General features: G+C 46.2%; 4 protein-coding genes across 4 annotated transcripts; 2 read left to right on the plus strand and 2 right to left on the minus strand.

Moving 5' to 3' along the window:
* Positions 1–1,587: 1,587 nt before the first annotated feature.
* Positions 1,588–1,722, minus strand: LOC308438990 (thymosin beta-10-like; the record flags this gene model as incomplete). Its single annotated transcript, XM_080940559.1, has 1 exon — positions 1,588–1,722. One exon carries the CDS (start codon positions 1,720–1,722, stop codon positions 1,588–1,590), a length of 135 nt encoding a protein of 44 aa, XP_080796685.1.
* Positions 1,723–28,077: 26,355 nt separating this feature from the next.
* Positions 28,078–87,044, minus strand: LNX2 (ligand of numb-protein X 2). Its single transcript, XM_080941228.1, has 10 exons — positions 86,975–87,044; positions 51,779–52,246; positions 44,481–44,722; positions 43,247–43,443; positions 39,205–39,573; positions 37,767–37,901; positions 36,608–36,785; positions 33,494–33,725; positions 30,700–30,858; positions 28,078–29,753 (listed from the first exon to the last, which is right to left on the minus strand). Exons 2-10 carry the CDS (start codon positions 52,186–52,188, stop codon positions 29,618–29,620), a joined length of 2,058 nt encoding a protein of 685 aa, XP_080797354.1. The 5' UTR covers positions 52,189–52,246; positions 86,975–87,044; the 3' UTR covers positions 28,078–29,617.
* Positions 87,045–88,116: 1,072 nt separating this feature from the next.
* LOC308438888 (DNA-directed RNA polymerases I and III subunit RPAC2) lies at positions 88,117–89,592 on the plus strand. The gene is made up of 2 exons (XM_080940415.1): positions 88,117–88,249; positions 89,040–89,592. Exons 1-2 carry the CDS (start codon positions 88,224–88,226, stop codon positions 89,413–89,415), a joined length of 402 nt encoding a protein of 133 aa, XP_080796541.1. The 5' UTR covers positions 88,117–88,223; the 3' UTR covers positions 89,416–89,592.
* LOC308438889 (protein POLR1D-like) lies at positions 88,128–121,148 on the plus strand. Its single transcript, XM_080940416.1, has 3 exons — positions 88,128–88,249; positions 110,781–110,855; positions 120,492–121,148. Exons 1-3 carry the CDS (start codon positions 88,224–88,226, stop codon positions 120,769–120,771), a joined length of 381 nt encoding a protein of 126 aa, XP_080796542.1. The 5' UTR covers positions 88,128–88,223; the 3' UTR covers positions 120,772–121,148.
* Positions 121,149–134,605: the final 13,457 nt, after the last annotated feature.

Here is a 134,605-nt window from a genome sequence, read left to right on the forward strand (position 1 = left end):
GCCAGACTTCGATCACCACGTGAGGACCGGGACAGCTTTCCCAGGTGCCACCGATGCACCATGCATGTGCGGTGCCCACTGAGGATGGAATAGGGCATCAGCTCCCCTGGAACTGGAGTTAGATAGATGGTTGTAAGCCACCACCTGAGTGACTGTATTGAGCACAGCTACCTCTGCAGGGACACCCCAGTGCTCTCAACCTCTGAGCTGTCTTTCCAGCCCCAATCTGTACACTATGTAATAAATGAGCTAAGGGGGCCCCAGGAGCTAAAGGCTAGGGCCCAACCCACTGTGACTTGGAGCTGAGGATGGAACCTCTAAGAGTAGACCATGGTCTGGGAAAATTAGGTTTCTGTTTGTCCATCCATAAAGGACATATCACCACTCCTGTGTGCAGCCAGTACCCTTAACCACTGAGCCATCTCTCTAGTCCTTCCCCTTCTTCTCTTCCCACTTCCTGGATATTATATGAATATTTTTCTTCTCCAGGCTCTACACCACATGTGCCTCCTTCCATAGGCCCCAAACAAAAGGACGTACCAACCATGAATTGTTCACCTTGGAAACTGTGAGCCAGAATACAAATTCCCTTCTTATAATAATACTTGGGTCTTCGTTACAGTAACACGGGAGTTGGACAATCTCAAAAGCATATATTTAGAAGCTTCTGACTAAGACTTAGAGGAGGCCTTTCAAAGGCCCCCATCTGGAGTCTTCCCAGAGGCACTCACAGGAACCAAAAGTGCTCCTTTCCACACTGATAGGAGACAATAAACCCCACAGATGACTGGTCTCAAGTGCAGCAAGGCCTATTCTGGAAAGTTCTGCTGACCACAGGAAAACTAGGAGGTCATTTGTGGATCCATCTTCAAGACAACACTCAAAAATACCAGGGAAGGAGCTGGAGAGATGGATCAGGTTAATCGACCTTCCTAATGTTGCGACCCTTTAATACAGCTCCTCATGCTGTGGTGACCCCCAACCATCAAATTATCTTCATTGCAACTTCATAACTGTAATTCCTAAAGGGGTTGTGACCCATAGGACACACAGACAAAACCTTCATACATATAAAATAAACATTTAAAAAAATACCAGGGCCGAGCCAGGCAGTGGTGACACACACCTTTAATCCCAGCACTCAGGACACAGAGGCAAGGGATCTCTGAGTCTGAGGCCAGCTTGGTCTACAGAGTGAGTTCCAGGTCAGCCAGGGCTAGGCAGAGAAACTTTGTCTAGAAAAATAAACAAACAAATCAGGAAAGGTGAGGTCTATCAGGGATTTTACCTCTTCAGTAATTCATTACTTTATTCTGAACACTTTTTTTTTTCCCCCACGAGGTGTGTTTTGTTTTCATCAATCATACAAATGATTTTCTATAATATCCTAGGGAAAATCGGTGAAATTTGGCAGTCCGATTAGTGGGGGGAAGGGGTCCCCTTCAGAGACTCATGGGCGGGCAGCACGGAGTGCCGGGGTTCACAGTGCAGCTTGTGGCTTACGTCCATCTTGCAGGTGGCTCTTCCTCCACATCACGAGGGGGTCTTGGAAATGACGGGGTGGGGTGGGGAAATCTTCCTAGGCCTTTAGGAGATTTCACTCCTCTTTTCCTGTTCAATGGTCTCTTTGGTCGGCAGGGTGTTCTTCTCCTGCGTCTCGGTTTTCTTCAGCTCAGCCTTATCGAAGCTGGCGATTTCCCCCATGTCTGGCTTGTCTGCCATTTTCTTACAACTCGTGGATTCTCGTTCCGAGCTCGCGCTCCAGGTGCTCCCACTCGAGTTGCTGCAGCAAGAGACCTATTCTGTACACTGTTAACTGATTACTCTTTTGTACCAGGATCTCACGTTGCAGAGAAAATAATAAGGAAGGTCGATGTTTTTCCTGTCCCCTTGGAGCAGACTACAGTCCAGGGTCAGAAGCCATCTTCCATTAATGTAACAAAACACTTGCAACCATCGACTTCCAGAGAGGAACGTTTGGGAGCTGGAGAGATGGCTTATCAATTAAGAGAGCTTGCTGCTCAGTCGTAAGGACTAGAGTTCGAATCCCAGCACCCACACTGGGTGGCTCATGGGAACCAAAGCCCTCTTCTGGTCTTTACAGGCATCTGCACAGAGGTGCATATGCATTTATACAGACCTCTACATGATGACACACACATACACACACAGAGAAAAAAAAAATTACTTTTAAGACAAAAAATCTTATTTTAACACGGCAGGAACCTTTATCTCCATGGTGAATGTCTTACTCGCTCACAGCATCTCTCTCGTCTTGTCTACAAAAGCAGTGCTTTGTCATGGTGGGTTCTGGGCGCTCATAGGATGGGCAGGGCAGGGCAGGGCAGGGCAGGGCAGGGCAGGGTAGTCTATTGAAAGGAAGGATCAGAAGTGAATCTAGCTACTGTCTTGTCCTGTCAGCCAAATATGTGGGTGTGGCAAGTAGGTGACTAATCCCAAGTCTAGTTCCTCAGTTCCAGTATGAAGCCATGTCTGTCTTACAGGACTCGACTTGTCTTCCGGGAACAGATGCCCATACACAGTGCTGGGTCATTCAAGGTGTTGATTGCTAGCTTACCGGGTCTTGGCTAGAAAGTATTTATTAAAGGTGACATTGATTCACAAGGCTCTAAGCCACAGAGAGCCTGGGTGGAAATAGGGTAGCAGTATCCAGAAGGTGAGGTCAGCTTAGGGATGAAGGTGACACAGGCCAGTGGATGATTCAGTGCAGCCACAACCAGAGCTGTGGCCCCTGAACCACAGCCCTTGACCGTTGGGGAGACTCTAAGACCCTGTCTTGCCTTTCTCAAGGCAGGGAGATTCCAGAGGAACAGTATTATGAAGAGATCGATCCATGCTTGAAGCTATAACCTCTGAAATCAGAAGGGTCTCCTAAAATGTCCCTACTACTCACCTTTAGGAGGAGCTCGTGCAGGTCACCAACAACCTGACACCCCCACTTTAAAGCCTGCTATTCGGAGGCAGGAGAAGGCCCGATTTTTTTTTTTCTCCCCTCTCAACTTTCATTGTCTCTGGAAACAGGAAGTGAGGACATCGCCCCTGCGCATGTCTGTGGGAGGGTTTAAGTTCATGGTTAGGTTTTAAAACTGCAATTGGAGCCCATTAGAGAAAGATCAGGCGCTGGCACACTCGGGGAAACAGTGCATTAGCCTATTTCCTTCCTGTAAAGATCTGTAAAAGCCCGTGTGATTTTTGCAGAATGAGGTTGTCACAGTCAGTAATCGGCTGGCACGGCACTAGAAGCTTCAAAATTAACCAGAGAGGGTCAAAGAGGCTCTGGGAGTGGAAATATTTTGCCTTGACAGTCTTAATGACCAGATGGGGATAACACTCAATCCCATTTCACGGATGGGAAAGCTGAGGCTCAAGATTTCCAAAACTGGGCCAAGGTGGGGGGGGCAAGAGGTGATGGGGTCAGGAGTCTGCCATCTTCAACTTGCTGGTGAAAGAGCCTCAGTGGGGACGTGCCCCCTGGGGAGTAGAGCACTGAGCCTTTCAGGCAGGTGCCCTGAATTCTAACACATCTCTGTATCAATTAGCAGCAGTAAGAAGCCTGGGAAGGAAACCTGCCTCACAGGGGGAAGCATAAAACAGAAAATACCCCGCCCCAGAGCCTGCTGTCTGGTCTAACTAAAGCTGGCAAAGAGTCTCAGCATAGCACGTGGCTAGACAACCGGAAGGCTTGCAGGATAGCCCGGAGGCCAGGGCAGAATAGAATGACAGCCGAGTCACTCTGGTGTGTTCTTGCACAGTGTGGTGAGCTGAATCTTCCAGAGTTGAATGTTCCCTAGACTTTTCGCCTTTGGGTCACTTGGCTTCCTCGTGGGGAGGCTAACTCAATAAAGCTCCCGTTGGAGGAGCGAGAACAGTCCATGTCATCATTTGGAGAGCTGGGAACTTTGAGACTACTGGTAACCTCGAGCACCATCTTTCAGCTGGTGCCCATAGTCATGCCTTGTCTAGTTGGCTCAGAAACCACGTCTTCAGAATCCACCAGCAATAAGTAAATTACTAACTGGAAGACACCGGTTGAAGATGCACATGGCCAGGAAACTTACAAATGGGATGGAACCTGTGATCCAAGTCCCCAAGCATCCTACTCGGGGAAGCAAACACCTTAAGTCTTCCATGGGGAGTTCAGCTCTAAGCAGGAAGTACAGTGGCTTAGGCCTCAGAGTCAGGCAGGATCCCCTCACAAACAGCTCCTTCTCAGGAGCCCTCCCCAAGCCTCTCTCTTCTACGCCCTGGCCCCTGGCTGTCAGGCACTTACTCTTCAAATCAGGAAGTTAGCACCCTAAAGCAGTACGGAGGTTCTCCCAGAAATCCAAATCCAAATATCAGAGACACCTGAGCATCCATATTCATCCACATCAGCCAAGATATGGAGCCGGCCTAGGAACCCATCGACAGGGCACTATAGAGAGAAAATGTGGTTTACATACTCGGCGAAGTCTTATTTTGGCCACAGTGAAGAATGAAATCACATCATTTGCAGGAACATGGATGAAATTGGATATCAGGGTGTTAAGCAAATTCACAGAAAGACAAAGATCATTTCTCTCATGTAAAATAGAGATCAGATACAATAATGACATTCCTCTAGTTAGCGTCAGCTGTCAACTGGATGTGGACACACAGCCCATAGCTATCTTTGGGAGTTCAACTGGGGAACTTCCTCCACCAGATTACCCCGTGGGCATACCTGTATGGCCTTTTCTTAATTACTGATTGATTTAGGAGGGCCCAGTCCACTGTGGGTGGTGCCATCCCTAGGCAGGTGGGTCTGGGCTATGTAAGAAAGGCTGAATCAGTCCATGGTTTCTGCTTGAGTTCCTGGCCCAACTTCCCTCAGGGATGGATTATGGTCTGAAAGCAGAATCCAATAAATCTTTCACTCCCCAGCTTTTTTTTTTTTTTTGATCAGAGTCACAGAAAGCAAAGTAGGGCAGTCACGAAGGTAACCTTGGGAGAGGAAGAAGGAAGAGAACAGCTGGAGGGGGCAATGGCAGGAGTATTGGGAGTCTGACGATCATCAAAGAGTATGATATTCATACGTAAACATTTCAGAATAAAAACATCCTTTTGTACAGTAAGCATATGCTAATGGAAGAGAAGGAAGAGGAAAGCCCCCATCCCCGGCCCCTGAAAGATTCTTATTTGCCCCACCCCCGTGGGTGTGGCTGGAGTTGTACTGGGGCTAGTGGATCAGTGGCCGGCCCTTTAAGGCAGCAAATGGAGTTGTACAGGAAGGGAAAGATCTGTGGGGGCTGAGGTGTAGACTTAGCAACAGCCTCTTTAGGGTCCCTGTGGCGGCAGGGGCATGCTTTTTCTTAGAAAAGCCCTGGTCCTGCAGTTCCCATTGTGAATGGGTCTATACTTAATGAGGGACAGCAGGTGTCTGAGCTGGAGTGGCACACAACATGCAGGCAGGCACGCACTCGCGCACACACACACACACACACACACACACACACACGCAGGCACCCCTCTACCTCTGTGGAGGAGTCAAGTGAAGGGGGCCCTTGGTTCTTGGCTCCTCAGCCATCTACAGATGCTCATCTGTAAGATGCGCTCATCTCTAAGGTCCCCTCTGCTGATGTATTTTAAGCCCTGGGACACGGCGTGGTACAGTGGCTGCAGCTCCAAAGTCTCTCCTGATGTGGCTTTCAAGAGTCTCCTGTGCATGCTGTGCCCATTTTGGTTTGTTTATTTCCCCTCTTAGTAGCTCTGCCTTGCTAAGTCTTTGCTACTCGGATCTTTGGGGTTCTTATCTGTATGTGTCCTGTGTCCTGAGGGTCACAGACCAAGAGCAAAGGTGAGCAAGATGAGGACTGGAGGGCAGTGTGGCCGTGGCAGCTGCACACCACCGTGAGAGTCCCTTCCCTACATCAGAATGGCATCCACAGCTCCAGGGTGGACTGTGTCGTGACACACATCTGCCACTCCTGCCTAAGTCCTGTGACCATCTTTGCTCAAGCAACCTCTCACCAGAAAGCCAGGGACAATTCTCTCCCACTGATTTCTGACTTAGGGACAGATGACCCGCGCTGTCGGCAGTCCCTGAATGACCTCACGATAATTTGGCCCCAAGGCCACAGACGGCACAAGCCCGCTGCAGACCTGGGCTCTCCGCTAGCCAAACCCTAAGTGACTCAGCCTTGTCCCGGCTGGTAAGCCTGCCAGGTCCATCTCTCAATAGAAATTCTTGGCACCTCTGGATGGCTCTGTTTCAGTCCACACTGCTGGCGCTGGGTCATCCTGATGTGACAGCTCCCTGGAGGGAGAGCTCACTGTGGAGTTTGTGAGCGTCCGTCCCCGGATTCGGGGGAATTCTGTGCCGGGCCCTTCACCTGTCTGGCTGATTATCCTGTTTGTATCTTTTTAAATGAAGACAATCCCCGCCATTGTCCCTACGCTCTGTTTACTCCCAGCCCCCGTTAGGAAGAAGAAAGGCTGGAAACTACATCCTAATGGCCCAATTAGTCCTAATGCGGCTTGGTGTTGACTGTTTAGTCACCGCCATATTGTGTACAGAACTAATTGTGGGGAAAGCAAATGAATGGCCAGGAAACAAACAGACTACTAGAATATAATTACGTGGAGTGTCTGTCTTTAGTACCTGTGCGGTGGGTTTCATTATCGTCAACAGTCCCTAAGTTGCTCCAGAGAGTGGCATTTGTCATTTTCATAGAAACTTGATAATGACATTAATTTATCTTAATGGCCTGTTCTATTGTTATAAATAGTAAAATTAGCTTAAATTGTCTTGCTTTTGCTGGTTTTGGATGGCTGTAGAGGGCCCCACAGCAGCCGACGAGTAGATAATTTGGTGTGCTTGACAGATTTCCAATAATCCGCTATGTGGGAACACGAGTAATGCCAGGGCCATTAATGTTCATTTTCCTCTAAATTCATTACTGCCCTTTTCGCTTTTATCTTTTTTAATGTCTGGGCCATTTTTCTATATTTCAAGTGGAGCCACAGAGCTGTTCATGTTCAGCCGGCTATTAACATTCTGCGCATAGCGAGCGTCCTGGAGAAAAACAAGTCCTTATGGGGTGAGGAGCCTGCCTTTTCCACCCGCTGGAAAAGCAGGCAAAATGGGGGCCTCACAGTATCGGGGCCTGGGTGTAGTAATTAAGTCAAATGTAATTTTAAAGAAATTTAAATGTTTTCATTTGCGGCAAAGGTAAAACACTCTCGGGAGAGCCTAAGACTGTGCAGGCGTGTTACTGACAGTCACTTCTTCCCTCAGAGCAGACTCCTGTCCCCTTGTCCATGGCATGTGGTCGGGTTATTTAATGTTCTCTATAAATCCAGGTCTAAGTAAGTGAACATGTTGGCATAGCATCTCCAGCCAGCAGGGTTATTTCTCATTTAAAACAACAGCAACCCTTAGAATTTAGTAGTTTTGCTTTTGGCTGCAAATCTTTATGTTGCCAGAGGTTCTGTTAGTCCACAAAACTGGTGGCTTCAGCCTTCCGACATTGTCTAAGCACATCTGCCCCAGATAATAGAGCTACCGAATAATAACGGGGTGATAAGGGAATTTTTGTTTGGATAATGTACGTCCTTTGGCTTACAACCATGAAAAAGCACACTGTACGTCATATATGGACAGGAACATTGCAACACAAAGCAAGTATTTCTTGGCAGTTAGAGCCGGGTGACAACATCAGGGCTCAAACATGCTAGATGCTCTCTCATCTATCCCACGCCCACCCCTCCCATCCCACCCCAACCCACTCCTACCACCCGTTCCCACCCCTACCAATTCCTAATACTGAGTTAAAATGCCCACAGGATGAAGGGGGATTGAGATACAAAATATTTGGCTTTTAAAAAATGAGGCTTTCATACTACAAGGTACATCCTTTAAAAAAAAAAAAAAAAAAAAAAAAGAACTCAGAAAGAATAATAGTTTGCAAGCCTTTCTTATGTGCCTTGTTGGAGGGCCCTGTGTGCCAGGAAGAAACATTCAGTAAACCAATGTTCTTTTTAAAAAGTAGACCACAAACCCTGGCCAGACAAAAAAAGTCTTTGAAGACAGCTTTCACCGAGAAATAGCCAAACAGCGTTTAAAGAACTTTTCCTTTTGATGAGACGAAATGATTCTTCCCCAGCAGATACAAACAGATTTTAAAAGCAGCGTATTCAATAATATCACCCAAATGTACTCCTGAGTGTGTGTGTTGCTCTTCGAGGCTCAGGAGAAATGAAGGATAATGTACTGATAATGTAATGTATCAGAGGGGCAATTCATCAAATATTTATCTTAAAGCAGAAAATGTGCCTGCCTTGTTCATTTATAAAATTATAGTTGAGGAGAATTAGGTGCCAGCCAAGTCCCTCTGTCTATGTGGCTGTTGTCACCCAGAGTGCATTAGTGTAGGCTGTGTACCTGCTGAGGAAGACACAGCCTGTTGGGGGCACATAATGGGCGGAAAAAGATAAATGGAATTAGGCCATGGAATAATTAGGGTGGTACCCACTGGAGAGGCTCTAAGTAAAAGGCTCAGGGTTTCCATTAGAAACCTGCACTTCCGTGGCTGGGGCCGGAAAGTTGGTCCCAGCTAAAGAGCCAGAGCGGGGCGATCTCTCGGAGGCACCTTGGGAAGTTTCATGGATCTTGAAACAGAGGGGCTTGAGCCCACCTGAGTCTCCACCAGTCAGGACAGAATCTGAGCACCCCCGGGTAGGACGAATGGCATGTGACAGGAGTTCGGTCTTCAGGGAAGGGGCACTCAGAGATGTCTTCGGAGAGGCTGTGCTGTGAGTGGTGTGTCCTGGAGGTCCACGGCGCCATTTGTAAAACTATGCTCAGCTACCGAGTCACCCTCAATGTTCAGAAGCCAGTCTTCTCTAAAAACACCCTCGATTCTTTAGCATCCCTTCATGTAGTCAATTAGACTTTTAAAAAAACCCAGTGTCTTGCCACGTGTCTGGTCAGTGGTTCCACTGCCCCCGTTACCAGACCTCATCCTCTCTGCTCCCCCTGGATGGCTTTGTTGACTCCAGCGTTGAAAGTCTGCCACGGATTTCTCTTAAGCCTTTCTGGTAGCTTCAGGATACACTTAGTTGGAGGATGGGACAGATGGAAGACTGGAGCGTGGCTCAGTTGTTAAGAGCACTTCTTGTTCCTGCAGAGATCAGTTCCCAGTTCCCACACTGAGCTGCACAACCGCGGGTAGCTCCAGTTTCAGAGGTCCCGACGCCCTCCTCTGGCCTCCGTGGGTACTGCATGCATGCGCTGCACATACATATACCTGCCAGCAAAACACTCGTACACATAAGAATAAAAATAAATATATATTTTTTTTTTAAAAAAGATATGCTTAGTTGGATTGTGTGATGGCTCAGCATATAAAGACACATGCCATCGAGGCTGACCAGTTCAATCCCCAGCCCATGTGGATGGGAGGAGAGAACTGATTCCCACAACTTCTCCGCTAGCAACATTCCCCAAATTAAATAAAAGTAAACCAATATTGTAATGATATGCTCAGGCCTTGACTTGGTAATTTTCCAAAGATAACTGATTTTTTTGTTGTTTTTGGAGTGGCCGAAATTCTGCCCACATTCACTAGGGTAGGTATGCACGTTGGCTAAATTGTCATGGCCTCCTACCCTGTCCCCAGCCTGTCTCTAAATTCTGAGCTGTTCCTCCTCCTTCTCCTTGCTTGTCCCCCAGTGTTCCCACGGCATCTCTGTCCCCTTCACCCATTCCCCCTCTCTCCCCAGCCCGTGGCATCCGTCCCCATCCCAGATACTCTCTGTGGCTTCACACACAGCTTCACCCCTGCAACCACACCCTACACACTGACTCTGAAGCTCACAGTGTTGGGCACACAGCTGAACCCTCACTGAGACAGGGTATTCCAGCAGGCGTCAAAGATCCCTCGTCTTTCTCATCAGGAGCGGTCCTTGGCATGTGGACACCTAGGTTGCTGCTAGGTTTTGTTGTTGTTTGGCTAATGTGGATAAAGACGACATCAATACCTCTTCTGAGAAGGATGTGCTCTTTCTCTCTTGGGTATATACCTCACACCATGGCTTGGTACCACGTTTTTTTGGTATCCGTCATTATGCTGCGGGGACTGGCCTTTTATTTTTTGATTAATATTTTAAATTTATTCTTTGACAATGTCACATATGTGTACAATGTGTCTTGGTTATATCCATCCTCAAATCTCCCTGCCACTGCCCCCCTACCCCCCAGAACCCTCAAACACCTCCTCTTGCTTTCGTGACCTCTTCAAATAACACCATCTTGCTGTCAAGTGCGCATGCGCATGAGGAGCCACTCACTGGAGCGGGAGACGCCCACCAGCAGCCACACTCCTGCAGAAAACTAACTCCCTGGCCCCGGTATCCATCAGTTGCCAATGGCTCCTCAGCTCTGGAGCTCCTCCGCCGTCCGTGCTCCAGCGTTGACTGGCTTGATCTGGTGTAGATCTACTGGACCACGGGATGCCACAGCCATGTCGTGTCCAGGAGACTTCATTCTTTCCAGTCTTCAAGCCGGATGTTCTTTCTGCCTCCCGCTTCCCAGTGTTCCCGGGGCGGGGTGCGGAGGGTTGAAATACGTGTACCATTGATAGCTCAATGCAAAAATGTCAGCATTTTGAGCACTTTTCTAAGTCTCTGCATTGACTACTCCTCTGACCAAGGATGAGAGCCCCACTAGTCCATAAATATTTCGAAGGCAGTTTGACAAGTCCATTTAGAAACAATGGTAAGGTTCTCCACTGGGACCTCTGAACTCTCCTGCTGTAGGCTTTTGATCACGTTTACAGTATCTGGCATGAATTCCTTCCCGTGGGGCAGGCCTCAAATCCAAACACAGAGCATGGTTACTCCACCATCTTACTGCTGCTCCCTGGAAGTAGGCAAACCTGCCTGCTAAGCCAGTGCCTAGCACGCAGGGCTCACCACGGGGTAAATCCACGAGTGTCTTCACGATCTGCACAGCGCCCCCCCCCCCCCGCACCATGGAAAGTAGCCAGAAGGGAGGAAAATTTCAGATCACTTCCAGCTTGATTTCTTTAAGTCCTTGAACCAAATGTGGCTGTCTGACCATCACGGTGGCAGCCAAGAAACTCAGTCTTTTACTTGTTCTCAAATTATTATTTCTGGCGAAATTTAAAAAATATATATCGGCATTTCAAATGTCACCTGTAAAACCGGGTGTGGTGGTAGATACCCCTAGTCTTTCAAATGTCACCTGTAAAACCGGGTGTGGTGGTGGATACCCCTAGTCTTAGTCATTCGGAGGCTGAAGGCAGAAAAATGACGTAAGCTCAGGAGTTTGAGCATACAGACCTTTCCCCAAATTAAGTTTTAATAACTGACTAGTCATTGATAATTTCTTTTGAAATAGACATTTAGTGACACTTTATTTATTTTTTTAGTAGAGCTTTAAAAGCATTTGTATTTAAACAACTGAGCCAAATAAAGAGTCTCTCTCTCTCTCTCTCTTTTTTTTTTTTTTTTTTGTACTTTTAAAAAGTTATTGTTTTATGTGTATGATGTTTTACCTGCATGGACACACACACACACACACACACACACACACACACACACACACACAGGCATACAGTGCCTCTAGAGGTCAGTAGAGAGCGCAGGATCCCCTGGAACTGAAGTTACAGTTGTAAGTTACCATGTGGATGCTGAGAATGAACCAGGTCCTTCCGATGAGCAAGCAACATGTGTTCTTTCTTTAATTGGACATTTTTTATATTTAAATTTTAATTGTTATCCCCTTTTCCAGTTTCCCCTCCAGAAACCTCCTATCCCATTTCCCCTCCCCCTGCTTCTATAAGGATGTTCCCCCACCCACCCTCCCTCCAACTCCCTCCTACCCTCCCACTCCCTCCCACTCCCTGCCCTGACAGAACCAAGGGCCTCTCCATCCATTGAGGCCCAACAAGGCCATCCTCTGCTACATATGCAGCCGGAGCCATGTGTACTCTTTGGATGGTGTTCCTGGGACCTCTGGGGGGGAGGGGTTCTGGTTGGTTGACCAAAGTGTGGATGCTTCAGTCCTTCTTAGAAGGGGAACAAAATACTCACAGGAGGAAACATGGAGGCAAAGGGTGGAGTAGAGACAGAAGGAAAGGCCATTCCGAGACTGCCCCACCTGGGGATCCATCCCGTATGCGGCCATTAGACCCAGACAATATTGCAGATGCCAGGAAGTGCGTGCTGACAGGAGCCTGATATAGCTGTCTCCTGAGAGGCTCTGCCAGAGCCTGACAAATACAGAGGCGGATGCTCACAGCCGACCATTGAACTGAGAACGGGATCCTCAAATGGAGGAGTTAGAGAAAGGATTGAAGGAGCTGAAGGGGTTTGCAACCCCATAAGAAGAGCAACATGTGTTCTTAACCACTGAGACATCCCCCAGCCCACAAATTCTCTTCCTATAGAGTAAGAGGATCTATAGCATGAAGCAGAGGCGTATCATGGGGATGGTTACCCTGCCTGTGTGGCTTCTGGCAGGTTTGAACAGGTTTCTGCTGCCTCCTCTTTTTTTTTTCATGTATAACTGGGATGGAATAGAACAGGCCTCGCAGAGTTGTCATTAGGATGAGGTCATTGCTCATAAATAACTCTGTCCAGAGTCAACGCTCACCAAACACCAGCACCACTGTCACCCAGGCTCCTAGGACAACGACAACTCACGGGAAGTGGGTTCTTTCCTGTCTTCTCGTGTTACTGTTACCAGCACTCACACAGTTCAGGCAGATATTAGGAATCTACACTTTAGCCCATTGGTTACTTTTTGTTGTTCTTGAGACATTAGCATGCACAAATTTTACTGCGTGCATGGGTGTTTTGCCTGCGCGTGTCTGTGCACCATGGGTGTGCGGTGGCCACAGAGGACATCAGATCCCCTGGAGTTGGAGTTGCAGATGGTTGTGAGCCGATGTGTAGGTGCTGAGAATCTGACCCAGGTCCTCAGCAAGAGCAGCTGGTGCTTTCGCTGCTGAGCCGTTTCTCCATCCGCCGGACTATAATTAACTGGGAAGTTGAATTCCTTGGTTCTGTGATCTCACCCCAGCTTTGCTGTTGCTTCTTTTAGACAAATTCTAACTATACTTCCTGTGAAGATTTTGGGTCCAGATGTCTATGTATAATGGTCTTTACCATTTCAAATCTTCCTACTCCCCCAAAGAGAGCCTCAAGCTCAGCTTTGAAATCACTCATTTCTCCCATTCCCAGTGGTTGTGGCAGTGGTGGTGCACACCTTCAATCCCAACATTCGGGAGGCAGAGGCAGGAGGATCTCTGTGAGTTTGAGGCCAGCCTGGTCTACAGATTGAGTTCCAGGACAGCCAGGGCTATACAGATGAACCCTGTCTAAGAAAACCAAAAAATAAAAAATAAAATAAAATAAAATAAAATAAAATAAAAGGATAACTCATTTCTCTTACTAGAACTTGATTATTTTCTGTGAGACCTTGAGGTTGATACACCACATTAATTTCTAAGTACCTTCCTCTGTGTCCTTGCGAACGAAATTTTCTCGTTTGCTAAAAGCGAGGGCATTCAGGTGTGTATGTTATAGCACGGAACGAAAAGGAAGACTTGATTCCTGCATGTTGTGCTCTGATTTTACACATGCTGTGCCATGCATGCCTGCCCACATACACATACCACAAAATAAAATCTTAGAGAGAGAGAGAGAGAGAGAGACAAAGAAAGAAGGTTTATTCTGGCTCACTGTTGTGAAATTATTTCTGGTGCTTAAGGGACAGGCATTTATCTTATGCCTTTTTGAAGATACAACCACAATGGTCTGAAGACTCCCCACTAAACACCCCCAAAGGTCTTACCACCTCCCCCAAACACCACGTTGGGAATTAAGCTGCAGATGGGACATCCAGAACCAGACTGGAGCAATGAGGCACATAGACTCACCCAGGTCAGAGAGGGAAAGGAAGCAGTGTGGTGGCCACAGGAGGAAGGGCAATGAAGGCTCGCTCTTAGGAGAAATATGGTAATGATGACTGCACAGCTAGAGACTGTGGCCAATGCCCCTGAACTGTACCTTCTAAATGGTCAAGGAGGTAATTTAACGTTATCAGAAGTAAACAGAACTGCAATTAAAAACCCACATAAGCTAGAATTGGTGTTCTGGAAACAGCTCCTTAGCTGGCAAACGTTATTAGTACAATCGGAGGAGCTCTCTGACAGAAATTGTTCTGCTCACGGCTACAGAGGTGGTTCAGGGTTTAAGAGCATTGGCTGCTCTTGCAGAGGACCCGGGTTTGAGTCCCAGCACCCACAGCACAGGCTTACAATCACCAGCTGCTGCAGTTCCAGGGGAATCTGACACCCCCTTCTGGACTCTTACATAGTGCACGCATGTTGCCTTTATACATCAAACTGATGCACATAAAGGGTTGGTGGGAGTGTGTCTCACTTACATTCCCTACAAGATGAAGCCCAGTCCAATCAGTCATCAAGAGCCCACTTCCCAGTTGTGTTCAGCGACAAAACACCAGTGGTTTGAATGGGCCACCGGATGTGTGTATGCCCAGGGGAAGCAGATATCACCCGTGAGGACCTCTCCCCTGCAAGTCCTCACTAGAGGCAGCTACCACACACCACTGGTAAGCAGGTTCCAACCACAAGTTCAAAATAGACAAGGAGAGTGACGTGTTGGTGACCCGTCTGCTGCAGAGCCATGAGGCCACACCTGGGTTTATTGTTTTACAGGGTGTGACCACATCCCGTTCCCTGGTGTCTGCTTCTGTGGGAAGACAGGAGGCGCAGAGTCACAGGAACGGTTTGGCCGGTGGCGCTTGCACAGATTGCTCACCCAGAGCCCAAGGCTAAGGAGGAAGAAAAATTTTTTAAAGAGACAGCTAGGGTGGACACAGCCAGCTCCCCGAGGTGACCTGGCAGCCCTAGTATGCCAAACAGCTGGCCCCATCCACCTACTCACAGGGACTCTTGTACACCTTATAGTGGCTTTGGTGTCTGTTCCTTACAGAATTCAAATGGGGTCTAGTCACCTTTGTAACAATTTGCAAGGTGGGATGTTTTAGCCAGGAGACTTCTGCCCACCTGCATGGGATGGATGGATGCCATTTCCTGAAAGCCAAGTTTGACCCCTTTTGTTCTTTGGCCATCCTGCCTCCATCTGGAAGGGGACTGAGTGTTCTGCCCTTTGGGAGATACACCATTCGGTGAGCCACCTTGATTGGAGAATGCCTGGCCTGCTGGGGTTTTGATTTTGGACTCCCCAGCTTGCAGAGCTGTTAGCTGATGCTTTTCCCTCTCTTATAGCATGTGGCACTTTCTTCCAGGACTACGGAGCAAACAGACATAACCTTGTTCTCTCTTGACTCACAGAGACTTGTCAAACGATCCCATTTGTGGACAAGGAAACTGAGGCCCAGAGTGCAGGGCTGGGTCTGGCCCCAACTATTTTTCTCAGCTCTGCCTGGTCCCTGTGGGCAGTCTCCTTCTGCCTCCCCTCTGAGCAGCACAGATCCTCATGGTGTGACCACTTCCAGGACAAGACAGGGGACAGAGACAAGGTGTCTGGGAAAATGGTTAAGAGCAATGGTGGCCACCCACAGTGAGCACACAGCAGTGTGGTATGGACACACACACACACACACACACACACACACACACCTAGGAAAGAGCTAGTCAGTGTCTCTCTCAAGCTGAGAGAAATGGCCTGCCTAACCTCATAAAATACATTATCTAGTCTTTCAGCTTTTCTACCCAACTTTGAGCTGATTTAAAACCAAAATTTACTCAGGACAACCCAAGAACGCAGCTCTGTCCCAGGCCACCAAGTTCTCTCAGATCAGCTGATTGTTGGTCCTTAACCATGTATTGACATCTGTGAATCTAATAATCCCATTGCACACTTTACAAAGCAATTTTTTGAGGCAGGCTTTCACTGTGTATTCATGGCTATCCCAGAACATGCTATGTAGACCAGGCTGGCCTTGAACTCACAGAGATCTGCCTGCTTCTGCCTCCTGAGTGTTGGGATTAAAGGTGTGTGACACCACGACTGTCTTTTGTTTTTTTTTTCATTTTAGTTTATGTGCAAACCACATGCATGCAATGCCCACATAGGTCAGAAGAGGGCATCAGCCTCCTTGGAACTGAAGTGACAGTTGGTTGTGAGCCGCCATGTGGGTACTGAGAACAGAGTCCAGGCCCTTTGCAAGAGCAGCTTGTGTGCTTAACCACTGAGCCATCTTTCCAGCCCCAAATTCATCTTTTTTACTCCCCAAAGGATGGGCTTTCAGGTAATTTCATGTTGAGTTCAGACAAGCCAAGGGGTCATCTGTATTGACATGTCTGCATTATATCAAATGTCATCTGCCCTTTATTATAGCCTGTAATAAAGAGTAATAAGTTCCTTACTCTTTGCTATTGTCTGTGGGATGTACCCCTCCCCCCTCAGCTCCTTTCCTTAATTTCACTTTTTCTTTGTCTTTCTCTTTTTGAGACAGTGTCTTAGTTAGGGTTTCCATTGCTGTGAACAGATACCATGACCAAGACAACTCCTATAAAGGACAACATTTAATTGGGGCTGACTTACAGGTTCTGAGGATCAGTCCATTATCATCATGTGAGAATCATGCCAGCATCCAGACAGGCATGGGCTGGAGGAGCCTAAAGTTCTACATCTTGATCCAAAGGCAGCCAAGAGATGACTGTCTTCCAGGCCACAACTCACTTTGTAGCTCAGGATGGCAGTACCCACAGAAGCCAGACGAGTGTATCAGATCCCCTGGGAACTGGAGTTACAGAGGCTGCTGCCATGTGGATGTTGGGTCTTTGGAAGAGCAGTGAGTCCCCTTAACCTGTACGTCAGCTCTCTAGACCTCCCTCCTTTTCTATTTTTTCAGGAAAAAGAACTTGGTGGTTTTGATGTGGAACACACTATAGATCACTTTTGGTGACACTAGCCTTGTGATAGAAGTAAGTTCCCAGTCTACAGACGCAGCTCTCTTTGTAGATGTCATTTCCTTCACCATTGGTGTTCTTTGTAGTTTTCCACGTCTTTTGCCTCCTTGGCCTCTTTAGTGTTAAACAGCTGTGTTCATCATTAATAGTACGAGCTGACTGAGGTGTGGTTACTCCGTCCTTAACTAGCTCCAAGCCTGCAGAGGAGGAACACACAGTCCACGTGGACATGTGGTGCATGTTTGCATAAATTATTTTCCCATTTGAAACACAGACTTTCACTCAGGTGGCTTTCCAACCCATACTGTGCTGAAGTGTCCTATTTGGTCCATTAACTATTCACAGAGTCAACCGGGGAGACATTGTTGTTAATTTCAACGGAGGGCTAAAATGTAATTCTTTCTCTGTAATTGCAGGCCTGTGGTCTAAAGAGCCCATGAAAGCTTTTAATCTGGGGCTTTCTTAGAAGAGAATGATCAGAATTACATTGAGCATCTTTTGAAGATACATAATTACCAGAACCTTATGACAAAGGCATCCAGAGAGCCCCATACCATGGATGCTCAACTACACATACAAGCATCAGGTAAAGCAGCCGTAGCTACGCCGAGATGGAGAAATGGCCAATGGTGTCTACATGCTTTGATTTTCTGTTTCAGTACAGATATGAGGCTTCTTGTACCAAGCAGGACACAGCCCATGTCTTGGGGTTTGTATTGCTGTGTTAAAGATCACAACCAAAAGCAATGTAGAGAGGAAAGCATTTATTTGGCTTCCTTGTCTCAGACATAGTTGTTGCTGGGGGATGTCAGGGCAGGAACTCAAGCAGGAACCTGAAGGCAGGAACTGATGCAGAGGATGTGGAGGAACGAACACTGCTTACTGATTTGCTCCTCAGGGCTTGCTCAGCCTGCTTTCTTATACATCTTATAAGCTGCCTAGGGCAGTATCACCCACAGTGGGGTGGCCCATCCCACATCAGTCAAGGATCAAGATAATGTCCCATAGACTTGTGTACAGGCCAATTCAATGGGGGATTTTCTCAGCTGAGATTCCTTCTTCCCAGATGACTCTAGCTGTGTCAAGTTGACAAAAACAACAACTCAGACAGCCCACTCCCCTCTACGTGAATGCCTTTGTGGTCCCCAAAGATCTCACCCCTGACTCTTCACCTGGAGCCTAGGACTACGGATTAGAGGCAGAGTTAGGTGGGGGGGTTATTTGCCCTCCAGAGGGTGCTTGAATAGGGCGGCTGTTTGTGAAGATGTCCCCAGGTTAGATCTTGGCCACTGCCAATTACCAGCAAACTCCTGGCTTATGATCTCAGGGGAGAGGGGCGGGAAGGGAGAAACCAACCAGCTGCCCTCCGCCCTTGTTGCTGTCTGCTCATAGGCTCGCAGTATATGGCCAGGGTTGCTCCTTTATTGTCATTATTTCAAGAGCGACAGAGGCTTACATTTCTCCCCCCCCCCCAAAGGAGAAAGGGCAGTGGCAGAAGAGGCCTAGGGAGTGACATAGGACATTGACAGCAGGACACCTCATGCCAGGAAGCCAAGGTCACCAACACTATGATTGGCAGGTAACTGGGAAACCACAGGAAACCCTGGACAGAAGAGAGTTGTCCACTGCCACTCCAAGCTGAAGGGAGAGTCAGAAGCGGGCGCAGGACAGCCAGGGCTACCTAGTAAGACCCCATCTTTAAGAAGAAAAGAACGCAATGACACCCAGTGTATTAGCTGTGACTGACATGCCTGGCCAATACAGAGAAATGGACAGCGTCGCCGCAAAGTTCAAACAGAACTTGATAAAATCAGCAGCCAGCACGCAGAAGTGAGGAGGAGAGTTATGCCTGGTGGGCACTGCACCTCTGCAGGACAAGCAGCCATCTGCCTGTGAAGACCGTCAACCAAGCACCGCACTAGACAAAATCTAGACAAGCTCTTAGCCCGTAGTGAGGGCTGGTGCCAGACTCGCTGTGCAGCTCACAAGGTCTTGAACTCTGGACCATCGAGCTTGGGTTTCCCAAGTGAGGAGAGATGTGTGTATATGTGCACAGACACAGAAAAACAAACCGGTAAGTTAACCTTTCTCTATTCAGAGGGGTGAGCACTCCTACTTCTTGCTGGCGAGGCGTGAGATGCCCTGCTTTGGTGGGCCGCATGGCTGGACTTCCGGCTGTTCCTGGCTGCACCTGCTGCCCTGGTTATGCCTAGGGTTGGTGAGCATTAGACAGAGAAGGTTGTGCTTGGCACCCACCGGGCCTGATGGGACCATAGGGTTCATGGGATATGCCTGTGCTCTGAGACCTGGATCTGGAGGCATTGCAGTGCGGTTCAGGAACTTCTCTATGCCAGGCAGCAGGGAGGACCAAAGGCACTCAAATAGCAAAGCTGGTGCCCGTCCTGATGGAATATAGTCTTCACTCAGTAGAAGGGGCATGGCAATATGAGCACCGCAGTCAGTGTCCCAGGCTTCTCTTACACTCGGAGCTGCTCAGTGAAGGGTGGGGCTAGTGTCAGCCAGCTTGGGTGATAAAGGTCTAGGGGACAGACAGGGCCTGGCCAAGTATCCTGGTGCAGGTTTCCCTAGGGAGAGACTTCTCTGAGGCACTGGAAATCCAGGCTGAAGCAATGTGAAAACCTCGTCAATTCTAGAGAAGCTGTGGCCAAGAGATGATCGTGGAAGGTGGCGTCAAAACAGACGCACTTTCTAGTTGGAGAGGAAAATACAGATGGAGCAGAAGGAAAGGGCCAAGTAAAGGACATGGGGTGGGGACAGAAGGAAGATGGAGCCAGAGAGGAACCTGTGCTGAAGAGCGGGCCCATAGGCAGCCTGGGAGAGCTCTTCTGTGGCCTAGTCATGGCTTGCTTCTTGCATACACTGAGGTGGCATGTGTGTACACCCCGCATAGAATGGAGCCTCTATAGAAAGACATATGTGTGCACGAGTGCGTGTGTGTATTTGGATGGCTCAGCAGTTAAGAGTACTGGCTGCTCTTCTTGAGGACCTGGGTTCAATTCCCAGATCCCACATGGCCGCTCACAGCTGTCTGTAGCTCCAATTGTAGGGGATCTGGCATCTTCAAACATACATTTAGGCAACATACTAATGCAAATAAAAAAAAAATACATCTTTTACAAAAGAAGGAACAGGAAGGAGTTCCAGCTATAGGTCATGTGGAGAGAAGGGCACATTGAGCCTATTAGCGAGAAGCAGACTGAAAGCCTAGCACACCAGACATTTTTTCCAGGGAGGGGCTGCTTCAGCTACAGTGCTCTCTCTCCGGGGCACCATTTCAATCCTCCCTTAGCTGCCTAGGCAAGTCTAATAGTGACAAGATCTAGACATATATGGAGGCTGATTGGCAATGGGAAGGTTGGGGCAGCGGCAGACTCTGGCCAACTGGTTGACGGCAGACTCTCTGGCTGGTGCTCGCACAAAGTCACATAAACAAAGGATGCCCTGAAGTGGGTGCTGCGGTAAACCCTGGGTCGAATGTAGCAACAGGCGCGGTTTCAGAGGCCTGGGCATTGCTGGAGCCCAAGCTCTGAAGCACTGGGCTAACTGCCCACGTGTACGTTGGGAGATTGCAAAAGGGTCACTGCATGCCTGCATGTGAACAGCGCTTGGCACACACACACTCAGCTCTCACTGTTGGACCACTGAAGCCAAAGGAACCTTGCCCACATTGAACTTAGGCACTTGAAGCATGCTGATGTATGCTCAGGGCTTGCCAATGGATTTGACTACAGAGCTAAGAGCAGGAAGCCGGAGTACGCCTCCAATGAAGTTCCTATTCAGATTAAAAAGAAATATTTATTTTATTATATGAATACACTGCCTCTGTCTTCAGACACACCAGAAGAGGGCATCAGATCCCATTACAGAGGGTTGGGAGCCAACATGTGGTTCTTAGAAATTGAACTCAGGACCTCTGGAAGAGGAGTCAGTGCTCTTAACCTCTGAGCCATCTCTCCAGCCCCCCCATTCAGACTTTAAAATGAAGGCTGGAGAGGCGGCTCAGGGCTTAAGTACATCAGAGTCTCTCACAGAGCGCACACATGGGGGTTCACATTCCTTCAGAACTCCTCAGGTACCAGGCATGCAAGAGCAGACAGACATGCTGGGGAAAAATAAGAAATAGAATAAATCTTTTAAACTTAGATAACAAAATGGAAAAACTGAAAGTAACTAACCTGGGTGAAACGAACAGGTGGGGTCAGGAGTGGTGATCGAGTCTTTAATCTCAATACTTGAGAGGCAGGTGAATCTCTGTGAGTTCAGAGGTAACCTGGTCTACATAAGTGAGTCGCAGGCCCAGGCTAGGCAGGACACAGTGAAACACTGAAGAGAAGAAAAGCAGCTGCTTTGACACTATGAATCAGGAGTGCTAATTTTGTTCAAAGATAAAGATGCAATAAATCAGAAAGAACCACGAATAAACTCTATGCTGTATTCAAAACACCCAGGAGGTTGACAACAGCGAAAAACCCCTAAACCCCCAACCCACAAATCAGAACACAGATTAGATTCAGCACAGCTTACCAACTAGGGAAGTTTATCTAAAGTCTACACAACTCCCACAGAGATCAATAAAATGACTTCCGGTGTCTTTGAGTACCACACCCTGGGATTCAACCAACCACAGACAGGCTGTGATGTCCTAAATCATTCAGCACAGCGACTGCCCCCACAGCATCCATACCTAGGTGGTTCTCAGCAGCACATAGAATCCAAGTCTGGTGAGGATGTGTGTAGATCCAATGCACGTGTTCTGCCGCCTCCTATACGGGATTTACGCATGGATGGGTTTCCATATCCAGGAACGGGGTACTTGGAGACAGCCCCCAGAAGACACCAACTGGCAACAATATAGGCTTTGTAGTGCAGATTAGCATCACTAGTCTCAGACCATCTATCTTAAAGGATGTTGAAGGCAGCAAGGCACTCCCCATTTGGAGGGGGATGTAAGAGATGGGGGTAATTGCTGCCTCTATTTAGGGTGTGCAGTGTCGTCAGGAGGTGACTGAAGGCAGTGGGAAGGGTAGAGTGGGGTTCTCCTTGCCATTCCTTTGTGGGCTGGTTTTGTGCAAGTGAGTCACATGACCGAAATTCCCATGCTCCTTATAGACCAGATGGAAACAATCTCTAGACATACTTCTGCCAGGTGACCCAGCTCAGGTGAGGCATCTGTAGAGAGCATCATACTCATGAGCATGAGAGTGCTGGATATCATTTGCCAAAATGATGGCATCTCTGGGTTGGTCACCAGCCAATGGCAATACTTATTTTGAGGCAGGGTCTCTCTCTGCACGAAGCCTTGGATGATCTAAAACTTGCTATCTAGACCAGGGTAGTCTTGAATTCAGAGATCTGCCTCTGCCTGCCTCTGTCTCTCTCCCAAGGGCTGAAAATGGAGTCGTCCATCTGCCAGGACTCCGGCTGTATTTCTAGAATGCAGTAGACACTGCCTGGGGATTATGTGGGGAAATCAGAACTAAGAGCGGTCCCGTGTCTCCCGAGGAAGACTCGGTGTCTATCTCTGACTCCAGGACTCTGTGCATGTGATGCCACCCCATTTTCCCCTCACCCCCAAAGGCTTCTGTTAACACACTGCTATTGTTTGTCACAGGAAAACTGCAAACCTGTCCCGACCTGTTCCTTTCCTCCCATCTTTCCTTCTTTGCTGGAGAGTTTGAAGGCCACTGAAAGAGTTGCCTAAACATTTGCCCTTTGACACTTTGTCTCCTCAAGTGGCCCTGCTGTGGATGGAAACCAGAATCATGCTCCTCAATTCTCACCCCAACTTCCCAATTCCTGGCACTGTTTAAGTTGACATCAGGATACACCGTGTGTGTGCGCGCTGTACAGGGACAGGTAAAGATGGAGTATGATGAATGAATCAGGACAAGGTGCCCCCGGAAGCCTGAGACGGTGTAAGTAGGAGCCTGGTCATGGGAAAGTCCAGGGCAGGATCTGGGGAATGTGAATCACTTGTGTGATTAGGGCTCATGGGAATCCTGACAACCAGAGTCCTGTTAAGAACTCAGACACACACTATTGAGTGAACAGAGCATCAAGACCAGAGGAATTCTGAGTGGCTCAGACCTATAAACCCAATATAGAGGTGCGGAAGTTGGTTCTGAACTTGAGGCTAGCATGGGTTACACACACACACACACACACACACACACACACACACACACCAAAAAAATAAAAAAAATAAAAACAAAAACACACCGGGTGGGCTGTGTGCATCTTTAATACCAGCACTCTAGAGGCAGAGGCAGGCAGAGCTCTGAGTTCAAGACCAGCATTTTCTGGGTCAGCCAGAAACAAAACTATTTTTCTTTTGATCCGCCCTTCCTTCCTAATCAAATAGTTCAACAACTATACCTGTAAATGGATGGATTTAAAGGTCCCAGGACAGTGCCTGATATATATATATAGTAGATGGTAAGAAGTTATTAAGGGGCTGGAGAGACCGCTCACTTATTCTTGTAGAGGATCTAGGCTCAGTTCTCAGTATCCACATCAGGCAATTCACAATTTGTAGCTCTAGGCCCAGGAGATCTAGCCTCTGTGGGCATTTAGGTTCATTTGCACACAGATATTATTTATATATATTTAAATGCATATATTTAAATGTGTTATATAGCTAACATAGTATCAATACATTATATATTAATATATTATATATGATATAATATACTATATATGAATACAATATATATAATATTATTTAATATTTAAATATGATATATTTAAATGATGAAATTTTTAACAAAAGCAAATATTGAGTTTAAAAAAAAAGATGTTTTGTGTCTTGTCTTTGCCTGAATGAGATAGTGGCCTCCCCACAATTTTGTACTCTAGCCAGAAAGAGCGGGACGGAGCAGATTATTACTATAAGGCAATTACTTACAATTAGATACATCCAGCAGTGGGAAAAGCCTGAAATAAAAGTGCCAGGTCACAGCCATGAAACACATTCACTTGGAAGTTAATGAGACACATAAAGTTCTGTGACCTGAGATCTTGACTATAGAAAGGAATGGATGCCACATCCTTCAGTATGACTAAGTTTTCTTAAGTGTGTGCTAACTGCCCACAGGATTAGTGTGGCTGCCGTGAGCATGCCCACCTCCCATGGGTGCCTACTTACCTCAATACGGATGTAGTATAGCTCACAGCCACCATGAAGTCAGTCCAGGATCCTGAGCTCTTAGACCAAAAGTCCTGAAGCCACACAGGACTGCTTATGCAGGGCACAACCCTCTCCGGAGGTCACAAGCCTATCCAACCAGCTACTCTGGTGTCATTTCCCAGGGGCATTAGCTCACAGCAAACACAGTGTCACGGCCTGAGATCATAATAAAAATTTGAAGAGATGAAGACTATTACGGAGGCATAAGCTTATAAGCTCAGGCAATCGGGAGTCTGAGGCAGGAGGATGACAAGTTTAAAGCCTGCCTTGACTATAAAAGTTCAAGACCAGCTTGGACAATTTGAGACCTTGTCTGGAAATGAAGAGTAAACCTCCTCCAAGGCTCAGGGACCATGGCACAAGATGGTTAGCAAGCAGGGAGGGGCTGGTGTCTGGTGTGAACTGATTTGAAACGTGTCTTCCAGATATGATGTGCTGGTTGTATCCACACACTCACTGCGTTGGGGGCTATCTGGACGAAATGGGGCCCACTCATACTCCATCACAAATAGGGGAAGGGGAAGCCCCACACCCCCTTGAGAAGTGACACTTTGGTTGCTGGGGTGGGAGTGGGGAGTGACCTGAGATCTTGACTATACTGCTCAGTGTGTGGCCACTGTACCTGTTCATGTAAATGTTTCACGTGCCATCAACCTCAATTAAATGCAATAGGGAAATTCACCCCTACAAACATGAAAGGGGGGGCCTTTACTGGGAAGTTCAGTGGGAGGTGGGAGAGTGATAAGGAATAATGGGGAGTGGGTAATAAAATCAAAGTACAGTAGGTACACACCCATCCACCCATGTCTCTTTATATAAATTGTTAAGGTAATTTTAAAATTTAATTAATTTATTGTATATGAGTACACTGTAGCTGTCTTCAGACACACCAGAAGAGGGCATCAGATCCCATTACAGATGGTTGTGAGCCACCATGTGGTTGCTGGGAATTGAACTCAGGACCTCTGGAAGAGCAGTCAGTGCTCTTAACCACTGAGCCATCTCTCCAGCCCTAATTTTTAAAGTCTAAAACAATAAAGATTAAGAACGGAGTTAGCATGTAGTTCAGTAGTAGGGCATTTGCCTAACGTGTGGGCCCCAGTTTAGTATCTGCAGTAATGCAGAAACCAAAACAGAACAAACTATTAATAGCCACACCCATTCTCTTGAATTTGCCATTGGACAGTTGTAACTTCCGGTGAACGGAGCCGAAAGATGCTTATAAGCGCTCTTGGTCAGTCTTTGAGTGGCACAAAAGACATGGGTTGTGGTTTGATTCGCTGAGATAAGTGGAAATGTCTTGACCATCGTCTGCAAAAACAGCCTGTGGGAAACCTCAAGGTGCTTTGTGCCGCAGGAGCTTCAGGCTGGCGGGACCATGCTCTGCCAAAGGTGTCAGGTTTCCTGGCACAGACCCCATATGTGATTGACAGTTTCGCTTCTTTCTCAGGCACTTTGTAGCTATTAGGCATTGCACACAGACATAACTTTACTTCTAAAGAGCTTCTCTGTTGCCATAGAAATTAATTGGTGGTGTAGTTAAATGGAACAGATTTATGCTACAAAGTGACAGAAGAGCTTTTAGATAAGAATTCCCAAGGGCTGAACCCTTTCCTGCAAGCCTGGAAAACAGACTCAAGAGACAAGTTCAGTTAGTGAATTCCCAAGTTACCCACACTGCTGAGGTCTGTATTGCCTGATCACCAAACCTGATCAAATAGGGAAGAAAAGCTCAAGTATAAAAAAAAAAAAATCACTCCCTGTGAAGGCCATACAGGGTAGGCCTATCTCTACAGCACGCACAGTAGGTGTTCAAGGACATAAGACATCAACTGTAGGGAAAAGTATTGCGTACCTTAAATATTCCACCACCTTTCATATTTTAATTTTTTTGAGACAGGGTTCCTCTGTGTAGCCCTGGCTGTCCTGGAACTTGTCTTGTAGACCAGGTTGGCTTCAAACTCAGTGAGCCTCTTGCATCTGCCTCCTGAGTGCTGGGATCAAAAAACGTGTGCCACCACACCTGGCCACCTGTAACGTTTTAGTTTGTATATTGTGGGCTGGGGAGGTGGCTCTGCGGTTAAGAGCATTTGTTGCTCTTGCAGAGGAGTGAGTTCAATTCCCAGCACCCACATTGGGCAGTTCCCAGGTGCCTGGGACTCTAACAAGGGGTGAAGGGGGGTAACCAGACACCCTCTTCTGGCCCTTTGGGGCATCAGCACATGTGCATATACACACACACAGAGACACAAAATCCACAAAAACAAAGAAATCATAAAAAACAAAAATATCCTTATTGCTTCAACTCTGAGATTTTTCAAACCACAACCCAGAAAAATGTAAACAGGACATACTGACTGTAATATAGGCACACGGCTTAGAGGAAAGACTGACTCCTGGAGGCCCAGATCCAGGTGTGCGAAACTTTCAAGTTTAACCATCCGTTTATTGGAGGCTTCAGCCACCAGAGGATCTGTATGGCAGCCTGCTGTAAAACTCAAAGGACTAGTAACCAAGTTCCGAAGTTCCAGAAGTAGAACATTGAGGACTGGGGACCTTGGTCCTGTCCTTTCCTGCCAGCATCCTGATGTGACACAAGCAGCTTCATGACACCATGATATATGCTGCCTTAACACGGGCATCAAAGCGACAGACAGCCCAACCTACCACAGTCTGAAATCTGGGACTAAGGGCCCAAATCAACCGTTCCTCTTTTAAGTTGGGTGGCTGGCTTGGTTATCTTGTTTTATAAAAACAAAAGAAAGCTGACAGACACCTGCTGATTCCTTCCTCCAGTTCTCAGGGTAGCTAATGAAATCAAAGGAAACCTTACATCAGTAACCCTCTACCCTCAGAACCTGGGCATCATGAGGCTATGGTTGTAGCCTGGGCTTTTATGAAATGGCCCCCTTCAGGCTGGAATGCACCGTCAACTCCTGGATTGCCACTGGTCACTTTGTAAGGAGGGTACTGGTCCACACTGCAGCCAGGTCACATGGTGTTTCTCCCCTGGGCAGGAGTCCAGTAGGCTGTTTCCCGGAGGCTTCCAGCTGACTGAACATCTGGGAGCATACATGGCTTCACCAGAAATGGGGTAAGTATGGACTGAAGACACAGCAAGGCTCAGTGTGACAGAACCGAATGTCAGACAGACGGCGCACATCCTCAGTGTGAGGATGCCTGGAAGCCAGTCGCCCTCCCCAGAGCAATCGGCCTAACTAAGAGAGGAAACAGAAGCCACAGGTCAGGATTGACTGACGTGGTGAATGCAGTGCCAAGGAAACATGAGGCGGGCTCCTGGTGTAATTACAATTCAATTATTTAAAATGGTTCTAGTAAGTCACATTAGAAAAAGTAAGAGAGAAACCGGTAATAATGCATTTTATGTGACCCAGTATAACCCAGCACATCCAAGCACACCGTGTGACCAAGCTTCAGGGATTCAACAGCCACACGCTAGACAGCAGAGGCCCAGGGGTCCTGTGGATGGGGAATATGTAAGACAGCCTAGGCATAGTCGATGGTGTATTCTGTCGACATGGGCACGTGTGGGTGGGGCTCAGGCACCAGTGACTGGCAGTGGCTCTCAGATGAATGCCCGAACTGCTTCGAGGAGCATGGCCTTTACCTCCATCCAGAATGGCCATCACACCATTATATAACCATAGCCGGAAAAATCCTCGGAGAATGTAAGCTGAAGGCACGGAACAAATCAAAATATCCAACTGCAAGCGCCTGAGTGCAAATATTTCAACAGTACCAGATCAGGGAGAAGGGCCGTCACAGAGACCCTGGGACAGCCAGCTTCTCTCCGAGATCTTCATGAGAAAAATAATATTGAAAGAAACCTTTTTCCCCAAAAAGATTCACCAGATGACCAGGTTGAACATATTTTTATGTATAACAAAGTGGCAGTTATGGTATCTGTTGGATGGCCACTCCCCAAAGAAATGACAAGTTTTACAAAGTCTTAAAAAAAAGTACCAAGGTTGGTTACAAAATTGTATCTGGGGCACAGGAGACACTGTTTCATGTCAATTGCACTTCAGGATCAAGTCGCTTCCCAGGCCATTGTCCCATTGCAGCGCTACATCTGGGGGGACGTCCCTCCCTTGGTAGGCTGGCTGCATGGTGACTGTGAGGAGCTTGGGGCTGAACAAGCCGGTAGCAACCATTGTTGCCAACTCCTACCTATCACAGAGGATCTGTCTGCTTTCTAAACAAATTTAACAGGAACAACCAGTGACCTGGGTACCAAGCTTGGCAATCCTGGCTGAGGAAGTGACTCGCCCGGCACCCGGCGCCATGCAGCACGTGATTATCAATGCCATTCGTCCCCGAGCTCACGTGTTAGCTCTGATTTTCAACGAGGTTTCTGAAGGAAACTTTTCAAGTATAAATATTAACCAAGTAAAGATTTTTTCCCCTCTTATTTACTTTCTCATTATGCCATCTAAGGGACAAACATAGTTTTTAAAACATTAAAGGAAAAGAAAAAAAAAAAGAGAAAGTTTAGTGACTAACAGCTAAAGATGTTAACATCTAAAATCTACTATTTCAGATTAAAAACAAAAACAAACAGAGCTTTTTGGTCTCTTGGGGGAAACTAAGGGTTTCTAAAATACCCAGGAACAAAAATCAAAGGCTCCCTTTCAACTTAGCTGTGATGTGTGTGTGTGTTTATGAAGTAATGTTTTTTAATCACCTACTTCAATTGCATAATTCACGAAACATCTCCAGACAAGATTGCTGATAAATATAAACTTTAGAAATGACTTTTAGAAAAAAAATCTCTGAACTTTCCCTAAGTAACAAAACTTTCCATTCGAACAGAATCGTGCTCCTGGGCTGGTCCAGGCAACACAGCTTTGCCAGTTCCGGAAGTTACCTCCCAGGCTGCTCTGTCCCTTAAATAGCATCATTTTTGACTCTCTACTATTTTATCCGCAGTACATTATTTAAAAAGAAGTCTCCTTAGTGCTGTCAGATTTATGTCTTCATTTGAATGGTGAAGTAGAATTGCAGTAGAAACAAACCGAAAAGTCACTTTATAAACGGTATAAAAAATCTTGAAATGTTGGCACCAATGGGAAATGAGGAAAATCTAAGATGCGCCCCTCCGCAGCACCGTTTCCAGGCAGGAAGTGCTGCGGGTGCCTCAGTGAACCGCTGCTGATGGAGGAGTTGCGGATGGAACTTGTCTCTGACTGCAGGCGCAGACGCCACTTTCATCCAGCCAGGTGACAGTCTTGGCAGCCACTGAGAGCATCTGAAATGAGCCCCCGGGGCCTGCGGGAGCAGATTTCCGAGCAAAGAGGAAACAGGGTGATGTCAGTACTTTGGCCCTGTGGCAGCTGCAGCCCAGAAGAAACGCCGCACCGGAGGGGCTTCCTTCAAGAGCCTGCAGGACAAACGGACACTGGAAACAGACATCAAGACTCTATACGAGGCTGCCAGGCCAGCAGATGACCGTCAGAGTGACCTTGTTCCTCTGTTCTTTCAACATGGGAACCAGAGCAGAGTGACTCATGCCCACAGTCGACAGGCCATTTACGGCTACAATCATGTCTCCACACCTGAACACAACACAAACAGGAGCAGAATTAGTGTCATTATTCAGCAAGATCACAATTCACTCTGGTCACTGGGCGGGAGAATTATCAACTGAGAAATGTCTGGGCTCTCTCCTTCACCAAAGTAACCCTGAGTCAACTTTCCCATAACTGGTGGGGACTTACAGACATGAAGAAGAACTTCACTGTGAGTCCCTCTCTCTAACTAGTACCAAGTCAAGGCTGGGGAGATCGCCCACGGTATGAGCATGTCCTCTTTCAAGGGACTGGGGCTTGGTTCCCAGCAGTCACAACCGTCTATAATCCCAGTTCCAGGGGATCTGATGCCTCCATGGGCACAGACACTCATGTGTACACACACACACACACACACACACACACACACACACACACACACACAGCTCTCAGTGTTATGCCTGCCAGCTCTACATTAGGTGGGGCATATTCACCCATTTGTTGAAACCTCACTACATGTGGGGCACCCCTATGGTTGCCCATTCATGGATCTTACATGAACGCAAAGTCAGACAGACATCGAACCTCAGCAAAAGCCAACTGGGTTCATCTGGGGTCAGGACCAGGCCTGCGTGAGCTGCATGGGAAATGCTCAAGAGGCCACTGACATTCTGCAGCACACTCAGATGACTCGGTTCAGATGTGGGCAGGACACACGCAACATCGCTCTAAGGAGCAGCAACGGTAAGAGAAATAGCTTCAGGCTCACTCAGGGATGAGCCGCTTTTCCTGGATTGGGCTCTGCTCCATCTGCACAGCTGCCAGTACAGAAGAACTTAGCTTTGGAGTGTAAGCAGACACACACAGTGAGCACATGAATGTGTCGAAATCACGCTATTTACACACGCACAGAGAACATGCACGAGAGGTGAGCCCTCGGTTAGATGGTCCTAGCACGGTCCGCACGACCCGCGTCACTGAGAACGAGACTTACTTTAGTCTGCCGTCATAGTAAGCGGGGGTTCCTAAGACGATGGTCTTAATGAAGAAAGGCTGGTTGGTGTGGTTCTCTTCATATCCGCCCACGATACTGAAGCCCCAGCTTCCCAAGTAGCTTCTTCGTAAGACTATATCATGGCAGCTATGAAGGGCACTGTAAGGACAGCAGAGAGACCGGACATGGAGCATTCCCGTTCTGTTCATCGTTGTCACACACTGAAAACAGGTTAGCTTAACTCCCTCTGACTACTCAATCAGTGTGTGTGTGTGTGTGTGTGTGTGTGTGTGTGTGTGCAGTAGGGATCAGACCCCAGGGTTCCACGTGTGCTAGGCAGGCTGTACTGGGCCTGTCTGTACTGTGAGTCTGACAACCCACTCTCCAGCACGGATGTATCCTTACTGCCTCCGGCTTTCCTTAGGCTTCTTTGCCAAGTGAAGAAGACATGGACATGAGGGAGATTAAGTCAGCCCAGCTGCCAAACAGACTTCAGAAATCTGCAGAGATCGTGTGCTGGTATTGCTCACTGTCGACGGCACCTACCAAGGGCAGGACAGAGGCGGTACTGCTGGTCATGGCAGGAGGTGGCAGGCAGTGGGGATAGGGGCTGTGCAGCAAGTTGCTCATGCTAGAACCACGAGGTCCTAGGTAACAACCTCCAGTGCCCGAAAATAAGAAAAGGAGGAAAAGGGAGAGGAGAGGGGAAAGAAATTTGGACGGTGGCCCTTTCTGGAAGCATGCTATAGGGTGGTTAGTGCTTTAATTTACAGGAGGGGGCTGATATTGCCCCTCCCCCCTGCACTCCCAAGGGCTCACAACTTTATGGGAGACTAACAGAAGCTTAACCATGGAGAACACCAACAAACACATTCTTCTCCATGAACAGAGATGCTACAGGTAAAACACGTTTACTTATGGTTTGGAGGATGCTAACCAGGGTGGTAGGGAACAAAACGCGCTTATATGTCCAGAGGTCTATGAATCTGGGAGTAAGCAGCAAGCAAGAGCTTAAAAATAAAATGAAATCCTTTTAATAAATAATAATAATGACTTTATTATGAAGTGAAATCTGATATACTGATTTTTATCATTAGCCTGACTGGGTCTGGAGTTACCTGGGAGACACACCTCAGGGAAGCTCCAACCTGAACGGACGCCACCATCCTAGGGTCCCACACTGAATGAAAAGGGACAGAAAGCCCAGCGCTACCCTCTCTGTCAGGATGGCCACAGCCTCGGACTGTGAAACAAACCTTCCTCGTCCTTCTCATGCTGCTTTAGTCAGATGTGACTAAGACAAATATCAATGGCACCAAGTCCCCATCATTCAGGCAGACAACTTCTGTCCTCTTTTTGTTGTTTGTTTCGTTTTTGAGACAGAATCCCACTGTGCAGCCCTGGCTGTCCTGTAACTCACTATGTGGATCAGGCTGGCCTCAGATTAACACAGATCCACCTGCCTCTGCCTCCAGCTTCCATCCTCTTCTACCAACTGCTCCGGAATGAATCTGACTATCCAGGTATCAGCTGAACAAGCCCTGAGCTCCCGTTTAGACGGTAGCTCTGCGGCAGTTGGATAGTAATCATTTATGCCTGCTTTTCAAAAGGATTCACTTTTAGTCCGTGTGAATGGTTGTTTCCTACATGTATGTACGAGTGCATCACATATGCACAGTGCCAGGGGAGACCGGAAGAGGGTTTTGAATCCTCTGAAACTGCAGACAGTTGTTAGTGGCCACTGGATGCTGGGAGCCACACCAGGAGCCCTTGGAAGAACAGCACGAGCTCTGAACCACAGAGCCACCTCTCCAGCCCCCAAATTCCAGGTCTGATGCAGGTGAGCATGCACAACATCATGAGGTCACTTTGCTGTCATCAATCCCACGCCACAAAGTCCTGCCATGTCTGGGACATTACAATTCCCATGATGTTTTTTGCTGTTCTTCAAGCAACAGTTCTTCAGAAAGCGTACAGTATGTCTGAATGCTCCTTGCTGTAAGTTACCCCACATGAGGCAGATGACTCAGAAACTGGTGCATTTTTCTGGTTTATTTTTATTTAAGAACCAGCAGCTTCATACTTGGCTAATAGCCAAACATGCTTCACAACGCTTTTTATAGATAATGAGAATCTAAATTACTTTAGACCTAAATAAACACAGCAACACACACTCGTCCCGTCTCAGCACCAGCACCGACCATCTGGAGAAAGGCAAGCAAGCGCCCTGGGGTGCCAAGGGCGGTCCCAGTGTTTCCCTGGTTCCCATCAGTTACCTGGACAGTATCTTGCTGGTCACGTCTCCTCTGTTCAATACAGACCGAGTTCTAACTGCCTTTTCTCAAAATGACTGTGAGTTCATGGCTAGCCTGGGCTAAGGAGTGAGGCCCTGCCTCAGGAAACCCACAATTCTGCCTTTTCAAGGAAAGTTGGCTCAGTGGGTAAGTGCACCCTGTACAAGCATGAGGGTCTGACTCTGGATCCCCGGAGCCCACACAATCTGTAATCTCAGCCTGTACATAAGTGTACCCTGTCCCCCTCAAACAAAACAAAACAACAACCAAACATACAACACCCCCCCCCCCCCCCGCCATGGGAATTGTCTTCTTTTTACAAGAAGATATAAATCTTTTTAGTTTAGTTGTTATTAAATCTAACTAACTTTTTTCTTCTATAACTTGGTGCACTTTTACCTGACTAACGCCCTTGTACACACTGGGTCAGTTAACTGTAAGTGATAAAGGTTAAAGCACTAACTATCACTCTGGGAGACAGCTGACCGAGCTCTTGGTACCTTGGCAGCCCGAGCCACATGACCCAGGATGGGGACCAGCTGGTGTCATACTCGTTCTCACTGAAAGCGTTTGGCTGCTCCTCTGTGGCCTGGGCTGCTTCCTCGGCAATCTGGACTTCCAGGGCTTTGAGGTTGACGGCCGGAGATGCAGCGCTGGCTTTCAGCATGGCCACAGCCTCGCTGTGACTCAGATTGGTCAGGTCAATGCCGTTGATGTTCAGTAACACGTCACCTGTGTCGTTGGGAAGGCCAAAGAGTGAGTGACCAGAGTACCACGTGATCGGTGGGGCAGTTTCAAGAGCTTGGATGGGATGGAAGTGGGTTTTTACTTGTGTGTGCCCTTCTGTATTACCAAGGACGATGCATGGAAACCGTTCTAGTCGGACTGCAGAGGAACAAACCGGCTTGAAGCACCTTGTGAGGTCCCTGAGTCTGAATCATTACCTCTGTAGCTGTGTCCAGATGAGTGTGGCCTGAGCTTCAGAGAGCTCTACAGTTACTTCTCAACACCAAACTATTTGATCCTCAGCTCTTATAAATCACTTTTTAACAGATTCTGTTTAATATACACAATTTTATACACGGAAACAGCCCTATGCCCGTGAGAACATGAGAGAAATCACCCTCAGGCACTTAGTGAAATGAACGATGATTTGAACAGCTTCCCTTGGTTGAAGGGGAACAATAAATATGTTTCTTGGTCTCCCAAGTTAAATAAAATAAGTTAAAATAAAGCAATAAAAAGGGAATACAGGGATTATTAAAGGATACAAGTGTAGTGGGTTGGTCTGAGGTTGGTATGTCCTCAAACATTAAATACCAGTTCCCCAGACATGGTTGCCCTGACAAGCAGATTCTCAGGTACACCAAGTGATGCTAAGTGAACCTTCCTCCCCAGTTTAACTGTGATTGAACAGTGGAGGGAGAAAGGTGGGTCTTGAGGATGAGTGTAGGGTCTCAGGAGAGACCAGAGGAGGAAAAGAAAGAACAGGTGGAAGAGGCTGCAACGAGAGGAGATAAACCATGAGTATGTGGCCAGAAAAAACAGCAAGTAATGAGGGGCATTATGACTGGGAAATAAGAATTGCTCCAAACACGCCTATTCTAGGCTTAGGGCTTAGGTGTAAACAACTAGCCGGTGTCTTCTGTGCAGGCTAGCTACAATGTTTGCTCCCCTTACATAAAGGGGTAAGAGAGGCTAGTGAAGTTCGGGCAGGAGGACTCCTGTTCCAAGGCCTACAGAAAGCCTCCCTTATTCATCATCTAGCTTTCAGATTCCATTTTGTTTTGGTTTTTCAAGACTGAGTTTCTCTGTGTAGCCTCAGATGTCCTGGAGCTCACTCTGTAGACCAGGTTAGCCCCGGACTCAAGGATCTGCCTGCCTGTGCCTCTGAGTGTTGAGACCAAAGGCTGTGCACCACCATCGCCTGGCTAATCTCATCGAAGACTTGGGAGAAGCTACTCCAGATGGGTGCCTAGCCCACTTGTCCTCAGAGAGGCTTTCCCAGCGGCTGATAGGAACAGGTGGAGAGATAGCCCAAACTGGAGATGTTCATCAGGTCTCTCTCCCTTGGAGCTCAGGGAACCCCAAGGAAGATGGAGGGGAAGAACTGCAGGAGCCATCAGGGTGGAGGATACCAGGAGAACAAGGCCTATGGAATCAAGTAAGCATGGCCCATATGGGTCAGAAATGGCAATCACAAAGACCGCATGGCTCTGTGCTATTGGTTGTGTAGCTTGGTGTGGTTGTGGGTCTCCTGACAGTGGGAGTTGAGGTACTTCTGACTTTTTACCTGCTCCTTGGGCCCTTTTTCTCTGACTGGGTTGCCTCGCCCAGTCCTGATATGGGGGTTTGTGCCTAGTTTTATTCTATCTTCTTATTCTGTGTGTGGTGGATATCCCTTGGGAGGCCTGCTCTTTTCTGAGGGGAAACAGAGGCACGGATCTTGGTGGAGTAGGGAGAGGAAGGGAAGGCTTTGGTTGGAGTGTGCTGTATGAGAGAAGAGTAAATAAATAAGACCTCTTCCGTCCTGTTTAGTTACACATACACTAGTAAGTGGGGGAGGGGGAGATAATTAATTTTTTATAGGCTCAGCACAAAAAGTCATCATTTTTATGATGCTCAGACAGCTGGATCTTAATGGACAGAGAGAACATAAAACCTGGAGCTTGTTAAGTTGTGAATCTGTGTTTTTTTCTCTTCCTTGCACTTCTTACGTTAATATGCATCAGGTATTTGGCCTGTTTTTGCTGTTCTGTAGAATGTTTTGCTCAGAGCCCACTGCAGCTTAGGGCACTGATGCCCCTGTCAGGCTTCCTGTTTGCGGTGTCACAGAGTGGAGCAGGCGCCTGGAGCAGGGTGGGCACGCCTGGAGGCAAAGTGTGCATCTTGAGGGCAGACCACAAGGTGAGAACACGTTGACCACATTAGCGTGACTCGTGAGTCACGAAGATGACTGGCTGTCACAAAAAATGACCCTTTTGTATAATCCTTGAGGAAAGGTGGGGTTTGGATCATTATTTTGTGTAACTTAATTTTTGAGAGCACTAGAAAAATAAAAAATGACTGTGTATTAAAAACAAACAAACAAACAAAAACCTTGGAAGGTGCTCGCTCTCCGACATTCGTGCACAACAACAAATCCAAAACAAACCAAAACCCAAGAAGGAGCTAAACTGTCACCAAATTCTATAACTGGCCAAGTAACTTAAGAAAAGATAGTTGCCTTGTTGAAATACACGCCCAGCTCCGTGTGCTTTAGTCCTGCTGGCCGCAGAGCCCCACCACTGTGCCCTAGAACATTCTGGAGAAGTCTGAGGGCATCTGAGCTTTGTCCTCTGCTCCTTCCTCTCTTGAGCATGAGGTTAGAGGACAGCTTTTAGAATCCCTTGTCTTCTCTGTCAGGTTCTGGGGACAGAACTCAGGTTGGGCTTAAGACGCTTTTCCCCGTAACCTTACAGAAAACACTATGTTATTTATTTATTTTTTTAATACAAGCACACTTTAAAAGATTTTTAAAAGTCATGTTTAACATGAAACACAGTAATTGCTCCTTAAAAATGCAACTGTACTTATGAGACGGGACCTGCAGAACTTCCGGGACCCCGCCTTACCTCTCTTGATCCTGCCGTCTCGAGCAAGGCAGCCGTGGGGTGGCACACTGGTCACAAAGATGGGCAGTTCGCCACTCTTGCTCCCTCTGCCCCCAGCAACTGTCATCCCAAGGGACTCATGTGGTTCCTTCTTTACAGTGACATGCTTCTCCTGGCATGTGACACACCGAGTGAGGTCCTATGGTACAAGGGAAGGTCTTGGGTAATTAGCAACACAAAGCCAAGGAAGACAGGCAAACAAGGTGACAGTTCTGGGTCCTTCCTTATAAAGGGACTTTGCACCTTACTCCTGGATGAGGACTGAAGCTCTTTGCTTTTGAGACAAGGTCTCACTACGTAGTCCTGATTTACCTGGAACTCACTCTGTCTGGCCTTGAACTCACGGAGCTCCACCTACCTGACTCCTGGGTGCTGGGATTGAAGATGTGTGCCACCACTGCCCAGCCCATAGATGGGGATCTTAATACCATAAAAACACACGCTATCCACGTGCCTGTCAAAGCTTACAATTCCTAACCTCTGTGTTCTGTTATTGTAGGCAACATGCCTAACTACTAACCATGGACTTTATCATGTTTTCATGATGATTTTTTAAAAAGATTTATTTATTATATATAAGTACACTGTAGCTATTTTCAGATACATCAGAAGAGGGCATCAGATCCCATTACAGATTGTTGTGAGCCACCGTGTGGTTGCTGGAAACTGAACTCAGGACCTCTGGAAGAGCAGTCAGTGCTCTGAACCACTGAGCCGTCTCTCCAACCCTTCATAATGCATTTTTAATCTTAAAACTGATGACCACATTTAAACAGGCAACCCGAGAAGAACCTGCTTACAAGAAGCTCTAAGCCCATGGACTGTCCTGGTGGGTCACTTCCTGTCAGTGACTGGACAGATGAAGACTCCTTGACAAGAAACGACAGTGGCTGACATGAGAGGCAACTCTCAGATTTTGAGTCCCAAACACCTAGGCTCAGTTTTCCAACAGAATGGCAGCCTGCATTTCAGGCTTAAAACGAAAGGCAGACAAAAGCCCAACAAACAAACCCCAAACAAACCAACTTTACATTGCATTATGATTGGCAGGCATTCAAAGGCCTAAGTTTACAACAGTGCTCCTTAGGGCGATAGGGATTAAAGGAAAGAACCCCCGCACCTTGTGTGAGCTTGGTCGGCTGTGGGCGGGCGGCTGAGCATGGCTGCTGCTGTGTGCTCCGGTCTCACGGCTGCCATTGCCGGGCTGGGGTTTCCCCGGTCTGGCAATTGTTAAGTTCACCCTCTCTCCGCTGGCCTGGAGAAGACAGTGCATCACTACCGGTCACAAAGAATGTTTGTGGCTTAAAGATCACTAGTGGAACCTGTTTTCTTCTCCCTCATCATGGCACACTGTCTTTCAATAACCCAAGGCTAGAGGTCTGGTCCTACCTCAGGCCAGTGAATGCTACTTCTGTGCAATGCCTGGGAACACTGATTTTCTGTGGACTTGTTACCAAAGCCTAATGGGCAGTCACTACCTGGTGGCAGGAGGGTCGCAGACTAGTATTTTCAAACCTTTTACACTGACACACACACACACACACACACACACACACACACGTCTTTAATAGTTAAACTCTTTTGTATCAGTTTATAGACTTTACAGTCAGACTTAAATGATTTGAAGGCTGGTGGCTATCGTTTTAAACGTAGAAGCCTGCTGTCCGAGTGATGGTTCATACATGTATTAAACCTAAGGCCACGTTGTCCTTGCTTTTTAAAGTACATCTGACCTACCTAATGCTTCTTTTCGGTCATCACCACCCCCAACTTTACTCTTATTCCTACGCAAGATTTGACAGCCTGGTTTAAGGACTTGAGAGAGGAAGTAGAATCCTTGCCTGTGACTAAAACTGACATTAAGGAGATTCCTTTATGAGCTGGAAAGGTGGCTCTGCAGGTAAGGGCACTTGCTGCAATGCCTGATGAACTAAGTTCAATCTCTGGGACCTCCATGGCGGAAGAAGAGAACCAGATACTGAAGCTGTCCTCTGATCTCCATGTGCACCATGGAAGGCACACAGAGTCACGGTCACGGTCACGGTCAGGCCACATCAGCAACATCGTCAGGGTCTAAGCGGCAAATGCTGAGATGACAGAACCCTGCAGTTTACACCAGAGCTCGGAGTGCTAGTCACACTGTGGGCAGTGTCAAGTGGCTACCGGGCTTTCTTACAACACACACTCACTGACGTTACTGTTAATACCCAGAGCATCAAACCAGCATTCCGGCTTCCTTTGAAAATTGCTTTGACAAGCTTATTGGTTGGAGTAAACTCTTGCTCTCCTAAAAAGATTCAAAGCTGAGGTGTCTGCACTGTACAAACAGATGCTCCGCAGTACATGGGAGCACAGGCTCCAGGAAGACAGTCAACAGCACCCTAAACACACACACGCACCTCTACTTAGGGACATCATACATAATAGTGTGGAATTTGGAAACTACTCTTTTATATAATCATGTCTGATTTTCCAAACAAACATCGCTGGCCCTGGTTATGCGCCAATGAAAACAGGCACGGCTGTGTGGCACTCCAGGCTCAGTACTGGGCATTTACCTGGATAATCTGGGCAGCGAGCTCTGGGGTCCCATGCTTCAGGTCATGTCCGTTGATGGCCAGCACCCGGTCATTGCTGTTGAGCCTGCCGTCCTGTGCTGCCAAACCCCCCTCCAGGAGGTCAAGAATAAAGACGCCCGGCTCATCCGTCCTTCGCACTAATTTAATGCCGAGCTGCTCTGCAGAGTCGCGCTTGTGGAGCAGCACCTGGAAGACCTCGTCCCTCAGTGCGCCACCGTCCGCAGGGCTGTTGGCACGGCTGCCGAAGCGCCTCTCCCGCAGCACTGTCAGATGCAGTGTGCTGCAGGGCTGGGAAAGCACGGCCCGGGCGTAGTTATGGGACACGTTGCTGATGTCATAGTTGTTGACCTACGATGGAAGGACAAACAAAACTCCTTTGGCCAATGCATCACAAAATTTTATTGTCCTAACCTGCAGAAATGTCTAGAGGGTGACCCCAAAGGAAACCACTATGGGCAAAATGCTACAGGCTCCTTTACCTACAAGGAAAAGGGCTCTAAAGACTTTTATGGCAGAGAATTTAAAATGGACTACAGCACACTGTTGAGTACTAGTTAGGGACACAGATGTCGGCGACACTCTGGGATTACAGTCCTCAGGTCCAGGGTGAGAGGGAGCAGGCTACATCCGGCAGGGCGAGCCCACGGCAGGCTTCGCTCCAGCTCAAGCTCCTGGGTTTCAGAGCTGCTTTGCCTAATGAAATACTTACTTTAGACAAAATAAATCACTTTATTTCTTAAAAAGTTGCGCATTCGGAGTGACTTTTAAAGCATACAGTTATAATTCCACTCTAGTTATCAACATACACATATAATGCATATTTAATGTGCCGAGTGTAATTCAATATTCATGTACTCATTAGAATGTACAGCCCTGATACAATTACAGTGACTGATCTTTGAACATGTAACATATCACTTAGGAAAATAGTCCAGCTTCAATTAGCCACCCAGGAGGTGAGTATAATTTTCCTATTTATCACAATTAGAGTTCTCTGAATCCATCAGGGATAAAAACCAATGTTGTCTGAACACCTCTAATGGGAGAGCTCTGGGTTAGGAATGTGATCGTCAGGAACCCGTGAGGCTCTACACAAAAGGCCTTCCCCTTTCTCACATATCTCGGATGGATAGCGAGATCTCTTTGAATCTGGGCTGTCTGCATATTTTCTGAGTGTGACAGTTTTGAACAGATGGCCTTGACTGCTGTTGATTTTGGTCTACAGATACCTTTGACAACCCAGCCGCCAGATCTGCAGGCACCACACACGGGCTTACTGTCCCCCCATGTTTGTAGCATTTGTGTAAGCAGCAGCAATCCCAAGACACCGAGAGAATCGATCACACCCGACTGAGGCCTGAATTCAAAGGCACGTTCCAGAAACCCAGGCCGACAGGACTCACGCACGGGTCCACCATCATTTTAGTGGTTTGGCTGGGATCTGATACTGCTGTGTTCACGTTTCCCATCTTCAGACAGCCACAAAGGAGAAAATGCTGGGCTGAACAGCCACGTGCAAACGTGCAGCTTGCTCTCTCTGTAGAGCAGGCTGGGGGTACCCAACTACGAAAGACTCCTCCAAGAATGCATGCCTGGCTGTCAGTGAGACTCACAGAAGACGGACTGTTTCTTGATTTTATACAAAGAGCACAAACAATGAACACTACCGTGCATTTTGATTAAACATGGGCTTTGCTAACGAACACAATGTAAGTCACTGGTGTTTCTATTCAAACCAAAAATATTTACTTTTAATGTTCTATAATTTGTGTCTCTTTTAATAAAATTGGCATAATTTATAAAGAGTAGCATTTTCCTCTAAAATTGTTCAAAATGTTGCATATGAATCTCTGCAGATGTGCATAAAGCTGTGAGAGCACAGGTTCCCTTTGTAAAGATGGTACTGCATTGAATGTGTGTGTGTGTGTTGTGTGTGTGTGTGTGTGTGTGTGTGTGTGCGAAATATGGGAAACTATAGTTACTCCCATTAACTACATGTTTACTAAGATAAAGTATAGCCACTGGTATGTAAATGAACCACCTTAGTGCACAGGGATTTGCAAATTGGCATACTTTGTTAAAAGAGGAAAAAGACAAAAGTATACACTTAAAAGTATCGCTAGAAAGGCTAGATGAGGAGAGAGGATGGGGAGGAGGGGTGGCGGGCTGCAGTAAAGACTACGGTGTCAGGCTGTGTGGGAGGAGTGTACCTGGGAAACAGCTTTAGGACTGTCTGTGACACAGGGCAGGGGTTAGGAACCAGGAATACAGGCCAAGTGTCCTCAGTGTGGCGCCCGCCTTGTGCAGCCAGAGAACACACAGAACAGGACAGAAAAGATACAGCACGTGGAAACGGTACATCGGAAGCCCAACTCCAAAAGTAATTTGAAGTTCAATCTGTGGCAGCCACACTAGTGGCGCTGGAAAGGTGTGGGGTTTGAAGGTTAAAGAGAAAAAAATGACGTACCAATGTCCGGTCAAGCGGACAGACCAGTGCTGCAGATCCCAGTGGGACCGCCATCCCTCCTGCTGCCCCGAAGCCTACCCTCATCTGTTCTAGATCTAGAGTCCCCCAGGAACACAAAGTTCCTAGAGGCTACAGGTTTGTTTTGCTTCAGGAGATTCTGAACAGGATGTTACAAACAAGTTCACTCTTCTGTTGCTCTCTGGACCAACATCTCTTCTCTGTCATACTGTGACAGATCTGAGCCACAGACCAGACCACTGGGCACTGTTGCAGCCACCGGAGAAAGACTGCACACCGTTAAACTTCAGGAGCACCTTACTTAGTGTGGTGGATCATGCGCAGAAGTGTGCTCAAGAAACCAAGGAATTGGATCAGTGTGGGAAGAACAGCTGGACAACTTGCAGAGGAGTGCACACACACCCAAGCACAGCCTGAGAGTGTGCTGAGGAGAGAGAGCTGGTTGCCCACAGAAGGCAGGAAGGCTGGCACGCTCAACCTTCCCATGCGAAGAGATGTTCTATGAGGGCAGGATAGACTTTTCCTAGCATGGTAGTGCCTGGAGCGCTGTAGGAAGAACTCTGGCTAGGAAGCGAGGCTGCAAGTGGCTGGTGGCACACCCCTTTAATCCCAGCACTAGGGAGGCAGAAGCAGGCTGATCTCCAAGCTTGAGACCACCCTGGGGTAGAGAGTGAGTTCCAGGACAGCCAGGGCTACAGAGAAAAACCCTGTCACGAAAAACCAGGGTGAGGCTCCATGAGGTACTTGGGCTGTGACCGCCATTGGCAGTGAGGGTCACAGCAGCATCACAACCTGCAATCCAGGGAGGAGAGTGGGGACAGGATACCTGAACACCCAGAGCTGGATGCTGGCAGAGCATCAGAGAATGACTGTTGTCAATTACCCAACATTCTACGTACAAGCTTGTTTAACTCAGGCTGAGGTGTGCTTGCCTACCACGTGTACAGACCTGGGATGAATTCCCAGGACGGTGCAAAAAAAAAAAAAACATCATCAGCGAATGTGCTGTGTAGGTCTGTCTTGTCACATTCTACCCACCAAGGAATGGAAGGACCAGTCAGATGTGCAGGGACGAGATAGACAAAACCTGGATATGAAAAAAAAAAGCAGTGGGAAAGAAAAGTCTAGCCTGGTCAGTGGTGGCTCTGGAGTAGCCAGAGTCCAAGCCAGAAGTGTCCGGTGTCCAACAGGCCAGGGAGTCCCACACCAAGCGCCCAGTCACACATAAGGCTGGAATTAAAGTGAAAGAAGAAAGTGGCTGGGTGTGGTGGCTCATACCGTTGACCTGGCCTCAGGGGGCAGAGGCAGGTAAACTGAGTTTGAGGCCAGCTTGATCTACATTATCAGGATCTAGGTTAGTCATAACTTCACAGTAAGACCTGCCACAAGAAAACAAAAACAAACAAAACAAACAAGCAAACAAACTAAAAAAAACCCCAATCAAACACACAAACACACATAAAAACAGCAAAACCAACTTTTCTATAATTCAGTTTCTAATATACCACAGTTGTCTAGTTGTACGGGAGCTGTTACCTGAAGAATTTGGTCTCCGGCAAGCAGCCTTCCATCTCTGGCAATGACCCCGTCCCGGTAGACTTCCTGAATGACGATGTTGATCAGCGGCGTCTCGTTGCCGCCCACAATGCTGATTCCTAACTGGATGTACGGGTTAGAGCGGTGGATCTCAATGGTGGTGATCTCCCCTTCTGGTAAACTAAGTGGCTGTGCAGCTGCCAAGTCAAACGAGAGAACAGTGCTTACGGTCAGATTCTCGCTCAGCCCAGGGTCTTGTAGATACACAATGACTGTGCCAGTTAAACATGGTTAAAATTAGCCCAAGTTTCTTCTTCCACAGGCAATCAGTAACCATCAGTAAATAATTACCATGTACTAGGCCATTAGGGACCACACGCAAACAGAAAGCCACTGTGCACAAGCACAGATTGTGCAAGGCTGTAGAAAAAAACCAAAACCAAAACAAACAAAACACTGTGGTCTGGTAGACAACCCCAGAGGAGCAGAGAAAAGGCCAGAGTTGCACTGACGACAAAAAGGGTCACAGATATGTCAAGAAACACAAACACAGAGCCTTCCATCTTGTAGTTTCTTAGAGAAGTAACAGCAGCCTAGGCTCTGTGTGCTTCCTGTGGGGTGTAGATAGCAGGGTATTCACAGGCACACAGTAGCCAACCGTCTGAGCCTTCACCGTTCAAGGTTCAGGGGTTTTAACCTGTTCCATTTGTTTAATTCTTAATGCTATTTACTTAACTAACAGTGTTTAAAGGATTTATGTATTTATTTTATGTGAGTATACTGTAGCTGTCTTCAGACACACCAGAAGAGGGCATCAGATCCCATCACAGATGGTTATGAGCCACCATGTGGTTGCTGGGAATTGAACTCAGGACCTCTGGAAGAGCAGTCAGTGCTTTTAACCCTTGAGCCATCTCTCCAGCCCTCTAACAGTGTTTAGTGTAGTGACTTTCTGAGTTGTTTGTGTTGTGTTTGTGGTGTTGTTGATGCAAGCACGGTTCTGATCACACAGAGCAGCAGGTTCCCGTGGGGAAGGGTGGGAGGACGGGCTTCCTTCAGGGAAGACTCTCGCTTTATTTCTGGACTGCAGCCAGCTAGAGCTGCAGGGGGCAGCAGGAAATGGTGTGGTACGGAAACCATACTCCAGTGCAACTGTCTTGCATGCTGGAAGGGCAGGAGAAGAAAGGCAAAGGAGACCAGATAAACCAGGAGGCGGCGTGCCGCACGGACGTACAGTCAGCTGCAGCGCTCTCCTCGAAGGCAGGGTTGTCCAGGCCAGGCTCCTCGGTCCACACAGGAAGAGGTACAGGTGTCAAGTTTCTCTCGCCAGACACAGCGCCCGAGCAGTCCGTTTCTGGGGGTGAGGGGCCGGGAGGATCTATTACAGTGGATCCAGTTTCTCCCTCAATCTGTGTTTGAGCTTGGCTCGTTTTCCTTCTCTCTAGATCAACTCTCCGGTGAGAGGCTCCAGGACACCTAGAAAGAGCGGCAGGTGGATGTCAGATGAAAAGGAAAAGTTGGGTAGGGATGAGAGGGTGGGTGGGTTGTTCAACACTGTGCATCTGAACAGACACACAGCAACTGCCTATGTGCAAGAGAGTCTAAAGTAACCACAATTCAGCACACAGTTCTGATCCTAATCTGTGTCCAAACTAAGTTCTCACTACTCTACCTGGCAGGCAAATTCAGGAGAGACATGAAGACAAGGACAGCCAAAAGCCAATCTCAGGTAGACACCAGTTGCCTGGAAATATCCCAAGACCTGTCTGCCTGTACTGAAAGAATGGGTGTGAAATCTGGGCCAAACAGTGCTTCCCCCAGGTCAGGTGTCTCAGCCAGGGGTGCTAATCTAAGGCTTCCTCATGTGAATGTACCACCGTGCCTTGCCGCACTTGTGGGCAAGTACACACAGGAAGCTTTACAACTCGCTTCGAGGCTCGGCCAACCTGCCGCATGCTAAACACTCGAGACAAAATGTATTTCCTTAGTTTGTTGAATGTGAATCTCAGGATAGGCTACGTGAGCCTAAGAACTGCGGCCACACTTTTAATTAAGCAAATGGCAGGTAGAGGCTCAGTTACACTCAGAATCAATGGCACACTTAGACAAAGGGCTCCAGGAGGAGGCCAGAGTATACCAACACACTGGCTGGACACAGCGGCCAGTAACATGCTGTGGAAAGGGCCAGAGCCATGGCAGACCACGAGCTGAAGGTCACAGACTTGCATTCAATGACAGTATTTAAAAATTCCAAAATTTTCACCATCACAAAGCACAGGACAGATTCAGTCTAGTCTGGGCCATAAAGCAGCACATTTCCCCACAGAAACCACCAAGCAAGCGCGTGCGCGTGCGCGCGCGCACACACACACACACACAGCGCACAACTCTGCTTTCAAGTTCTGAGAAGGAAGAACAAAGAAGTGACCCCCTCCTCTTACTGTGTCCCATCCACCGTGATGGCGGGACGCAGCCGGGCCTCCAGTTTGCCCAGCTGTGCAACACTCCAGGAACTGTTCTCCAGAACTCCCGGCGAGTACTTTTGAAAATGGAATTGAGGAACACAAGGCCTTTACGTGGATTAACTAGAGACACATCTGAAAGCTACTTTGCCAAAGCAAGTGGAGGCAACAGTGATGTGACTGAAGACGGGTTCAGATGTGAGTTCCACAAATCCAGCAACCCCCAGGAGACAGAATGTGGAGTCCACAGAACGGGGAAAAGTTCCCACCAAGAACACATCAGCCAGGCAGTTCATATTTGGCATACGTGAGCAACCACAATAGTTAAAGCACCAAGCTCTTAAGTCATGGGCTGGTGAAAAGAACAGACAGTTCACGTAGGATGAACACAGGTGGTCACTATTACTCAAAACAGCGTTGAGCGTCCTTAGCCAGCTGACTCCTCATCCCAGCAGGAATGGCTCCCACCAAGAAAACACACAAGTGCCAACAAGCACTGTAAGGGGGCAGGGAAGAGGGGCCACTGTTTTGCTGCTTCTGAGAATGTAAACTTGCGTAGCCTTAGTGGGGGTCAGTGTCGAGGCTCCTCAAAAATCCAAAACAAGCCCACGGAGACGAGTGAAAATCAGAACCCAGCTGCACCACTCTTGGTGTGCACACACCTCTGGTGTACGGGACGCCGATGGACCACAGACACTTGCACACCCCTGTTTACTGCTGTACTATTATTCACAGTAGCTGTGAAAGAGAACCACCCAGACAGCCATCAATGAAGAATAAAGAAAATGGCATGTACACATAGGTTTTCTCCAGCCGTGAAAACTGGAAACCATGACACGTGCAGAATGGGTGCAGCTGAGATCTCACTGCACAACAGGCCGACACAGAAAGATGACTGTTGCACACTCTCACTCCAGTGTGTGGATAAGGTCAGGGGAGAAAGCAGAGGTACCGGAGGGCAGCCATCTTACGGGAGGGCAGGGAGGAAGGGCACGTATGGAATACGTGTGACATGGGCAGGAAGGGGTCCAACAGGACCAGAGTAGGGAGCTAGAGGAAGGACAGTCCTGAGGAACATAAATAAGAACAAAACGTAACACGTCAGTACACTTAGTTCTGTTTATGTGCACACATGTATGAAAATGCCACGAGAAAACCCTCACTATGTATGCTCACTTAAAACATTTTTTTCAAAGCCAGGGATGGTAGTGCGCATCTTTAACCCCAACACACAAGAGGTAGAGGCAGGGAGACCCCTGTCAATTCAAGGCCAATCCGGTCTACACAATGAGACCCTAATCTCAAAGAAAATTTTTTAAAGATTTAATTTCCAGGATACACATTCATATTCCACCTAAGCATCCATGTTACAAGGGTAGCAGCGAGTTTCAATGGCGGTATATACCTTTAAACCCAGTACTCAGGAGGCAGAGGCCAGCCTGATCTACACGAACAGATCTAACAGCCCTGCAAGGTATACAACAACTATCCTATTGCTACTGAATACATATAAAACGAATTTAAAAATGGAAACTCTAAGCTTGCTAGAAAGGAAGAAGCAAGCACGACCACATTCCCGATGGGATAGGCAAATCCTTAACAACAGGAAACCACCCATAGAACAGGAAAAGACTAAAATGGCATCACGGGAAGACATGGGGAAAATGGCTTCAGAGGAGGAAGTCTATAGATAGAACCTTTGGGAACACCAGCACTTCAACAGGATGGGCCACAGCTCAGTAGAGCCAGCAGGGCCACCGTGCATGTGACCGGAAGACAGTACCCTAAACAAGGCAGAGCAGAAGGCCCACAAAGAAACAGCCTGGAAGCCAACTGCTACAAGGGACAAACGGCAAGACCCAGGGCTGTAGGTGTGGCCTGAGGCAGAGCTTTCGCCTAGCATGGCTGAGGTCCTCTTTCAATTCCAGGGACACAATCTTGCAAGATACAAGGACCAAACAGTGTCAGTCTGAGTTGAGTGACTGCTGGAGTGTACACCTATGCTCCAAGAACTCAGAGGACATGGTTAAGGTAGGGGTTCCACAGAGAGATGGGGGCTGAGGCCCAGGTCAGAGCACTAGCATTTCTGTCTACACTTCTGTCCTAATTGGCTTTCTACTGCTGTGATAAAAGCTACAACCAAAAGCAGTTTCTTATTTTACAGCTTATAATCCATCACTAAGGGAAGTCAGGACAAGTACTTGAGGCAGGAAACTAGACGCAGGAGCTCAAACAGGCTGCTGAAGACTTCCGTCCTCTTCCTGGCCTGTTCAGCCTGCCTTATATAAATTTCACCCACCCACCCAGGGGTGGCAATGTCCACACTGCTGATCAAGAAAATGCCCCCAAAGGCTGCCTCCAGGCAGCCTGATGGGGGTAGTACCTCAATTGAGGCTCACTCTCTCCATAGAGCCTTAACTTGTGACAAGCTGATGAAAAGCCATAACAGCAAGCATCCTACAAAACAAACAAATGGAAAACAAATAGAGTTTAACTGGAAAACTAAGGTGGCTTGATCCAAACCTGGTGTGTGAGAATTGGGAAGGGGCTGCTAATGGGTTTCAGTCTCCTTTCCAGTTGTTGGGATGTTCTAGAATCTAGAGGACACAGCACTGGGAACACACAGAGGCACTGACACACACACTTTCCAGAGGTGAATTTTGAATGTGGAACACAAAGCAGAGCTGTTAAAAAACGCCAAGGATGGAATAGTTCAGAGTGGGCTGGAACAGAGAAAAACGCACGGCCATAGCCTACCCAGAGCCATCTCTCTGGCTCGGTCCACACAGATCTGAAGCACAAGGAGGCTGCACTCTGCTAGTCCCTGGGTATCAACCTTGATGTGCACAAAGCTCCCGTGTCCCCACAACTGTTCTAATACACATGGGACACTTGAAACGGAGCTAATCTAACATCACAAAGCAATTGAATTGCAGAGGTATAGCCCAAACACACTCTGATCAGATTTCAAAGGCTTTTAGCATTTTCCTCAACAGCAATACTAAGTTTATTTGTGTGGAATTCTTTTTAAGTCCTAAAAAAAAACCCCAAAAAACCAAAAAACCAAATTGAATTTATTCTATCAACAAGTACTTCAAAAGACCGTTATGGAACGTCAGGGCTAACCAGACCTAAGTGACCATTAAAAACAAAAGGCTGAGGTGGGTGTGGTGGCATCTGCCCATAATCTCAGCATTTAAGGATACAAGCAGGAGGATCAGTTCAAAGCTAACCTAGCTGTATAGAGCTCAAGGCGAGCATGGTTATGGGAGAGACCTTAACACGAATGCACATGCGCGCGCGCACACACACACACACACACACACACACACACACACACGCACACACATACACACACACACACAATCATGCAACAACAAAACCAAACTGGGCATAGTGACACCTTTAGGAAAAGGCAAGTGAATCTCTGAGCCCCGGGCCAGCCTGGCCTATGAAGGAAATTCTAGGCCAGTCAGGGCCATCCACGTTCTTTAGAGATCTGTCTCCAGACAAACAAGCCAAACCAATGCTGGGAGGAGATAGCTTTAGAAAATGCTTGCCTGACAAGCAGGACGACCTGAGTTAAATCCCAGAACCCATGTTAAAACAAAGCCGGTGTGGTGGCCCATGTGTATAATAATCCCAGTGCTGGATTACTGAGCCAGGCAGCCAGGCAGACCCCTGAAGTTTGCTGGCCAGTGAGAAACCATGCCATAAAAACAAGCAAACAGGAGGACAGTGCCTCAGCAACACCACAAAGGCTGTCCTCTGGCTTTACATGCACTTCTGCACACAGACCAAAACAAAAGGACCCCGCACCTCCGAGATCCGGCTGTGGGAGAGGGTCATCCTAAGAGAGCATGTACAGCCCGGCTATTCAGAAGCTGAGGCAAGAGGATCATTTGAGTCAGGAGTCTGAATCTGGCTCAGACAGCACAAACAGCAAAACCCCTATGTGTCTTTGGAAATGGAGTGCTCAACAGTAACACAGACTCCAGCTTGCACTGCAGGGGCAACCTGGTGCATCCGGAAAGCTAGCACAGAGGATTTAAGGCAGTAAGTAAAGCCAATAGACCAGAAATGCATACAGGGCTGAGACCACACTGGTCCAAGCGGAGCTCTGAGGGTCCACATCAATCCCTGATTAAAAAGAAACCAAAGGGCTCAGATAGCAGCGAAGAGCCAAAACAGAAGATTTCTTTTCCTGCTGGGTATGCACCTGCTCCACCATCTCTGAAGGAAATTGCTTGTAAAGTAACTTGCCTCATGCTACAGGGACATCATTCCCTGCTACTAGGTGCACAGGACACTAGGACACACAGTGCAGCAGAAGGCACTATGCATTCCCAGCAGTATTAGCAGTGGTGGTGAGATGGCAAAGGGACACTCGCTAAGCCCCGTGCTACGAGACTGACCTAGGAGTAGCTTAGGATCAAGGAAAGTGAAAAAGACACACAACACAAACAAAGAGCCAATGTGACAGAGAGCAAAAAGGACCTAGCAATGCTACCTGAAGTCCCCTCTCCATAAAAGTAATGAGAAGACTGGAGAAGTCACCAGAACCAACTACTTCTGAACTCTGGAATCCAGCATAAAGGTCACAGCGTCTAGGAATAACTGATTTAAGAAAGGTGGCAGGTGGGCTGGGGAAGCTCCATGACTAAAGCATGTAAGTCCTGCAAACCCGAGCTTGGACCCCAGAACCTTTGTAAAAGCCTAGCGCTGATGGAGTACCTGTAATCCCAGGACTGGGGGCAGGGTTCACCAGAAGTGTGCAAGGCACACTGTAGCACAGACACTGCCCAGTGCTGGACACGAAATAAAGTCAGAGGACGCGAGGTCCAGGCACAGGACAAGCAGCAGCAACAGAAACTGACAGAAGGAAGCCCAATACTCGACAATCAGACAATGGCCAATTTGTAAAAATTCAAGACCTACGGAAAACCGCTTCTGCGGGACTGAAGGCCGATCGCAGAGCACAGCTCACCGGCAACAATAAAGAAGCGAGTGGTCACAGGGAACCCCAGTGCTGAGGAGCACGGTGTGTGAGATGGGAAATTCTCTGAGCCACAGCACAGAGAGGAGCCGGCAGACACAGACTGTGTGAGGTTGTCTGGGCTGAGGACTCCTTGTCTTAGCGCTTGCATTGCCGCTGTTTTGAATGGCAGGCGTGGAGACGGGCTGGAGAGACTAGGAAGGAATGCTGCACAGACGATGCTGTTTGGCAAACACTCAGCACAACTGTTTGATCAGACATGTTCGGTACGACACAGAAGAATCCGACCCTGATAAGAGTTTTGAGGTGCATAAGAAGCCTAGTATGAAGATGTCATGATAGCACTTTGTGATAATTTAAAAAGAAACGATGCATTACAGAGAAAAAAGACAGACATATAGACGGAAGGAAGGAAGGAAGGGGCCTAAACTATTATTCACACACAATTAGGCTTGACTAAGATCAGCCCATTCAAGTCTCGGGTGAGCCCTTGGACTCTGCCCACTGGTGACGGAGACACAGAAAGTAAAGTCCTGCTTTTCCAAAGGCACACGATATATTTTCTCTTAGTCTCTGTTTTAGGCAACATAGCTTGGGTTCAAGCGGTTTCTCTGTAAATCCCCACATTTCTCAGGTTTTAAGACTTTCTCCTCCTTCGGTGTAGGAAACCAAATCCATGACCTCGTACATGCTAAGCAAGGGCCCTTGCCTTTAGTTCCTTCCTTTCTTCCTTGCTTCCTTCCTTTGATGCCAACCCCGCTTGCAAAAGGAATCTAATGTTATCACCTGTCACCCACTTGAGCTGACACTGCGGTGTGGTGAGGGGAACATGACTAAGTGGTACTTGCTTATTGTCGCTCCCATATTCATGCTCCTGAGGTAATTATTAAATATGAACCAATGCGGCTAATTTACTGCACCTCTTATTTGGTTGGCTCACGTATTCACTGCTGCTCATCCCCCTGCCTTAGCATATCTGTGCCAGGATTATGACAAGGCACCATTCCTCTGGCTGTTGGTTGTAGCTGTCACTCTGTGCTACACTTCCTTAGCGCCTGTCACCTTCGTGCTTACCTGTTTTTAAGATGTGCCTCGAGGTCACAGCGCTGCATTACATCTTGGCACACGGAAGAAAACGGACACAGAACCAGTAATTTGTCCAGAAGCTTATGAACCAGGATGCTAGATTTCTTACACAGCTTGAAATGAAGCCTCTTGCGGTCCAGCGGACAGAAATCTTTCTCCTGCAGGAAGTTTCTGAGGCACTTGTGGCAGAAAGTGTGTCCACAGGGCGTGTCGAGCGGCTGAAGCAGGGGCTGGAGGCAAATGTGGCAGACGAGGTCGTCATCCACCTCCCCCTGGTAGTTGTACAAGTGGTTTTCTCTCGCCCAGTGTTGCTGGCCACACTCGAAGCACAGGGGATCTAGGGAGGAGGCCGAGGAGGCCTGCTCCATGGGCACCATCTCATCACTGGTTGTTCCCATTGTGAAGCGGCCGTTCCCGGAGGATCATGGGTCCAACACTTGCGGGGTGTATGTCTACCTGAAGTCAAGTGCAAACAAAAGTAATCAAGATAGATAAAAAGCCAGACAAGTTTTCAATTAAAAAAGAAAAGTGTATTAGAAACAAGATAGTAATAAAATAATAAAGGAAATTAATTTCCCAGTTGAGTGAGAAAGGTTCACTTTGCCAAGGTCTGGACAAAGAACTTGCAAGCCAAAGCAAAGGCACATGTGTCACCCAGAGAAACAGGCACACCAGTAAGGAGAGCCGGCTTGCACTACTGACTGGTGTGCCCCGCACCTCACTGTCCTTGGGGACTCTCAAGGCTAATTAATCAATTATGTTGCTTTGCTCCACCGACTGGTGTCCCCCTGCACCTCAGTGTCCACTGGGACTCTCAAGGCTAATCAATCCCCCAGGGCACCAACAGTGCGGTGTTTGTTATCAGCTCACTTACAGCTCCTCACTCTGCTGAGCTGAGCCCTCAAATAAAGGCAGTGTCTCTTAAAACAGCCAAGGATAATTCTGTTTGTCAATTAAAAGAAGACTTTGCTCCACATTATGGAGAAAGTACATTTCAAAACACGTATGCTTTGAATACTCTCCCTATACAAAATAAAGGAAAAAACACATTTGACTGCACATCAAAATAACATTTCTTCAAATTCTGGAAACACTTCTTATACTAAAGATAAAAAAAATGCAACAATTCAATTAAACACATGAAAGAGGTTATTAATTAGTTCTGCCCGTTAGCCCCACTGCCACTTGATCTTATTACTTAGAGCAACCTCAACATCCCCCACCTGGAGGCCCGGAGGATGCCTTTTGTCCTCACTGGTAAGGCGCTAAGGGTTAAGAACTCAACTCCAAAGGCAACAGCTCTTTGCCTTCCTTCTGCAGATACTGGCAGAGCCTTCAATGTTTGCTGAAGGGTGAATGTGGGCAGGAGAGGCGGAGAGGACAATTACAGAGCCCGCCATAAAACCTGCAGGTGACGAGCACCCTAAGACATGGAGTCACGGGTAGGAGATGATAAGAACACTGGCGAAAGCAACCAAAAACAAAACCCATAAAAACTGTACTGCTGAGTTGTGACAGGAAGTATCAGCCAGAGAGGGATGTGGGTGTGGGAAAAGGACACCTCAGGAAGAGAAGCATACCACACAGCCACACAGGCGGAGTGGCCACACAGCGCACAGCTAGGACACAGGAAACAGGCAAAACATCTCAGGTACAAAACACACTTGGAAAATCTAAAACGGAGAGCACCTTCCTAAGAATAGAAAGGGCACTGCCACAGGGATTTCCTGTGCTTCGACAGTAGTGGTTTCTCCAAACCACATGCCACCATTTGCTCTTTCTTTTTCTTTCTCTCTTTCTCTCTCTTTCTTTCTTTCCTTCCTTCCCTTCCTTCTTTCTTGAGAGAGAGAGAGAGAGAGAGAGAGAGAGAGAGAGTATACAAATCACATGAACAGGCACTTGTGGGTTAGTTTTCTTTAAGCAAGTAGAAACTGGGGGTTGAAGTCAGGTCTCCAAGCTTGGAGGCAGACACCTTCACCTGCTGAGCCATCCTGCTTGCTCCGTGACTGATATTTTATGTATTCGTTTTAAAAACAACATAAAAATGGGGCGGAGTGGTGCACACTCATAACCCCAGCACTTGGGAGACCGAGGCAAGTTCAAGGCCAGCCTGGACTACAGAGGACGACCGTATCTCAAACACCCACGTAAGCAAATGAGAACCAGTGTCGATTCCGAGGGACTTAACAAAGGCCACGACTGGGAGCAGGGCTCAGACAGGACAGGTAAACTGACCACTAGGAAAATGACAGCACCCATGACCGCCTCCCCTTAGTGCTGACAGAGATCCTTCCTTTGGTGGCTCCTGGTCTTCATCTCTGTCAGTGTAGGAAGCACGAGATGAAGGAAGCAGCGGCACCACACCAGAATTTATGCAGCCTCTAGTTTCCCACCTCCATTGCAAGGAAACGCTCAGATCCTTTGCTCTTCTTTGATGTGACAGGGTTGATTCTCACTTTTCTTCTCCTCAGGAAAGTATATGGTACTGCTAGCCTCCCACGTAATGACTAAGAAAACACTTATCTGAAGACTATTGTGTTCTAGCTGTTCCCCAAGTCTCTAACTATCTTTAGTTCTTTATTTACATTTTATCACAGAAGCTTTTCATAAGGAAAATTAACATAATAACAACTATATTATCTCCACCCACAAAATATGCCTTTGCTGCCACAAAAGAAGTGCTCGTCCGAACTTGCAGCATTAATTAGGAGCACAGACCCAGAGTGGGCCTGGAGGGTCAAGTCCTTGCTGGCCACTGACCAGACTCAAGACCTCTGTGTCTGTCAGCCGGTGACAATGGGCCCATAGAAAGAACAGCTAGCATCACACACCCTCCAGAAGCGTTAGCTATTAATACGATAAAACTGCAGAACCAGCCTGTCATTTGCGCAATGATAACAACTTACAATTAGTAAGAGAAGAAAGAAAACCCGAGTTCCTTCTCGCTTCCAAAGGGTGAACGGTGAACTAAGTGACTTCAGCAAGAGAAGGATTTTGTGAGGAGTTCTGTGCAAAGGAAGGCAGCCCAGGTCCCACTTTCCAATCCCCGTTTTTCTCCCACCGGCCAGCCTAACAGGGTCTTTCCCTCCTCTTTCTGCCAGAGGCTACTATGAGCTTTACACACTTCTCAGTGTTAAGCCATGTGTCTGAGTGTCCCCTAAAGGGCCTAGCACCAGGAGGTTGGTCCCAGCAAGATGGTGTTGGGGAGGTGCCTAACGGAAGTATTCAGGTCACTGAAGATAGATCCTGGCTAGTTCCCACAAAGGAGAATAGGTCCAACAAGCTCGGGCTAGAGAGATGGAGCAGCAGTTAAGAGCCTTTCAGCTATTGCCGAGGACCTGGGTTCTATTTCCACCACCCACATGATGACTCACAACCATCTGGAACTCCAAGGGCTCAGGCTCCCTTTTCTGGCCTCTGCAGCACACACTGTGCACATAAGCACTGGCAAAACCTGGTGCTACCAATTATGCCAAATGGGAAACATCTGTAGCCCCTTTGACCCACCAAGGCCGGCATCTAAGCATACCCTCCCCTCTCATCCTCCTCAGCACACCATCCTCTGTGGAGTCCCATCTCTGGAACCTCACCAACTCTCAGGGTGACTCCTTTCCCCATCAGCTCTTACAACGTCTTTACACACCCTCATTTTAACTATTTCTATATGGTGTGTTTGCTTACCAATCTTACTGTGTCTCTTTAACATTTCTCCCATAGTTTGGAATTTTTATTAAGTCTGCTGAGAATCTCAGGCTTCCTCGTTGCCCTCTCCCACCCTTTTCATCTCCGTTCTTCCCTACCAGTCCCTTTCCCACATTCCTGTCCTTTTGCTTTATTTTGTGAGCCACTGAGCTTGTCACCTGTGTTTCGATCTATTCACTGGGGCCCGGATGGTTGGTTCATCAGCTGTGTCTCCCCCAGAAGTGCTCAGTAGCCAACAGGCGGTATGACCTCCTGCCTACAGGTCCGGTCTTGTGCAGGCCCATTGCAGGAAGTCACAGTGCTGGGAAAATCACGGCTGCCCTGGCTGTGTCCTGCAGAAGACAGTTTTCCAGCCCTCCTCCTTATCTTCTGTAATGGCTCTTGAGAAACCAGGGAGGGTGGGGTGGGGATAAATGGCCTGTGTGGGACTGCTACTCAACCATAACTTATTCTCAGCACCGTAGCAGCCATGTTCCTCTGTGTTCACCAGCTCTGGCTGCCAAGAGAAGCTTCTCCGATTAAGAGTGGGCACAGCAGTTGACTATGGCTGTAAACAGAACCATCTAGAAGGAGCCTGGTGCTGTGTCAGTTTTGCTAAACAACTGTAGTGAGCGTCCCCATTTCCACTTCTTGGCACATACTATACACTAACAGAAATCTTCCAAGAGCTTGAAGTATGTGACTGTGTGTAAGTGCACAGGAGGAAGCCGTGTTTGTGCCTCCACAGAACAACGAGCATTGGAGCTGACCCTGCAATTTACAAACAAAGAACAAATGCTGCTCCTTTATCTCAAAGGCTAAGAAAAAGGTTCTCCATGATGCCAACGCCAAGCTCTCCTTATAGTTCGCATGGCTGTCAGCTCTGATAGCTGCCTTTCAGGAAGCATTGGCTGTGAAATGGTTTCACCTCAAAAGCCCTTCACCCACTCTGGAAGTTCAGCAGTATATGAAAAAAACAAACACAAAAACTTCCCAACTACCATAGGACACAGCGCCTACAGCCATGCATCACCACAGAGAAGTCAAACAAAGATGCAGAGATGGCTCCGCTCGTGAGGAGAGCAGCTGAAGGGCGGACCTGCAGACCCTGCACCAGCCACGCAAACTGTGACACAGCTCGGCAATCAAAAGGAGTAGACACCGCCCGCTGATTCTCAGAAGGGCCTGTCTCTTTTGAAAAGAATAAAAACTGAACAGAGCGAAATGTTGGGATGAGCTCAGTCAGATCTTAAATGTCCCCGACAGGCCCATGTATAAAGCTCTGGCCTTCAGCATGGTGCTAGAGGAAGATGGAGGCAGGTCCTTTACAAGGTGAGACCTGGTGATGCCCCGGTCCCTCCTTCACCACAGAGGGAGCATTTCTGCTCTGCCGTGGAACTTCCACCCCTTGCCCAGAGTAACAGGCAGATAGAAGTGAAGCTCCCAAACTGTGTCAGAATAATGAAGTACTTGTCTCCAGTACCGGGCAGCAAGAATGAACTTAAGCAATGATGGGAGGCCTTCCTGGAACAGGGTGCTGCCCAGGGCCTCTTTCTGCTGAAGAAGCATCTGGATCATTGGTTGCATAAAAGTAGTTAGCATGTTATGTGGGAGCTTCACATAAATTCTACTCTTGATCAACTTTTCTAACACACAATACCAAGAGCTAGGAAACCATCAAAACTAAGTTTTAATAGTTCTACATTTACGGTTTTCTCACTTCTGTACCCAAAACGACTTCAGTGCATCCAGCTAGCTACTAATCATCCCCTGCCCCTCTCGGCAGTGTGTGAGGAATCACTTCCAAGCATCTGAAAAATCACTTTAGACTTATTTTTAAGTTGCTACTTGTCATTAGATGTACCCCTACTTAATAATCTACAAAATTAGTAAGCTAAACAAACAAAATGATAGACACTGAAATGAAAACCTAGAACTCTATGCCGGCTGGGTCAGGAGGTCACTCCATCATGCATTCCTTCATTCAGCACCCAATGTGTGATACTCTATAGGTAACGTACCCCAGTGCCTTGGCTTCCTGTCTTTAACCAGTAGCTGTGCCTAACACGGTATTGGGCATAGATACATCCACACTCCACAGCAATTCAAACAATCTTAATTTTACTTACCACCATCATTACCATGTGTGTGCATGAGCATGTGTGGAAGCACACACATACACTGTTCCACAGCACATGTATGGAGGTCAGGAGCGTTCCAGAATCCGTCTTTCCTTCCAGCTTTGGATAGAAACTGAACTCAAGTCATCAGGCCGACATTTGAGAGCCCCTGAGCCATCTTCCCAGCCCACTCCACAGCAATTTAATTCAGAAGTGCTTATCATATTATTTCTTCTTTAAAAAGGATTGCATTTATTATTTTACGTATCTTGAGTTTTTTTGCCTGCATGTATAGATGTATGACACACATATGTCTGGTGCTCAGAGGCTTTGGATTCCCCCTTGAACTGGGGTTATGGATGGCTGTCAGCCACCATGTGTGTACTGGGAACTGGATCTGTGTCCTCTGCAAAAGTAGCAAGTGCTCTTAATCTCGGAACTATCTTTCCAGGCTCAAATGTGATATCGAAGTTCAAACTCAGCTATATATTAAGTTTGAGGCCAGTCTTCTATACATTATTAGATCCTTTTTTAAAAAGCAAAAACAACACACACACACACACACACACACACACACACACACAAAGTCTCTGTGGAAAGAATGCTATTAAAGAGAAGCCCACGGCACATGGCTCCTTCCCAGGGCATGCCTTGCAGCCTGCTGAACAGTGGCATTCCTAACATCTCAGACAATGCCACAGCCTGACTAGCATCCCATAATATACAGTGGGGTTGGGGAAGGAAACTGTGGTATCCACTGCCTTGGTCTTATTGCCATTATTGCTGAGGTGATATACAGGCATTTGAATGCTGCTTTATAAGACACTCAAAGGTCAGGGTTCAAATTTCAATCAAATAATCACCTACTTTTTTAGCAGATGAAAGCTTTCAAATGTTTATCTTCAGATGGCTGACAAATTATTTAAGGTTTTACTCAATTTTTCCTTCCTATAATTTTGACTCAAAACTGTACAAGGTAGGAAAGGTCATCAAAAAAGTGCTGATTTGAGTTAGGGCCCTAGGTTCAAAAACTCAGCTCTGCCACTCACACACCTGCAAACCTCAGCCTGTGCTGTGCAGCAGAGATGGTCGTGACAGGATGCGAGCTCACTGTGGAGGAATGCCTCACTGCCATAAAGCCCCCCAGAGCTGAGGTAGCACCTGGGGAGGGTGACAGAGTGCTGTCCCACCAGACTGGTGACCAGGAGGCTCACACCGAATTCCTAGCTCTGTGCCTTGAGGCCTCACCAACTCCATCACACTTCACCTGCACAGGAGCTGCCGAGCCAGAGCACCAAGTCACTCAGACCCTCCTCCATGAGTCTGGAAACATACTTTCAGCACACATTCCTTTCATTTGGGGCCAAAAAAGGAGCACGCATTTTTCTTTCTTGCTATCCAGTGTCATGTGACCACAGAACGGATCTAAGGACCGCCAGTATGGAGGCTCTCCTTTCTTTCTTGTGCTTGGTCTATGGTCACTAAGCCTCTGACCTGAACATTCCTATTTTCACAGCTAAGAGCCACATACTAAGGCGTGATGGGGCACACAACTGGACACTCCAGTATTTCCATCATGGCATACTGCAATGTAAACAAAGTCATTTTCTCAGCCGCGCACCTGTGCTGTACACCTTTAACCCCAGCACACGGGAGCAGGAGGCTGGTGGATCTCTTGTGAGTTAAAGGCCAGCCGGGTACATGTGTGAATTCTAGGACAGCCAAAGCTAAATAGACTCTGTCTTGGAGAAACATTACCGTTTAATAATAAAAATAATAATAATAATTATTATTATTATTTCTCCCCTACTTTCTAGTTACGAGTGCTTTGTAGGAACTGCAGCTGCAACTACTTCAAAGGTGTCACAAGTGATCAGTAGCAGTCTAAACAGATAGGCATCCGTGGCAGAATTTTCCAGAGTCAATCTCACATTTTCCATAAAATGTACCAAAGCTACAGAGGAACCAACGTGCGCGCAGCACACACGATGAAATCAGCAGGATGCTGCCTCTCTGCAACACACAAGGCAACACACGAAGGGGAAGAAAACTGTCCCGGGCTGGGGGTGGCAGGATCAGCTTAGTTAGAGTTAGGTTAAGACTTCATTACCCTCACTATATACAAGGTGTAAAGTCCCCAGCTTTCAAAGTGACTCAGTGACACTGATAATTAAAAGAACAGACTTATGATAGTCAGTTTGCTCCCTTTATAGCTTACTATAGATGAGACTCATCTGACCAAAGGGCTTTGGGACAGACTTCAAAGGCATCACCATGATTCCTAGGGCTCAGGTCAGGGACCCTACAGGCCTAGTACATGCTTGTGTCACCGGAGGGCCTTCTGAGTAAAGCGAGCAGTCGGAGTCGCAGCCCTACAGCAGGGGAAGAAAGCCTCACTCTGTCACAGTTCAGCATCCATGCAGACACGCCACAGACACAACACCCCTTTAAAATACACGGCTAATGCTTCATGATGGGAAACTGAATGTTTGCTGTCAGACCAGAAATACAAAGAGGCTGGATGCACCCCAATGACATTAATTTCCCAATTTTCAGAACCCATTCAAACCTCCAGGTTTTATGTTATTATTTCACAAACGACTACACCAATTTACACTTTTGACAGCTCTACTAGGTAACTTTTATTCAAAGCAAAATATCTGCCTCCGCTCCCTCTTTTGTCCCCTCCTCTTTTTCCCACTCACTCAGGATTTATGAGGTCTGCTGTGACGGTGTACACCAGCAGGGCCAGCATCGGAAGGCTTGCGGAAGGATTCTAAGTTCAAGACCAGTTTAAGCCGGAAAAGTAGGACCTGCCTCAAACGCCCCATCCCCCAACAAACCAGCCCAGACTCTCTGGGGGCTTCTGGCTTAGTAATGATGAAGTTTAAAAAGACTAAAAGCTCTGCCTCTGTGTCATTTACATTTGAGTGAAGTATTGTTGCCGATTATCACACGATTATCACACACGTGTGGTGTCACTTCCTCAGTGCCTCATGATGCTCGCTGTGCATATGTTCCTACCACTCAGCTGCATCCTCAGTTTTGTATTTTGAATGCTGCAAACTCAAGCCATACAGATCACACAAAAGCAAGAGAACAGGGTAGTCAGGAAGGCACTGGGTTAAAATTCTTTTGACTTGAAAAACAAACCAACCAACCAAGGCCCTAGACCTGAGATTATTTTGTGTGTAAGGGTGTCTTCACTACATGTATTTGCTGTGCTGGCTCACACCAGAAGATGGTATTGGATTCCCCATAACTGGAGCTACAGATGTCTATGAGCTGCCGTGGGAGTGCTGGAACGAACCCAGGTCCTTTGCAAAGGCAGGCTCAGATATTTTTTTCAAAGGTAAAATGTTCAGATATCAATACAAAAGTAACAGGGATTGGAACACTTTGGAAAAACAATCATATGTTGCTCACCAGAATAAAAATCATGTTTACTATCTAGGGCAGTGGCTCTCAACTGTCTCAACGCTACAACCCTTTAATACAGCTCCTCACGGGGCGGGCGGCCCCCGACCATCCATTTTTTGTTGCTGCTTCCGAACTGTAATTTTGCTACTGCTATGAATAGTAATGGAAATGTCCCAAAGGAGTTGCAAGCCACAGGTTCAGAACTGTTGATTTGGTGGGTATTTGTATAATATAAATTCCTTTTACTATGGCCTGGTTATTTGAGGAGGTTTTTTTGTTTGGCTGGTTTTAGTTTTGTCTGTAGCATGGAGACTCTTATGTGCAGGCCTAACAGAAATATTGGGGGTGAAATGAAGTTGGGGAGGATAACCCTTTAGGAAGAATACTTTTATTTTTGAAGTTGCTCCATGTGACCAGTAGTAGCAGAAACTGAAGAAAGTTAGCCAGGGAATGGGCTGTTAAACAGGAGCTGTGCTAGCAAGCTCCTAAGAATATACAGAGACATATGGAATGAAGCTTTATATGAGGGGAGAAGTATGGTTTGCTGCTGTGGTGGTGAGGGTGACCTCTCATTTCCTCCCAGAGTGTGTGATTTCTACCCACCCCATGTGGTGCAGTTTCTCACAGAATTGGCTCCTCTCCTGAGTCTCTTGAACCTGCTCCAGGAGCTGTTGCTTTCACCATCAAAACTCTGTGCCAAGGTCACCAGTGAATTCCATGTTGCTAAATCCATTGCTTAATTCCCAGTCCTAATCTTATTTGACTGTCCTTGTCTGCAAGATTTGACACAAGTGATTATGTCCTTCTGCATGAAACCCTTGCCTTTGGTCTCCCCAGGCCACATGTTCCTAATTTCTCTCCAGTTGCTCTTCCTTGGCTTTCTCTTCACCTCTAAGGATTTCTCACTGGGAAACACCTCAACATGGGACAAAACTTACTTATCTCCTGTCAGGGACTTTTCCAGTCTAAAGGTCATTCATGCGGTTTGTGTACCCGTCTCCTGAATTCCAGTCAGATCCACTAGTTGATGAGCTGTCTAGACAGTGTCTCTCAGAGGTTGTGTAGGAACTTCAGCTTCCCACGTCTAAACCTGAACCCCCCACCCCCAAACCTGCTCTCTTTCATACTTTTGTCTCTGCCACTCAATTTCTACCTTTTCAGTTGTGTAGGCCAAAGACCCAAAGATCCGTGACTCTTCTCCTGCCGTCGGCAAAGCCCATCACCCTCAGCAGCAAACCGAGGTGAAGTTGCCTTCGACATGTCTTTGAAATTGGGTCGTGTGTTGTTGCAGCTCTGTCCGGCCCACTCCCCTCTCGCACGCTTGCAATGCTCCGGGAGACCTCTCTCCGCTTCTGCCTTTGCCTTCACTTTATTTTTGACACAGAGTGATCTGTTAGAAGTAAAAGCCAATGGTGTCAACTTCTTCAAGGCTGTGTTGAGAACTTTCTGCTTCCTGTTTTTATTGCATATGAAGAAGATCTGCTTTTCTAACAAAGAACCATCGTGAGATGAGCAGCATAAAGACCCTGCACGCCTGTCCACAGAGGAGAAGGAACAAAGGAAAATGAGGATACCAGGTCATGAGACCTATTCCTCTGACAACGGCTTTAAAATCCCTTAGCCTCCTTGTGACACAGCAGACATTCACTAGCTTAGCTTACTGTACAGCAACTCTGGGCGTCCCCTTAATTGCAGTGTCCCCGTGATGCACGCTGGTGCAGACCCCCTGTGGTGCACCGGAACACCCTTTGCCTTAGTGAAGGTCACATCCCACGCAGACGCATGGTGGGAAGTGTGATGCGTGAGGAAGCTTGAACGCAAGCGCCACTTCTACCTGTGCGGCCACCAGGCTACCTACCCTCCTGGGGACGCTCTCAAAGGTGTGGGCTTGGGGAAGTGGCAGCTACTGATTGCTCACTGAGTGACAGGCCTGGTGAGAGGAGGTTATAGGTTTAACCCACATGGTGACACCAGGTTGGGATCGCTGTCACCTTCTTCCTTACTGTTCAGATGAAGAAACTGAGAAACAGTAGGAATCTTGCTAAGGTCCCAAAGCTGTAGCTGATGAAAATGGGGCTCAAATCAGGGAGTCTGGTTTCAGTGATTGCGAGAGACGCACACACGCACGCACGTGCAGTTATACATTTATACAAATAATACGCAGATTGCACATGGTATGTTTTATGCACATATATGTACCATTGCATACATATATGGACATATATGTATATATAGTATATATTTTACATAAATAACTGGATGGCAGACCCACAGGCAAATTATTTCTTTTTTACTGTTAGCATCTGGGTGACAAGTTTTCAGAAGAAACCACATACTCCTACTTACCCAAAGCCACAATGCTAGAAGAAAATTGACATTACTTATTTAAATAATACACTTTGAAAATGTGGATGCGTGATTTGCCTCAATATTTTTTGCCTCCGTGTACCATGTATGCCTGGTATCCATTGAAGGCCAAAAAAAAGAACATTATACACTGAAGTTACAAATGCCCACGTGCCACTATGTGGGTGCTGGAAATTAAATCTGGGTCCACTGCAAGAGGAGACAGTGCTCTTAACCAGTGAGCCATCTCTTTAGCCCCCTTTTACAACCACAAAATCCAACAGCAGTTTCTGCATTCAGACAGAAACATCAGTGTGAATGAACACAAAGCTGGGTAACAGCTCAAACTTTGAGCATTTAATCAATTTCTCCAAAATCTTCTTAAAAACATTCACTTGTATTTGTGTCAAGGCGCCAAGGTTTTCAGATACAAAAGGGGTCTGCAAAGAAAGGTTTGACCAGGCTCAGGGCTCTCTCCCTAGGCTCTGCAGTCAGTCCTCCAGCAAGACTGTTTCCCCATTTAAAACAAACCTGCCATCTACGACCACTAGACTTTAATCTCTCTGCATCCAGACTCTCGCCTGCTATTTTCTGGTTAGTGACCTCAGGTTATACACATACATGATTACAAACCACTACCCCGGTCTCTCCTAGCACTCTCAAAGCAATCTGAATTTGTGTTTCTAACAAATGCTCAATTACATAAAGGTCAACTGACAACACGTATTTACAGAGTGCCCATTAACAAACAGTAATAAGAGAAACGATAGAAGCCATAAAGTCATCAAACAGAAGTAGCCAGTACTTGTTTTTGGCAATAGGTGGGTATTCTCTGCTTCCTGGTTGGTTGTGACATGAACAGTCTCAGACACAGTCTGTGTTGGGATTCTGTAAGCCCCACCCCTCACTTACCCAGCAGTGGCCAGGTATACTCCACCCCAGTGACCTGACACTATAAAAGGGGCTGCTTGACCCCTCCTCTCTCTCTTGCTCTCTTGCAGTCTTGCTCTCCCACCCCTACCCCTCTTCCCTTCCCTTCCTCCCTCTCCCTCCACGTGCTCATGGCCGGCCTCTAACTCCTCTATTCCTCTCTCTCTCTGCCTCTACCACCCTCTTAACTCTCCCATGACCTGAATAAACTATACTGTACTGTACCGTTGTGTGGCTGGTCCCTCAGGGGGAAGGGATTCCCAACATGGCCCCTCAGAGGAATCTCCCTTGCCCCCAGGCCTCACTACACCTCCATGGGCCATATGCCCCCCCTTCACCTTTTCACAACTTTGGTGCCCCATGACTTTTTCTTTCAGTCTGGGCCTGCCAAAATCTAAACTGCTCTGTCTCCTGCTAGTGAAAACTGAAGGTTCTATCTTAAGCCAAAATGGTTCCCCTCCTAAGCTGTTTCTGTCTGAAGCCCCAGTCACGGCATGGCTGGGAGAGTATCCATCCGCCTGCAGAGCCACCCAGCACTACTTGCAGTTTGGGTCAGAGAAGCTACAATGGGTGGCTATCACTGCAGAAATGGCTAACTCATCAGTGACCCCACTGACTGGATGAAGCCTGGTTCTAAGCAGGACTTCCACCCAAACCTCCATGGCTCAGGGACACTGCAGAAAGCAGGAAGAGCCGAGGAAGGGCTGAGCGCTGTGGGACACCGTATCCAGGCACGCTAGGAGTGCCGTCCTCGTGAACCCACAGCAGTTGTGATTACTAGACAAGCCCCACATAGCTGGGGGTTCCAGGATGGAGGGGAAGGTGGCTCACAAGTCCCTACCCTCCTCTTTGATGGCACATGGGCAGTTGGGTGGAGACAGGAAGACATTTTCAGGGCCTCAGGTATCAGTGTGGTGCTCATGTTCCTGTGAGAAATCCTGCAGTAGGCTCAGGGACGCAGCCTTCAAGAGCCCATTGGTCACTAACAAGCAGAAGACATGCAAGTAGGAGGAAAACTGACTAGGAAAAGGACCAATCAGTGTGGGTGGGAGGGGACATGGGAAGGGGTGTGAAGAGTATCAAAATGTTAAACATACACACAAAATATAACAAAAGCAATTATTTTATATACTTAACATAAGCCAATAAATCAAAACAATAAAAATTATTTTAATGGAAAGTTTTTTTCCCACAAATATAGGAGGAAATTGAGTATTTAACACCTTTTTTTTCCAGACTAAAGTGCTATAATTTGAACTTCAAACCCAAGAAACACCTATCCAAATATTTTAAACTTTCATGCATTTGGTTAATGAGAGAAAATATCATCTGAAGACTACTACAGAAATCCTGGCAATCTTTTGGGTACTGTTTCCATGGAAACATCAGGATAAAGAACACAGAGCATGGAATGTGTTCTTAAAACCACTTTATCTTCCTATCAGTTAACTAACACAGTACATGGCAGGTACAGAAATTAAACACCAGAACATTCACAGCTCATTCAACAAATATTTGTTGATTATATGCTGTAGGCCAGGCACCAAGCTTAAGAGATAGAGTTACTTTGGCAAACAGTCCCTGCCCTCACAGAGAGTAGTCTGGTACAGAGACTTTAATTAGTCAGGGACACAACAGAAAGATAATGTGAGGCACATACAATTTAAATTTTTCAGTAGCCACATTAAGGAGAGACAGATGGTATCCACCACAATATGTAATGATGCTTTAATATATCCAAAAGTATCAGTTACTGTGTGATCACCATGTAAAAAGAATACTAAACTCCCAGAATACCTTCTTCATGATAGGATTCTGAAATCCAGTATTTATTTAAAAATCTCTGTAGATTTGTTTGTTTATTTTCAGAAAGGGTTTCTCTGTGTAGTCCTGGCTGTTCTGAAACTCACTGTGTAGATCAGGCTGGCTTCAAACTCACAGAGATCCACCTGCCTCTGCCTCCCGGGTGCCAAGATTAAAGATGTGTGCCATTTCCACCTGGCTAGATTTATTAATTTTTTACTTTATGTGTATTAATGTTTTGCCTGCATGTATGTATGTGCATCATGTGAGTGCCTGCTGGATATCCTGAAACCAGGGTTATAGATGGGGGCCTGGATGAACCTAGGTCCTCTGTAAGAGCAACACATGCTCTTAACTGCTGAGCCATCGCCCCAGCATTGCATTATTCTGTTTATGTGTCATTCCAGTTGGTACTAGCTATATTTCAAACACGGGGTAATCTATGGCTCTACTGACCTGGACAGAACAGACAGACAGATACAGAGAGAGAAAGACAGACAGACACACAGAGACAGAGACAGAGTTAGAGAGACAGACACACACACACACAGAGAGAGAGAGAGAGAGAGAGAGAGAGAGAGAGAGAGAGAGAGAGAGAGAGAGAGACTATGAGACTATGCATAGTAGGAAACAATTCCTTCTTTCAATAAATTCAGAACTGACCACCAGACTAAGCACTTAGAGGAGCATGGGCACAGAAACGGAGGCATACTGTAGAGTTTTGGTAAGTGAGGGAGCCTTGAACAAAGGCAGGAGATGGCAGACTGCCTGATGATCAAGTGTGAGTAGTATTCTCCCTCAGCCTCATATGCCAGAAGACTGAGTAAAACTGGGACAGGTGTGGCTGACTCAGACAGCCCTGCCTCCTCTGAGTTGGGTGTGTGTGGTCAAACTGTGTGTGGCAGCTGCTGCAGAAGCTTGGGGAGTGCAGAGCCCCTTGTTCAGCTTCCACAGTATCGCTAGCACTTAGAACCGTGGCTTCCTCACTCTGCAGGTTGGCTTGGGACATGTCTCAAGTCTAAGACAACTTGAACCAATCTCAGTGGCAAGGAACATGCGAACCTTAGTGGGCTAGGCCTTGGTTACTTCAACATGGCACACTGTTAACTTTCCCAGAAGTGCAGGAGAAGGCTGTAACAATGGAAGTTGAGGGCTGTGGCTGGAGGTAAGGTGTTGAACAATGGGTACCAAACCAGGCTCTACTTTTCTCATTCCCAAGCACCACTCGAGATACCAAGCTTCACCATACTGGACCTTGCTGGGCTTTTCTGTGGTGGCCTACTGGTCAAAATCCTCAGAGAAAAATACAGACGTCCCAAGTGCTGTTCCAGGAACACAGGTACACAAACACACAGGCACACGCACGCGCGCGTGTACATAACTTACTTTCTTTCCATCTTTCTTTCTCCAACAACCCAGAACCCACTTCTAATGATGTGAGCATTCCCTCATTATTACCAACCTCACAAGCACCACTTCATATGACCATTTGTATGAACAAGCCCTCTGAACAAGCACCATCATTTTACAAAGATGGGGCTAAGAGGTTAAAGGTCAGGCTGAAAGTGACTCAAACCCTGGCCAATCTGATCCATGCTGATGGTACCTGAAATTGGGAAACTTCCCATAGCTCTAAGCCACACCATGGCAGAGGTGATGGAACTGAGGAGAAGCCACAGGAGGTACAGATTCTAGCTGAAGACCTATGAGGAGACCATGATCGGCTCAAGGAAAGGCACAACCGAGCGACTCTGCTTTGTGACGCACCTTCTCAGGTAGGTTATAATTTCATTTAATTAGCAGGAGAGAGAAATTCTCGACAGTTCTCAGACAGGCATAAGTTCACATGCTCAAGATAAACATCGGCAAGGCAGAGAGAGACAAAATGTAGAAAATAACAAACCCTTCATGAGCAAATGGGTCCATGAATACTCCCAAGCAGCTTCTCAGGAGGAATTTCAACACACAACAAGCTATCTTGATTTGAACCCTCATTGAGGGTGCCCCAGGTTACCCGGGTGCCAGCTAGGGAGTCAGTGTCTTGTGTAGCTTGGAGTTCTGAGACAGGCTGCCCCAGCTTTGCCATGTGTCCACCCGGGAATCGCCCACAACCACACTTAACTGTCACTTCAGCTCCTTATCGGTTCACAGCCTCCAAACCTTCTCCAGACACCTACAAGTCTCGATGTGGTTTCTCGGAAGGTGAGCGTGGCCATTCTGCGGTACTGTCTAATCATGAACACAAGATAGTCTTTCTTTTGGGTAGTTCTTTTATTCAGCAAAATTTTTTGTTCCTGTGTTTCTTAAGTTATTTTTTTGTTTTGGTCACGGTCTCACTACGCAGCCTCAGCTGGCCTGGAACATACCGTGCAGCCTTGGAACTCACTATGTAGACCAGGTTCAACTTGAACTTGAAGGGCTGGAATCAACCACACACCCACCATTCCCCACTCAGCGAATGTTTGAGATCCATCTATTTCTGACATGCATCAATTAGCGCTCCCTCCAGCGACTTAGGAGTTCCTCATGACAATCCGCTCCTTACAGATACACAACGGAACTGTTTCCACTTTTGGTGATTAGGAACAAGAGCTTCCATGAACCTGTATTTTCCTTTCTCTTGAGTGAATACTTCGAAGTGGAAGGGTTGAGTCACAGGGCACATGCTTCCTCTCCTAAGCAGTTGGAAGACCTGTCCCCAGAGACTTTTGCATTTCCAAGGATAAGTTCATATTCTTAGCCGGCATTCCACGTTATCAGTCTTTTAAACTTTAGCCACTGTGTAAGCTACAGGTGAGCAACAGACATTGCAATTTCTTTTGAGTTGAATATTTTTGTTAAGGCATTACAGAATGTAGTTATAAAGAGTAAAGATGAATAAAGCCTTATAAAGTATATAACAAAAGAGAAATAATGTTGAAATGTTTAAAAACTCCTTAAGAACTTTAAAAGTTGTGCTTGTTTTATGTTTATAGATGTTTGCCTCTGTGTGTGTGTGTGTGTGTGTGTGTGTGTGTGTGTGTGTGTGTAGGTGCACCTGCTGAATGCCTGCAGAGATCAGAAGAGGGTGTTGGACACCCTGGAACTGGAGTTGCAGATAGATGTGAGCTGCCAGGTGGGTTCTGGGAAACAAACCTAGGTCCCCTAGAAGAAGAGCCAGTGTTCTTAACCATCTTCCCAGCTCTATTATAACTCTTAAGTACTTATATATATATAAACTTTGTGGTACTTTTTAAAGTCATGTGACTGAAACTATGCTTCCATTTAGTTTCCATCACTGAAAAAGTACGCTGTCAAATATTAGCACTGTTACTCGGAGAACCAGCACCAGAACGTTTCTCTCTGCTTACCTTTCACTACTTACACCACCGACAATTTATGGCTTTCATTTATAACTCGAACCTGTGGCAAGAACTGGGACCTGCCCTCTGAGCAGGACACTGTCATCAGTGTCCCTTAGAAATTTCATTCCCATTTTCTACATGGCAAGAACTGATGCCTTCTCCCACACAGCTCTCTTAGAACCGAAGCTAATAATTTTAACTGCATTCTGGGGAAATAAGGTTAAAACTTGATGTCAACCCTGAAATTAAAGAGCACCTTGGTAGGACCACATATTCTGAGCAGGCGGCAGAGTGCCCTAAAACTAAGAGCGAATCACCAGTGAATGCATTATGACCATTCTCAATACGGCCTTACATAACCAATGTCATTACAGATCTCAGTGGGTGACCGTCCAAATTAATAAAGTACCATCTGCCCCATAACAAAGAAATAGAGACAACAGCAGGTTACACAGACAGACCTCTCTTTTCTCACAGCTACCCATAAAACATGCCAGGGGGCAGCTCACCCGCAGTAAGTACACTTTATTTTTCTTCTACACAAATGCCAGTGATTGAGCACTGTTCTAAGAAACGCCTGCTGACTAGCCTGGTGGTATTACGCCATAGAATGACAAACTTTAATTTAGTAAAGTTAAAAAAGAAAAGAAAAGAAAAAAAAAACTATTGCAATCACTGTACTCCCTCCACTTGAAAGCAGATACCCAACTGGACTTTAATATTAACACTTATCAGTGCCACTTTGTTTTCTTTAAAAACAAACCAAACAACCACCACCACCTCTGACACAGTTACTGTGTACTTTCCGAGCTACTAGCAACACGACCCAGCTAGTGGGCTTCGTGGTGCAGATGCTCCAGGCTGAGGGGCACACACTCCAACCCGACACCACACAGTCAGCAAGGCCAACTGCTTCCTTCTGTTGGCTCTCCCTTTCTTCACGTAACAGATGAGTAACAGTTTGACCCCCATGCCACAGACGGAGGCCAGGACAGAAAAGCTCCACAGCGTAAGCTTAGGCAGCTTCTGGGAAGCGGCACACCAAGGAAGCAGGCTGGCAAGGGCCTAGTGGAAGTCCTGACCTCATAAACAGCACACAAATCTCCCTCATGACGTCACTGTACAGAAAGAATGTTCCCCAATTAAGAATGGGAGCAGGAACACACTATGAGCAGAGAGAGGCTCTTCCTCTCCACTGCCTGTCTACAATGGATCTGTAACACAAGCCCACCGAGAGGGAGGGACGGGGAGAGAGAGGGAAGCAGGCCTTGAGAGAACCACTCATCTAAGATGCTGCTGGGCCTGTTGCACTAGCTCCTGGCATTAGCTCCTGTGATGCCATTTTCTACTGAATCGGTGAGGGAAAGTCTGAAAATTCCTATAAAACACAGTTCCACCCAGGTGTGCACCTCACTGAAGAGCTGCAGCAGGACCTGAGGAAAGGGAAGTCAGCCCTGCTGACAGCCTCAGCCATAACCAATCAACCGAAACAGAGCATTAAGGCAACAATTTCCTGACACGGATGAAGAGAACCCATGCTCCCTTGCCATTTCTGTAAAACTTTTTACTTCTTCCTCCTCCCTCTTTTAGAAAAAGAAATATAAATACATTTTAATGTTATCTGATTAAATTATATATAATGTGATTAATATATATCAGCATATCAATATGGTTGATTTACTACATTAATAAATATATAATATATAAAATATACAGAATAAGAAATTGTATGTGTGTATCTATCTATCTATATATATAGATACACACACACACACACACACACACACACACACACACACAGAGTAAGCTCCCAGGACAGCAAGAGTCCCTGTTGCTCTTAAACTTACTATGTAGCCAAGACTGGCCTTGAACTCTGATCCTCCTGTCTCCACTTCTAAAATGCTGGGACTCCAGGCATGTGCCACCATGTCCAGTCAAGCTACTGGACTTGAACTAAATATCATTCTGAATTCTTTAGTGCTATCATTTTATTTTGCTTAATATGAAGCTCTTCTCCCCCTCCCCTCCTTTTCCTTTTTCTCCTCCTCGTCCTCTTCCCCGCCCCCCCCCTTCTTCTTCCTCTTTCTTTATTCGGTTTTCCAAGTCAGGGCTCCACTACATAGCACTGGCTGTGCTGGGATCCAAGGTGTGCACCACTACTGCCCCGGCAGAATCACCTCATTCTGAGCTCAAGCGAACAGATGCAGATGCTCCACTTGGAGCACACCTCTCACTAGCTAGACACACTCTTCCCAGCCAGAAGGAAAGACAGTGAAGAGGCTATCAAAACCTTCGCTGCTCACATGGCCCAGTTCATCACAGAGAAAGACGGCTTGTCGTAAAGCTGCTCGGGCCACTGTATGCTGGGCGGACTATACAGGCTGCCTCCCCAGTCCTCTGGTGCAAAGCACTACCTCTGACAGCTGCTACAGTGAAGTGTAAAGCCCCAGCTGGCCATCAGCAATGGAGAGCTCATGGGAATGGTGATTACTATTACGATGAAGACTGGCAGCTACACAACTCCATCCATCCATATCTACAGAACACTAAAGATGCTCAAACCTTCTAGAAGATAATTTACTCCCCTGCAGGTCTGATGGTATATATTTTGACTGAGCTTGGTGGGAAGACCACCTTCTAAAATGTACAAAATGGATGCAGTCAAAAGCCCTACCACTTGGAGATATCCCTTGTGCCCTTAGCAAGCATTAATGCTGAGGGCAGAGGAGGTGAGCCCTGTAAAGCACGCCAAGACCTTCTTCAGTTAGCAATCAGCCAAATGCACAAATTTTAAATTAGGCACAGTTTGGACTATAGCATTCTCTAATAATCTGGCTTTTTAGAAGAGTTTAAAACATGGCCAAAGTAGGTATTTTCTCCCATGATTGATTTCTTCTGAGTTATATAGCTGATTAAAATTCATTTTGTGCTTGGCATTCCTCAGCCTTGTTCTGAGAGAGTCTCACTGCACAGTTGAGGCTGTGACCTTGGGGATAATCGTACCTGTCCTGAGTGCTCAATATTACCGTGCTGAGATTACAGGTGAGTGCAACTGCCCTTGCCTCAGCATGACCTGTCCACAGAAGAAAGCATCTATGTGCAGCGGCACGCATCTACAATCCCAGCACACGGGAGGCTAAGGCACAGGATCTTAAGTGTGAGACTCACCTAGGATACACTGAGTCAAGCAGATTGTATATAGGAAGGCCTTGCCTTAAAAGACCAAAAGAGAGCTGTGGATGTAGGTCTGTGGTGCAGCATACCGATCACGCCCAAGGCCACCCCGGTTTTCATTTCTAGTACTAGTCCCCTGCCTACAAAAAAAAAAAAAAAAAAAAAAAAAAAGAAAGAAAGAAAGAAAAGAAAAGAAAAAGAGAAAAGAAAGAAAGAAAACTCATTAGATACTCTCTGTATTTACATTTGAAATGTTATCCCCTTTGCCCACGCTGCTCCGCTCCCCATCCCCCTCAAATGGTCATTCTTGTCTGTAAGTCTCTACATGGTTAACACCTACATGTGATAAAGAGATGAATGCTGGTTTTTCTTTTTTAAAGTTCTGTAATTTAGTTGCTATTTGGAAATTAAAAGGCTTCCAAGTGAAATTTCAATAGAATAAGCAATTTAAAACAAATGTTGAGCTAATTTAAATTAAGGTATAAGATCACATGTTTTAAATTATCTATACATGGGCTGGAGAGATGGCTCAGTGGTTAAGAGCACTGACTGCTCTTCCTAGAGGTCCTGAGTTCAATTCCCAGCAACCACATGGTGGCTCACAACCATCTGTAATGGAATCTGATGCCCTCTTCTGGTGTGTCTGAAGACAGCTACAGCGTACTCACATGCATAAAATAAATAAATAAATCTTTTAAAAATCTACATATATGTATATGCAAGATGTCATACACCAAACAAGCCTGCTGGGATATAAAAGAACATCGAACAGTAGTTGTGTGCACAGCAACTTCTCATGTAATATATTGTCCTGGGAACAAAGATGTGTGCGCTAAAAGAAACAAAATACAAACCAGCTGAACTGGACCTTACAGACATGGTTAAAATGAAAGACAAAGTAGATAAAGAAGATATCCACATCAAAAAGAGAAGGAAATGAGACAGTTCCACAGAACCCTAATGATGTGCTGAGCCCCGGACCAGACTACTTTATCATTGCTTCATCTGCTTGGTTTAAAATGAGTATGTAAAACAAACCCAAATGTGTAAAATAAGCCTAAATAAATAGGTAAACAAACCTCAAATTCACTGGCAAGTTACATCATACTTAAAACTGGGGGGAAATGCAGCCAGTCTGCTGCTAATATAGAAACATTTTACAGGGGACAAACTTTTACTGGGTCGACTCAGATCACATCAGCATCTGGAATTGGTGCGTTTCTAAGAGTCGTTCAACACACAGCTCTAGCCACATCAGCACAGTAGGATGACATCTTGTTTTTCTCTATCCACTTCTGCCCCTGGGGAAATCTACTATCAACCTCTTTGTTTCTAAAACTGCACCAGGACGTCAGCTGATGAGTCATGGGTCATACTCTAAATCCTTATTACCAAAGAGAGCAGCGTACAAAGTTTTACACAGCAGTGTTGAGACCGTCTAAGTTACATACTGCAGCTTCTATGAAGTGACATCGATGAGCTTTAAGAAGTGAGAACCTTCAAAACAAACTGCAAATTCAAGGACTGACGAACATCATTTTCCCGTTCCCCTAGAAACTGGTGGGGCTTTGTTTTTCTTAATTCAGAAGATAAGAACAGAAAGTGCGTTTGAGATGCCGACAGACACAACTAAACAAGTGCCTATCTCCATGAGAAAGCTAAAACTCTTCTAGAACTGTCTAGCCAGGATGCCTGGCTTCTCTTCATTCCTTCCTATGATTGCTCTTCAACCATTTCTCTGGTGTATAGGAACCTCCAGGAGAGGGTGTGCAAAGGGAAGATAATGTGGCTGGACGTGTGGCTCAGTGGTAGAATGCACAAGGCCCTGTGCTGGCTTCCAGGAACCACTTAGAGTTCCCTGGTAAAAAGGACAAACAGCCAAAAGGAAATGTGGAGACCACTTACAGACTCTGGGCACTAGAAACAGATGGCTGAGATGGAGCGCGTCACCTTCTTTCTTATCAGGTGACATTCATTAACTCTGTAAATGTCCTTACCTGTTTATGTGTCTAAGAAGCAGCACATGCCACCCCTCCCCCCACCACTCTGTGTACACTCTCTATATAAAAGGATTCCTTGGTCTCAGTCTGCCACACTCTCACCATACTACATAATCAGTAAATATCCAACAACTGAGGGGTGTGGAACGCCATCACCGTAGCAAGGAAAATATAATCAGATGCATAGCTACCACAGGACTTGCACAATTATGAAATTAAGACTGCTCTTTACCCACAGTTTCTAAGCTTCATCTCAGCCCCCACAAGGCTGCCTGCACTGGTGTAATGCTACATTTGGAGCCGTGAGAACTACCCTACAGCTGCTGGCCTCCTCCCGTACAAGCTTCCTTCAGGCTGGAGCCACAGGAAAGCAGCCTGAAGCACACCAAGTTTGGAAGGCTAAGGTCACACTGAAAAACTGGATCACAGGCACATTTTGGAAGGGAAGCAGCTAACCTCGTGAGCATCACTTCACAGTTGGGCGTGATATTTAAGAGTCCTCTGGTTTTGGAACCGAAGGGCTTTAGTCACTGTGAGGCTCTCACCCATCAACAGAGACATCTTTTTGCTGCAAATGGGTTACCACAAAGAACCACACGTGGTGAAAATGCAAAACGTGTGGCTGTGAAGTGTCCATCTCTAAATGGGACATCTCTAACACAACCCTTCCACCCAAGGCTCAGGGGACTCACAGGAAAGGGGGGCAGAAAGAGTCTAAGGACCAGAGAACCAGGAGGATTGCTGTGAAGAGTCTTCTGGCCATAACAGGAAATCCATGAACTCTCACCAGCCATGGCTACCGGAACAAGACCTGCCAAGACCTCACCAGTCGACTTGCAGATGGATGATGAGTAAAGGAAGTCACAAGGCCCCACCACCACTACAACAACATCAATCACTACTACCACCACCACCACCGAAGAGGACATGATTTTGAAAAGGAGATGTAGGGAATAAGCACACAGGAGGAGTTATGGGGAGGGAAGAGTTTATCTAATGAAATTCTCAAAAAAAAAAAAAAAAAAAAAAAAAGAATCAGCTCCTACAGACTGTTCTGTTACGTCCATATGCATTCATTACACATTCACACTTTTTAAAAAAAAGAATTCACCATCATTTGTCAGAGGTATAACAAGATGCTTGAACTAGGCTGCCTTTAGGAAGAAAAGTTTACCTAGTTCACAGTCACAGTTCTGGAGACAAAACCATGACAACAGTGAGAGACTGCTGGTCTTCTGGACTCCCCTCCCCCCATCCTCCTTCCTCCCTCCTGCTTATTCCAGAAGACCAGATTTTCCCTCACAGAAAATGACAGGAGCAACCATGAGAGGGCAAGAGCAGCTCACACAGGAAGGCAGAGATGCTTCTCAAGGGACCAGGATTACGCTTTTATGACAACTTGAGGGCTTAAAAAAATTGTCACTCCAGAGCAGAGGGGACCAGCTCAGTCCACAACAACTCTGGGAATGGTGGCATGCTCCTGAAATCCTGATATTTCAGGGATAGGGACAGGATTCCTGGAGCTAGCTACCCAGTTCCTCTAACTTGGTGAACCTCAGGCCATAAAACACCTTGACTCAAAGGAGGTAGTTTCCTGAGGACAACTTAGGTTGTCCACTAGGCTCAATGTGTGGGTTCCCACACAAATACGTACTTGTGGATGTGTAAGAATGCATGTGTGTACACACATACACTCACAGAGAGGGGGAAGGGAAGAGAGAGAAAGAAAATGTGTATGGGTTACTCCAGAAGACCAGCAATCCCTTCGAAAATGGACCTCAAGCCCACCCATTAGGCCTCATCTCTTACAATGTCTACCTCCACACATAACACCATCCTCTGTATTCTTCAAACGCTATTCATCAGTTGGAGCCAGTAATTCCTACTTTGTTGGTTCTTCTTTCTTCCATCTTTCTAGCTCCTTAACACTAGGTAAGAGAGAAAAAAAGACTAGGCAGGAAAAGAAAGAGATACCTTTCTGGGGCTGGAAAGGAGGCGACACTATTGTTAGACTCCTCCCTGTTGATTAAGGGTGTACAGTACCTTGGGGCAAGTTTGATCTTCACCTTCAGGATATTTAATTTCTTCTTCTTTGCACAACACCAACCCACCAACTCTTACGGCCCCAGCATTTATACACCCTCTGAGAAGTCCCCAGAATTCCAAAAGTTACACAATCACAGAAGCTATCTGCAGCTGGCAAATTCACACCTCACCAGAGCACGAGGCAAATCATAATCAGCCACTGTGGACAATCTAAAGCAGCCCCATGTCCCACACCTGGGACTAAAACAAAAACATCGTCTTATAAAACTTCTGGGCTTCTTAAAGAAACAAAACCAACCACTCTTCCAGAGGTCCTGAGATCAATTCCTAGCAACCACATGGAGGCTTAAAACCATCTGTAATGGGATGTAATGACTTCTAATGTGTCTGAAGAGAACAGTGTACTCACGTACATAAAATAAAGTTTAAAAAAAAATCTTAAAAAAATAAAAATTCCAAAATTGTCACTATAATGAGCTAAAATAAATAAATACAGAAATAAATAAGTAATATTTTTTCTATAAGTAGTTTCCACATTGTGGTGATTAATAACTGTCAACATATGGGGTACAGGACTAAACAAAAAGTTCTCAGTTGAGGAATATCAAATGGCTGAGAAGCATCTAAGGAAGTGCTCGACATCCTTAGCCATCAGGGAAATGCAAATCAAAACAACCCTGAGATTCCACCTCACACCAGTCAGATTGGTTAAGATCCTAAACTCAGATGACAGCAGATGCTGGCGAGGATGTGGAGAAAGAGGAACACTTCTCCACTGTTGGTGGGGTTGTAAACTGGTACAACCACTCTGGAAATCAGTCTGGCGATTCCTCAGAAAATTGGACATAGTACTACCTGAAGACCCAGTTATTCCACTTCTGGGCATATACCCCAGAGACATTCCAATATACAACAAAGACACATGCACCACAATGTTCATAGCAGCTCTATTTATAATAGCCAGAAGCTGGAAAGAACCCAGATGTCCTTCAGTAGATGAATGGATACAAAAATTGTGGTACACTTACACAATGGAGTACTACTCAGCTATTAGATACAATGACTTAACGAAATTCTTAAGAAAATTGATGCATCTAGAGAATATCATCCTGAGTGAGATAACCCAGTCACAAAAGAACAGACATAATATGCAGTTACTGATAATGGGATACTAACCCCAAAAAGCTCTGAACACCCCAGAAACAACTCACAGACTGTGTGAAGTTCAAAAAAAAAAAAAAAAAAAAAAAAAAAAAGAAGAAGAAGAAGAGGAAGAAAAAACCATTATGCTCAAAACTTACACACCAAGAAAACTTTGACTAATTCCAGGTTACATCCTGTTTTACATGTACTTTATGCTCATTGTAATGAGTAAGATCTTAATGAACACTATCATACCTTTGGGAGGGGGAAAAGCCAAGCACTGACAAAAATGTATTCGTATACTTTTATGCAAAAATGCTTAAAATCTGTACATTTATCCTTGTTTTTTTTTTTAATAAAGTTGTTAAAAAAAAGAAAAAAATAACTGTCAACATGACGGATATAGAATGGGTATAAAATAAGGTAGAAAAAGAACTTCTGGCATAATAACAGATGGATTAGCTAGTGTCTTACATTTCTATTGCTGTGAGGAGACACCATGACTAAGGAATTTATAAAAGAAAGCATTTACTTGGAAATGTGCTAACAGTTTCAGAGGGTGAGTCCATGATCATCAATGGCACGAAACACAGCAGACAGGAAGACAGGCATGGCACCGGAGCAGTGCCTTTCAGTTCACATTTGACTCAATAGTTCCAGGAGAAGGTGTTGGTAAGATGGGGCCTGGAATGGATTTTTGAAACCTAAGCACATCCCCAGTGACACACCTCTTCTATCAAGGCCACACCTACTCCAACAAGGCCACGCCTCTCAATCTGTCCCACACAGTTCCACCAACTAGGGATCAAGCATTAGAACACATGAGCCTCTGAGGGCCATACTTAGTAAACCACCACATCTAGTTTAGGTTAGCCTCTAGGCATGTCTGGGAGGCAAGTCTAAATTAGGTTCATTGAGATGAGAAGACACACCCTAAATATGAGAGGCACTGCCTCCTGGGCCTAGACTGAAGAAAAAGAGAAAGGTATGAGCATTCAGGTCACTCTGCTTCCTGACTATGGATGAACTATGCCCACCTCAAGCTCCTGCTGCTCTGACTCCCTTGTTATGATGGAATATGGCCTAGAGATGTGAGCCAAGACATAGACAGTGGCTCTCCATTAAGTTGATACCTATCGTTTTCTTTAAAAATTTGTATTTGCAAAATAAACCCTGAAAAGTTCCGCATGCTATATTATATTTCTTCAAAGGTAGAAAAGTCATCCAAAGATGATATGATGCCTGGATAGAGAGGAAGCCAGTGTTTCAGAAAAACTATCATCGGTCTATTTAAGCATATTAACTATCTCATCTATAATGGAAGCACAAAGTCTAAAATTAGAGAAATGATTGGAGTCAATGCATGCTTCACATGAGACCTGCTCATCATGCTTTGAAATCCACTCAACAGTGCTCACGGATGTAGATGCTGACCAAACGCATTACATACCCATGGCAGGGCCACAGGGCACAGCACTGGCTCTCCCATAACTCGCTGGTCCTCACTGATTTTTATGTCAGCTTCTGTTAAACCTAGACAATGGTTTCTATATAAGAAACATAAGAGATAGAGGAATCTATAAAATAGTACACAGGGATGCATGGTTCTGGAGCTACGTCCTAGCCTAGTCCCTGCCACCAACCTCCCCCATCCGGAGTTAAAACTAGTCTATGTATTTCAGAACTTCTGCCTCTACGGCGACAGTCTGAGAGACATGGGGAAAACTTTTTATTTGGACCCTAATTTTACATCACATATAAAAATAGACTTCAAATAGACTAAAGACTTCACTGTAAGACCTGACATAACACAACTCCCAGGGGCAGAGGGGAGCAGGGAAAGAGCCTCATGAAAAAGATGACTTCAAAGGTACAAATAAGGGCTGACCAATGGGACACACTGAGCTTAAAATCTTCGCACATCCAGGGAAACAGCCAGTAGGGTGAAAAGGCAACTATAGAGGGGAGCCAGTATTTGCATACCAGATCTGCCAAGGAGTCAATATCCAAAATGCATACAGAACTCCAAGTACTCAAAAGTGGATAAAGAACTGGAAAGCACTTTCCTGCAATGATATACAGATGGCCACCACGTATGACAAGATACGCAAAGTCACTTACCGCTGCAGAAATGAGATCAAGACAGAAAGGTGCCGCTTCATATCCTTTAAGATGGCTGTGACCCAACAGAGCGCAAGGCTGTAAGTGCTGCGGAGCTGCAGAGAGATGGGAATGTGCCACTGACGGGGCTGCAGAATGGTACAGCCACCGTGGAAACCTGACCTCACATCAATGCCATTCCCGGCAGATGATATCTGCACGCTTATGGTCATAGAGCAACATGCAAAACACCGAAGAAGTAGAAGAAGCCAGAATTCCGTTGGCACATAAATGGCTAAGCAAAATGTGGTATATTCCATATGGGAAAACTTTCTGTCATTAAAAAAAGGAAGGAATTTCTATCACATGCTACAACACATGAATCCTGAGGTCATGGTGTTGGCATAACAATCTATTTGCAAACATTCCCGTTGTCCCAAATGAGATACCTAAAGTTGTCAAATGCACTGAAAACAGAAAGGAGAGGGGCCTGGGGGCTGGGTGGGTGGGGATGGAAAACTGTACATGGAAACAGTTTCTATCTGCAACACAAAAAACTTTCAGCAATCTGGTTCACAATAGATTAAGCACAATATACTTTAGCATGCTTAGGAAAAAATGAAGCACCATAAAAGTGTTCCATTTGCACTATTTTGGCAGGATTCCTTCCAGCAAGCCATTGTAAATTAAGCATCTGAATTGACACGTGCTGTAAGTGCTAAATATTTCACCAGATTTCAAATAAGAAGGGACATAAAGTAATGTGAGCTCTCAGTAGTAGTGTGTGATGGAACATTAATGCATCTTGTGAGACATTTATGCAGACTTCCATATACGCAAAATCTGTAAGAACTTGTATTGCTGAGAACGGTAAAAGGGAGCCGTGGGGTCAGTGGTGCTGTCTTGTCTGCTGTGTAATTAATATTAGACCATTTTTAACTGACTGCTGTGGGAGAGGAAGGAAGAAAAGGAACAGAAGTAAACCGTGAGGCTCTCCTAAAAGAGATTTATAAGGATGGAACTGAGGACCAGATGAGGCCTTCAGTAGACCTGAGATTTCAACAGGAAAGCTGGGAAGGGGAAATCACAGAGGTCACTTCAGGTTCCTACCGGCTTGCCTGTGCATGACCTAGGGGCTGGGTTAAAGTTTGTCAAAGGTGAAGGTTTGGAATAATGCATGAGTAATGAGACTAAACCTTAAGACCAGCCAGGCACGTAAGAGCAGGCCTATCCACCTCCTTGGCGTCACCCTTTGCAGCTCCTTCTTCCTCAAAGTGGCACCACCTCCAATTCCTCTAGTGAGGGCTTATCTTTCTACCTCCAATTTATCCACATAGCCTCCCAGCTAAATTTACAAAAGGGAGGGGTCAGTGATACCCTACTCTGCAGTAAACAGGGCTAGTTTCCCTCACCGACAGATGTAAGCCTATTCTATCATTTCAAGTGCTTGTTTACACCCACCTTTAAAAAGAAGTGCAACGGGGAAATGCATTATTTTAGTGTTTTTACCTCATCTGATGTAACCAAAATGTTGCCAATTCAAGATGTCATCAACATAAAAATTACTGAGGTTTTTTATGGGTTTCGTATTTTACACTGTTGTATTTCTCAGTACAGAGCGGTCACACTTCAAAGCTCCACAGCCAAATATGGCCAGTTATGAGAACACGGGCCTGCACCACTTCAGAGTGCTTACCAGCTTGGAACTGTGTGATGATGTCTCAATTCTTAGATGAATTCTGTCTCGGGTCAGTGTCAGAACACTCTGCAGATACAGAATGGACTCAGGAGAATGAAGGGGCAGGAGGGCAGCTGAGAGAGTTCCCAGGACTGAGGAAAGGCAGTGCAGGGGCAAAGACAAGCTGGACAGAGGCGAAGGTGCCAGTGACAGCAGATGCCAGACGCTTAAGCCAGGGCTCCAGACCAGGCCACGGAGACAGCAAGCCTAGCAGATATCGCTGCCACAGGGAGGGGCAGATGGGAGAGGAGCAGACAGACTGGCAAAGTGTCTCTGAGGAGGATGGGAGCTGCACTTAGAAAGGGCTGGTAGAGATGACGGGCAGAACAGGACACTGGTTTGATGGGGTGAGTTCCTAATGTGGTAAGCACCATGGTGCCAATGACTGTTAAACCCCAGCGGAGCTGGAGGCCACTGGACTTGAAGAGCTGAGGAACGGAAGCCCGGGTATTTAGTCACCCCACTTCCAGTGACTATCATCTCGCCACTGATGGTCTTCTAAGATTTGAATTTCTCCAAAGGTAGAAACCATGGTTTGTTTATTTATTTATTTATTTATTTATTTAATTTGAGTTTCACAGCTCAGCACCAACCATGTGGCGAATGCTGAGAGATCTGGCCAGCAGAATTAAGTTCAAAACGGAAGTTTAAATATTAAAATCACACAGAGGAAAAACATGGCTGTGCTTACGACCCTTAAAGATGACTTAATCGAAAGATCCCACGTGATCAGATTCATGGTTAATTATGTGGTTTAACTGATAAGGATTATGATGAAGAATTAAAATTTAAATTCAGTTGAGGCTTTGTGGCCAAAATCTGATGGGATGGGCAAGTATTTCTCAGATTTACTAATAGCCAACATAAAAATCTTTATTATAATGAAGTACAACACTAACCTAAGATTATGACCCTCAAAAATTTGGTTACAAACTTTTCACTACAGTCCACTTTTGGGTACCATGTTATTTAAAAAACCTCCCCCATCCTTAGATAGGATCTCTCTTTAGGATGCCCTGGCTGTCCTAGAACTTGGCATTTGTTTCTACTTCTCATTTCTACCCAGACTAAAAACCTCCAAATTTCTACTCACAAATTTTCTCCTGAGGGAAATGGCCTGTTGAGGTAACACTGTAAAATGTCCACGCTGGGGCAATAGGAATATCGAATACCTAGCCTTCTCTGGACATATTTCTGCCTAGATTTCCACCTATCCCCACAGAGATTTCAGAGTTTCCCAGGAGCTCTCCCAGCAACCAGGAAGCCAGTCAGTAACCTATGAACAAGGTTATACCCTGTGTGTCAAGCAATTAATACTGCACTATGACACAGAGGTCATCGATACCATTGGAGAACTTACCACACCCCACAGCCATGGCAGTGAACTGTGAAAAGTGAATAATCACAGCATCTCACATGGAAACAGCTGGCTCATAACAACCACCAGTTCTCACTCCTGTATCGCCTTAAAGGCTTGCAAACACTGTAGGGCCTCTTGTCACAATGTATTCTCTTTTGTTTTCCCTCTGACCAAACATATGCAGAAAGACAGACCAAAGATGGTGGACCTATTCCTTCATGCATATGCACACACACACACACACACACACACACGTATGTGTACATAATATACAGTACACATACATACTGAGCTTGGGAAGGGGGGTGTCACTCTGCAGTACAGAATTAAAAAGTTCTCTGAATAACTCTTAGGCTAATAGCTCTCATCTGGATCCAACAACCAGCCCAAAAAGTTTACATGATCTCAGATCTTTCTGTTTCTGTTGCCTAAGGGAAGCTAAAGGAGATTTGTTTTGTGAAACTTTCTAGGCCCTTTAATAGTCAAGCTTAGACCTGGAGAGCTCTACAGTTACAATCCTCTGTTTTGTGTGTGTGTGTGTATGCGTTCGAGTGTGTAATTTCTCAGCTGGTACCACATTTTAAGTTAACCTATGAAGTAAGACCTCTGATTCTTCTCCTAACCTTCCTGCCTATAGGAAGGCAGATATGGAAGGAACTGCGGCTCAGGAAGCGAGGGGAGATTTTTACAATGTTAGTAAGAACGACTTGAGCTGGGGGGGAGGGGAGGGTGGAAAGCAGAAAAGAGAAGGAATCAGAGCCAACTGGTATAGCAACCTGGGATTCTCGTTTGATGATAACCAAAATCATTGTGGGAGGGTCAGGGTAGGCAGGCCAGGGTCTTGTTATGTAGCTCTCTGGCTGTCCTGAAACTTGAAATACAGACCAGGCTGGCCTTAAACTCTCAGACATCAGCCTGCCCCTGCCTCCCAAGTGCTGAGATAAAATGTATGCGCCACACCGAGGTGTTTGCTTTTGTGATTTTGGGGGGCTTGTTTGTTTGTTTAGAAAGGGTTTCCTGTGTATCCCTAGCTGTCATAGGCTCTCACTCTGTAAGCCAGGATGGGCTCAAACTCAAGAGCTCTGACCACCTCTGCCTCCCCAGAGCTGGGATTGAAGGCTTACAATCACCACCTGGGCTGTTTTTGTAATTTATAAAGACAGGATTTCACTATTCACCCACAGGCTGGCCTCCAACTCAGGGCAATCTTCTTTCATCATAGTCTCTGGAGTGAGATTACAGCTGTATGTCTCCACACCCAGCTCCGAAACGCACTTCCGACACCTGCTCTTCCACATGAACACCCACCCCACCAACTCTGCTCTCTAAACTCCACCTTCCCCTGTCCCCAAATGTCACAGAGTTTACCACACTCATCCAAAAAGACTACACAAAAGCTTTTTCTTTCTCTCTCCTTTCCGGGCTACTCTTTCGACGTGTATCCAGCATGCTGGGTTGACATGTCAATCACCCATGAGGCAGTTCCCGAGCCGGACTTCCCTTACCTACCATGAGGTGTTGTAAACTGCTCTCTTTCTCAAGCCTCCACCATTCCACTAGCTCACTAACAGTGTTCTCATTAAAGGAACAACTAATATTTATTCAGCACCTGGAATGCGCCACAGATTGTGTCATGGGTATTACATGCATAATTTCACTTGACCCTTAAACCTTACTAAACAGTGCTATGACTATTTCCTGCCTCTTAGGGAGTCAAAACTCAGATGGAATAGTCACTTAAAAGGCAACTGGAAGAACCCGACCCCTCTTTTGCCTCCGTAAGCAGGTTAACTAGTCCGTACCCATGCTCCCCCCAAAAAACGAGGAATCACAGAGCATAGTGGCACAGGTCTTTAATCCCAGCACTCTGGGAGGCAGAGGCAGGCAGATCTCTGAACTATGGAGATCAGCCCAGTCTCCATAGCGAGTTCCAGGACAGGCATAGTAAAGCCCTGTCTTTAAAAGAAAAACAGGAAACAGACAGACAAACTAAACATCATCTTTTCTCATCACTCCTACCTAGTCACCCGCCTGGGAGTCCACACCTCCCGAACACCACACCAGCTTTCTTCACAGGGTGACAACAAGCGTTGGCTGAGTTTTTACTGAGCCATAGCCAGAACTTTTCTTGGGAGGTTTTTCAATCCTACCAGACTATAATGCTAAAGAACAAAGAGGGGCTAAGAAGCCCTCACAAACGCAGACTATGTGCACAGATACCACGGCGGCGACATTCTGTTTCTCACCTGTCTGGACCCCCCACTGTCCTCCAGCCGGTTGCAGCTACCTTTGTGGGTTTCAAATCTTACCACAGCATCTTGCTGCTTGAAATTAACACCTCACTACCACTGACCGGATGAAGTGTTCAAACGTCTTAATGTGATATAGGAAATCCTTTCTTTTTATCATTTCAACAAATATCTACAAAAAACTTGTAGAATATACCATGAACCCTACCTAAGAAGAACAACAAATTCAGCCCTTGGCCCTCATTATTTTAATCCCAAACATTGTGTCCTTCAGATTAACCATACGCACAGCAGATAATGTCACATTTCACAGTTATAAGCATTTCTGATGTCCCCAGAGAGAGCCTGTGCCAATTTGAGGATGGCCTAGGATGTCTCTGACCCCATCCTAAGCAGAAATGATTTCAAGGTCCCACATCACTTTCAGGTAGTGGACTAAGAAGCAGACAGACACTGAGCAACTTTGGGCAAGAAATAATCCCTTTCACCCAAGTCTGGAAAGGGGTAGACACTGAGTAGCTAAATGTTTATACTCTGAAAAGGTTCAAACTAGAAGATTAGAGGAACAAACCACAGATTTAGTGGATAGACTAAAATTAAAAGCAATGTGACTCCTGGGCTGTTCTGACTTGGCCTACATTTGACCCCTTTGGGAAAACTCACATGGAATTTGGACAGGCTAAATCGGCAAAACCTTGTTAGATCTGGTTCAACAATGATCTGCCAGCCAAACAGGACACTAGATTCCCCCATGTTCCTTCTTTACCTGCCAAAGTCCTTTTTATCCAAAGGTGTGGGGGAGGGAGAATGTTCAAACCTATCAAAGGAAACAGGATTGACCTACTGAGATCCAACTTCGTCTGTGCTGTGTCACTGTACAGGCTAGAGAAAAGGCAAATTGTGTCCTGGGAAGGAGGCCAATTTCTAAGTACTGTGACTACAAAGAATGTGACATTCTTAAAGTGAAGGCAGTTTGGATAAACTGGACCTCACAGATTCCTCCAACTATCCTTGCCATTGGTTTCTGTGTTTTTTTCTCAAGAAAAATTGGCGGGGTGTGGGGCACACGCCTTTCTAACTCCACAGCACTCAGGAGGCGGATCTCTGTGAATTCCAGGCTAGCCAAGGCTACAGAGTAAGAAAAGAAAAATTGATTCGAGAAAGCCATACGGAAGCGTCCTTAGGCTCCTGGCAAACACACAATCTTAAATGCAAACGGAAATACTAGAACACTCCATTAAAAAAAAAAAAAAAAAAAAAACTCCTTGTGTGAAACGTGGCAGAAAGCTTTGAAAAGCCAGCGATGTTTTTCCCAAGAGGTGCTTTGTGCGCAAATGCTTCCAAATCGGGATTCATATTTTGGAAATTATACCCCCCACGCTCCCAAACATGTCAAATCTGAAGAGAAAGGTGTGAATTCCCCCCGCAACAGGCTGGGGCGGGGAGGAGGGTCTCTCTGCTCATCCCTTCCAGGGAACAAAACCAGAGCGCAGCTAGCTAGCGCCACTCAAGCTCCCGACAACGTGCAGACGCGAAGTGCAAAAAACTCGTCCCCAAACGTCCAGGTCTTGAAAAGCGTGAAGAGCGCAGACCTGCACCGGGGCTCCTGGAACCTGCACCGGCACCGGGCCAGGCCAGACACCACGCGGCCCCCAGCGGTTCCCCAGATGCCCCCCCCTACCCTGACGCCACACCCCGCCACCGCCCGCACCTGAGGCGAGGTAACTCACAGAGGGAAAAGCGGCGGGCTCCCCGAGGGCGCGCTGACGAGGACGCCGCCGGGCTCCGCTCCGCTGGGACTCGCCGCTGCCGATTTCCTGGCGAGAAGCAAAGTCCGGCCAAGACTTTACTTCTCAACCGCCCCTGCTGCCTTTCCCCTCGGGGGCGAGCGCAGAGGCCCAACCCGACACGCACCTGAGCCAATCAACGGCGGATAAAGGCGGGACTAAGAGCGGGCTCGGAGCCGCTCGACCAATCAAGGAGTTCGAGGGGCCGGGTCGGCCCTGCTCATCACTCCTGAGTTAGAGTGAGCGCGTTCCGCCCTCCGCCATCGCTCCCGGCCGGATTCTCCCCTCAGACACACAGAGAAGACGCTCGAGAAGTGTCTGCGTGCACCCCTGGAGCGCCGCGCCTGGCGTGGGACAGCTGAAGGAAGGGGAGGGCTGCGGGACCAGGCTGAGGGAGAACAGGTGGCGCGGGACGGCTGACGTGTAGGTGTGCTGGGCAAGAGGACAGCTGGGTGGGGCGGGGACCCAGCCTGGCCAGGGTCAGGTGGGAGCCGGGAGGATGCACCTGAGGAGAAGGGCGGTTCCTTGGGATCAAAGGGAAAAGGTGCTGCAAGTCCTATGCGTGAGCTCCGGAGGAAGGAGGGCGGGGCTCCAAACTCTTCACTTCTCCCCTCCAAAAGAAAGACAGACGCTGTCCTTGCACCTATTGGAGATGTACATTTGCACCCCAGGGAGAAAATAAAAGCAAACCCACAGTGTCATCAGGAAAGTCATCTTGCACAATAGTCTCTCTGAATTTTCAAGGTTGCAATGTGCCGGGTGCCCCAAGAAAGACCCCCGAGGACTCCAGTCCAGGGAATAGCTAGCCCCTGGGGCAGTCCCGTTCCTGGAGAGTCTAGCAGGTCAGGGATCCGACTCTGGCCCTAAATAGATGTCTCCGGGCGACAGGTTCGAGAGCCTGTGATCTTCGGTAGCACTCGGGGGACAGAATGTGCACCGCAGCCGCCTAGCTTCCGCAGTTCCAGGTGAGCGGTCTGCCCGGTGCCTGGGCGTGGTCGGGAGCGGGTTCTGTTTTAGCCCCGCCCACCGGAGAGCCCTGCCGCGCCGCTGCGGCTCCGCCCCCTCCTTTCGTCATCCGCTTCTTCCGTCGGTGGTTTCTTCCTTCCTGCCTTGTCCCGCACCTTTCGCGACATGGGGAAGAGCTTCCTTTTCACCAGCGCCACCTGAGGATTTCCTGGAGCCGACCCCCGCGATGGAAGACGATCAGGAGCTGGAGAGGTAAGGTTGGAGGGAAAAGAATGGAGTGGGGCGGCGGGTCGGGCCAGAGAAGCGGGTAGCGAAGGGGCACGCGGCCGGCTGCGGCCCGGCGTGGCGGCTAGGCCTGACCCCAGGCGCCGGGGAAGGGAGGAGAGAGTTGAGCGGGCCGGGCTGGGAAGAGGGAGGAGCCGCTGGTTTATTTATAACAGGAAAGCCCAGAGGGACGCTAGCCATCCGGGAAGGGAGAAAAGTTGGGAATCCAGCTGTAAATCCCAAACTGCCGACCCCCCTCCCCATTAGGAGTGCCTCGTGTAAAGTCACGCACCGGGCGTGTTGGCTAAAGTTACTGCAACTCCGCTCTATGCAGACTGCTCGTAAATTCTGTCCGCCAAATTCTCCCTCCTATTAAACTTATAACTTCCTCTCACTAAGTAGTTTCCTTACCTCTTTCAAATGGAAGCTGTAACTGAGCCTGCCACCCTAATAACTTGTGGTTGCCATTTTATGCTAATTTTTATACCCGTCAACGCCCTTTTCATCTTCCATCAGAACCTACCCTATTGTAACTCTGCCCCTTTCTTTTGCTCTATCCGAAGTAAGATTTTGCAAACATTTGACTTAATGGGTTTTTTTTTTCTTCTGAGATGGCTCCCACTCCCTTGCTGGAGTCAAATGAAGTAGGGAGAAATTAGAGTTAAATATTTATGGCTAGAAGTGTGGAGGTAGGAAAATGAGGCAGTGAATCTTAAAAAGTTAATCAGAAAACGCTATTCCATATGATCTCATTCTTACAAAAAAAATATGTGTGTAGAAAAATATCAGGATTGAAGACCTCAATGGCTGAAGGCGAGAGGAAGACAGCCCTGGAAATGGTCCAGGCAGCTGAAACAGATAGACAGTGTGTGACATTTGTACTTCACGAGGAGGACCATACACTAGGAAATTGTCTGCGGTACATAATCATGAAGAACCCGGAAGTGGAATTTTGTGGTTACACTACGACCCATCCTTCAGAGAGCAAAATTAATTTGCGAATTCAGACTCGGGGTGCACTTCCAGCTGTTGAGCCGTTTCAGAAAGGCCTGAATGAGCTCTTGAATGTCTGCCAGCATGTGCTTGTCAAGTTTGAGGCCAGCATAAAGGACTATAAAGATAAAAAGGCAAGCAAAAGCAAACCCACATTGTAGTCCCTCATGCAGGGTACGAGCTGGACCACCCTCAGGCTGGTCCAGGACCCAGAACTAGAATTTGTGATGGCAGCATGTTCTGTCCTGTAGGAAAACGTGGCTCTAGCTATGGGCCCATCACGGCTTTCGGAATCTCTGCAAGTATATTTGCCTAATAAATTCTCTCTTGTGTTTAAACTAGTTTGAGTGGTTTCTCTTCCTTGAACCAAATGAACACCAAAAATGGTGTCGCCCCTTAATTGAAGCAGCACTAAAAGTGAACAAACATAACTGGGCCAAGTCAGAGGTTGTGATCACAGGTCTTAAAAAGACTATTTATTACTATATGACTGAGGTGCTGCGGAAAGGACGGGTAAAGTGGAATGAGACCCAGACTATAATTAAAAAGGCTGGAAAGAGGGACTTGGTTTGTTTTTGTTACTTGTTTTTTTGCTTTTTTTTTTCATTTTACTTAATATATGTATGCATACACAAACATTCCACAGCACACATGAGAGTCTGTTCTCTCCTACCACCTTGAAGCCATTTTGATGATTATTGGACTTGGCCACAAGCACCTGTACCCATTAAGCCACCTTAACAGTTGATGAATGTAAATGCATCTGTTTATACGATTAGTAGACTGCCTTAAGGGTGAGGATAATATAAAGTGCTCTTCAGAGTTTTGATTTTTCGAGAGAATTTGAATTGGTGTCAGGCTCCATCTTTGTAGCATTTGTAGGGTAGATGTCAGTTTACTGCTTGAATTCCAGAACACAAATATGGTCACTACATGAGTAAACCAATTTTTATTAGGTTTCGTGCAGGCATGTTTGTGTGGATATGTATGTATGCATTTGGAAGCCAGGAGTTAACCTTAAGGAGGGTTCATCAGGAGCCATCTGCTTACTTTAGTTTGGTTGGTTTTAGGGCAGTTTCACTAACTAGCCCTGGCTGACCTGGAATGCACTGGGTAAACTTGCCTCTGCCCTAGATTCTCACATACTAGGGTTAAGGGTGGTTGTCAATTAGGCTAGGCTACCCCAGGAACCTACCTGTATGTGTCTCCCGAGCACTGGGGTTACAGGCTTAGCCACCCTACCCAATTTCTCTTATGCAAGTTCTGAAAATTAAAATCAGATCCCCATTTTGTAGCAAGAGCTTCAGTAACTGAGTTGTCTCTTCAGCTCCAACTTTAATTATGAGAAAAACTTGAGTTACCAGGTAACATTTTGAGTCTTTAGGTGTATAAGTAGAGCCCAGGGTTACAGAGAAGAGATATTTGATAGAAAGTCAGGATTTGGAGGAGGAGAATTCTGTATAGAAGAAATGACATTTTGGGAAACTTAAATATTAACAATGCATATTACATCTAAGGGTCATCTGGTTTATCTTAATTGTGTCTTGTAAGTATCCTGCCCATGTGTGACTTAATTTACTCTAAATGTCTGTCAGCCCTTGAGCCAAGTTACCTCATGCTCTAGAGCTTTGTTGCTTTGGGATCTTTGGTCATGTTTGTCTTCAGCCAGAACTGAACTGTCTGTCCAGGATGATTGTACGTGCCTGTAATCTCGGGATTCAAATTTGCAAACAGGAGAATTACAAGCTGAAGACCAGTCTGACTATAACAAGAGCTTGTCTCAGAACAACACCATCGATATACTTAAGATATGGAACCCTTGGCTCACGCCTTTAATCCCAGCACTCTGGAGGCAGAGGAAGGAGGAGCTCTATAAATTTGAGGCCAGCCTGGTCTAGAGAGTGAGTTAAGAAGGCCAAAGCTACACAGAGAAACTCAAAAAGTTCCCCTACCCCCAAAGTGACCTTTAAGTCATATTTGACCTCTTCTGCCTTGCCAAGAGCCTGTATTTCCTACACTTGGCCCACTTTTTAAAAAGATACTTTTAGACTCACTGAGTGCCTGAATTGTACCAGGCCTTGAAAACAGATAAACAGTGGGAACTTACTTGTTTTTATTTTTTCAAAAGGGGTTTCTCTCTAGCCCTGGCTGTCCTAGAATCCCATGCCTGGGATTAAAGGCATGAACTGCCACTGCCTAGCTTGGTAGTAGGAATTTTTTAAATTGTAGTTCTGTGAAAGAAACAAATACAAGGCCAGATAGAGAACTTGAGAAAGTATCTGTTTTGAGCACAGAAACCAGGGAAGGTCTTCCAGAGATTGTAGGAGAAGGAAGTTGCTATGCAGAGTGGACAGCAAGTGCATACTTGCAGGGGGGTGGGTGGGGTGGGGGGACACAGTGAACTAGTCCTGAAGTAGAAGCTAAAGGTTGGAGAACTGGAAGATTTGCACGATTTAGTATAGCAGATAAGAAGGGCCCATTTTCCTGATTCATTGAGGAAAAGAGCTGGAGTGCTGTGTTAGTTCCATTACAGTGTGGGATGACGGGGCAGATACAGCAAAGCCAGACCAGAAATGGCCCAAACTGTAGATACACGAACAATAGGGAGAAGGGTGGATTCCTAGGAACGGGTGTGGAAGATACAAAAGTGGATGTTTCCATCTCCCGTCCAGGACTGGGGCCAGCACTAGTACAAGGAGCTTCAAAGTCAACTGTTCTGTTTTTAAGATTACAGGCCATGGAGAGATGTAAGCTCAAAGTAAACTTTGTGAGTCCTGATCCTAAAGATGTGAGTCAATAGAGGCTGGAAAGTCATAAGGAAGGGGCCAGGAATCAAGCCTCAGGCAACCTCAGTGTTAAAGTATGGCTGAAGGATGATGGGATGGTAAAGTCGCTGGAAGTGGAGCTGTGGAAACCAGGGAAAGTGAGGCTGAGTAAGTTGGCCCTGGAACTGGGAGAGAAAAGGTTCTTTGGAATTAGCACAGAGGCTGCTGGGCTGTGGGCCGAATTCATCTAGGCTCTAAGGAGAGGACTCTGCTGAGGAATGACTTGGTTTAAGTTTTTCAAAGATAAAAATATACACAGCCATTAGAGTGGTATGTTCAGGTGGCAGCAAGGATGATGAAAGTTCAGTCAAGATAAAGAATATTTTAGGGTGGAGAAGATTCAAGAAAACCAATCTTGAAGTAGGAAGATTGGAAGGTGTAAGAAAGTTCAGTGTGAGAAGACAGTGTACGGACTGGTGACCACCCATCAGATCTCAGTTTCATTGCAGTAAAGGGTTGTCACTTATCCTGTGGCATGCATTGTAAATGTGTTTAGAGTGGCCATAAACAGGCTCACATAAAGATGCCTCTAGAAGGCAGGTGGGCTCAGGGAGAAATAAGATAATCAGGAGTGCCACATGTGTGAAGGAGTTGTGTACTGTCTGTAGAACTAAAGAGCTTAGAGAGCTCGGGGTGTTGGCGTACTGTCTTTAATACCTGCAGGCAGAGGCAGGTAGAACTCTGAATTTGAGGACAACCTGATCTATATAGTGAGTTCTGGGCCAAGGACAGGAAGAATGGGGAGACTGAATTGTACTTGAATCTTATTTATGTAAACTGAAAAACATCCCCACTACCTCACTTGCTCTCTAGTGACATTTCGCTCAAACCTCTGCTGTGTTAATGAGTCAGGAACAGAAGTTCTGTTCCACTGTAAAATCCTGTGCCCGCTAAAAAGCCAATCATTAAATAATATGTCAATATACCAAAGGCTTTTAATATCTAATAATTCCGAGTATCTGGCTTAGCACTTGCCACTTTCAAAGCACTTTACAAACTAGTTCTAAATTACATATAGCAGTACCATCTAAGTGACCTAATTAGTTGGCATAATACAGGTTGGTTCAGTATCTCTGTAGAGAAGAAAAATTGTCTACATAAAAAGTAATCCATTTCATTGTAACCCAGAGCATCTTGCATTTCAAGAGATAGGAAACCATATTGGATCCTTTGGTCCAGTGATTCACTACCTTCTTTTCAGTTCATTTATTAAGATTATAGTCTCCAGGGGGAAGGAAAAGAGTAAAATCAAAATATATTTGAAAAAATTTTTAGTTGAAAATAAGTGTTTTGAGGATGAGGTTTGAGACAGGGTTTTTATATAGCCCTAGCTGTGCTAGAACTCACTTTGTATACCAGGCTGGCCTCAAACTCAGATCCACCTCTCTCTACCCCCTTAGTGCTGGGATTAAAGCTGTGTGTCACCATACTCAGCTAACTATATATATATATATATATATATATATTTACAGGATTATATAGTCTTCTAGGTCTTTAGACAAAAGTCATATTATTGGTTAATTTCATTTATAGATTCCAATGATCTTTGGACCATCCTTCAAATAAAGCCCCCAAGAGATGCTTCTAGATCCACCAGTTTGCTTTCAGAGACCTATAATAACTCCAGATCTAGCCTTTTCTGATCAAATTCCTAATTGTGATAGAGTTGCTGTGTGGGTCCATTTCTTTCAAGGATGGAATGCTTATTACACCTAGCCTACACTGAACACAGCAAGTAAGGCCTGATAGCATCGTCCTGAGAAATAGTGAGAAGGAGAGAGTCTGAGTCTGTTCTGACAAGCCTTCTGTGCTTTGGGCTGGGCAAATGAATTGTACATAGGAAAAAGAAGGCTTTGTTTTAATGTGTGGTATTGTATAGGTAAGTGCAAAACATTTAATGTAGTAAAGGCTGGAGAGGTGGCTCAGCGGTTAAGAGCACTGACTGGTCTTGCAAAGGTCCTGAGTTCAATTCCCAACAACCACATGGTGGCTATAACCATCTATAATGGAATCTTATGCCTTCTGGCGCTCGGGTGTACAGTACGTGCAGAGAGAGGATTCATATACATAAAAACACAAACAAATCTTGAAAAAATAAGAATGTAACAGATAAGACAGGGTTGAGGCAGTCGCTGTTCTGTGCACTCACCTGCTCTCGGGGATGCGAACCTAGGCACTGAGGACAGCAAACAAGGCAGGTGTGGTCTGCTTTCCAGGAACTCTAGGAATAAATACTCATTAGTAAATTGTGAAAGAAATATCAGTGTTCAGAGATGTGTGGCTTTCCTCTTTCCCAGTATAAAGGAGCCATTAGCTGGGCCTGGTCTCTCATGCCTAGTGAGGTAGGACAGTCTCAAGTTCACAGTAATACAGATCAAAGCACAGCCTGAACACTTCAGTGAGATCATGCTCAAACCATGGGGATGGCTTCACATGTAGCTATGGTACAGTCCTTGCCCTACTGTGTATAGGTCTGGAGTTTGATCACTACCAGGGGGGTGGGGGGAGCAACAATGAGTCTCCAGTCAGTACATGCTATAAACTTTTTTCATCCCATGTCTGTGTGGAGAGAACAGTAGGGCCAGCAGTGAGTTCAGACCATTTAATTGAGCGCATGTGGTAGACTAGCAACATAGATGTAGGACTGGAGGCTTGAGCATCAGATTCAAGAAACTTCTAGAAAAGAAACAGATTCTGTGTCATGGTAAAGATACAGAGAACACAAGCTTCTCTGGGGGCCTATATCCATGTTCAATTACTCTGAGGCTTTTCGGGCCACTCCCTCACAACCAAAAACCAGTAAGGCAAGAATTACCTCTCCCAGGGCCTGTCCTACTAATTAGAGTTAAATAATTCAACTGCTCTAAATCCATCTCCCTGCCAAACATGTCAGAATAATTGGCATCTTTTAAAGAGGATGCAACTCCAGGGCTTCCAGGTGTAAAAATGAGGGGTAGAAAGAGAAAGGATCAGGGAAGTGAGCTGCCGCTGCCAGCTGCTGGTAGGTTGGTCCCTTCAACGAAAACAGTCCAGCCAGGCATGGTGGACTACAGCTATCTCAGTCCTGGAGAAGCTGAGGCAGGAAGATGGAGAATTTGAGGCCAGCCTGGGTCACAAAGCAAGACCTTGCCTTTAAAACAAAACAAAAAAAAATCTTACTCATTTGTTAAATAACTTGAACATAAAGCTATATAGCAGGAAACTTGTTGGCCAGCATACATTTTAGTTCAAATGGTACAGAGAAGCAATAAACGCATGTTACAAATCAACACTAGCGATTAATGTGATTATCATAATATTGTAAGATTTGTTAAACATGCCGATTGGTTTGTGTATCTTTTTGAATGAAGATCTTGGAATAAACAAAAGCTCAGTAGTTCTGTGACTCCTCTAGCTCTAGGGAGCACTGTAAGGAGGTATGGTGGGCTCCCGGTCTGTTAAAGCTTTTAAGAAAAAACATTCTGGAATAGCATCTCTACTAATAGAATAACAATCAAAACTAAGTGGATTGGATTTCTTCTCTTTTTAAGAAGTTAAGACTGCTAGAACATTCACAGTCTTCCCCACACTTGGAAATGAGAAGGGAATGACAAGGTCTGTAGCAGATGGGAACCTGGTACAGTGCCAGGTTTCTGGAATGTTGGTTGGAAGCCAGCGCTCAATCTAGGCCAGTGAGCATAAAACAGCATAAAATAGACCATATGTATGCCTTAGTCAATAATTCCTGTTTCTTGTAAGTAATCTTTTCTACCTGCATCAAAAAAAAAAAAAAAAAGTTCCAGCTTTAACAACCAGGTTACTTAATGGTGTGAGCTTAGATTTCTTTCCTTTTTCAAGGACAGAGAGTCTTCTCTGTGAGTCTGTTTTCGGTATTCTATCAGGGACAAGAGTGAAAGCTGAGGTGAGAGGGCTTTGTGGTTGTACCACTTCCCCGCTTGTGGATTTGGGTGACTAGACTTTTCTGAACCTCGGTTTCCTTATCTATGAACTAGATAAATGATAACGCTCACTTGGTGGGATTGTTATAAAGAATAGATGGATTAAGACAGCACAGCTCCTAGAGGACACACACTCTCAGATGTCATCTAATGGTGCTTACCCTCACGGTGTCCACAGGCTGTCTTGTTATCTGTGGGCATATCAGGGCTGGCTAAAGTCCCATCTTTTCATACTGTCACTGTAACTGTCGGTCACTAGCCTGGCTAGTTTTGTGTCAACTTGATGCAAGCTGTAGTCAGCTTGCAGGAGAGACCCACAATTGAGAAAAAGCCTCCATAAGATCAGGCTGTAGGGCATTTTCTTAATTAGTGGTGTGGGTGGTGCAACTCCTGGCCTAGTGGTTCTGGGTGCTATAAGAAGGCTGGCTAACTTGGCAGTGGTGCCGCACACCTTTAATCCTAGCACCAGGAGGCAGAGGCAAGCAGATCCATCTCTGTGATTTCAAGACCAGCCTGGTCTACATGGTTCCAAGACAGCCAGAGCTACACAGTGAGACTCTGTCTCAGAAACAAAACAACCAAAAGACAAATGAAAGACTGAGCAAGCCAATCCAATAAGCAGCCTCCTCCAGCGTTCCTGCTGTGTTAAATGGAAGTGTGACTGAAATAACGCTTTTCTCCCCAAGTTTTTTTGTCATGGTGTTTCATCACAGTGACAGAAACCCTAAGTAAAACAGTCATCACTCATAGACACTTGTTTCCTATCTCAGGGCTTTGTCCCCTGTCCTGTGCTTGCCTAAGATTTTATTTTAAAGATTTATTTATTTATTTTATGGATAGGAGTGCACTGTAACTGTCTTCAGACACACCAGAAGAGGGTATCAGATCTCACTACAGATGGTTGTGAGCCACCATGTGGTCTGGGAATTGAACTCAGGACCTCTGGAAGAGCAGTCAGTGCTCTTAACCGTTGAGCCAGCTCTCCAGCTCCCTTTCCTAAGATTCTCTTCCCTTACACTTGCATATAGTCTGCCCACTGCAAGGCAGTTTGCTCAGGAACACCACTCCTTTCCATGTAGCTAGTTATCCCAAAACCTAGGGGCTGAAAACACTTCTCAGTTTCTGTGGATCAGGAATGTTGGTAGGACTTAGCCAAGTGCTTCAGAGTCAAGGTCTCCAAGAAGACTGCAGACTGCAGTTGTGGGGCTTGCATGGAGGAGGACCTGTTCCCGGGCTGACGTCAGGGGCTGCCTGGTAACCTTGGTTGCATGTTCCCCCAGAAGAAACTACAGATGAAACTACTACACTAAAGCCGTCCTCCGTATCCCCTAATCTCAGAAGTGACACCTCACCAGTCCCGCTGGTAAACATGAATCCAGGCTGCACTGCTGACGTGATTATCCCAGAATTACTCGAAACATTGGCAAGTGGGAAGCACAGGACCACTTTGGAGGCTGCCTACTGCAGTCACCTCTAAAATGGCATCTTACATCCTCAAAACAAAACAAAAACCTGTCTTATGTTCAGGGCCTTTCCTTATTCTGTTCTTTTGTAGCTTTTGTCACTCACTAAGTTAGGATGGGCTTTTTATTGTCTCTTTAACTATGAGCTGTGAAGGCAGAGTTCCTGGTTTGCAGTGAAGGAATGAAAGTGTGTGTGATCAGGGTCAGCTCTACACAGGGAGGGAAAAAACCTAAAAGACTGATGGTTCCTAATAACATGGTTTCCAGTACTCATAAGCTGGCACTTGTGAACTAAGGAAGACAAAAGCGTGTGTTTGTGGATGCATCATTGCTATGTGCAGAACACTAGGTATCTTTTCTCCTAACTCTTGATTGCAAGCTTTCTCCCCAGTCCCTTCCTTGCGGGTCCCCTGCCTCTATAGTACTTCCTGCCTTCAAATGTGTGTGTGTGTGTGTGTGTGTGTGTGTGTGTGTGTGTGTGTAACTATATTTACATAATTCACATATTTTTCGGCTGCTCTCTCTCACACACAATCCAGTACACACTGTAGCATAAAACTCAGTGCAGAGATTTTTGTCTGAATGTTCACTCTTGTACCCGTTAATGCCTCAGAACAGTGCCCGGCCCATAATGGATGCTTGGTAAGAGGAACTTTTTTCTCCTTATTAAATATTTCAAGAGCTGAACTTGGATTTCAAAGGTAGGAATAATTATTGAGTCAGTTGTGGCCACTTATCTATAGCTCCATTGTCTGTCACATGGACAATAAGAGATTGGCTTGTCCAGGAGTTCATTGAGGTAAACGGTGGCCATGGATAGGCAAAGAATGACAGGGACGTAGCTGTGTGATGAGATTTAGGCAGATCGGTTGGGCATGGCCAGGTAGGTGAGCCCAGCCGGAGCAGAGGAGAATTAGTCATCTCTCTAGATTTGGGGAGTCAACCCAAATGAGTACCTTCACATTAATGAGAGCTGACGTGAAGGCACACTTGGATTTGTAAGTTGTTTTTTCTGCTTCCTACACACATGATCTTGTCTTAAAGTTGGGGGCTCACCAACAGTAAATTATAAAATAAAATAAAACAAGATAGCAAACTGTAGGATTACACAAATGTTAGTTTGTCCCTGCATTGTAATACAGAATTTCAGAAATTCTATCTATTAGATACAGTTTTGAACCTTGTGAAAGACAAAACCAAGAATAAACTGGGGTATTAGTGATGGGTGTTTGTCTTACCGTCTGGACATGTTTGCTTTACAATAAGACAGACAGACTCTTACATCCCTCCCTTGTATCCTCATGGACATTTAGTCAGTAGATATTCATTTCTGTCTTAATTATAAGTTTGCTTTATTCCTGAGAGTGTCGCTCATGAATATAATCAATTATATGCCCTCCATCTTCCCATATTACCCCTAACATGTTCTCCCAACTTCATGTGGGTTTGTTTGTTTGTTTGGTTGGTTTTGGTTTTTTGGATAACACATTAAGTCCCTCCTATCTGTACTGCCCATGGGTGTGGGCCCATCCAGTGGACCATGAGCGACCTGCCATTTGGACACCCTCAGAGAATAATCCTCCCTCCCCAGCAGCTGTTAAGTGCCAGTGGCTCCACATTAAAGGTGAGGCCTGGAGAGCTCCTGCCCTCAACTCTGCCGAAATCATGGCTGGCTTGATTCTGTGTGGATAGCCACAACCACTATGAGGGCATGAACGAAATAGCCCTGTTGTGTCCAGAAGCAGCATTTTGCTGCACACCTCCCTGTCCTCTGGCTCATATGTTCTCTCTGCCTCCCTTTTCAAGACATTCCCTGAGTTCTGGCAAGGAGCCAGGGTGGTGATGACAGAGATATCCCATTTCGGGCTGAGCACTCAGTCTTAGTGTTTTGATCAATTAATGTGTTTCTGCATTGGCACTGCCCGCTTTAAAAAAAAAAAAAAAGCTTTTCTGATTAAGGTTGAGAGCATCCCTGATATCTCACTATAAACATAAATATCTAGAAAGCAATTTGACAATGTTACTATTTTGTGAACTAAAAATAGCAGGTTCTACCCTTGGGCCTATGATCTTCCCAGTTATAGTACCAGCCATGAAATGTCCTGCTGTGGAATGGGCCTCAAGTCCAATCAGAAAGTGAGAGTGACCCTCTAACAGTACTACCACAACTGCACCAATAGTAACAACCCGCTTACGAAGGTTGGTACTGTGGAACGCGCTGTCTAGTGCTGGGAAAAGTTACTGATGTCTTTTCTCCCGGAACAGCCTACGTAGATGGCACCTTCTGACACTGAAAGCTAGACAGCAGGAAGGAAATTTCTTGCTTGGTTTGAGATTGGTTTTCCTAGCCCTGTAGCCAAATAGGGTCTTAGCATGTAGTTATTATGGGGGGCATCCAAGGGCAATGGCAATAGCCTGTGTTGTCTTAGGGACCTCTGGGGCCTGCCCCACCAGTATCTCAGAGGGAGGTACCCCATGCCTTGCACATCAGTTTTCATCTAATAACCTGTGTCTTCTGGAGCAGTGCTGCATGAGTGTTAGTTTCTAACCAGCCGGGATCCCAGAATAAGTTGTAATCGGAACTCAGAGTTCAGGGATCACGCATCACTGAGATTCCTCATTTAAAGTGCTTTCAGATCCTGGTTTGCTTGCTTACTCTGTTCTGCATACTTAAGCATAAATCTTGGTGCTAAGAATACTTTGGAGGATTTTTCTTCAAAAGTGATTAATCTATGAAATTGGAGACATAAGTTTCAATTAGCACTGCATTCCAAAGATGAGGCATGGAGTTCGGCCATCATTTTCTTTGTCAGAGTAAATGAGTTGGATTTATGTTCTGTATCAGATTCTGTGATCTAAGCTTTCAGGCTTGATGTTCCAGTTTTATTCCTGTCTTCATGTGAAGATTATACTTAGTCCGTAAATGGATAGTGAAAATGGGGGCTTTAGAGGCTTCTGATTCGGAACCTTGATTGAAATTGTCTTGTCTTTAGAATTGTCAGCCTAAGGGTGTGTCCCTGTCTGCTGCCCAGACTTGAGGCAGGCAAAGCAGAAGGTTCCCTTCCTGTTGGCTTCTCCCAGTGGGTTGGCCTTATCTGAGCTGTGTGTTTCCCAGCAAGCCAAGACTTGAGAAAGCCAACTCAGCTTATTTCTAGCTAAAAGCAGATGGCCTACCACCATGTAGCTCTGACTGCAAAGTGAGAATGTCTCAAGTGGGGACCAGCTTCACCCTCCTTTCAGAGAGGATGGCTTCCCACCTGAGACCTGTACAAATTAAGGGATCTGACTTGAGCCATACAGCTAGCAAGTCTTAACTATGCAGAGGTCAGTGGCTAGAGTTTGCTTTAGAACCCATGTGGGTTTTATAGTAACCCATGTGGGTTTGTGAAAACACAAATTTTTAATCTTATTAAGCCTGCTGGGCATCATCTTTAAATGAATTTATTTTAACTTTGTCACTTACACTTTTCCAAAACACCTCTTGAACAGAACAGCCTCAAAAATATCTACATGGATGAGTAAAAATAATAAAGTTGTGCAGACATAAGGTCAGAGCTTTGCCCCTTACTGTTAACCTAGGACGCATCAGCACCATACCCCAAATCCCTGTTCATCACTAAGGAGGGGGGGACAGCCAGGTCAAGGGTTCTTCTGAGTGTCTGTGAAGTGACATGCTGTAATCACTGTGTGTGATGGGCATTAGAAAATGTGCACACTTTTCTCAATAAGGGGACAGTATCAATACTCAACTGAAATTATTCCTACAGAATGGTTATTTTTAAAATCTTAAAATGCATTACTATATGTATAATTATAGTTAATCCCCACAGAAGCGCTAAAAGGCTGGTAGGAATGTCTCCATTTACCAGACTCCATAGCTCTGGAATCCTCAATGCCACAGAAACTGTCAAGCGGCCCAGCTGGGACTCACTGTCTAATCAGTGTTCTAGATTCTGTCCTCTTCTTAGGAAACTTCCATATAGTCTCAGTTCAAGACGGATAGAAACTGTGTGGTCCCTCGTCTCAGAGAATGGAGAAGCTGTTAAGACCAGTTATTGGCTAGTTCTACTCAGTATGGATTTTCCAGATAAGAAATTTTGCCGTGCAGCTGGTGTCTTTCAGAGTGCCCCTCAGGGTGTGAGACAACACCGAGGCCCTGTTAATATGGGTCCTTGTGCTGTGCTCAGGGGAACAATGTGCTAAACTGCCATGAGTTAGGGTAGCCTTTTGAGTCTTCTCCCTAGAGTTCCTGACAGCCCATTCTTACTTGGTAGGTTCAGGGATACTGTTGGTAATTTGGGATTAAATACCCCTCCCCATCAGGTAATTATTTAGCCTTGGACAAGTTAACCTCTCTACACCATAATCTCCTTGGCCTTGTATGGCAGTTAAGCTGACTGACTTCTGATAGTACCGTGTGAGTATGTTCATCTCACAGTTATAAAAATGTATAATAGTGTATTTGATGTGTCTTTATCAAGCAGTTTAATCCATTTAGGGCTTTCTCATTATAAATCATATTAACCAGAAAGCTGGTTATGTATGTAGGGACAAACACAGACGGTTGATGTGTGGCCTGGCTTCTGTGAGTTGTATTCTAGGTGGAGTGTAACAGAATGAACGGTTCCCAGCACCTGCAGTGAAAAAGAGGTTCCCTGGTCAGTGTGACTCGGGGGAGCCACAGTACACTGTTTGAACATCCACTGTGGTCTTTCACTTAAAAGCACCCCTCTGGTCTCTGTTGTGCACCTGTTCTGTTTTTAATTCCACCCTAGACTCTTTGCTAGCATGGCTCCATCCTGTTCAACTGCAGCTGCCGTTTTGTCTTGACAGTTTGTGTTTCAGTAGTAGAGAGGATGGTTCTAGGACATACAGCTATTTAAAGCGTGGCATTACTGAAGGACTAGAAGGAGATTGTGCTGAAGCAATTTAAACCTTTTAAAACAGCATCTCTGTATAATAGAGCTCTGCCTTAGTGTGTGCTGGGTCTTGGTTGTTGTACTGCTGGCTTCTGATGCCCAAAGCACTGAGTGCCTTGCCCTGGTTAGCAGCTGGTGTGTGATGGGATAAAACCATGAAAGCGGATGGAATCTCTAATGGTGTCTTCTGCCTTGGGCTTCTCCATTTGAGCTGGTTCCTTCCTTTTATTTATCTCTGAATCCTGCCTCTTATGTTATCTTTATTAAAAGAAAGGGTCTCACTGTGTACCCCTGATAGGCCTAGAACTCACTATGTCAACCAGGCTGGACTCAGACTTGGAACTGTAGGTGTGAGCCACCACACTAGCCCTGCCATTGAACTAAGCATACAGAAGAACATGTTTGCATTGCACCAGACCCACCGCAACCCTCAGCTTTGAAGGTAAATGTTTATACCCCTTTACTGTCTCATCATATATAGTCCTGGCCACTTATACAGTGAGCCACTTAGGTTCAGTTCTTTGAACATCATCTTTAGAGGGCCACTGGGCTCCAAGTTAGGATGTGTGTGTGTGTGTGTGTGTGTGTGTGTGTGTGTGTGTGTGCATGTTCAGCTTTTAGATTCTGTGAACCTACTATATTGTAGAAATGGAGTCCTCTCTCCAGGCCCTGGTGTGTGTGTGTGTGTGTTAGTTGTGAAAGGGGATTTGGAATTGCCTTGCCCTACTTAAGTTCATTCTATATTAATACCTGAATAACAGCTTGAAACTTGACACAGCAGAGTTTAAAGAGTCAAGAATTTGCTGACTTGTTAATTATTTGCAAAGTAGAAGTTTGGTCTTAATTCTTGGTGTGAAAGATATTTGTCTATGTGTTCTGCTTCGTTAAATCTCTGCTGCTTTTGTAGAGGAGATTAGCATATCCCTCAAAGCAGTGTTCCATTCCTGAAGTGTGGGAGATAGAAGTGTCAGGTGGTCTTGGCAAGCCATGCGTCAGATCAAAGCACCCTGGCTCTGCTGTGGCCTGTGTGCTCAGTTTCTGAGGCTCTTCGTCACCTCTTTAGATTGTTTTAGATCTCCACCGCGTACCGGTTTTTTCTTCCTCTTATGCTGTATTGCTAGACTTATCTTTAAAGATCAGTTTGTGTCTTTATTGTGTTATGAGTGTTTGCCAGCAGATGTGTGAGTGTATCACATGTGTGCCTGGTGCCTGTGGAGCCCATAGGAGGGTGTTAGAACCCTGGTAACCATAGTCATAGGTGGAGCTGGTAACCAAACCTAGGTCCTCTGCAAGTAGCCAGTGCTCTTAAATGATGAACCGTCCGTCTTTCCAGCCCAAACTTTTCAGTGTTAGATGTACAGATGTTTTATGTCTGAGTTAAGAACCATTCAGTTCAGTTCATGATAGTATACTATTTATCTTAAAAACAGCACACTTAAGGGCTAGTTTCTACATGAGTTACAAACATGAAAACACTTTTTAAGGAGCCTGTGGTTCTGGATCTTTCTCTTAACTTCATTGTTTTCCATCCCTGGGCTTTTAACTCTGGGTATAATTTGTAATCACCTGATGGGTCTGGTATGAGATCTATGGGGTGGACAGCTTGTTTTCCAGCCTGTGCCACATCCTCAACATGCTGAGGAAAACAACTCTGACGATCTGACCAGGCCTCCACTGACTGTCACCCTCAAGGCCGAGAGACAAGAGCTCTGCAGCAGGTTTAGGGCAGTCTGCAGGCCTCCGGAGAGCAAAGCTCTTTTAGGATTAGGAAGTGATTTACTGACCCAGCTTTCCAGGAGATGGTTTTTCTTGTGTCTGTTATGTTTAGCAATGGAATTTGCCAAGGTTCTGCCCGAGTTTAAGGGAGCTGTGGTAGCAAACACAGAGACTTTTCATTGTGATATTTTCTTCAGAACAATTTTTGTACCTTTTCCCCATTTGAATTGAGCTGCTGCTTGATAGAGTGGGACTTTTCTTTTGTATCTCTGCCTTTCAGTCATTCTGCATTTCTTATCCTCTGCTCAATTCAGGCAGCTGCCATATTAGCTATTAGCTTTTGAGGGCGGGGAGTGGTAGATTTTGGTTCCATTCCACACTCATTTTTCTAGGCTATAAATCCCCCTCCACACACACATTTATTTATTTAATTGTTTGTTTGTTTGTTTGTTTATTTGGTCTGCACAATTTTGTCTGTCTTCTTGAAGAATAAGCAAATACTTTCATTGAGTAAAAAAGGCTCAATAATTATTTTGACCTTATTTTTCTATTTGGATATATTTCTCCCAACTAATATTTCAATAGGGCATATACATATATTTTTCAACTTAACAGTTGGCCTATCAGATAGATGGGTTATATAATCTATGGACTTTTTTTATTTTGAGTTTATTATTTCCTAAGCAGCCCCACACTACCACCTCACAGTTATTTTTAGAAAGATATTTTCTTTATATATATATACACACACACATAAATATATGACATGGTTACTCAGATATTATAATATGAAGTGAAAATTAATGATTCTTTGTGTCAAGAATTAGGAGTACATATTTGTAAGAGTGCTTCTGTTTTGAAAATGAGGTCAGTGTACGTACGGTCAAGCAGGTGGCCTATAAACTGAGCAGTGTTTCCTTTTAAGAGCTGAGGTAATAAGAATCGGCCCACACAAACTGTTAACTGAAGAAGTCACCTCTGTGGGAATAACTCCCTCTCAGCAGTCACCTACACATGAGTAACTGCAGCGACTGAGAATACAGAAATCCAGATCCCATGTCCCCAAGAGTGTTTCACTTAGGTGTCAGTTTGAGTTATTTATGCGTGCACTCGTGTGCGCACACACACACACACACACACACACACACACAAGCATCCCTTTACATGACTCCCTCTGTAGCCTAAGTTCTAGAGGGTGTCCACACCTTACAGTAGAGCTATGATGAAAGGGTCAAGATCCTGGGTGCTAGCGTCAGTCTTCCTGGTTATATCATAAGCACCACTACTTGCTTGTATTGTGACTTGAGATGTGTTTTGCAACCTCCTGGGTTTGTTTTTGCTCCCTCCTTTATGGGTCGGCACAGAGGAGCTGGACGGGTTAGGCATATGTATATGGCGGGCGCATAGGTGCTGTGATCACGATTTTGTATCCCATCCCCAATAGCATGTATTATGTCAGTACCCATAGGAAAATTGTCTGGAACTAAGTGGGTAGCCAGCCTCACAGATCCGATGTAGTGTCCCTGTCACCGGGGCCTTGTACTTGGTGTAGCTCATAATGTGGGGAACACCAAGACCATGTTTTGACCTGCATCCTTGAATGAGAAGAGCTTTATATTAAGAAAACATTTCTGACCCCATGGAGTCATGTATGCTTTTGATTCCAGCACGTGGGAGGCAGAGGCAGGCAGATCTCTGTAAATTCAAGGCCAGCCTAGTCTACATAGTGAATTCCAGAATAGCTGAACCCACAAATGACATCCTATCATGGACCTTCCTTCTCTTGTCATTGTAGTTTATAGTTTTGGAGGTACACATGATTTAGTATACACTAAGGTTTACATCTTAGATGCCTCCCTGAGGGTCTGTCACCCATCTTGGTGCTTAAGAGATAGAGAAACCTTTTGGAGATGGAGTTTAGTGCAAGTTGGGGTGTGGTAACCCCCACCCTGTGGAGGGACAATGGAACCCAAGTCCCTTCCTTTTCCAGTGATGCTGCGTCATCCCTGACCAGCTGTGCTTTACCACATGCTGTCACCATCTGTGCCACTTCCCATGGCTGTAAAGGCGCAGGACAGCTGTTAGAGCAGATGCAGTGCTGCAGTCAGACACGGCGTCAGAGCTGTCTTAAGCTTCTGCACTGTCCTTCACCCAACACCGCTGCTTCCATTGCAGTAGCAGTGTCTCTAGGAAATGGTGTCTGAGGGGTGTCTGTGTGGATGAATGAGGAGGCTTCTGCCTGTGTATAGTGAAGCCAAACCAGAGTGGGGGCCAGTTCTCACTGATGGGTCTCTGGCTCCCTAGGAAAAGGGTGTTTTCTAGATGTGCATCTTTGCTGAGTTTTTTGGACAGTCCTAAAGGATCAAAATCCTCCGTGGTGGAAGGAAGAACTCTACTTGGCCTCATTCTGCATCTGACTGTCATTCCTAGAGTCACTAGAATCAGTGGTGTGGTGTGTTTACATGGCCATCGCTCGGCCAGGGTCTGTGGCTGTTCTTCATCCTGTTCCATGTTGTCATGCAGGGATGTGCTCGGCTGCTTTGCTCTCTGTCCGTTGGTTTCTACTTACATGGCATCTGTTGTCACCTATTCTGCTGCAGATACGGTACCCTGATTTAATTAACTAATACAATGTAACAAAGAGCTGATATACACTCATTTTGTATGCCATGCTTTAAAGCAGCGATTCTCAACCTGAGGGGTGCAGCCCTCTTGGGGTCAAATAACCCTTTCACAGGGGTCACCCAAGACCATCAAAATACAGATACTCACATTATGATTCATAATGGTAGAAAAATGACAGTTAAGAAGTAGCAACGAAAATAATTTTATATGGTTGGGAGTCACCACAGCGTGGGGACTTTACTAAAGGGACGCAGCATTAGGAAGGGTGAGAACCACTGCTTTAAAGGCTGTCAAGCTCCAAGGGATGGTGTGGTCAAGCTAGTTGTGCTTTGTGCTTTACGTGCTTTTCTCTGTCTGTGGGGAGGACTCGTGAGATCTTCAGGGATTCAGTGCCATGCTGCCCAGCGGCTCACTTAAACTCCTCCCCAGGCTCCCCCGCTCCTCCCCTCCAGCAGACTGGTCAGTGCCGTATAAGTAAGATGGCAGAATATTTGCACCTTAGCCTCCCCATTCCTAGTCAGTGTCTTGTCTGCACTGCCACAGGCCGCAGTATTCCCTTTGTTTTAAGGCTGAGAACTGTGCACACAGGTTTGTCCCTTTGTGCACTGGTGAGCCACATGTTGAGTTCCTAACTGCTCTTGTGAAAAATGCTGTAGTGAGCATCAGGATTAGACACTTTCCAACAAAACTCTCTTTTCTGTTGCTGTGAGAAACCACTAAAAGCAATTTAGCAAGAGTTTAGTTTGGTTTATAATCCCAGAACAGTTTGAGCCAAATTAAATTCCTGCCACTTAACAACCTTGTGAGGCAGCTAAGACAATCACCACCACTACAGAAGCAGTCCTCTGTGTCTGATTGGCTTTCCTGTCATTGGTTAAGCAGTACTTTCTTCCTCTTTGATCTGTATGCACATGACATTAAAGGATTTCAGTAGCTCTCCACTCAAATTCATGGCCTAAATATTAAAAAAACTAAGCCTACATACTGGCAGACGTGCCTGCTATTCCAATTCCAAGAGGCAGGCAGATCTCAGTGAGTTTGAGGCTAGCCTGCTCTACATAACCAGTTCAGGCTATCCAGGGCTACAAAATGAGCACCCATCCTCTTGATGTCTTTTTGTAAGTGCACCACACATTGAGCTTTGCAGGTCATACATGGTGTTTCTTTGCAGCATACTGTGACAGCAGCCTTTGTGGGGAAAGGCCTGGCTCACGTTGGAGGTGGTGGTATTTATCAGCCAATGGCTACACTGAGTACAATGTATTCCATGCTGCCTCCTCTTTCATTCCTTTTCCATTTCAGACGGTTATGAGTAGGGAGCTTACATACATCCTTAGCTTACATACATGGCTAAGGTTGACCTTGAACTCCTGGTCCTTCTCACATTCTGAAGTTACAGGTGTACACCACCACAGTCAGCTCAAAGCTGAGTCCCTGAATTCCACTCACCCTTTCACCAGGCTTAAAGTGGAGTGTCATTGTGAATCCCAGGCTGGCCTCACACTCCCTGGACTGGACCTTCCTCTCTCAGACTCCTGAATGCTGGGGCCTCAGGCACGGTCTCCACACCTCGTCTCTATGAATCTTTTTTCTTTTTTTTTTTCTGATTTGCAAACTACAAAACTATCCAGTGTTCAGTTAAGTTTTACCTTGTTTTCCAAACATCTGCAGTGTAAACCTTCTCCCTTGGATGCCAACAGGTGCCCCACATAATCGAATGGTTTTCTAAAATTAAGTTCACATATCCTAAACTTCTTCATCTATGGCCTTAGACAATAAATCATGAAGAACTGGTACTGTGTCTTATTTACAGATCCACAAGACCTTGTCACTAAAATACTCATCCCTGCTGGCTCCTTAGAGGCTGTGGGCCGCCCTTTGCAGGTATCCTGTGGAACTCCAGTCATCTGTCCATGGCTTTTTGTTTGTTTGACACAGGACCTCTCTCTGTAGCTCTTGAAACTCTGAGGGTCCTCCCATCCATGTGGGGATCCTGGGTGTGAGCCACCACACCCAGCTTCACTCACTTTCCAGTCAGAAGTTTCTCTGGGCTTCCAGCCCTTTTGGAAGAGCTAGCCAACCCATTGCTTTCCTCTCCAAGTCCTGCCCTGCCCCATGGGAAGGTTGCTAAGTCAGCTTCTCTAGCATTCTGCCCCAAAGGTTCTCCCACGGGCTGGACTGAGTTACTGCCTTAAGGACCGGTCACAGCCAGGGCCTGTCAGAGGGCAGTGAATGATGCAGGTCTTGCCGGTTCCCTAAGAAGCCTGCGTTTTGTCACCAGGCCCTGCTTGTTAGAACACGTCCCTTATCTGAACCTGTTTTTCCATCTGCCATGTGACATAGCCTGTACTTTATAGTTAGCTGATCAAAGGTAACTTCTTAAAGACTGGGGAAGGCACAAGCAGGGCAAGCACTTGTGTCCCTGTGTTCCTGTCCCTCAGCTCTGGTGTCTGCGGGTCACCTGACTTGGTTCTGAGCCACGGTTTTGGGATACAACTGCTCTGACCTTTCGAATTCGTATTTTCTTTTGTTCTTTATTATGTATCTTTCATTTTCTCCTTTGTTTGGTTGCCTTAAATACTTACTGCTACATAGACAGCATTTTAACTCAAGAGATGGAGGGAGGGACTGGTGAGAAAGGCCACCAACCTTGATCTGAGTGGGATCCCCAGAACTCACATGAAGGAGGGAAGTAATCCATACAAGTTGCCTCTGACCTTCCTATGTATGCTGCTGCACACAGACCCAGTTATCTCGAGCTAATTTTGTTGACTTTGGTACTAGGTGATTCTGACAGGCATGCAGCCCCTCTACAGAAAGCTGAGTCACCATCATAGCAGATATGGTTAAAATGAGTACAGGGTGGTGTCTGGAATTGGTTTTAAAATGGTTAATGTAGAATGGCTAGCATTGAACTCGCAGATCCCCTTGTCTCTGGCTTCTGCGTCCTGACATTAAAGGTGTGTACCACCGTGCCTGGCCATGAGTAAGGAAAAGAAGATACCCTCACTAATGATGGGTGGAAATATTTACCATTGTTGGCTCAACTGACATTTCAGGCTTCTTTAGTTTCTTGGTTTCTGTTGTTGTTTTGGGTTTTCTGAGACAGAGTCTCACTATAGCTGGGCTGTCTCCAGATTCAAAACAATCTCCCACCACACCTGGTTAGACTGTGAGTGTGAGGGGAGAGGGAGGAGAATGTGTGTGACACCTGGTTAGACTGTGAGTGTGAGGGGAGAGGGAGGGGAATGTGTGTGACACCTGGTTAGACTGTGAGTGTGAGGGGAGAGGGAGGGAACGTGTGTGTGCTGGGGATCAAACCCAGCACTTGGACCTCTTGCATGTTAGGCAGGCAGACACTCTGGTCTGAACTGTGGTCTCAGCATTGCCATTTCTTTACTATTGTCAACATTTTAAATGTGCACACACAGACACACACACACACACACACACATGCATCTGGCAATTCATGTCTTTTGGTTATTTTTCACATTAAGATGAAACAGAATTCTTATATTAAAGATATGTAGCTTAATATTTTATATTGCAATTTCTAGTTTGTCTCCATCCCCACAAAACACTTCTTTTTCTTTTTTAAATTAATTTATTCAGTTAGTTTATATCCTAGTCAGAGTTTCCTCCCCTCCTTTCCCACCCCCTCCTTTTCTGTCCCTACCCATCCTCTCTCCTTTTCTCCTCAGAGAAGGGGAGGCCTCCAATGAATACAATCCTCAGCCTATAAAGTTGCAGTAGGACAGGTACATCTCCTACTGAGGCCAGACAAGGCAGCCCAGGTCTGTGAAAGGGATCAGAAGGTGGGCAAGGGAGTCAAAGACAGTCCCTGCTCCTGCTGTCAGGAGACCCACATGAAAACCAAGCTGCACATTTGTTACACATGTGCAGAGGGCCTGGGGACACTTCTCTTTCAGAGCTGGGGCCACAGTTCTGTGGTAGAGTGCTTGCCTTACATGTAAGGCCCTGGCCATTTTAAAGAAAGTTGTCCCAGCAAGATTCTCAGACATCTTCTCTTTTCCCACCAGGAAAGCCATAGAAGAATTGCTAAAGGAGGCAAAGCGTGGGAAAACCAGAGCAGAGACAATGGGGCCGATGGGCTGGTAAGTTCCTGCATGAACTCCATAAAATTTAAACAACAGGAAACTGAGACAAGAGGTTTGCCACAAGTGTGATGCCAGCCTGTAATCCTTGGCTGGAGATGCCAGGGTGTGAATAGAGGTTAACTAGCCTTGGGAGCTGTGGGAATCACCCAGAGCCGGTGAAAATAGGAATGTTTCGGAGAGCTGAGGAGCCCCAGCAAAGCACAGTGGGCAGTGGGATGGAGTTTATCATTTATTTGGTTCACAAGGCCCTAAGATTTGGAGATAGGTCTGCCCAAGTAAGCAGTGTTATACCTGTGATCATCAGCTTATCCAGTGGAGCCGACATTTTCTTTGGAGTGTCTGTATAAGCTAGAGCTTGTTCAAACCTAATAGTAAGGGAGCCGGTGAGCTGAGTCAATGATCAAAGGCAATTCTTGCCTGACAGCCTGACTTCAATGCCAGGGACCCTCATGGCGGAAGGAGGGAACTGACTTCCTCAGGTTGTCCTCTGACCTCCACATACACACAAAATAAGATGTAAAATGCTGCCATGAGCAAAGGAAGAAGTTAGCCTTATGACCTATGACCTGACTCCAGCCGTAGGCAGCCTGTAGTCACACAGATACTAAGTAGCTACTCAGCTTTCCCTAAAAACAGTTCCCACAGTGGGACCCCAGGGGGATAGAAAAGGTGACTGACAGTGGGGAAGAGCAGGCACTTGGGGTCCCAGTCTATCTTGCTTTAGGTTTTGTTTCTTTTCTCCCCTTTATAGAATTTTTTTCTTTTCGAGGTTTCCATACATGTGTACAATGAAGTATGATCATGCCTGCCTCCAGTTCCCCCTCCAGTTCCCCCTCCAGTTCCCCCTTGTGTCCCACCCACTGCTCCCCCACAACTTACCTTTTTAAAATAACCCACTAGGTCTCTAGTAAGTGCTGCCCGTGTGGGTGTGGGTGTGGGTGTGGGGCCGTCCACTGCGGCATGGCAAACGCTCAGAAAAGAATGCCTCTCTCCCTCCAGCGGCTGTCAGCTTCCAGGAGCTGGTCAGTAAGGCATGCTGCCCAGAGATCACCTACCCTCCAGGCTAGGGTTGGCTGGCTTGCTCTGCTTAGTCATGAGTGTGACAGACAGCCATGTCATGTCCAGGAGGCAGCATTTCACAGTCCTCCTCTCCAGTTCTTCATCTTTTACTTTTAAATATGCCTGTTTTTTATCTTATAGTGTGGCCGGTTTGCCTACTTGTCTGTCTGTGCACTGGAGTTACAGGTGGCTGTGTGAGAGCTGGGCATAGATCTCCAGTTCTCTGCAGAAGCAGCCAGTGCTCTTAGCCACTGAGCCTTCTCTCCGGCCCTTTGTTTTGCGGTTAAGATGGGGTCTCTTGTATCTTAGATTGCCCTCAAGCCCCTTTTCCAGACTTGGAATTTTTTTAAGTGTGTGTGTGTGTGTACGCGCACGCACATATGTGTGTGCAAGTACCCTCCAGGCAACAGAGGGCGCTGAGTTCCCTGGAGCTGCAGGAATAGCTGTTGTAAGCTGCCTGGTGTGGATGCTGTGAGTCAAACCGTGGTCTTCTATACAAGAGTCATGCGTGTTCCTAATCCCTGAGCTGTCGCTACCACTGTGACCTTAAAATTCTGATCCCCCTGCCTCTACCTCCCAAGTGCTAACATGGCAGGCATGTGTGACTGAGGCCAGGCGAGTACTCTGTCAACTGAAGGGCCTTTGTTTTGTAAATTTGGACTTTAAACCATGCACACAGCTTTCTTAAATTATGAAGCAAAATTAAATAAAAATAAAGAAAAAGTTTCTAACTTCTAAAAATCAAGCAAAACAAAGCAAATAGACCCAAATAAACCATTCCATGGGGGGGGGGGGGGTCTCTGGCCCAGGGGCAGGCAGAAAGGAAGTGTTTCAAGTAATCTAAAATTTGACTGTATTCTAGGAGACAAAAAAAAAAAAAAAAGCAAAGGATTTGTCTGCTGAGATTAAACCCAAGGGCTGCACAGGCTTCTGAGTCTGTCAGTAGAAGCAGCAGGTACTGTCTTATTCCCTGCCCCATCATTATAGAGCAGGGTGAAGTGAAAGGTATGTCCGCACTGAACACCAGGAAGTCAAGTATAAGAGATAACAAAGTCAGAAGGACAAACCTCATCTGCCATCCTAAATTTGAATTGGAAATGTCTTTGGAAAATTTTTTTTTTCAGATAACACTTTTTTTTCTTTTAAGTTCTAAGGCACAGAAAAGCCCTAGGAATACTGACTGCCCAGTCTTCACCAGTCAGGGCCAGGGCCGGCCTGTAGGAAAGTACTGTTTCTCACTGGAGACGGGTCTTTGAGGGACCACTGCTTGCACATCTGCAGTGGTGCTCAGAATAAGCCAGACTGCAGGGCTAGAGACCTTAGTCTGGCAAGATAGCCTTCATTTCTCATACCAAGATTCCCAAAATGCCTTCAGGCTTCAGTGGCTCTCTAGAACTTTCAACGTTGCTGGAATCTGTTGTACTCGTGGTTACAGGTCACCACAGGAAGAGATACTGGTTAAAAGAAGGCAGGATAAGAGACTGGAAGCACAGGATCTCAGTGGGTTCAAAACCTGAAGCCTCTCCGCCTCTCCCTGAAGGAGTGGGAACATGCTGCCTCCCCTACATCAGTGAGAGGCTGGAGTGTTGTCAGTCCAGGAAGGGCCCAGGAATCCTCGTGTGCAAAGTCTTTGCTACGGCCCCATTGTGTAGGTGTGGTTGACTGATTCATTACATGGTTGACTGGTTGTTTACATGGTTGACTGATTGATTACATGGTTGATTTTTTTTTTTCTTTTTAAGTCTCCAGGTTGACCCATATCACATGACCCAAAGCTCTTACCTTCTTACATCAACACAGTTGATGTCTCTTCTGTGGCCAGCCCTCCTCTAGGACTGGAAGGTGTGGCCAGCTCCACCCTCAACAAAGACAGTTCTGTCACGTATGATGTAGATTACTTTCCCCGAAGCCGACAGCAAAGGCGAGCCCTCCCTTTAGATCAAGCCAAACTCTTACTCCACAGGGAAAAAAACGCAGTAAGATCTGGAAAAACTTGTCATGCCAGAAAGCAAAGAAACTGTCAAAGACTAACAGCAGGTTGGAAAGTCTCTGGAACCAATCTGAAGCCAAAGGATAATTTGCTCACAAAAATGAAATTATGACTGAATCACCTAAAACATATTGAAACCCTTAAGGCTGGCTGGTTTCATGCCAGCTCCACACAAGCTCTTGTCAGCCTTGAGGAGGGAGCCTCAACTGGGAAAATGCCTCCATAAAATTGGGCTGTAGGCAAGTCTGCAGGGCATTTTCTTAATTAGTGATTGATGGGGGAGGGCCCAGCCCATTGTGGACCTGGGTTCTATAAGAAAGCTGGCCAGGCAAGCCATGGGGAGCAAGTCAGTAATCAGCACCCCTCCATAGCTTCCGCATCAGCTCCTCCCTCCAGGTTCCTGCCCTGCTTGAGTTCCTGACCTGACTCCTTCCAGTGGTGGAAGTGTAAGTCAGATAAACCCTTTTCTCCCCAGCTTACTTTTGCTCAGTGTTTTATCTGCAGTAGTAACTCAACTAAGACAGGTTGTGAAAAAACACCACATTCCAAACCCTGGTGGTCCCTCTGAAGAGCACCAGGAACCCAAATCACTGGTCACAAAGTGTGCATAGAGAGGTTCAAATACATCTCAGCACTGCCAGATAACTGACAAATGAACACGTATAGAAGAACTGTGCCTTGCCAGGCATAGTGGTGGCTCATACCTTTAAGCTCAGCACATAGGAGACTGAAGCAGGCAGGATAGTAAATTCCAAAGCAGCCAAACAAAATAGCAACTTGCAGATCAACCCCAGGGAAATTAAAAGATGTCTTCAAGACAGAACAAGCGAGCTGAGTACAAAGTCCTAGATTTAATTCCCAGTGTCTTCTCCCTCAAAAGAATCAACCCAGCAAATGTATGATGGCAGTATGTAATGTATGACAGAAGTATGTAATGTATGACAGAAGTATGTAATGTATGACAGAAGTATGTAATGTATGACAGAAGTATGATGGGACAGTGTCATGTTCCAGTGGTTTGGTTTGGTTTTCTACAGGGCTGGAGGTTGAGCCCAGGGCCTCATGCAGTTCTCAGAAAGTATTCTACCACTGAGCCACATCCTTAGCCCTGAACTGTAGAAGGCAAACAAACCTGCTGAAGGAATAATTTACTAATGTAACTATAGGACTAACCAGTAAACAGATACTCGGATTAGATTGGAAAATGTTCATTAACAGTTCAATTATGGGCTGGAGAGATGGCTCAGTGGTTAAGAGCACTGTTTTTCCAGAGGTCCTGAGTTCAATTCCCAGCAACCACATGGTGGTTCACAACCATCTATAATGAGGGCTAGTGCCCCCTTCTGGTGTGCAGGCATACATGCAGGCAGAACATTGTATACAAAATGCATAAATCTTTAAAAATAAAAGACAATTACTTCTGCCGTGAGTGCACTAGAAGAGTGAAGATGTGCCAAGATTGGCCAGCTGAGTAAAGCTTTAGCTGTGGGACAGCCAGAGATGTAAAGTCAGACCGCTACTTTGAGAGAGCTGGTGGTTTCTCATAAATATACACTTACCACCAAGGAGAATTAAAACTGAAATCTAGGGAGAGCTTCGCACGATGGTGTATATAAAGGCCTCAAACGGTTGCGGTAAACTGCCTGGATGAATCTCAGTGGCATTGAGAATCCAGACACAAAACACGACAGTGTATGGTTCCACTTATTTGGCATTGGGACATAACAGACATCAGCAGTTGTTGGAACAGAGCGGGCTGGAGAAGCACTCTGAGAATGTTCTGGATCTTGGCTGTGATAGAATCTAATTTCTAAAACAAGTCACTTTTAAATAACCTGGGAACTAGAGAGATGGATCAGTGGTTAGGAGCACTGGCATCCACATGGTGGCTCACAACCACCTGAAATGCCACTTGGGGTGGGGGTGGGGCTAGCACACTCTCTGGTCTGTAGCATGTACATGGTGTGCACACTCTTTGGTCTGTGGCATGTACATGGTGTGCACACTGTCTGGTCTGTAGCATGTACATGGTGTGCACACTCTCTGGTCTGTGGCATGTACATGGTGTACATGCTCTCATCCAAGCAAACACTCATGCATGGAAAATAGATCTTTTAAAGAGAGATAAACTTATGTAAATTTTATGCAAATTATCCCATAGTAAAACCTGCATTAAAAGAGGGAGGCTGGGGGCATGGCTCAGTGCTAAAGCACCTGCCTGGTACACACGAAGTTCTGTGATTGATTCCCCAGGACAACAGAAACATTGAGAAGCTCCAGTCTTTGACTGTGACTGTGTAAAGACCATCAGTGGCTGCTGAGTCTGGTCTGAGGACCCTACTGTTCCCATAAAGCACCAGGAACAAAAGTGGCTTGGGGAGGAGAGAATTTGTTTCATCTTACAGCTCTCTGGCCACAGTCTTACCACTGAGCAGAATGATGCCGGAGCTCAGGCAGGGCAGGAACCTGCAGGCGGGAGCTGATGCACAGGCCATGGAGGATGCTGTCTACTGTCCTGTGCCTAGTGACTTAGTCAGCCTGCTTTCTTATAGAACCCAGGACCACCACCAGGGGAGGCCCCACCCACAGTGAGCTGGGTCTTCCCACATCAACCATCAGTCAAAAAAAAAAAAAAAAAAGTCCTACAGACTTGTCTACAGGCTGGTCCTACAGAGGCATTTCTCAATCCCTTTGAGATAGCTCTAGCTGTGTTAGGTTGGGGAAGGCACTTTCTGAGTGTTGGTTTGTGACAAACCTAACCTTATTAGTGATTATTGCTTATGGTGCTAGGGATAAAGCCTATGGTGCATGGCCTCACACAATGCTAGGCAAGCTGTCTTCTACAGACACACACACACACACACACACACAGAGAGAGAGAGAGAGAGAGAGAGAGAGAGAGAGAGAGAGAGAGGGAGAGAGAGGAAACATTGTGGTCAAGACAGGGTCTAGTCAATGACATCAAAGGTTTGTAATCCTTGCATCCATGGTGTGGATTTTTACAGATTGAGAAATGCAGTGCCTTTAACAAATGAGTTACAAGGAGAAAGAAGGAGCCGTGAATTAATGGATTTGAAGCCCATCAAATAAGATGCTTTGTTAGAATCCTTATCTATAACAAACTAGAGGCTGGAGAGATGATTCAGCAGGTAAAAGTACTCCCCACTCTTCCACAGGACCAGGGCTCAGTTCCCAGCACCATGTGGCAGCTAACCCACAATCATCCGAGCCCCAGATCTTAGGCACAGAGATGCATGCAGACAGTACTCATACATGTGAAAATATAAATAAATCTTTAAAACTTCTAAATGTGAAATAACTATGAAAAAGACATGTGAGGGCCTTGCAAGCACTAGGACCTGAGTTAGAGTCCCAGAATCCATGAAAAATATGCTGGGTTTGACAGTGGTTGTGTGCTTGTGATTCCAGGGCTAGGGAGGGTAGTAATGGGGCTTTACTAGCCAGCCAGCTTAGCCTAATTGGTGAGTGAGAGACCTTGTCTGAAAGGACATTTGGAAAAATGACAACTGAGGGAATGGCTCAGTGGTTAAGAGTGTATACAGCTCAAGGAGCCAAGATTGATTTCCAGCCCCACAGCAAGTGGTTCATAATAAACAGTAACTCCAGCTCCAAGGAATCTGGCCCTGTCCTGGCTTCTATAAGCACCGCACTCCTTCACACACACACACACACACACACACACACACACACACACACACACAAAATAAATGTTCTTAAAATATGCGAAGCAACTAGAGATATTTGAAGACATTGAGGAAATTTACGATGGTTTTTTTTTTCCATCATGATAATGGTCTTGCTGTTTTAAATTATTTTTGTTACTGTGTGAGCATAGGCCACACGTGAGGTCAGAGGTCAGCTCTGTACAGACGGTTCTCTACTTCCACCTTTACCTGAGTTCTGGGATCCAGGTTGTCAGTCTTTTGTTTGTTTAATTTTGGTTTCAAGGCAGGGTTTCTCTGTGTAGCCCTGGCTGCCCTGGAACTCCCTCTGTGGACCAGGTTGGCCTTGAACTCACAGAGATCCGCCTGCCTCTGCTGCCCACATGTTGGGATTAAAGGTGTGTGCCATGGGTTCCCAGTGAGGGTGCCACTCTCATGTAACATGCTTTTACCTGCCAAGCCAAATTCATTGGTGTTTCCTACTTTATCTACACATCTGGAATCATCTGTCAGATTTTAATTTCTGTCATTCAGAAAAAAAACTACTGATGTTTATTTCCCACTGTTGCGATTTTAGAGTGGGATCTGGGCTTCGGACTCTAAACACACACCCAAGTGACTCTAAAGGTGCACACGTGTTTGATGGACCACCAGTCCTAGCTCACTGAAAAGACTGTAACTACTTGCTAGGTGGATTATAAAGTGGCCTTGCACCAAGGCAGGGGGCAGACACCCCTGCACTCGGTACCTGGCTAGCTATGCCGGCCCTTGCCTGGAAAACGACCTCTGCACAGACCTTAAAGGAACAGAGCTGGGGGCTCACACATAGACCGTGGTTTGTTTATCTAGGTGCCGAGGAGGGTTTATTTATAAGTAATGGTTTTGTTTTTAGAGTAGAATGTGAGTGGGCTTGTGTAATTTGGGGTGTTCCATAAGAAAGACCATAGAACCTTGAGGTGCCTGACAGGCTGCTGAACTAGAGGGCGTGTGAGTGCGGCCCCATTTTTATTTTCTAAAGAAAGGGACCATTGGTGCTGGGCTTTGCCTTGGGCGTGTTTCAGCAAACGCACTTCTGAGGCTCTTGTTGGGAGCCCTTGGAAGTGAACTCTTGGCCCATGTGGCTTACATTAGTAGGCATAAAGGAATTTATAAATAAATTTGAGCCTGACTGGCTTCCTTGTCTGCAAAGCCATTTTTGCTCTGCCCACATTCACTGCAGCCTCTCTGCAGCCCAGTTATCTTTCTGCTGTGATGCCTAAGGGAAAGAAGCAACAGTAGAGGGTCCATGGAGCTGCAGCCTGTGGGCTCTTAAATATTTACTGTGGTTTACGGTAAATGCTGGGTGCTTTCCTGAAGGGGGCAGGGCCCATCTCAGGCACAGAGGACAGGCCTGCCTCATCCATCCGCAGGCACGCAGGCACGCTCTGCCACCGCGCTGCATCCCGGGCAGGTTGATTATTGGAAAGATCACGTCACAGTCTCTCTGCAAATGGGTGGTTTTCTATTCCACGTGGACCTGCTCTTGCCAGTGGGTAGATCCTTTGGCCATGCATGAGAAAGAGTTAAGGAGACTTGTTTTTCTGGCCTTTGGTTTTTTTTACGATCTGGTGGATAACCAAACAGGAGGTGATCTCAGTGTGCAGGTGACTGTACAGTGTCACAGATAAGCCCTTTTCGATATTTCGGAACCGCAGAAATCCAGGCTTTACGCTTCAAAACTATGGGGCCCAGAGAACATCCCTGAGACCCCACCCCATCCCCAGCTGACCGGTAGCTGAGGGACTGGAATGTTGCCTTGTTGTGGGCTCCTGCTCTTCTCATTGCCTGAGAACTCACAGCGCTCACTGCCCTGCTGGCCGCATTCCTCTCCTGTCTGTACGACCGACCGGTCCATGTGCTGCAGCCCTGGGGCCTTCAGTCCCCGCAGCAAACCTTTGTGTGCCCACACGGGTCTGTCCCCCTCAGCATTCTCCCTCATAGCAGAGATCCGCCCACAGAGAGCCTGGTTCATCTTTGTTGCACAGGCCTAGTATAATGTCCTGCAGACAAAAGGTTTGGAAAATACTAAATGCTTTTATATATACATCTGACACAGGCACACATACACCCACTGTTTCACATTACTTTTAGGTACAGTGTTGGGGGACACAGTAAGCCTCAGGAGTGTTTAAGTAATTGAGGAGTGTCACTTCTCAGATGGCCACACGCTGAAGCATTTGATTGCCAGACTGTAAATGCGCTACCAAGGGTGATTATGGTAGCTGTGGTGGCATTAAACAGTAACATGAGTTGTAATCAACCATGGCGTCGAGAGAAACATCACCTCACTGCATGGAGGGCCTGCCTCTGCCCCAGCCCTTCCGTTCCTGCTGTCCTCACCTGAGTCAGTCGGTGCTTCTTTACCCTGGCATGTCCATGCTGTGACTGTCCTGTGTCCCTGAGTGGCCAGTCATCCCTAGCTGTGTGTGCCTCTGCCCATCTGCTGGAAGGAACCTCAGCTGTAAGAGCACTGATGGACTTCCTCCTGCCATTGCTGCCATTGCTGTCCTGCATGCTGGTAGACACATAGCTGGGCTTTGGGATGAGGGCAGACTCTGCTGTGGTGGTGACTGTTGAGTCTCATGAGGTCACACTGTAATGTTCAGGCACAGGGCCATGGCGCTAACTTCCCAGAGTCTTGTACAGCCTTGACTGACCTGGTACTTGAATTGTTGTATAGTCCACGCTGGTCTCAAAATCATGGCAATCCTCCTGTCCCAGCACTACATGGCAAGGAAAGCTGAACAAACTCAGGAACTGGTTCTGTGAGACCTGAATTCTTTTGTACTGATCTGGATGTTAGTCAGCTGGGGAGGAAATTTAACTCTCGAATTTATGATGTCTTCCCCTTCACATCCACAGGATGAAGTGTCCTCTTGCTGGTACAAATAAGAGATTCCTAATTAACACAATTAAGAACACACTGCCCGCCCATAAAGAGCAAGACCATGAACAAAAAGAGGGCAGTAAGGAGCCCGGCAAAAGCCAAGACCAGAAGGAGACAAGTGGGAAGAAGCACAGAAGCCACTCCTACAAGCGCAGCCTCCACTCAGCCCGGAGCTCGGTGGGCTGCTCCCCTCCAAGGAAGCGGGCCTCCCGGACCTCCCAGGACAAGTGCGACCCAAGGCCCAGCAGGCGATGAGATGGAGCACCTGCCACTGGGTGCAGCAAAGAGGGTGGGAGGTGGCGGGCTGACACCTGAGAGTGGCTTTCCCAGTGGGTCCTGTGTTTTAAGGTGGTTCTTGGTACTGTGTTGTTGTTCTTACAGCTCTTGTTGTTGGTAACAGGAAAAGAAAAACTTTGCTAAGACAGATCTTAACTACCTTATCCTGAAGGCGTCGTGGTGAGAATAAGCTGATTCCGAATTGCCCTGCACATCCGTGTTGTCCTACCATACTTGGAAGTTTTAGAATTTGAGATTTTGAGGTTGTTTTAAAAAAGAAAAAAAAAATCCTAGTTTTTTGATGTACTGCAATTTTGTGGTCATTTCCCAGAATTTCTCAAAAAATAAAAATACTTAGAAACACTATGCTGTCCTCTTTTGGGGTGTCCAATGGTAAGCTCATGGTCTAAAGAACTCGGCCACGCTAGAGCGAGGGGTTGCCATGCAGCGTGTCACTGCAGAGGGTAAGAGAATGGTCCTCCTTCCGCTCTCAAGCTCAGCCTCTAGGCGAGGTGGGGCTATACACTTACTTCTAAATATATGTGCTTTGTAGAACTGCAGTCGGTTCAGAATCACCTTACCAGTAGTTAACAAGCCCATCTGAACTGATCTTTGCAAGCCGGCATGGCTGAACTCAGAAGACGTTGGACCCAAGCACAGGGCTATCCAAGACCAGTTTACAAAAGGAGACCAGCCTCCCACAGCATGGGGAGAAGTTGTTTTCCCGTGCGCTCAACCATCGCTCACTCGGAGCAACAGGCAGAGAGCAAGCGCAGCCCAATGCTGCCTCGTTTCACTGTCCCACCGCCAAAGCCCCAAAGCCGGTGGTGCTCACTGAGAGCATTCCTTCCTCATGAACATTTTGGGACCCTCCCCCCAGAACTCCAACCCTCTGTATCAGCGAACTGTCTAGTTAATGGCTGTAGATTCTCTCGTTTTCATTTAAAATCAGCAACAAGCCAAAACCCCTTTGTTCCAGCTAGATGACTTGGCGGGTAAAGTTGCTTGCCACAAAGTCGGTGACCTGAGTTCAGTCCCTAGGACCTACCCAGAAGGAGAGAGACAACTCCTACAGGCTGGCTTCTGATCTCCACATGTGTGTGCTCACTCACGTGCACACACACATTGTTACCTTTGTGCACACATAACACTAGCTTCTATGTGCGTGCACATATGCACTAAATGACTAGAAAGGTAATTTTAAAAAATCTCTTAAAATTCAAAAATGTCAATTTAACAAATTCTAATGTGATGACTCAAATATGTGCATCTCAAAAAATAGAACCAGAAGACATAATAACTGAAATGGGTTAGATGGAGATTAATGGCAGATGAGACATGTATGAAGATGACACTGTTCAGCGTAAACAAATGACTGGAGTGAAAGACAGAGGACCATTGCACATTCAAAAGACCAAGTGCGCTACAGTTGGTGTCTATACAGACGGGAAGAAGTCAAGAAAAATATTTGCAGAAGTACTGACAAAAGTCTTTCAACTATAACAAAACCTAAGCCAAATTGATGGCTCACATCTGTAATTCTAACACTTTGGAAAATGAGGCAGGATTGCTGTGAGTTCGGGACCAGCCTAAGCTACATCGTGAGTTCTAGATTTGCCCTGGGCTTTAAGTGAGAAGCACTGTCTCACAACAAAATAAATAAAACTGTAAATGCACCAGCAAACACAAAAAGCTCAACAAACTCTAAGAAACAGCCAGACACATATGATGATCTTGATTGTCAGCTAGATAGATTAAAAAGTGCCCAGGACATTGTTGAAGCAGACTTCCGTGTGTGTGTGTGTGTGTGTGTGTGTGTGTGTGTGTGTGTGTGTGTGTGTATCTGGGAGGTGTTCCCAGAGATGATTGATGACTGTGGACAGCCCATTGACGTGGGCTGTACCATCCCATAGCTGGGGGCCCAGATAGGAGTACAGCAGGGCAGAAAAAGAGGAAGCTCAGAGCACACAGAAAGACACCCACTTATCCTCAGACGCCATCTCTCCCTCTCCTCTCCCTCCTAAAGTTCTTCTGTTTGAATATTAGCTCACATCTAAGGAAGGATTCAGCTCAGTCTCTGAGGAGGCTTTGAGCTTGGGCTTGCTAATGCTGCTGGAACTGTTGAGACTGTGGACTTCTTGGAGGTGCCTGTGTGTTCTGTGTTAAGGAGCCTCCTGGAGGCCAGGGCTGAAAGCTGATCAAGGGCAAGTGATGTCAAGTGGGTACCGATGGACTCAGCCGTCTTCAAGCTGGCTTGTTAAAGTGATGGGATTGTCGATGCCTACCTGGCTCTGTGTGTGTGTGGTCTAGAAAGAGTTAACTAAGAGGTAAAGACTCTCCCTGAACCATACTGAAGGCTAGTAACTAAGTGGGCAAAGGAGAAAGCTTTGGGTACAGGCAGGTTTTTGTCTGTCAGCTTCCTGACTCGCATGAGGTAAACTCTGACTCCACCTGACCCTCCTTACCTTATCAGAACGAACCCTGAATCTGATCCAAACAGTCCTTTCCTTCCTCACAAGGTCTTGCTGGATTATCTCCCCACAGTGCTAAAAAGTCTGGTTAACCTGAAAGCTAAAACCCAAAGCGCTTTAAATCTGTGGTAAAGAGACATGAAAAATGGCCAGAGGAAAGTAACAGTACGTCTGGAGGACAGAAGGACAAAGGGTGTCATGGCGGCGCGTGGTGGCTCATACAAGAAACCTCGGGACTTGGGAGACTGAGGCAGGAAGATAACCATGAGACTCAGGTCAGCCTGAAACACATAGAAAGTTCCAGGCCAGCCTGGCTACGGAGTGAAGGCCATGTCTTAAGAGAAGCAAACAAAATGTCATCGGTACAAGTGAAACCCGAAGCCGGTGAGATGAGACCTCCAACACGCAGCAAGAAATCACAATTGACAGCGCAGAATGCGGCCCTCCAGACCGTTTTTAAAGCAAAACGGCTTTGCTAATATCCTCATGTTCAGCCCCTGCACACAAAGGGTTTCACAGCCCAAGGGTCGGCTCTGCAGCTGCCACAGGCCTGAACCTAGTGACTCCTGAGGGAAAGTACTGAGTAGAACCACAGAGAGGCACTGTAGTCTTGGGATTTCTTGGGATTTTTTTTTTTCATGCTTTTTTTTTTTTTTTTTTTTTTTTTTTTTTGGTTGTTGTTCTTTTTGTTACAAAAGTTACACATTTTTTTTTTTTTTACTCCTAAGGAACAAATAAAAAGAAGACAAGTGTATAACTCACACTTTTTCCTTTATGTGATTTTAAAAGGCAAGTTCTTACTCCTTTATAGACGGGATCTCATATATCTCAGACTGGCCCCAGGGTCCAGGTAAGGATGACCTTGAGTCTAGAGCCCTCCTGCCTGCACTTCCTGGGTGGTGGGATTACACACACACCACCACTCCTGGTTTACGCAGTGCTGAGAGGCAGTAGGTACATGTACTACCAGCTGAGCTATGCCGCATCGAATTTGATCCTGGAGGGCCTGGCCAAGTGCCGTAATTCAAGAGAACTTAGTGATGTATCAGGATAGAGTAATTTGAACTCTTGAAGTACACGTGCTTTTCTATATAGAAGGCACTACAGCATCTTCCAGGACTATTGACTAAGAACTAAGTAGCTATCCGAATTGTAAGGAATTTACTGTGAGAGCCTGGTGGGGTGGGGTACACTCCTGTAATCCCAACACTTGGGGGGCAGGCGAATCTCTGTCAGTTCAAGGCCACCCCAGTGTAAATAATGAGTTCCTGGACAGCCAGAATTACAGAGAGAGAGAGAGAGAGGAGAGAGAGAGAGAGAGAGAGAGAGAGAGAGAGAGAGAGAGCCTGGTGTGTGGAGAGGTTAGCTGCGGGTCCAGAGAGATGGCTTAGAGGCTGACGGTACGGGCTGCTCTTTCAGAGCCTGAATTAATTCTCAGCACTTGGGCAGCTCACAGCTGCCTGTAACTCAGGGGGGGGGGGTTACTTCTTGTGCTGTCTAGAGGCACTGCACACATGATACACATATACACCAAAAGGTACACTCACAGGCATTCCCATCATACCCATGCACACGCATCTCACCCACACGCATGTGCAAACACACGCACATCAGACTTGTGCACACACAGTAATAGTAAATTAACATGAAAAGTCAAGGCAATACAATTCTGCCTCTCAATACCAGTTTTACAGTACCCCCCCCCCAGTGTGAATTAGGAGGCTGGAGAGATTGCTGGGCATTTAAGAGCACTGGCTGCTCTTCCAGAGGACCTGGGTTGAATCCCCAGCAACCATATGGTAGCTCACAACCATCTGTAACTCCAATTCCAGGGGATCCAACATCTGTGGGCTCTGCAAGCACCAGGCATATGATAAACGAACAAGCATTTATATAGATAAACATAAAACACTCATACAAATAAATAACTCTAAAAATGTTTTAAGAGCAAACTACTTTGAATTCTCAACAAGAACTTTTCTTTTTTTTAAATAGGATTTATTTTCATGTATGAGTACACTGTCGCTGTCTTCAGACACACCAGAAGAGGGCATCAGATCCCATTACAGATGGTTGTGAGCCACCATGTGGTTGCTGGGAATTGAACTCAGGAACTCTGGAAGAGCAGTCAGTGTTCTTAACCGCTGAGCCATCTCTCCAGCCCCCTGACAAGGACTTTTAAGGAGAACAGAGAGAAGATTGTCTAACAATGTCACAGAAGACACAAGAAAAGTTGTAAATGAATCCAAGGAGGATGCAAATAAATAGCTGAATGGATGAAATCAATACAGGATTAAAAAAAGGAATTCAGTAAAAGGAAACACTGAGAACACACATTGAAAGTTTAGAAATTCGAGACGCTATAGACAGCTCATCAATAGAATGGATCAAATGGGAGAGGAGCTATGAACGATGGGAGACAGGTGAATTCAGAAAGCAGGACTCACTAAAACAATGAAATACAATGAGATACAATGAAAGCAATCCTATGAGGGATGTGTACAGCTCTAAGTACCTTTATTATATATATAATTGTTAAGCAAGGCAGTTAACTTTGGGGGCAAACACATCATTACACCTTTAAAATATTCTTTTCCTTTGTTTCAGCTGAAGTCTTTTAGAAAGCTGAACAGAACCAGAAGGATCTTTGTCTGCCGTTTTAACCTCTGCAGTACGTGCTCACAGCCTTGAGCCTGAGCCTGCTGAGGAGTTCCAGTTCTGAGGAGGGAGTGTTGTTAGGGCCAGAAAACTAAAGAATGTCCCCAAGCCACAGGAAGATGTTATGTACTTTATATAGACTAGCTATGTAGGAAGATGCTAGCAGGTACCCAGGGACACACAGGCACAGGCACACTCAGACACAGACACACACACACACATACAAACACACAGACATACACACACACATACAAACACACAGACACACACACACACACACATACAAACACACAGACACACACACAAACACACAGACACACACACAAACACACATGCACATCATAAGGAGGCCACACAGGCCTGCAGACAAAGGCTCAAGGCCATACTTAGACAAAACCCACACAGAAGTGGCACTCTGTCAGAATAATTACATCGCTGTTTACCTTGAAGTTTCCCTGGACATCCCCCGTTCAGCCATTATTAACTGACTCATGGCCTCTAAATGTGCAGAGTCAACTGTATTTTAGCTGACTCATACTCCCTGTCTCTATCTTTGCCATGTTATCTAAACAATGTGGCCTGTGCATACCTCTGTTCTTCTCACATGTCCACAGATGCATATGCCATTTTCCTGTCTCATATCGTAATCCCAAGCTGAGCCTCCTCAAGGATGTTCCTGCTCCACCCAGCAAGATGTATTATTTTTACTTATGTGCTTGCCTGCACATATGTATGCACATCACGTGTATGCAGTGCTGTAGGAGGCCAGAAGAGGGCGTTGGATACCCTGAAACTGAAGTTACAAGTCACGTTGTGGTGCTGGGAATGAAACCCAAGTCCTCAATTGAGCCATCTCTCCAGCCCTGCCAAAGTGTTCTCTCTCTCTCTTTCTCTCTCTCTCTCTCTCTCTCTCTCTCTCTCTCTCTCTCTCTCTCTCTCTCTCTCTCTCTCTCTCCCCGTCCCTCCCTCCCTCCCTCCCTCTCTCTCTCTCTCTCTCTCTCTCTCTCTCTCTCTCAACTGAACAAAAACTAGAGTTACAAAAGAAGTCAACCTACAAAACACTTATTTAAATCTCAAAGTATTTTTGTTCATTTAAGTCCCCCTTCCCCTCTTGAGAGATCCACATGAAAAAGCCCATTTGGCAATGAATATTATTACAGTTCGTAGGGCACAACATTAAGGCAACGCATTCCCCTGCTCTTTTGAAAACTCAATCTGAGTTATTTACAATGAACTTAAAAACCATGAACTCCAATGAAAAAGCTTGACAGATTTGATGTATGGCAGACTAAAGTTTAAGGCAACAACTTTTTGGCTCTGGAATGAAAGCAGGCATCTGGCCCCTCAGCAACATGTCTCGAGGAGCACAGCAACCGAATAGAGCTGCCCTGTGGTTATAAAATTTCTGCTACAAAACTGGCTGACAAAGGAGATGTAAATGTTTCCCATCAGTGGGATAATGTAGCAGGAGGAGCTGCATCTCTCTCAACAAATAGAATCAGGGCTGTGTGTGTGTGTGTGTGTGTGTCTGTCTGTCTGTCTGTCTGTCTGTCTGTCTGTCTGTCCACACTGGCACTCTGCAGTTTCACAAGCACGATCTTCAACCAAGTGTTTACTTTGACCACAGTCCCTTGATTTAAAAGAAAGACTTCCCCTCCCCTCCCCCCCCAAGGAAATTCATGCACGCATCCTGTGTCAAATAATTGTGTCAAGACATTTGGGCCTAAGACCTTAGAGCTTTAAAATGATCCCCCAAACACAGTTTTCCCTCTTATTTATTTCTGTCTGAAGTCCTGTTTTACAATGATCATTCAAATGACTTCACTACCTGGCCAGTTAAATAATGGCTATTTTAAAGAGGAGAGACTAAACAGCCACCTCAGTACAACCCTCCCACTTCATATGTGAGGAAGGTCAAGAACCTAGATGGAAATGTATCCAAGGCACAAATGGATGCGCCCCAAACACGCTGGGCAAAACAAAAGCACAGGCTTGTAGATTGTCTCCCTTGCTTGTGGATTTCTTCAGCAGCATTTGTACCCATCTTCTTGTTGTGGTTCGGTTTTCTTTAGAGTTTTAGAAACAAACCTTACATGTGCCAGTGAAGCAGTCTATCTCTGAGTCATCCCTCTAGTAATATTTGAAATTGTTTCTTCCCATGAAATAAAGGGGAAAAGTCACAATTATAAATCATTATAATTACCATAACACATAATTATATAATATAAATATATGATATATAAATACATGATTATAATATATTATAATATTATATGTTATATGTATTATGATATATAATTTTACATGATTAATAATCTCAAGCTATTGATATTAAGTCAGTGACTTCACAGTATAAATGCAAAATGATTATTTAATTGGGAAAATCTCTGAAATTTGAGTTTTATTCCTTGTATAATTCCTTGGATTCTTCTGCTAAGTTTATTCTCTGTGATAAAATTGTTCTTTGGCTTGTTTTAATATTTAACTTCCCTCTTCATCTTTATTTTATGGGTGTGGGTATTTTGCCTGCCTGTATCTCTGTGCACCATGTACATGCAGGCTCTCAGGACCAGAAGAGGCTCTCACATCTTCTGGGATTGGGGTCAGACATGTTGTGAGCCACCACATAGATGCCCCAACCCAGATCCTCTAAGCAATATCCAGTGCATTTGATCACTGAGCCATCTCTCCAGACCCCTTAATATATAAACTATAGGAAGAATTCAGACGTAGTTCCCTCTGAATTAGCTTTGACTCTCAGTTCATGTGGTTGTTCCGGGTCAGTTATGCCTTCTCTTAGTCCTAAGTTAAGGCAGCTAATTGCACCATCATTGGGCTATTGGGGGTCTGCAAGTACAAAAGACATACATTTTTAAAGTAAGGATCACTAACATTGTATGTCTAGGGGAAACATAGATTTTGAAAGACTGAAATAGATAATAAACTTGTCACTTAAAATATATATATATATATATTACATTAAGATAGGGTCTCAGTATATTGTAGCTGTCCCAGAGATCATTACATACACCAAGGTGGCCTTGACCACACAGAGATCTGCCTGCCTCTACCTCCTGAGTAATGGTCTGAGTCACCACACCCAGAAAAATTATAATTTAAAGAAAGAGTTGTTTGGAGGCTGAGGAGAAGGCTCAGAGGTTAACAGCACTGGCTGTTCTTCCAGAGGACCTGGGTTCAATTCCCAGCACCCGCATGGCAGCTCACAACTGTCTGTAACTCCAAGATCTGACATCCTCACACAGACTCACATTCAGATTAAACACCAATGCACATAAAATAAATAAATAAAATTTTTTAAAGAAAGAATTGTTTTATGGCTGGACATAAGGCTCAGTGGTAAAGTGCTGGCCTAACATGTGTCAGGATCTGGGTTCAATCCCCAGAATTAAAACAAAACAAGACAAAATAACACATACAAACAAACAAAAAGTACAAAGAAACAAAAGTTGAACCAAAAAGTTGTTTTTATTTTGTCTACTGGATGCCTGTATGTGTCTATATGCAATGCCTGCATGCAGTTCACAAAGAGGCCAGAAGAGGTCATCAGATCCCCTAGAACTGGAGCTATAGTGAGTTGTGAGCCACCATGGTCTCCTGTAAGAGCAAGAAGTGGTCTTTACTACTGAGCAGCCCCTCTCCGGCCCCCAAAATTTAACTTTAAAATGTTTTATTTTCTGATACTTCTTTCAAAAATGTCCATGTACAGAAAGGATGCTGGGTGGTGGTGGCCTGTGACTTCAATCCTGGTGCTGTGTGGGTAGGTGGGGCAGAGGCAGGCAGATCTCTATGAGTCTGAGGCTAGCCTGAACTACAGAGTGAGTACTATTACAGTTGGGACTACACAGAAAAGCCCTGCCTCAAAAAAGGAGGAGAAGAAAGAGGAGAAGAAGAAAGGAAGGAAGGAAGGAAGGAGAGAGGGAGAGAGGGAGGAAGGAAAGAGAGAGAGAAAGAGAGAGAGAGAACCATCAACAGAGTGCTCAGAAATGGGAGGGGGGAAAATCACAAGTTCCAAGAAGTTGTTATAAATGAATGAATGAATGAATGAATGAACATGTGCAAGAGCCTGCCCAAGAGCTATCTCGGAACTGCTAGCTCAACACTCCTAAATCTGCCTTCAGCTTAGCTGCCTGGCTACTGTAGGTTGCTTTCGGGCTGCCCATCTATGGGCTGCTTTCCCTTTCTGCCTACATCTTGGGTCTCCGAGTGTGTTCCATCTCCTTCCCTAAGTATCTGATCCTCTACCTGCCCTCTCCTCTCTCTGAGCCTGTGAGAACCCAGAAATCCTGCCTCTTTCTTTCCTCCCAGCCACTGGCTGCTAGCATCTTTATTGATCTATTAAGAACCAATTGGGGAAAAGGATCTTAGCATATGGACATACAGATTATCGATCAAAGCATCAGAACCACCCTGCTACATAAGGCCATTAATCCCTCAATGGAAGCTAGATACAGTGGTATATGGGGAGGCTGGAGCAAAGAATCAGAGCCCCTTTCTGGCCTCCCCAGGTCCCTGCACACACACATAAATGTACATAGATGAAAATGAAATAATTTAACAGTCTTAGCCAGTGGCACAGTACTGTCCCTCCATAGCCTCAGCTCAAGGCTGGTCACCCGAAGAACCATGCTATTAGCAAGGTGAAGTGTAGCTCCATCCACCGATCTTTAGCGAGGGCTAAAAAAATGGTCTGAGATGATTGATGGATGGATCGATCGATCATTGGAAATGAAATCTTACCAAGTTGCCCAGTGAGTTTGTTTGTGGCCGTCCTACCTCAGCCTTTTTAGTGGTTTGAGTAACAGACTGGAGCCACCATGCCTGACTTCGATAAAATCTCTAACAAGATCCAAGGAGCATGTCTGTTGTTAAAAATGTGGAGGTTCTACACTTGGGCCCCTTGGACGGGACGGTGAAGCTCACATTTGTCTGCGTAACCGGTCTTGTCTATATACTTAATGATATTTTTTACTAAAAGAAAAAATAATCAATAATTTTGTCTGGAGATATAGCTCAGTGGCTACAAGCACTTGCAGTTATTCCTGAGGATGTGAGTTCAGTACCCACCACACACAGCAGGCAGCTCACTGTCTCTACTCCATATATTCATGGCTTCCAACACCTTCTCTTCCCCACACCAGATGTAACATTCACGTACACATAAGTAAAATAAAACTAAAAACCAACAATTTATCTGAGCACATTTAGCCATCCTGTAAGTTGAACCTGAGGGGTCTTGGAAACCCTGATTTATAGTCGGTTGGTTGGAAGCAGAGATAAAAATTCCTGGGGCTGTCACTAGCAGAGACAGTGAAGGACAGTTTACAGGAAGATATGGAAACCTATGCTGTCTCTAGGAAGAAGGCTCAGAACTGCACTCACTGGAGGACCCTCAACTGGTATTTGGAAAACCTATTTCCCACCCACAAACCTGGTGTGGGATGTGCACACATACACATACATTCCTGGTGTGGGGTGTGCATACATACATACCTAATGTGAGATGTGCACACATACATACACATACCAGGTATGGGATGTGCACACACATAAACATACCTGGTGTGGGATGTGCACACAGACACATGCACACATATTCCTGGTGTGGGATTGCACACACACACACACACACACACACACACATGCACACATATTCCTGGTGTAGGATGTGCACACACACTCCTGGTATGGGATGTGCTGTAGGACAGACAGATGGACAGAGAGACAGAGAAACAGAGACAGACAGAGAGGCAGACAGAAACACAAAGACACAGAGACACAGAGACAGAGAAACAGAGACAGACAGAGAGACAGAGACACAGAGACATAGAGAGAGACATAGAAACAGAGACAGACACACAGAGACAGAGAGACAGAGAAACAGAGATAGAGCATTTGCATGTAATGTACAGGTGCAGTTAGGGGCCAGAGGACAATCCCAGGAGTCATTCCTTTTGTACTGTCCACATTGTTTTTGCGACAGGATCTCTCACTGGCTGGGAGTTTGCCAATTTGCTTAGACCAGCTGGTGGGCCAGCAAGCCCCCGGCTTCACCTGTCTCTACATCTCCAGCTAAGGATACGAGCCTGTGCCATCACATGGGGATATTGTTTTTGGAAAGGAAATTGTGCTGACATAAGTACTCGTGTGATTTTCATATATGTATTTATATTTTTCCTGTGTATGAATGTTTTTCCTGTATGTATATGTAGTAGTATGTGCACACAGTGTTCATGGAGACCAGAAGAGGACATCAGATCCCCTGGTTCTTAGATTATAGATGGTCCAGAGTCATCATGTGAGTGTTGGGAACAAAACCAAGTTTACAACAAAACACCTTTGTGAGAGGTAAAATTGATGGGATGTATTCCTTTCCTGTAAGGAAAGACGATAAATCGCCTTGCCACAGTCCCTTAAGGTTTGGAAAAGGAATGGTAGGAGACAGAAAGTCCCCTCTGCTTGACTGGAGGCTGGGTTGCCCTTCTCCCCACCTCACCCCCTCTACCAAGAACTGAACATGTTCCCGCTTGCAGGGCACTCTGCCTCACCATGGGGTCAGCAATAGGAACCATAGACTGAAGTTGGCTGTTAGGCATTTTGTCACTGCACTAAAATGTCTGATGGTCCATAGGGCCTGGTGGGCTGGGGGTGGGGAACAGAGAGGGCTCACCCTGTCTTTCCTGGAAAGAAACAACAAACTGTGAGTCACGAAGGATGCTCACAGGCTTTCTTGGCCATATCCAAAGGGCAGAGTTGCAGATGACCACAGGACTTGTTCCCTCTGATTCTCCTGTTCCCTGTGAAACCTCACGCAAAGTCCTAGTGATGGGACTTCCAACAGCAAACACCGGAAGGTTCTTGACAACTTCACAAGGTCTCCACTCTAAGGAGCAGGCCTCTTGAGGCCACCAGGGATCCTGGGAGTATCTGTGTCTTGGAGCTTCTGATCTCCAAGCCTGGGCATCTACCACCCCATCTCCCTCTGGGGAGGGTGGGAGGGGGTAAACATCAAAATCCTTGGCTGTTTCTTTGACTTACACCGTATCTCCCCCCACCCTTCACGAAGATATAACAGAAAACAACATTTATCTTTTCTCATAAAACGGCTGGAACCTGGATGCCTTCTCCCTGGGGGACCACTGTTAACAACAGGAGCTGATATTTTTGTCATTGGATGTCTACAGTACTTTATAGTTCCTGTTTGTCTGTGCCTGGGTTGCCAGGCAACTAACTGACTGACAGGAATTCACAGAGACCGCTGCAGAGATGGGGTGAGGGAAAGCAGAGACACACACAGAGAGAGAGAGAGAGAGAGAGAGACAGAGAGAGACAGAGACAGAGAGAGACAGAGACAGAGGAGAGAGGAACAGAGAGAGACAAAGAGACACAGAGAGACAGACACACAAACACACACACACAGAGAGAGAGACAGAGGCAGAGAGACAGAGGAGCAGAAACAGAGAGACACAGAGAGACAGACAGACAGACACAACGGGGGGGGGGGGAGCAGGGGGGAAAACACGGTTTTCATGGCTATACTTTGCCTTAAGATCCTCAAACACAAATGTTTCCGGGGCCAGCCTGAAAACAACTCCAGTTAAACAAGCGCCCTGCAGCACAGCGCTCTGCCCACAGGTTTTGCAGCTAAGCAGCCTGAGCCCCAGGAACCCTGAGTGCTGATTCAGTTAGTTTGGACCGCTTTTTCTTCATTTGTGATAATTAGTGCGAACTCTCGTCCCAAAGGAGCAGAGGTTCCCCCGGAGCTTTTCATGCAGGGGCAAGAAGACGATGAAGAGAGAAACCCGGTCGAGGGAGGCCCAACCAGTGAATTGTTCAAACTATATGTCTGTTCACTGTGGCAAAGACATTCTTGAGGCAGGTGCTTAAATTCACAGGCTCTTTAAAGAGAACTTAGCAGCCCCAGGAATATATTGGTTAAGAAGAAGAAAGGAGAGGCAGGGGGACATCAGCTGCCAGGAGCAGAGGCGGGGGTGGCAGGGGGAGCCAATGGAGGAACTTCTCTGCCCGAGAGAGGTGCAGCTGTCGGAGCAACAAGGTAAATGAGCCTTACATTGAAATGGATTTTGCAGTGTAACTGTGCTCTCTGATCAATAGGCGAGATTGAACCCCAGCATCATCCCGCTATTCCTTGGTAACGCCCCATTTGGGCGCTGACTGGGTGGTCTTAAGCCCACTGCCACCCTGGCTAATGTCGGCCACACCAATCAAGGCCCCACAGCTGAGACCCTTGGTGACCTGCTTGGGGCTCTTTTTCAAACTCTAATTCACTCATTTGTGTGGGGTGCTTTTTTTCCTCTACTTTATTTATGGGATTACATAAATGAGCCATTAAAAATGTAAATCTTCAGAATGGTGGAATAATACAGATTTCCAACAATAAGCTCAGGACGGTACAGTACAGAAACCACCCTGCGCCGTTGCTACTGCCCCAGCGTGACTATGGCAACAATGAAGGGTTAAGGGAAGGACAGAGGGGAGAGAAATAAAACATGTCCACATTGAAGCTGTCTCCAGCATCAGAAAAAGATTAGGATGTGTGAGTGTGTGTGCATGTGTGTATATGCATGTGTGTGTGTATGCATGTGTATATGTATGCGTGTGTGTGTGTGTGTGTGTGTGTGTGTTTGCGTGTGTTTAAAGGAATA

This window comes from Micromys minutus, assembly GCF_963924665.1.
Source record: "Micromys minutus genome assembly, chromosome: 29".
Classification (NCBI taxonomy): domain Eukaryota; kingdom Metazoa; phylum Chordata; class Mammalia; order Rodentia; family Muridae; genus Micromys; species Micromys minutus.

Excerpts from the sequence above, each read along its gene's own strand:
- LNX2 (XM_080941228.1), bottom strand. The coding sequence starts at position 52,188 with ATGGGAACAACCAGTGATGAGATGGTGCCCATGGAGCAGGCCTCCTCG. Across the intron at positions 33,726-36,607 it reads AGACGGCAGGATCAAGAGAG|GTGACGTGTTACTGAACATC; the intron begins GTAAGGCGGGGT and ends CCAACGACACAG. Across the intron at positions 29,754-30,699 it reads TACTATGACGGCAGACTAAA|GTGTGGAGACATGATTGTAG; the intron begins GTAAGTCTCGTT and ends TGTTGTGTTCAG.
- LOC308438888 (XM_080940415.1), top strand. The coding sequence starts at position 88,224 with ATGGAAGACGATCAGGAGCTGGAGAG. Across the intron at positions 88,250-89,039 it reads GACGATCAGGAGCTGGAGAG|AAAAATATCAGGATTGAAGA; the intron begins GTAAGGTTGGAG and ends ATATGTGTGTAG.
- LOC308438889 (XM_080940416.1), top strand. The coding sequence starts at position 88,224 with ATGGAAGACGATCAGGAGCTGGAGAG. Across the intron at positions 88,250-110,780 it reads GACGATCAGGAGCTGGAGAG|GAAAGCCATAGAAGAATTGC; the intron begins GTAAGGTTGGAG and ends TTTTCCCACCAG. Across the intron at positions 110,856-120,491 it reads ACAATGGGGCCGATGGGCTG|GATGAAGTGTCCTCTTGCTG; the intron begins GTAAGTTCCTGC and ends TCACATCCACAG.